This window comes from Peromyscus eremicus, chromosome 7 (assembly GCF_949786415.1).
Source record: "Peromyscus eremicus chromosome 7, PerEre_H2_v1, whole genome shotgun sequence".
Lineage (NCBI taxonomy): Eukaryota > Metazoa > Chordata > Mammalia > Rodentia > Cricetidae > Peromyscus > Peromyscus eremicus.
The window spans coordinates 59,872,189-59,989,615 of record NC_081422.1 but is presented as its reverse complement, the minus strand read 5'-3'; the positions used below and the strand labels follow the sequence as shown (position 1 = coordinate 59,989,615).

The following is a 117,427-nucleotide window of genomic DNA, read 5'->3' as shown; positions in this document are numbered from 1 at the left end:
CTTCCTTCCTTTCTTCCTTTCCTTCCTGAGACAGGGTCTCTTGGTGAACCTGGAGCTCACTGAACTAGACAGGCTGTTCAGTGAGTCACTGGGGTCCACCTGTCTCTGCTGCCCTCGTAGTGAGGTTACAGAAGCGTGCCACCATGTCCAGCTTTTATATGGGAGCAGGGGATCCAAACTCAAGCTCTTACGCCTTTGCAGCAGGCACTGTACCCCCAAGCTATCACCCCAGCCCAACCTTTAGTATTTAACTGACTGGATAAGGCTCACTCACATTAGAAAGGCAGTCTGCTTTACTCAGTTTACCACTAAAATGTTAAACTCACCCAGAGACACCTTCAGACATACCCAGAGTGTCTGACCAAGATAAGGGCACTCTGTGGTCTTGTCAACTTGAGAGGTGACAGCAAAAGGTACCAATTATTAAAAATCCAGTGTGTGCCAGGTGCTTCCCTGAGCATTTCCTGTGTAGTACCATTCTGCAAGGCAGGCATTTATTACCCATGATATTAAACTGAGAAATCAGGGCTTTAAAGATTTAGGTAACTTGTCCCTAGTCACTCAACTAGAAACTAGCAATAGAGTTCTTTTCCATTTGCTTTTGTTTTTAGACAAGTTCTCATATATCTCAAGAGGCCTCAAATGTGCTCTGTAGTTATGGCTTTGAATTTCTGATCCTCCTGCCTCCGTCTTCTAAGTACTGGGATTATGGACGCGCACCACCATGCCCCATTTGTGTGATGCTGGAGATGGAGCCAGCACTGTGTACACGAAGGAAGAATTCTACCAACTGAGCTACATCCCAAGCCTGAGTTCAGTTTGAAGTCTGAGGTAAAGCAAACTTTTTTTCCAGCAATGATAAAAATCCAAAGAGGAATATATCTTTCGGAACTTGCTATATAGCCGAGGATGACTTTGAACTTCTGATCCCCCTGCTTCCACTTCTGAGTGCTGGGACTACAGGTATGCACCACGAAGTGGTTTCAGTGGTGCTGGGGATCAAACCGAGAACTTCACACAGGCTAAGCAGGCACTTTACTTAGCTTCCTCCAGGCTTAGACATAGCATTTGTTAGTTTTGTTTTGAGTTTAGGATTTCTCTGTGTAACTAAGGCTGTTCTGGAACTCTCTCTGTAGACCAGGCTGGCCTCAAACTCACAGAGATCCACCTGCCTCTGCCTTCTGAGTGCTGGGATTGAAGGCGTGTGCCACCACTGCTGGCTACATGCACCATTTTTGAAACAACCTTTTAGAATATATACATACCATTTAGTGCCTTGCTCTTCAAAAGACACAATCTCCTTTAAACTGAACATTATAAATACAAAATTTTATTAAACTTCTTTTGTTATTCATAAAGGCTGCTTGTAACTGTTACACACAGCAAATGGAGAGCTCAAGACTTCCACCATCTTGACAACCAATTTCCTTCCCTCTAACGGTGTCCACCGTCTTGACAACCATTTTCCTTCCCTCCAAGGGTGTCCACCGTCTTGACAACCATTTTCCTTCCCTCCAACGGTGTCCACCATCTTGACAAACATTTTCTCTTTCTCCAACAGTGTTAACTTTCAAAGTCAGTTGCTTGTAAATAAAGCTTTTAATAAATTACAAGTGTGTAATAGGTCCTTGTCTGTCTTCTTCCTAGCTACTTAATGCACTGTTGCATAGCAACAACTTGGTTTTCTGATGCATCTTTGTTGGAAGTCTGAGAGTCTGAAATCTGCACTGGCTTGGGTGAGTGTGGGGATTCTTCTGGTACCAGGCATGCAAATATCCATTGTAGAAATCAGTAGCTGTCAGTGTTTTCTTAAGCATTACTGATCGAACACCAATCCAGCCATCCTAAAGGACAAAGGACAGACAGTGACTAGACAATGAAATAAACTGTACTTTACAAAATGTGCCAGGCATGGTGCCATAGCCTTTAATCCCAGCACTAGGGAGACAGGCAGGCCAGGAGATCTCTGAGTTCAAGGCCAGCCAGGGCTACATAGTGAGACCTCATCTTAAAACAAAACAACACCCCAGGAGATCTCTGAGTTCAAGGCCAGCCAGGGCTACATAGTGAGACCTCATCTTAAAACAAAACAACACCCCACCCCCACCCCCACCCCCGCCAAATGTAATGCTTTCACTAAACGCACAGAACTTTGTGCTAAATGACACGTAATGCCTTGTCTCTAAAGTTCTTCACAAAGGAAGAATAACAACCGCCCTGACCTATTTCAACATAGGGGATAGAATAACAAGTTCTATTTGCAAAGTGCTTTAGTTTTCTGAGTAGGTCCACATATCTTACTGTGAATAGTTATCAAATCATAGCAAATCAAACCTGAGAGTTGGCTCAACCGTTAAGAGTGTGCACTGCTCTTCCAGAGGACCAAGTCTGACTCTCGGCACCCATTATCAGGTAGCTCACTGCCTGTAACTGCCTGTAACTCCAGCTCTGGGGGCGGGGGGGGGGGGGGGGGGGGGCGTGATTGTGGGGGGCGCGAAATTCAACACCTCTGGCCTCTGTGGGCACCTGCACTCACAAGCACTCACAAGCATGTGCACGCGCACGCGCACGCACACACACACACACACACACTAATTTTTCAATCTAAAAACAGTCTAAAAAGTAGGCATCAGATGTTAGCACTAGCTGTCCAATGTCAGCACTAGATTAGAAAACTGATGCCTGGGCTGGGAAGGCTCTTCCAGAGGACCCAGGGTTCAATTCCCAGCATCCACATGGCAGCTCATAACTGTCTGTAACATCAGTTTCAGGTGATACGATACCTTCACACAGACATACATGCAGGCAAAACACCAATGCACATAAAATAAATCTTATAAAGAAAACTAATGCCTGCAGCTGGTGGGTGATTTTCCAAGGTAACACAATGGTAACAGCCAAATTTACATGTTCCCCAGTCACAGCTGCTCCTGTGAGAGGCAAGTCTAGTACACAGAAGCTGCATATACACAGAATCAGAGCAAGGGAGGTCACGTGACGTGCTTCAGAATCAATCGAGAGCTGAGCAGTGGCCGAGGGGCTCTGCACCTATCATCTGTGTTGGTAGATCAGTCTATCACACACTTTAAAACATGCTTTGTGAGTATGCAGAATCTAACATAACTACCGCAAGAGAGAAAATACTCAGGAAACGGAAGAGATGTGGAACACCTCTCAGAAACATGCCACAGCTTTGTCAAACAATGGTCCCAGTCATTAGAGAAATCCACTAGAGCAGCCAGGTATGACAGTGCACGCCTTTAGTCCCAGCACTGGAGGCAGGGGCAGGCGGATCTCTGAGGTTGGGGCCAGCCTGGTCTATAGAGCGAGTTCCAGGACAGCCAGAGCTACACAGAGAAACCCTGTCCTGAAAAACCAAACAAAACAATCAAATAAAAACCCACTATGTAGCCCAGGATGACCTGGAACTCACTATGTTTCTCAGGTAATCCTCCTGCCTCAGCTTCCAGAGTGCTAGCTACACCATGTTCTCAGTCACTTTAAACTTTTGAAAGAAGTATTATTATTACTGGGTATGAGTGCACGATGGGGGGGAACACATGCAGAGGTCAGAGGTCAACTCTGTGGCGCTGGCTCTCTCCCTCTGTGAGACATATGAGGATTGAACTTAGGCCATCAGGCTCATGTGTCAAGAGCCTTTACCTGCTCAGCCATCTTGACAGGCCTCTCCAGCCACTTTAGATCATTCAAAACCTCAGGCGAAGGAGAAGGCTCGATGGATAAAGCATCTGCCATGCAAACATGAGGACCGAAGTTTCGGTCCCCAGAACATACATAACAGCTGCGGCGGCGGAGGGAGGGACGGAGGGAGGGAGGCAGGAGAACGGAAGGAAGTTCAGAGGCCAGCTACCCTGGCATCTGCAGTGGAGAACAGAGTGGCATCTGCAGTGAAGAACAGAGACTGTCTCAGGTAAGGTGGACAGCAAAAACGGACACCCACGGGTTTCCTGACTTTCATGTGTGCTGGGGCATGCAAGCATTGCACTCATACCCTACACACATACACTTTTTTTTCCCACTGAGACAGGGTTTCTCTGTATAACAGCTCTGGCTGTCCTGGAACTCACTCTGTAGACCAGGCTGACCTCAAACTCAAAGAGATCTACTTGCCTCTGCCTCCCAAGTGCTGGGATTAAAGGTGTGCCACCACCTCCTAGCTTACACAAATATTTTTAAAAATTATTTAAAAAATTCCCTCTGGACATATGAACAGATCAGTGAATAGAGGTGTTGGCTGCCAAGGCAGTTCATTTCTGGGATGCACACAGTGCAAAGAGAGAACCAATACCTAAAAGCTGTCCTCTAAGCACATCTGTGGGCTATTTTCTTGATTGTTAACTGACGTTGGAGGGATCACCCACTGTGGGCAGTACATCCCCAACCAAGCAGGCTTTGGTTGTCTAAGAGGCTGGAGAGATCTGATAGGAGATTGGGTTCAGTTCCCAGCACCCACATGGCGGTTCACTACCATCTGTAACTCTAGTTGCAGGGGACCCAAAACCTTCTTCTGACCTGAGTGAGCATCAGGCATGCCCATGCAGGCGAAAGACTCATACATGTAAAATAGGAAGAAGGAAGGGAGGGAGGGAGAAGAAAGGGAGGGAGGGAGGGAGGGGGAAGGAAGGGAGGGAGGGAGGGGGAAGGAAGGGAGGGAGGGAGGGGGAAGGAAGGAAGGAAGGAAGGAGGCAGGCAGCCGAGCACGAGAGAGAACAAGTCAGTAAGTAAGCAGCACTCCTCCATGGTCTCTGCCTCAGTTCCTGCCTCCAGCATCCTGCCTGGAGTGCCTGCTCCTATTTCCCTCAGTGACAGACTGCGATCTGGAAATGCAAGATGAAACACAGCCTTTCCTCCACAGCTGCTTTTTGGTTATGGTGCTTCCTCACGGCAACAGTACATGACGAGGACCATGTGTAGCTAGAGTTTTCCTGCCTGGCCCACAGTCAGGACAAATTTCTCTGACCTGCCAGTCCCACAGCCTCAGACCCGACCAAGTAAACACAGAGACTTACGTTGCTTTCAAACTGTATGGCCATGGCAGGCTTCTTGCTAACTGTTCTTATAGCTTAAATTAATCCATTTCCATTAATCTATACCTTGCCACATGGCTCGTGGCTTACCGGCATCTTCACATGCTGTTTGTCATCGTGGTGGCTGGCAGTGTCTCTCTGACTCAGCCTTCCACTTCCCAGCTTTATTCTCCTCCTTGTCCCACCTATACTTCCTGCCTGGCCACTGGCCAATCAGTGATTTATTTATTGACCAATCAGCAACACACTTGACATACAGACCATCCCACATCAACCATGCCCTTGCTAACTCTGTCGAGGTTAAAGTGGGACTCATGCCGTGCAGTCATTCAAGCAGATGCTCTGATGACTGATATCAGATATCAGAGCTTATTAATCGAGTTAATTACTAAAAATCACTCTTTCAGAAATCTACCATTATGGGTAGCAATGATAAAATGTCATCACTTTCAAAAATTATGCTGGAGATTCCACTTTTCTTAAGAAAATTGTCTATTAGCTTAATCTGAGAAGCCATTAAGTAAAATCTTAATGAAAATGGTGTCCTTTTTTACAGCATGTCTGAAGGCCAGAAGAGGGCGCCAGATCTCATTACAGATGGTTGTGAGTCACCATGTGGGTACTGGGAATTGAACTCAGGACCCCTGGAAGAGCTGTCAGTCCTTTTAACCGCTCAGCCATCTCTCCAGCCCCAAAATGGTGTTTTAGTGTGCTATTGCTGTGAGGAGACACTATGACCAATGCAACTCTTAAAGCATTTAATTTAATGCTTGGTGCTGGAGAAGTAGCTGATTCGCAACCAGAGAGAGACTCTGGGCCTGACACAGGCTTTTGAACCCTCAAAGCCCATCCCCATGACATACTTCCTCCAACAGGGCCACCCTCCTAATCCTATAGAAGAGTTCCAAGCATTCAAAAAATGAGCTCATGAGGGCCATTCTCATTCCAACCACCACAAATGGTAAATGGAAAGCCTGGTATTTCCAATTGTACAGACCTGCAATTCCAACACTCAGGAGGCTGAGGCAGGAGAGTCAGTTTTAGACCAACCTGGGCTATACAGTGAGTTCAAGGCTGGCCTAGGCTACTTAGCGAGACCTCATCTCAAAGGAAAAGGAAAAAGAAATACAAACTGCAGATTCAGTAAAACACCGACAGTATCCTGAGGCTGAAGTCACATACCTTGCAGTGAACCAGCAGCATCTGTGACTGTCTGTGATACACCACCGACCCTGGAGCCACAGCTTGTCCTGTTAATTTGGGATCTAACGGGGAGGGGAGGAGGGAGAGGGGGGGAGCAAGAGAAAGAGAAATAAATCATGGCACTTCTTAAAAATCAAAAACATCTTGGCGGTGGGATATAACAGGTATGGCACTTGCAAGACCCTGGGCTCCATCTCCAGCACTGATAAAATTTAAAAAATGAACAAAAAAGAATCTTCAGAGGCAGAACTAATGATGGGAGGGACACACTTACTGAGGCCCCAACTTTGCAAAGCAAAACCTCCTGGAGCCAGTATGGATCCAAAGCTACAGTATGGACCCAAAGGAAGTGTTCCACACAGGAGAGGCTCCAGTCCTCTGCTCCATCTCCCAGGGATCCCCTTCAGTGCTCAATCTGTCAGTTTAGTACTGTCATTTTGAGATTAAGTGCCCAGCAGCGGAGCAACTCACAAGATGTTTCAGACTTACTCTGGTCCTTCCATTCCCCACAAATGATTCCTGGTGACCTCCCACTGCCGCTGGACTAGAATACGCCCCCTGCAGCCAAATTCCAGCTCATCACATCCAGAAGATCCTGAGGGACCTCAGAAGGAACTGTAGGGTGAAATGCTGTGCTCTTTGCACTGTCCATACATTTTCATTACAATATTCACCAGTGGAGCTGGAGAGATGACTCAGAGGTAAAGAGCACTGGCTGTTCTTCCAGAGGTCCTGAGTTCAATTCCCAGCAACCACATGGTGGCTCACAACAATTTGTAATGAGATCTGGTGCCCTCTTCTGGCTTGCAGGCATATATGCAAGCAGAATAACGTATGCATAATAAATAAATAAATAAATCTTTACAATATTCACCAGCATGAAATCAACTGAGTCAGTCCACAGCCCTCCAACTCTAATACAAGAAGACATAGAGCTAAAAGTAGGAGAGCAATGCTGCCTGCCAACTTCCCGGCTTCATATGATGATTGCATGAGAAAACACACAGGAATGGACGCTACAAAGGCATGGACCTGACACATTTTTAAATGGACTGTAGTGAAAACAACTTGTCAGCTATTCAAGTTAGTACCTGCAAGGATGGAGCTGTTAACTTCTACTAGATCCAGAAGTTTAATGGTATTCTCCAACCAGAGTGTCTGCAATGGAACCTGCAATTGGAATGGAAGGATTCATGAAGGAATGCATTCAACTCCCAAGGCTTTTTTGACACTGCTGCATATTAGTCTGCTCTGACTTTTCTTCCACGTTCAGAGGAACTGGACACTCAATCACTAAATCTGCTGAAACAGAGCCTGAATATGACCCTCTGTATCATCTCTGTAGTATATATAAGATCTTAAGTCTTATGCAAGTAGCCTTAATCTTTCCAATTAAACATTTATGCTCAGTATGAAAGCAAGAAGTAAAGTATTTGTTAAAGTTTTAGAAAGGGATAGTATTTTATATTTTCACCACAAGAGGAAGCCAACATTAACAGTTTGATATGTATATCCCTATACTATTCTCATTGCACCAAATGTTATTATTTAAAAACCTAGAGCATAGCTGTCGGTATGTGTGTCTCCTTCACAAACAAATACTAGGCTGGAGATGACTTAGTGGCTAAGAGCAAGTACTGCTCGTGCAGGACTCAGGCAACAGCAGGATATCCGAGAGGAGATCTGGTGAGGGTCCAGTAGGGATGATGTAGTGGAAGCCTGGGGCCTTGAACCAGACCTACAGCTCACTGCAATGAACATTTGCAAGTAAAGCTGCTTGGGCAAAAGAGTGACTGTGTGATACACCGCAGCTCCCAAGGCCTCTGTGACAAATGAATATGTGATGGAGAGCGGAGCAAGATGGAGGAGTGAAGAGTTGTGTTTTGTTTAATTATTTTTATTGTTTTTATTTTTCGTTCTCTTTTGTAGGGGAGGCTACAGGGTGGAAGGCAGACATGAAAGGACTAGGAAATGAGTGGGATTGGGGGGCATGATGTGAAATTCCCAAAGAATCAATAAAAAAATTACGTTAAAAAAAAAAGAGCAAGTGCTGTTCTTGCAGAAGATCCAAATTCAGTTCCCAGCACCCACAGTGGATGGCTCACTGTAACTCCATGTAAATCATCTGTAACTCCAGCACTAGAGAGATCTGATGCCTTTTTTTGGCTTTCATAGGTATGGCAATCAAACACACACACACACACACACACACACACACACACACACACACACGCACACACGCACACACGCACACACGCACACACACACGCGCGCGCACCCACCCCCACCCCTTACCCTGAACAGACATATACACATAATTAAATCTTTTGGAGCTGGGAATGGTGGCGCTTTAATCCCAGCTCTCAGGAGGCAGAGCCAGGCAGATCTTTGTGAGTTCGAGGCCAGCCTCACCTACAAAGCGAGTTCCAGGACAGCCAGGGCTGTAACACAAAGAAACCCTGTCTTGAAAAAACTAAGACAAAAACAACAACCACCAAAAAAATCTTTTTATAAAACACAGACCAGAAGCAGAAAGATATACTAGATAGAGTCAGAAGACTTAAAGTTCATTGCTTACTGACTAGTCACACGTAAATTATTTATCTTGTTTTTATTCTCCTTGTCTATGACAAGGGATAATCAAACCTGGTTAGGAAATATTGCAGAATGTACATTTGAAAGCACTTTGTGAATTCCAAGGCCTCTATCAAAACTTAAAATTTAAAGTTTAAAAAAATTCCCCAGGTTTAGTTTATAAGACTTACTCCTAAGTAAAAACACCCAGAAAGGAAACAATATCCAACTTTTCAACTCACTATATCCCCAATGGCGAGGTGAAGTCTGAGCACTTGCTCTGAGGTCTGCTCCTCCCACTTGACGCAGTTGGTGCCAGCAGAAACCTTAGGGGCTGAGAGACAAGGGCAAGGATGAACAGGGTTCCGTGTTCATGACTGACAGTGAAGCTGGATTACAAGCAGAAGAGAATGTTCAACTTTGGCATATGTCTACAACTTGCTACAATATGAAGTAAAAGTAGCCGGGCGGTGGTGGCGCACGCCTTTAATCCCAGCACTCGGGAGGCAGAGCCAGGCGGATCTCTGTGAGTTCGAGGCCAGCCTGGGCTACCAAGTGAGTTCCAGGAAAGGCACAAAGCTACACAGAGAAACCTTGTCTCGAAAAACCAAAAAAAAAAAAAAAAAAAAAAAAGTAATTACACCTACTTTATAACCCCAGAGTAGAAAATACCCTTCTTTTTTTTTTTTTTTTTTTTTAAAGATTTATTTATTTATTACGTACACAGAAGAGGGTGCCAGATCTCATTACAGGTGGTTGTGAGCCACCATGTGGTTGCTGGGAATTGAACTCAGGACCTCTGGAAGAGCAGTCGGTGCTCTTAACCTCTGAGCCATCTCTCCAGCCCGAAAATACCCTTCTAACTATGACTCAAACTCCAGAGAGGGCAGGCAATATGGCTTAGCTTGCCTCCAAGTCCGACAACCCGAGTTTAGTCCCTGGAACCTCCACAGCAGGAGAACCAGCTCCTGAAAAGCATTCTCTGGCCACAGAGCCATGGTGCACACATCCGCCTTTGACAGTAAATGAAGGGGACAATCAGCCCAGAGCAATAGGATGGTTACGTTAGACTACATAAAAACAAACATTTTAGCAGACTGTGGTGGCACACACCTTTGATCCCAGTACTCTGGAGGCAGAGGCAGGCCGGTCTGTGAGTTTAAGGCCTGCCTGGTCTACAGAGTGAGTTTCAGGACAGCCAAGGGGTGCATAGTGAGACCCTGTCTCAAAAAATAAAAATGGACAAACAAAATAAAGCAAGCATTTTTAAAAGACAAAAATAAACAACATAAGTTAAAATTAAAACATGTCAAACTGAAAGAACATGCAGTTCATATTACAGAGCTAAACTTCAGTGTTATATAAAATACTCCTAATAAGTGAAAAGGAAAAAATGAAAATCCTGACAGAGAAAACTGGACAACAGTAAGGTTCCTCCCTGGAACAGGGAATAAAAAGCATACAAATTCTCCTTAAACACATAAAATATCATCAAATCACTCACAGGAATAATGGACGTCAAAACCACTCCAACATTTTATTCACTCCTTTTCTGAGAAAGGGTTTTACTATGTAGCCTAGGCTGGCCTTGACCTGGAGATCTGCCTGCCTCTGCTTCCTGGGATTGGAGGGATGCACCACCACACTCGACTCCAGTCTCCTCTGCTGATTAGGAAGCATCATGTGCATGAAGTGACGGAAGGCTGGAAACCCCTAACGGGAATCTGCTGAATAAATTAGGACAGATCCACACAACCAGAACTTCTGCTCATAAAACAAAACAAAAGAGCAGGGCCTGGAGAGACGCTCACTGCTTTAGAGAACTTGCTGCTTTTTCGTTACCCACACGGTGGCTTACAACCCCAGTTCCAGAAAACCCTCTTTTTTTATTTATTTTATTTTTTCCAAGACAGGATTTCTCTGTGTATCTTTGGAGACTGTCCTGGATCTCACTCTGTAGACCAGGCTGGCCTCAAACTCAAGAGATCTGCCTGGCTTTGCCTCCCAAGTGCTGGGATTAAAGGCGTACCGCCGCCCAGCCGGAATACCCTCTTTTGACACTGTCCACGTGTGGTGCCCACACATACACACATGCAGCAAAAAAACCGACTCATACACATAAAATAAAAAAAATAATAAATCTTTTTTTAAAAAAGAGAAAAATCTAAGGAAGTGGTGTCAAAGATGTATTGTTGAGAAAAAAATCAATAAAAAATAAATATATTAATAAATAACATAAAAATAGTAAATTTTTTGTTGTTGCTTTTGTTTCGTTTTGTTTTGTTTTTTGGGACAGGGTTTCTCTGTGTAGTTTTGGAGTCTGTCCTGGAACTCACTCTGTAGACCAGGCTGGCCTCGAACTCAGAGATCCACCTGCTTCTGCCTCCCAAGTGTTGGGATTAAAGGCGTGCACTACCACTGTCAAGCTAGTAATTTTTTTATTAAATAAACAAAACAGGCCAAGTGCAGTGTCACACACCTGTAATTTCAGAACTTGGGGGATAAAGGGAGGGGGATCAGGAGTCTAATGTCATCCTGAACTACACAGCAAGTTTAAAGTCAGACTGGGCTACATAAGACAGTGTCTCAAAAAGCTAAACTTCAAAACAACAAAGCAAAGAGAAAGATAAACAGTAACTGGATCCTAAGGCAATCTTTTCCTAACTCAAAGGCATTTATGTTACGATTTGGTTGAGACTTCAGCACCATGAAACGTTCTACTGGAGCTACACCTCAAGCTCTTTTTATATTAAAAACATTTTTTTTGCAAAAACTACATTTTTAGGTGTGATGGTACATGCCTATAATTCCAGCATTTGGGAGGCTGAGGCAGGAGAATGGATGTGATTTCTAAGCTATCCTGGGCAAGACTCTGTCTCAAAACAAAAACAAAAAGGAAACTCAAAACACACCAAAAACTGTACATGTTTTGGTGACTAATTAGGATTATACTAGCAAAAAACAAAGATTCAAGCAGTCTTGAAAATGTGTTTCTTGGATCCTAGTTTTGTGTGTGTATGTTTTAACAGATAAAGATTTTTGGACATTTAGGAAAACCTGTATGGAGTAGATATTAGACACTACCAGGACATGTTCAATGCCTTTGTTTTTCTGGGTTTTTATTATTATTATTATTTTATTTATTTATTTTTGATTTTTTTGAGACAAGGTTTCTCTGCGTAGCTTTGCGCCTTTCCTGGAACTTACTCTGTAGCCCAGGCTGGCGTCAAACTCACAGAGATCCACCTGGCTCTGCCTCCTGAGTGCTGGGATTAAAGGCGTGTGCCACCACCACCTGGCTTTTTTTTTTTTTTTCCCTAAATTTATTTATCTTTATTTTATGTCCATTGGTGTTGGTTCCTCAGGAACTGGAGTTAAAGATAGTTGTGAGCTGCCATGTGGGTGCTGGGAATTGAACTCAGGACCTCTGGAAGAGCAGCCAGTGTTCTTAACCTCTGAGCCATCTCTCCAGCCCCCGCCCCATTTTTTTTAAAGGATTAAAAAATTTTATTTCCATTTTATACATACAGATGTTTTGCGCGCATGTATGTCTCTTTGTGGATTACATCCATGTAGTGCTCACACAGGCCAGAAAAGGACATCGGATATCCTGGGACTAGAGTTACAGATGGTTGTGAGCTGCCGTATTGGTGCTGGGTGTCTAACCTAAGTCCTCTGCAAGAGCAGCCAGTGCTCTTAACCACTGAGCCATCTCTCCAAGAAGTGCATGCTAATGAAATTGGAGATGAACTTCATCATTTATACTTGCAAATGAGCAATCAGAATTTAAAATATATACACTAAATATCCACACAGAAAGATTTGAGGCAAACAGGTGCTAAATACTGCTCAAAATAAAAAGCTGGGGGAATGTTGAAGACGAAGCTATGGCTAAGGGGGAGAGCTTACCCAGCATTCTATGGGAAAGCACACACAAGACGGTGATGGAGTCGGAGCCTTCAGTCACCATCACGGCAGATGAAACCTTTACAAGAGGCGAGAGCGTCTGTGGCTTTCACTCACCATATGTCACTCCCTCGGCTGGCTGTGGCCTCCCGTTGTTCAGACTTTCAGGCAAACTTTTCAAAACCGAAATGAGCTACAAATACAAAGAGAGAGAGCACAGAATATATTCAACAGAACAAGGCAGAAACATCACAGTTCAGTGCCATGAAGTACCTGTCCCAGCAAAATAGGGGGTAAAACTGACTTCACTTGTAAGGGTGCGTGCAAATGGGTGGCTACACCAAGCTACGCTGAGGAGCACAGGCACCAGACTGCTTCCCAACAGTGTGAGACTGTGCCTGGCTGCACAAGCTCTCGCTATCAGGCAGTCTGTGCAGAGCTGCTTACACTCTCACCCTTCACAAGGCAGCGGGCCTCGGAGGAACACGTTCCAGCCCTATCCCCATAACCTACTGGTGCTCTCATTCTGGAGAAGTTCTCTGACTTGTCCTTACCTCTCAATGTTGTGTCTGTGAAATGAGTGACAGCGACAATTACCTCAGAGGTTTGTTGGGAGGGTGCAAAGGAAAATTCACTGAGTATCTAGAACAGTCTTGATAAATGGTACCCACCATAAAAAGTCACTTCCAAGGGAATGCCCAGAATAGGAAGTACTAAGCATAAGCTGGGAAATGAACAGATTCCTAGGGTGTGGCTGCTAGCTGAGTGAGAGAAGTAGGCAAGGGGTGTGTGTCTAAGAGAGCAGAGAGAGGGCACCTGAGAAGAATAAACCAACTACCTCACTGTGAAATGAAGGGGACCACTGCAGATGGCCTGTTTTATTTGAAAGCTTTTATTAAGCACCCACTCTGCAATCCTCAATGGTCACAAATACTGAGCTAATTTTCAGGAAGCAAGGGACGGGAACCATTTTGCTGGTTGTTAAGAGAGAATCTCATTACCCTGGCTGACCTGGAGCTCATGATTCTCTTGCCTCAGCCTCCTGAGTGTGAGATTACAGGTGAATATAACCACATTTGGTTCCAATCTCAGTCCTGATCTCTCTCTCTCTCTCTCTCATGTTATTTACAGTGTGTGCATGAACCCATGTGAATGTCAGAGGACTTTCAGGAGTTCTCTTCCATCATGTGGGTCCTGGAGACTGAACTCAGGTTATCAGGCTTGGTGGCAAGCGCCTTCCCTGCTGAGCCATCCCACTTCTGTGTCCCCTCCCTGCTACCAATGAAGCTTAAAAATTACAAATCATCAGATCATTTGCCCCTCATATTGCTGAAGAAGCCTTCCAAATGAATGAGAAGCCGGGGTGGGGTGGGGGACTGTACCATGTTGGCACCGAGTTTTGACAACACTGCTTCCAATTCCTTTGATGTGCTCTTGGGAGGCACCGGGATGGTTTCCTGCTTGAGAATTGGGCCTATATCAAACCTAGCAAGGGAAAAAAACAAAAACAGGAGCAGCCAACATTTGTTGAGACCAATATATTTGTCTACATAGCACAAAGACAGCTTATTGCAGGCTCCTAATCTGTTAGTCACTCCGGTTTGAGGTCACCCTGGAATATATAAGACACTTACTCAAAAGTAAGGTCAAGTGAGTGTGGTTGCATATACTTTTAATCCTAGCATTTGGGAAGCAGATACAGATGGGTATCTCTGAGTTTGAGGTCAGCCTAGTCTACATAGTGAATTTTAGGCCAGCTAGGAATACACAAAGACTCTATCTAAAAAATAAAATAAAACAAAATAAAAACCCAACAAAAAATAAACTAACAAGCAAACAAAAAACAAGCTCCAAATCCATTTGTCATTTATATTACTTAATAGAAAATCAGGTGTTTACAGCCAATCAGTGGTGGCGCACGCCTTTAATCCCAGCACTCAAAAGGCAGAAGCAGGTAGATCTCTGTGAGTTTGAGGCCAACCTGGTCTACAAAGTGAGTTCCAGGACAGCCAGGACTGTTACACAGAGAAACTCTGTCTCCAAAAAGCAAAAAAGAAAAAAAAAAATCCAGGTGTTAATAATTGCAATGACCAATTACAAGGACTTTAAAGAGACTATGTGAATCTCAAAGGCACGGTTCTTATGTTAGAAATCAGGAGTACTCAGAGCAACTACAAAAGCAAAGGGTGGCACTGGGAATCACCCAAGTTAACACACTCCAACCATTCCCCCAACCACCAAGGCCAGACAGACTGATGACAAAATTTACATTAATAAGCTTTACCTTTTGGGTCTAACTTGCATAATTGTTACCCCAGTGACTGTGTCTCCATGAAGCACTGTATGGATTATTGGGGCAGGACCACGCCACCTCGGGAGGCAACTGGGATGTACATTCAATATGCCACTGAGTTAGAAAAGGTGGAAATTAGTTATTGCTACCAAACTAATATGCACTTTCATCATTAAACTTGCCAAGAGCCTGGTGTGGTGGTACGTATTAATCCTAACACTTGGAAAGCTGAGGCAGGAGAACTGTCGTGAGTTCCAGGTCAGCCTGTGTGTCACAGATTGAGACCCTGTTTCAAAACAATCATCACCCCCAAAACACCTAACAGCTTGTATCCCCTAAACTATATAACCTATAGGGTTAAAGACACACGACCTTGAGGTTTGTATCCCCTAAAACAAAGCCAGAGGTGAGTTCACTCTCATCATAAGCAACCAATGAAACTTAATCGAAAACAAGCAAAGGCTGAAGAGAGAGGTGAGCGGTTAAGAGCACCTTTTGAGAGGACCAGAGTTCCGGTTCCCAGCACTCCACACAGTGGTTTGAAATCATCCCTAACTCCAGTTTCAGGGAATCTGACACCAGGCACATACATGGTGCACATATATATTAATGCAAGAAAAACACTCATACATATCTATGCAAAAAAATTTAAATTAAGAAACTGCCAGGCAGCGGTGGCGCACACCTTTAATCATAGCACTCGAGAGGCAGAGGCAGGCAGATCTTTGTGAGTTCGAGGTGAGTCTGGTCTACAGTATGAGTTCCAGGACAGCCAGGGGTGTTACACAGAGGAACCCTGTCTGGGGGTGGGTGGGAATGGGGGATGAGGCGACCGACGACGACACACACCAAACCAAACAAACAAACAAAAAAAGGATACATTATAAAATACGTGTCATCAGGAAATATCCCTATTCAAACATTGGTGTAATTTATACAAGTTCAGACAGCTATCACATCACGAGGCCATACCATTTTATGGAGCAGCATCATATACACTATCTACTGTTGGCTGAAATGCCATCAAAAACATGAAGAGCTTTCCAGGTAAAGGGAACAGTACAGAGATTTTATTTAACTTTTTTTCTTCTCAGCTGCTGACTCCTGAGTGCTGAGATTGAAGGAATGCGTACATGTTTGGCATGTATAGAGACCTTGAGGAAAGAAAGTCTGCCTCTGCCCCCAAGAGTGCTGGGATTCAGGGCCAGAGATCTTAAAGGCAGAACACGCTCACCCTGTTCAAGGGATGGCATGGCGAGCTCAGCTGGTGTAGAATGAGTCAGGAGAAGCCACAGCATCCAGAGGATCAACGGAGGTTCTGATGGGCTGACACAGGGCTGATGGGCTCACTTATTCTGAGTGAGACTGCAAGCTACCAGAAGGGCCTCACAGCACCGTGACATGGTCTGACAGATCCTTCACAGGCATAGCTGTGGTTGCTGGGTTGGCAAAACAGTGACAGGGCCAAAGACAAAAGCAGAAACCAGCTAGGAGGTGACTGTAGAACCACGGGCAGGTATGGAAGCTGGGCAGGAGTGGAAGCCGGGCAGGAGTGGAAGCCGGGCAGGTAATGAGGCCCATCAGAATCTTCGGGGTTTTGAAGGCACAGCCGAGGATTTCAGAGTGGACTGGATGTGGGACACAGGGTAACTGGATAATGACTCTGATGGCCGGGGCCCAAACAACCAGCTAAAGATCTGCAGAGGTGTTGAGCCTCTTCAGAGAGACGCCTAGGAGACATCCAAGCAGAGCTGTGGACAAGGTGACCCTGGAGTTCAGTGAGAGTTGGGCGGGGGCTGTTAACACATACATGAAACCTATAGGAGGCCAGATGAAAGCCAAGGAGTAACAAAGAGCTTAACATAGTTGACGTTTTGTGCCAAAAGTAAGATCTTATTTTAAAAGAAGACAGCAGAAAAAAACACAGTTTAACCTGGGCCTGGTGGCGCACACCTTTAATCTCAGCACTTGGGAGGCAGAAGCAGGCTGATCTCTTGAGTTTGAGGCCAGCCTGGTCTACATAGTGAGTTCCAGGACAGCCAGAACTACATAGAGTGAGACCCTGTCTGGAAAAGATAAATAAGAGAAAAAAAGAAAGGTACTAGACCCATTCATAAAGACATGATCTCTACACTGTTTTTCCTTATAAATAAAACTTACTAGGGAAATTTAAGAATAAGAGCCTCACTCAAAAGTCGGCCAAAGGAAGCCACTACTCCAACGTCGTATTCTCCGGATCCCACATCAGGCCACTCGTACACCGGGAGCTGGGACTGTACAGCATATTGCTTCACGGGCAGTCCTTTGGGGGACAGTGAAGGCACTGTGACAACCTCCAGTCTTTCAATTAACTTTTCTTCTTTGTTGTCTCTGAATTAGAAAGAGTAGAGAAAAATGCAACAGTGTTGAGCAGCTCAAAGCTAAACTACCTCATGCACAGCAAAGTTATTTTTATAATTACACTCATGACACATAATTAAATAATCAAAATGTTTAAATTTTAAATAATTAAAATAATTCAAACTAGTGCAACCAACAAATGGGGTTTAACTAAAAAAAAAACAAAAACAACAAAAAAAAAAACTTTATGGGGCTGGAAAGCTGGCTCAGTGGTTAAGAGCACTGACTGCTCTTCCTTTGCCTGTCACTCCAGCTCCAGGGAATCTGGCACCCCCTTCTAGCCTCCATCGGCACCAGCAAGGACATGCTCAGAGACACACACATACAAATAAATTTTAAGAATGAACCTTACTTAAAAAGAGAAATAAGTATTTGTAGGGAGGCAGAGATGAAGGTGACAGAATCGGGGAGGGGAAATGCTAGGAAACGGGAATGATAACCAAACCACCTTAAGCTAGGAGGGACATGGGGCAATGGGCATATCAGACTTCCAGGAAAGGCTGAATTACAAATAACGTTCTCCCTAGTGGACACGGTTTGTTAATCTCATACACACTACACGTATACGGAACTGTTCTTAGAAATGTATTCATTTGAAAACGGTTCGTTTGGAGGCTGTTCAGCCCTGTGAAACACGGGCGTGCAGAAGGGTAAGGAACTGGGGCGCAGCACCACCGGGAAGGGACGAACTTTGGAGTCACAGCCCATTTTGGCTAACCAGCCCTGCTCACGGCCTTAGGCTCTGGTGGGGCCTCTCCAAGCCCGGGTTCCCAGGCGCAAGTGAAGGGCCTGCTCGCGGGGGCTGCAGGAGCTCCGCGGGCCTGGACCTGACGGCAACGCCTTCCCGGGACCCCGCCACCCTCGCTACCCTGGGGTCGCCGCCGAGGTTCGCCGTGGGGACCCCACCGCCCCGGCCCGGTACCTGGCGGCGTGCAGAGCCCGCAGCGTCTCCGTGGCAAAGTGGTCGGTGCCGAGGAACAGCACCCTCCAGGGCGGCTTCTCACGGACTCGGGAGCCTCGGCTGTCCTTCCCGCCCGAGGATCCGCCAAGCCCGGCCGGTGACTGACACGAGCAGCGAGGCCGCCTTCCCGCCAGCTGCGGGCCCCAGCAGCGCCGAACCAAGAGCATCACCTCCGCCCAGCGGCCCACCACGCGCATGCGTGCCCAGGGGGCGGGGCATATGGCCGCAGCGCCCAGGCTCACGCAGAGGACGGGGCGGGGCCTGCCGCATTGGCTAGTCTCGACGGAGTTAGTGCGGAGGACGAAGTGTGACGCGTATTATTTAGCCAAGTCCCTCAAAGAACACCGCACACACACACAAGCAAGACACTCATACACATAAAAGAAAATAAGCCTTTTAAAACCTTTAAAAGAAACTTTTTTTTAAAAAAAACTTATTTAATATGTATACAGTGTCCTGTCCACACGTATGCCTGCTTGCCAGAAGAGGGCACCAGATCTCTCATTATAGATGGTTGTGTGAGCCACTATGTGGGTGCTGGGAATTGAACTAAGGACCTCTGGAAGAACACCCAGTGCTCAACCTCTGAGCCATCTCTCCAGACCCTAAAAGAAACTTTTAAATCTTTTAAAAACGTTACAATTTTATTTTTAAGTATGTGTGTGCGTGTATCTGTCTGTCCCCTTCCCTCCCCCCCCCCGTGTATATATGTGTGTGTGTGTGTGTGTGTGTGTGTTTATGTGTGTGTGTGTGTGTGTGTGTGTGTGTGTGTGTGTGTGTGTGTGTGTGTTTGTCCCGTGTGCATGCTGGGAGGTGCTTTAAAAAAAAAGTGTGTGAATGTTTTTCCTGCATGCAAGTATGTGCGCCATGCATGTTCTTGTTGGATCAGATGGTTTGAGCCACCATGTGGGATCTGGGACTCGAATCCAGGTCCAGTTAGGAGTAAGTGCTCTTAACCACAGAGATGGTCTCTAGCTCGCAGTAAGTGCTCTTAACCATTGAGCCATCTCTTCAGTCCCCTCCCCTGCCCCTCTGCACCACCGCTATGACCAGAAAACACTCATTTGAGAACAATCACACGTTGTTTAGACGATGAAATAACAAACATACTATCGTTTCCTCAGCCACTGTAACTAATAGTTTTTATGCTACACTTTACATAGTTTATGTCCGTTATTTCAGTGAACTCTGATATGAACCATCCGAGGAGGCTATTATTTCAACCTTTGTAATTGAAGAGACTCTGACACCGGTGGAGTTAAGGACTTGCCTGTAAGGTCCACAGAGCTGGAAGATGGCAGAGCTGGAGTGGGGTGAGGTCTCGTCCCCATAACTCCAAAGCCAAGATCCTAACCATTTGACTTGAACAAAAATCTTACGTATTAAACAACTCAGGATTCTCTCTTACACCCAAGGAAACTGAGGCTTGGCTGCTTGGCCGAAGTCACATCATGAGTCTCAGGTCCCTCAGAAGTCCTCATGCCTTGCACTAGATACCCTCACATACAGTGGGATGCCATAAGGCAGATCCTAGGGAAAATGAGCAGTGGAAGTTGTCTGCAGAAGATCTGAAGACCGTTAGTGTTTAGATATGTGTTCCCAAGACAGGTAACAGTGGGCTCCTTGGCGTGGTTACACACACCCCTGAATCTGGCTCTGGTGACAGGGTGGCACCAGGTTCTGCCTCATCTTATTCCCTGAAAAGCCTTTGATCCTGGACCAGTCCATTTTTTTGAACATCCCTGCTTCTTCTGTGCCTTTGAATATTCCATCCATCTTACATCTCTTCCTCTCTAAACGGCATCTGTTTTTCAGTTCAGACTCTCCCTGAGGTTTTCAACTTTTTTTTTTTTTTTCTTCCCGAGACAAGATTTCTCCATGTAACAGTTAAACAGCCCTGCCTGCCTGTCCTGGATCTCACTCTGTAGACCAGGCTAGCCTGGAACTCACAGAGATCCGCCTGCCTCTGTCTCCCAAGTGCTGGGATTAAAGGCGTGTGCCGCCGCCACCACCTGGCAAGGTGTTGAACTCTTATCTCATAGACTCAATGTTTTCTCCATGTGCCTCCTCAAAACTGTGAGGGACTTGGTTTGGCATAATCGAGGGACGTTGTCCAAGGTGTGCCTAGAGAGTAGCAAACTCACCTTGGGCTAAACAGAGAAGAGCATCAAAGATTATGATCCTGCCAGCTTACTCATCTGATCCTATGAGGAAAATGAGATGCGTTCCCAAGCTCTATATTCCCCTAACCAAGTTAGTTCCAGAATCTTAACTTAGGGAAAGTGGGATAGATTTTCCAGGTCCTGCCTTTTGAACACTAACTGAAGTGTGACCTGCTGAGGCCAGAGAGATGGATCAGTGGTTAAGACGTTTGCTGCTCTTGCGGAGGACCCGAGTTAATCTCCAGCTCTAGGAGATCAACTGCCCTCTTCTGGCCTCTTTGGGCATTACATACACATGCACAAACACAGGTATCACTAAAAAATAAATCCTTCAAGTATGGGACTGGAGAGATGGGTCAGCAGCTAAGAGCACTGGGTGCTCTTACAAAGGACTCTGTTCAATTCTTTGCACCCACATAGCAGCTCACAATCACCTGTAATCCAGGTCCAGGGCATCCTCTTCTGGTCTCTGGGGACATGGTGGGTATGTGGTGCACAGACATAGGTGCGAGCCTGACATTTAAATTTAAGTGTCATTTAAATTTAAATTTACATGTCATTTAAATTTCAGCAGCTCAACTTCTCCCACGTGGCTGTGACTCTAACGTCGTCTCCAGCCACTCACACGCCCTCTGCCCGCCACACACTAGCGGTTTGATGCAAGCGCTAGCACTAATCTTTCCTTCACAGCAGCATCCTGCTACTGACCCCTTCCTATCTCCCATTTGCTTGTTTGAGGCAGGGTCTTGCTATGTCTTCCACGCTGGCCAAGATCTTGTGATCCTCCTGTAATAAACTTCTTAAGAAAAAAAAAAAAAAAGCTGAGCATGGTACGGGTGTAAGGACTGGGAGTTTTCCCTGAGAATAAAAATGAAATTTTGTCTTATTTTGTATTTTTTTTGGGGGGGGGGGGAGTGGATGAGTTAGACAGGGTTTCTCTGTGTAGTCCTGGCTGTCCTGGAACTCACTCTGTAAGACCAGACTGGCCTTGAACTCAGAGTCCACCTGCCTCTGGCTCCTGAGTGCTGGGATTAAAGGCGTGTGCCACCCCTGCCTGGCTCAAAAATGAAAAATTATATGAAATTCTTCATAGTGGGTTAGAAGTGTAGAGGCCTGGCACTTCGAACTGCAGATTAATCCTCCACTGGACCTACCTTAAGCACAGATACGGGTACTCTAGCTGTGAAGGGCAAGGAAGTTTGTGTAAGAAATCGTTGTGATGTGTGTCTTCTGGGCATTGCTGACTGTGAAATCAGAGCAGCTATGATTACCCGCTGGAGACCTTCACAAGAAACATTCCCTTGTGGAGCAAGGGGAACACTCCTCCACTGTGGGTGGCAGTGCAAACTTGTACAGCCACTTTGGAAATCAGTATGGCGATTTCTTAGAAAATTGGGAATCAGTCTACCCTAAGACCCAATAACACCACTCTTGAGCATATACCCAAGGGATGCTCAATCATACCACAAGAACACTTGCTCAACTATGTTCATAGCAGCATTATTGGTAATAGCCAGAACCTGGAAACAACTTAGATACCCAAAACCAAAAAATGGATTTAAAAAATGTGGTACATATACACAATGGAGTAATACTCAGCTGTAAAAAAAAAAAAAAAAAAAAATGACATCATAAAATTTGCAGGCAAAGCCGGGCGGTAGTGGCGCATGCCTTTAATCCCAGAACTCGGGAGGCAGAGGCAGGCAGATCTCTGTGAGTTCGAGGCCAGCCTGGTCTCCAAAGCAAGTTCCAGGAAAGGCACAAAGCTGCACAGAGAAAGCCTGTCTCGGAAAAAAAAAAATTGCAGGCAAATGGATGGAACTAGAAAATATCCTCCAGACTCAGAAAGACAAATATGGTATGTACTCACTCATAAGTGGATACTGGACGTAAAGCAAAGGATAACCAGACTACAACTCACTGAACCAGAGAAGTTAGTTAACAAGGAGGACCCTAAGAGGGACACATGGATCACACTCTGAAAGAGAGATAGATGAGATCTTCTGGGAAAACTGGGGGCAGGGTGGGGCGGTACAGGGGAGGAGATGTGGGATGAGAACATGAGGGAATGGGATGGTCGAGCTGGGGGAGGAACGGAGTGGGAGAGCAATGAAAGCGATACCTTGATAGAGGGAGACATTATGAGTTAAGGGAGAAACCTGGCGCTAGGGAAATTCACAGGACTCCACAAGGATGACCCAAGATTAGACTACTAGCAATAGTGGAGAGGGTGCCTGAACTGGCCTACCCCAGTAATCAGATTGATGACTATCCTGTCATGATACAACCTTCATCCAGTAACTGATGGAAGCAGATGCAGAGATCCACAGTGAAGCATCAAGATCATGATGGGGAAATCTGCAGAGATGACCAAACCAAACTAGTGGATATTCATGAAGTTGGATCAATGGCTATGGAGCCTGCATGGGACTGGGCTAGGCCCTCTGTGGTGTAGCTTGATCTGCTTGGGGGGCCCCCTGGCGGTAGAATCAGAATCCATCCCTGGTGCATGAGCAGGCTATTTGGAGCCCACTACCTCTGATAGGACACCTCATGAAGCCTTGAGACGGGGGAAGGGCTTGGACTTGCCTCTACTGGATGTGACTCCCCATGGGAGGCCTTGCCTTCTTGTGGGAAGGAGTGGGGGTGGGTTGGGAGGGGGATGCTGGGGGAGAACAGGAGGAGGGATGAGAGGGGGATCTATGGTTGGTATGTAAAATGAATTAAAACATTTTTTAAATAAAAAGCTATGAGTTGGATGGTACCCAATGAGGGAAGCTGAAGGACAAGGTGCACTTGAGACTCTGGCCTTCAAAGCCACCACACCCCACTTTCTCCCACCAACGTCATTTCCCAAGTGACATTTAAAAACATCTCTTGTACTAAAGACAGTTAGATATCAGTGGACATTCTCAAGTTATTTCAGTGTGTTTAAGTCAACCTGCAAGCATTATGCAGAAAGTCATGGTTAACAGAAAAAAACACCAATACAAAGCACCAACATAGGCCAGGGTGGGTTAGTGCTGTGCTTATCAACCTTAACTCAGGATTCTAACACATCATCAGCAAGTGTTCTGGGTAAGTCATAATCTCTTTGAGCCCCAGGTTCCCTATTCATAAATGTCCACATCACCTGTCTCATTCTTCCCCCATACAATGCTGATGAAAAAAATCTGTAAATTGTAGTATATACATAAGGAATTATTATGTATTCGGAAAGATAATTATAGTGAGTAAATTGCTATTTTATGGACAATAGAGTGCCTACTTCCCAAGAACTCTTCTTTTTCCTTGGACTGATAGTCCATCTCGGCTTTTGGCCACATGGGCCCCTTTCTCGGATTCAGCCTTCCCTCCTGCCTGTCTTATCACCACAGTCCACATATGAAGGACCGAGCAGAAATCTGTGCACGATAGTGTTTCACAAAAACACCTGGGGCTTAGCCTGCACCCTCAGGCTTGTTTCAGATGTCGTGTGCCAGGCTTGGATCCAAGGATCCAAGTCCAAGACCTAACAGATATGTTTAAGCTATTCCGAAGACAGCAGTCAGTACAAGATGAATATATGTTGGTATTTGATTCACAGTCCTGAACTAAATGGAAAAGAGATTGTGCACATCGTAGTATCAAGGGAATATTCCCAGCTACTTTTCATCCAGCTGAGATTCTGAGATCCCTCACCCTTCTTACCCACAGCAGGTGGGAAACCAATGGGTACTGAAGTTACCTCACTTTCAGGAGTGGAAGAGCTGTGGAAACAGGTGTGCACCGTATTAGTGGTTCCTTCTAGGTCCATTCGTTCAGTTGTCTGACAAATAGTTATGAAGCACCTGCCATGTTAGATACACTAGCTGCTTAGAGTTAATAAATGAACAAAATAGATCTTCTTAAAAAAAAAATCCTGAGGAAAAATGTTTGTTCCTGAGCTGGGAGGAAGCACAAATAATAAACACGAAGTGGGAGCAGAAGGGACATAGTACAACAATGATGGTCAGGGTGTTGTTTCTCTTGTTAATCATCTTCTCTTATTCCTGTGAGCAATTTACAAGCTATCTCCACTACTTCCATTACTATTCACGTCTGGACTTGGTTTCTGCCCATTCTTTCCAAAGTCACTAGGGATTTCCCTTCTGCAAATCCTGCTGGCATTATCACCACAACCTGCAGTAGTTTGAAATTTTGATTTCCCCAAAAGCCCAGGTGTAGCTAGAGTTTTCCTGCTTGGCCCACAGTCAGGACAAATCTCTCTCACCCGCCAGTCCCACAGCCGCTCAGACCTGACCAAGTAAACACAGAGACTTATATTGGTTACAAACTGTATGGCCATGGCAGGCTTCTTGCTAACTGTTCTTACAGCTTAAATTAATCCATTTCTATAAATCTATACCTTGCCACGTGGCTCGGGGCTTACCAGCATCTTCACATGCTGTTTATCATTGTGGCGTCTGGCAGTGTCTCTGACTCAGCCTTCCACTTCCCAGCTTTATTCTCCTCCTTGTCCCGCCTATACTTCCTGCCTGGCCACTGGCCAATCAGTGATTTATTTATTGACCAATCAGCAATACACTTGACATACAGACCATCCCACAGCACCCAGGTATTGAAGGCTTTGGTGCTGTGGTGGTGTTACCAGAGACCAAAACCATGGAACAAGGAGATCCCAACAAACCAGATCAGCAATTCTCTCCCAAACCAAATAGAAATGATGATTAGATCAGTGTTTTATTCACTCATCATCAGAGAGGCTCCCTCCTGCAGCAGATGGGAACAAATACAGAGACCCACAGCCACACCTCATGCAGAGACACAGATCTTGGAACACACAGTTCTAAATATGATGTCTTCATCAAATCATCCCCCCTTAGAGCTCAGGGAACCCCAAGGAAGAGGGGACATGAGTGGGGGAGACAGAGGAAACCAGAGAACAAGGCCATCTAAAACAATTGAGCAAAGCTCATATGAACCCAGAGACTGAAGCAGCAATCCCAGGGCCTTACACCAGTTGGCACCAGGTCCTCTGCATAATGCTATAGCTTTCAGTTTGGTATTTTTACAGGACTTCTGAGAGTGTGAATGAATGGGATTCTGATTCTTGTGCTGTCTCTTGGGTTTTTTTGGTTTTTTTTTTTTTCTGATGCTTTGGATTATCTAACTTTGATAGATGGTTTTTGTTTAGTCTCACTGTATTTTACTCTTATGTTTCTTGTTATCTCTTAGAAGCTTGTTCTTTTCTAATGAGAGACAGAAAGGGAGTGGATCTGGATGGAAGCAGACACAGAGATTCACAGCCAAGCTCCAGGTCAAGCTCCAGGAATCCAGGAGGGTCAAGATCATGATGGGGAGGTCTGCAGAGACAACTGAACCAAGCTCGTGGGAACTCACGAACTCTAGAGAGAGCTGTGGAGCCTGCGTGGGACCTAACTGGGCCTGCTGCATGTGGGAAACAGCTGTGTAGCTGGGTCTGTTTGAGGGGCCCCTGGCAGTGGGATCAGGATCTATCCCTGGTGCATGAGCTGGCTGTCTGGAGCCCACTCACTCCCTTTGCTGGGACGCCTTGCTCAGCCTTGATGAAGGGGGCTTGGTCCTGCCTCAGCAGAATGTACCAGGCTTTGCTGACTCCCCATGGGAGGCCTTACCCTTTTGGAGGAGAGGATGAGGGTGGGTTGGGGTTGGAGAGGTGGCAGGGAGAGCAGGAGTAGTGATGGGAGGGGGAATTGTGGCTGGTGTGTAAAATGAATAAAAAAAATTAAAAAAAAATAACTTGGTGAAATCCAGCAGCTCTCACAATCCAATGTGTCTTAGTAGACATTGCTTCTTTCTCAGCAGTCAAAAAGTTCAAAGACAACACAACATACAGTATCCACACACTCCATGTATTTTTCATCTTTATTCTGTTTTTTAAGGACTTTATTTTAAAACTATATTTTTTTAATCTAAAACGGTAAGTATTTTTCCTCTTCTCATTCCTGAGCACATTTTAGAAAGCGTAGTGTGGCCCTTTTAGAGGCTCTCTCTCTGAATCTGTCCTTATTGTGCATCTGTAACCTTCTTTGTCTGCATGAGCAAAGCCCAGACTGTTGTGGAACTTAGATCAAGGTGTGCTGGTGGCTGGCTGCTCGCCCCCTTGGCTCCCTGAGAACTTGGCCTCACTGCGGAGGTACCTGTGGGAGCTGTGTTTACTGCATCAGCTCTGGGGAGTTTTGGGGTCCACGCTGCCACTGAGCAGTGAGCTGCCCATTGCTCATAAACCCATTTAAGTGGGCGGCAGCAGGGCCTCAGAAGAGCTGCACAGTTTTTGCCGCTAATGCTGAGTCAGGAAGCCGTCTCTTAAAGGAGCTGTGCCTCAGCTCGCTGCTAGAGCCTACCCAAGAAAAAGCAGTTACGAAGAAGCTGAGTTTTACTCCGTTCATGTATGCCTAGAATCCCTTTCCAAGTTGAGGAAATTCAGGCCCCACACTGGGTGCCATTTGTAGGTGGAAAATTCTTTCCCGCCCACCAGTTCCCAAATACTCGACACAGAAACTTTTTTTTTTTTTCTTTCGAGACAGGGTTTCTCTGTGTAGCTTTGTGCCTTTCCTGGAACACAGAAACTTTTTTAAAAATTTATTTTAATTTTTATTTTTATTATTAAGAATTTTTCTATTCATTTTACATACTAACCACAGATCCCTCTCTCCTCCCTCCCCCCAGCCTTCCTCCCCAACCCACTCCCCATTCCCACCTCCTCCAAGGCAAGGTCTCCCATGGGGAGTCAACAGAGCCTGTAGACATTCAGTTGAGGCAGGTCCAAGTCCCTCCCCCTGCACCAAGGCTGAGCAAGGTGTCCCACCACAGGCACTGGGCTCCAAAAAAGCCCAATCATGCACCAAGGATGGATTCTGATCTCACTGCCTGCCTGCGTGTATGTGTGTGTGTGTGTGTGTGTGTGTGTGTGTGTGTGTGTGTGTGTATGTGCATGTGTGCATGTCTTTTCATGGCTCATGCCTCCCATGCAGCCTGTGGAGGTCCAGCAGGGGCTGCTTCTAGGTCAACTAGACCTGGAAACAGAATGAGTTTAGTCAGGAGACATGGATGAGGTTTTGACAAAGTTTTTGTTTTGTTTTGTTTTGTTTAACAACATTTGATATTCCCCAGACGGATCCAGGTGACCACCCTAGGTCCTGTCCCTGCTACCTCGTGTTCGGGGAAAGTTTCTTCTGGTTTTATTCTTTTTCTGTGTCTTGTCTCAGTCTGTGAACATCCCTTCCTAGGGCACTGAGCTCTTCCCTCTTGGGGCAGTTCTCCTGCTTGAACAGCTGGTCCCCAGCAACCTTCACATCTGCTCCCCAGTAAAAGGACCAAATCAGATGATATATTAAACCAAGTCTCACATGACTGTCTTTCTAAGAATGTTCCTAAGAAGTGTAGCAGAGTATGCTGAGAAATGAATCCATCATACATGGCTATGATGACTTCTGATTTTTGTTCATTTACAAAATTGACTTTGGAAATTAGGTTGAGTAATTGGGTTAGTTTATGGGAGAAAATACATAAGACATTTCTTAAACTCAAGTCTCAAGGCAACTAAGGTAAATGAAGGAACTTCATACATATGGCCATGGTGTGTCTCTTGGGATATCAGTAGTTGTTTTAACCTAAATTCACAATCTCATTGCCAGACGGTAGATTTGAAACAGTGGGGAACTAGACAAGGACAATCAGTCAGTATGTACGGAGTTCTAATCTACAGTGTGTCCTTAGAAAGTCGTTCCAGAATGCATACGGCATCTGCACTTCCTTGACTGGACCTGCACTATGGAGAAAACACTCTTTGGCCCAGATCACACTGACTTATGTTTGCCCAGGTCTTTTGTTTTTCCTGTGACTTAGGACAGTTGTAAACAGGACTGGGAAGAACAGCCAATTGAAGATTCTATATTAGTCTGTTATGTGATTCTCTTGCAAAACACCCGAGGCTGGGTCCTGTGTGAAAAAAAAAAAGCATATTTTACACCTTTGCCTGTTTAGTCTACATCAGGCAAACTCACCCTTTGTTCTCTACTGAGGGCTTCCTCAAAGCTTCTTTGAAATGTGGCAGAGAAACATTATGAGAATCTGGTATTGTGAGATGACTCCCTTTTAAGGGGATGGCAGTGTGGTCTAGAGAAAAAGACCCAGCACATCTTTGAGCCCACTGAATGCCTCACCCTGTGTCTTACAATGCATTCCTTCAGTAACTGATCACCTGCTGTGTAGATAGAGCATGGACAAGGCCCAGGGCACAAACTCCAGGGAGACAACAGACAACAAAGAGTAAGCACAGCCATGATGAGCTGAGTGCAGTCTCCAGAATCCACATGGTGGGAGGAGAGAACCACCACCTCCTAGAAGTTGCCCTCTGACTCCACAAGCATTGTGTGTCACCTCTGCCCCCACACTCACAAATATCACACTAATTGCAAACACACCTAAGAATGAAAACCAACTAAGAAGATGGGCTGGTGAGATGGTTCAGGGGTAAAGGTGCTTGCTGCCAAGAATGACAGTCTGAGTTCGATCTCTAAGACCTACACAGTGGGAGGTGAGAACCAACTCCTTTCCTACAAGCTGCCCTCTCACCAATAAACGAGTGCTATGACATGCATGTACACACACACACACACACACACACACACACACACACACACACACACTAAATATAGAGATTAAAATAATAAATAAGAATAAAGAGATAGGGTGTGGGGAGCCATTCTTTAGGACAAACATTCTGCTCCTCGTTTTTTTTTCTGATCGTCCCTTGATTTCCTTTCTCCAGTTATGAGGATAGTCCTGCAAAAGTTTGGGGCCAGTGAGATGGTTCAGAAGGTAAAGGTGCTTCTCACCAAGGCTGAGGGCCTGAGTCCAGACTCCCGAACCCACAACATGGAGAACTGACTCCCACAGGTTGGCCTCTGGCTTCTCACATGTGTGCGGTGACATGGGCATGCCCATACATAAATAAATAAGTGGAATTTTAAAAAGAAAAGCCTTCTGACTTAGAAGTGGTAACAGATAAACTGTAAAGGAAAGCACTTGGCCACTCTGGCAGATGTTTTCCAAACAAGCTGAACTGTTTCACTCTCCCATTGGCAGTGCCCTAGGAATCTGAACTGTCAATACTTCAAGGAAAGCAAACACCTCAGGCGTGGAACTGACATCATACATGGCCACCTGGCAGACTGTACCTGAGCACTTTGGTCTCAGGATCCCCTGAGTTCTTATCTAGTGGCAGATAATTCCAGAAATGTGAACTGCAGGCTGAAGCATCGTCTGCAGAGAACCTCAGGGCTTCACAGGATGCATAGGTGAAGATTGGCATCTGGAGAGAGGTGGGTCTGTCTGCCCATTACAGAAGTCACTGTGTGCTTCCGAGTTAAACAGAGGATCATTTACAACTCAGACTCACAAACAGCCTGAAAGAGTTACCCCCAGGCCCAGGCATCTTATTTCTATTAGGAAACTCTTCCTAAACCGAAAGCTGAGCTAAAGGAATAACATCAGTGTGGGTACCAGGGCTCCTGCAGGTGTGTGTTCGTCCACCTCTGGCTTCCTTTTTTCTTTTATATGTAAAAAGTGATCAACTAGGTAACAGACCTAATGAATATAAAGAGGCATATTTTTTTTTTTGAACCAAGACAGATCTTTGCTACGTTGTGTGAAGGCCAGAGGTCATGGTTGCATGGGTTCACCTTGTTTTCTGAGATGGCCTGTAGTTCAGCAAACATCTGCCTGTCTTCACATCCCCAGCCCTGGTAATAAAGGCATGTGCCACCACGCCTGGCTTTTTCCAGACCTGGTATTTTTACACAGGTTCTGGGGAACCACGCTTGTGGGACAAGTACTTTACCAGCTGAGCAATCTCGGCAAACTACAAGACAGATTCAATCTAGGACAGAACTTTATTGCTAGTTTATGTATAACTTAGTTGACAACTTCCTTCTGGAAAGAAATTATAATGCCTGATAAAAATGCTTACACATTTTCCTGATAACCTCTGAGGGGCTTAAACTCCGGCTCCTCCTGACTCATCTCCCGAATGCTTGGATTATGGGCACACACCACTGTGCCTGGCATCACATGTTACTGAATGCTGCAGCCAGCTGCACTCTACACAGGGCCCTTTGAAGAATGCGCCCACCCGACTTAACTCACAGTGCATATCTGACAGATATTTGGTGTTCAAGTATGGCATTGTGCACTTAGTCTTAAAACTAAACTAGTTAAAGTGTGCTGTATCTAGCAATGATTAAACTCCCAGGACAGCGTAGAGCTGCGCATAAGGCTATTAGACTTTGAGTTTATTTTACTCTTGGACTCTGATTCACCCAGGGGCTGAAGAGGATATTTGGTTATACTATAACCAATGTCAAGGAGCCACAGTAATAGAAAGCAATGAGGATGATAAATTGAGGTCAACGACATAGAAAGTCCCCAGCACTTTAGATAAAATCAACAAGAAGAGCAGAAGGTCTTTTGTTAGAGAAAGTATCTACTTTGCTGCATTATTTCACATCACTTACACCCCAAACTTCTCACACTGAAGACAGTCTGAAATGTCCCCAGTAAAATATGCATCTCCTAGAAAAGCACCCATTCACCGAGATCATTTTACTTCTGCACGAAGATGGCTCACCTTGGGACACTGCCAGCCCTACACTACCCTTCATGTGTGGAGATCAAGTCAGGGCCTCCAGCCAATGACTATAGACTCAGTTACCCTCCTCCTCCTTCCCAAAATCTCACAAATTCCAGTGTTTCCTTTTCCTCACTCTGGCTTTACCACGAGAATTAGTCCCTCAAAGAAGTATGGCAGGGTGTACATTTTTGGTTTTTGTTTGTTTGTTTGTTTTTTGTTTGTTTGTTTTAAGACAGGGTCTCCCTGTGCATACCTGGCTGTCTGGGAACTGGCTATGGAGATCAGGTTGGACTCGAACTCACAGAGATCCTCCTGTGTCTACCTCCCAAGTGTTGGGACTAAAGGCATGTGCCACCATGCCCTGTCTGTTGTTACTGTTTAGACAAGGTCTCACTAGGTAGTCCTGGCTGTCCTGGAATTTTTTATATAAGCCAGGCTGACCTAAAATTTGTGATGACCCTCTTGTCTTATGCCTCTCAAGTACTGGGCTTACAAGTGCATGCTGCCACAGCAGCAGAGTTTGTGGATTTTTACCCAGTGCTAGAGACTGAACCAGGATCTCGACACACTAGGTAAGTGCTCTACCACTGAGCTATCCCCCAGCCCTTGCCCTTTTTAACATCTTCCTATGTTGGTCCTGACTGGCTGTTTAGCCCAGGCTGGCCTTGAGCTCATAGCAATTCTCCTGTCTTAGCCTCCAGAGTACTGGGATTACAACAGCTTCAGGGAATAACCTTGTGCTTGCACATCTCTGCTTCTGTATGTGGTCATCCTGAATTATCTCTTTCATATTTCACTTTAGTTTTCTCTGCTGAGAAGATAACAAGCTACTTGGAAAAAAACATTGTTTGAAAGGTAGCGCTAAATTGGTTTCTAGGGGCTGAAAGGTAGCTCCGTGATAAAAGATACTTACCACCAAGACTGATGACCTGTAGAGTTCAATTCCAGGAACCCATATGCCTAACCTCTCCTGCCTCAGCTGGAACAACTTGTCCAAAACACGTAGAATTCACAGACCTAGGAATGTTCACACCAACTAAGCAATCAGACACGTCTCCTATAGGCTGGCCTGGCTTGCTGGTGACGGCCAACCTGAGGTACAGAGCCAGTCTAGAGAGAGGCAGAGAAGGAAACAGCTAAGGATCTTTGAGCCTTGCTTCAGCCATCCCTGGGGCCAGCTCCACCCTGCCTTTCCTAGTAATATGAGCCAATAAATTCCTTGTTCGGTGTTGAGTTCCTCTTCCTCAGAACTCTAATCAGAGACTGTCCTTTCTGAAACATGCCCTGAATCTCCTCTACTTCTCACAGCTCCGCTGCCACCAGCGGTGCCCTGACCCTCCTCTGCTTCGTGTAACCCTCTGTCCACTCAGCAAGACACTCGTCTTAGACAAATGCCAACGGAATCACTCCTCTGCCTGAAACGTCCTATATAGTCGTCTGACCTGACTTCTCGCCATTTCTCCTAATCCCGGGGCTCCCTCCCCTCTGCAGTTTGCTTCTCAAACTCCTTATGCTCCTGGTTTCCTCACTGTCCTTGAATCCACTTTCTCAGGGACTGGCATGGTTAGCATATCCTTCATTCTTTAATATGGCGGTATAACTGTGGCTCCCCACATCCTATCTCTTTATTCTTATTTATTATTTTAATCTCTACATTTATTTATTTATTTAGTTAGTTAGTTAGTTAGTGTGTGTGTGTGTGTGTGTGTGTGTGTGTACATGCATGTCATAGCACTCGTTTATTGGTGAGAGGGCAGCTTGTAGGAAAGGAGTTGGTTCTCACCTCCCACTGTGCAGATCTTAGAGATGGAACTCAGACTGTCTGTCATTCTTGGCAGCAAGCACCTTTACCCCTGAGCCATCTCACCAGCCCATCTTCTTAGTTGGTTTTCATTCTTAGGTGTGTTTGCAATTAGTGTGATATTTGTGAGTGTGGGGGCAGAGGTGACACACAATGCTTGTGGAGTCAGAGGGTAACTTCTAGGAGGAGGTGGTTCTCTCCTCCCACCGTGTGGATTCTGGAGACTGCACTCAGCTCTTCATGGCTGTGCTTACTCTTTGTTGTCTGTTGTCTCCCTGGAGTTTGTGCCCTGGGCCTTGTCCATGCTCTATCCACACAGCAGGTGATCAGTTACCGAAGGAATGCTTTGTAAGACACAGGGTGAAGCATTCAGTGGGCTCAAAGATGGACTGGGTCTCTTCCTCTAGACCACACTGCCATCCCACTTCCTTTCACTACTTAACTCAGAGAGGATCCACAGGTGTACACTGGCAACTGTCGGAATTGATTAGGTCTGGCCTGATAGAGGACAGCACCTCACTCCTGGGCCTGCTTCCTCCTCTGTGGATCCCTGATCACACCCTCTCCCAACCCCCGACTTCCAAGGCTGACTTTATGGTTCCTTTCAGTTCCTATGATGACCTTCACTATGAGAAAGTACCGGCTATAAAAGGAAGGAGCCTTGACTCCTTCTGTGGTTAACGATTGATAATAATTAAGAGTCAGAGGACTGGAATGGGCACCCTGTAATGACAGGTCATGCTGAGTCAAGTGGAGTCAGTTTGTCACTGGAGGTCATGCATTCAAGAGGTCACTCACCCTGGAGTGGCAGCAGAGGCACCAAGCCTGGGCGTGTGCTAAGGGCAGAGCTACCAAATGGGCCCCCGCTGCCGTGAGCTCTGTACGTGGATTTCCTACCACAACTGGGCATTCCTGGGGAGAGTTCCCATGCAAGGACTGCCCCAGGTTCCCGAGAGGAGGAAGAGGAAAACACAGAAACCAGGGCTGCACTACCCAGCCTAAGGTCCCAGGAATCCCAGATCCAAGGTGAGTGCTCTCAGCCTGCTGTGGGGATGGGTGGCCCCAGGTCTGTGGCAGGAATCACAGCAATGGTTAAGTTCTGTTTAAAATGAAGGGATCTGATAGAAGGGACAGAGGGACCATGGCACCTCACTGCAGTGTGATGTCCTGGACAGGATCATGAACAGGACAAGGACATTGGGAAAACGAGGTGACATCCAAAGGAAGCATGGAGTTTAATTTAATAATGATATTAAAAATAATAGTATGTGCCAGGTACCAGAATAATAACTAAACTTTACTGTTTCTGGGAATATGAGTTTTACTTTAAAAAAATTACTTTATGTGTATGAGTGTTTTGTCTACACGTATGTCTGTGCGGCATGCATGTACAGTGTCCTCAGAAGCCAGAAGTCAGTATTGAATCTCCTGGAACTGGAGTTACAAATGGTTGTGAACTGCCATGTAGGTACTGGAAATGCAACCCAGATCCTCTGCAAGAGCAGCAAGTGCTCTTAACTACTGAGCCAGCTCTCCAGCTCTCGATTTTTACTTTAAAAAAAAAAAAAAAAAGGAATGTCCTGGATAGCTCTACAATTTTGCTCAGATGGCTGCAGAACCTGGAAAAGCTGTTGCTGCTGCTAATACATAACATGTCATTATTACTGCTCTCTCTCTCTCTCTCTCTCTCCCTCCCTCCACTCATCCACCCACCCACAAATACACAACTTTCCGTTTTTGAAACTTTGTACTGTCAACTACAGAGGAAAAGGACCTTGGTTTACAATGCTGAGTTGACAGTGTACAGAGAGTGACAGCCACAATGGTCTACACACGTCAAACTTAGTCTACCCGGCACCTGGACAGGAGTAACACACTGTATTAAATACACACAGCCTTCATGCATGGGTTTGATTACAGAAGTCAATAGATACACCTTTTTAATGGGGGTCAGGGTGTGACAGAGAGTCCCTTGCTGCTGTGGTGTCTCAGAGCGGGAGGGCTTGGGCTCACCACTCCCCATCTCCAGTCCCCTCTCCCTCTTCCTCCATCTCTGTCCCTATCCCAGTGACCCCTGAGAATTTGGCCCAGGAACTCATGTACACTAGGCCAGCGCTCAACCACTGAGCTACAGCCCAAGCATGCACGCATCTCCATTCACTTAGTTCCATGAATTAAATATCTCAAATTAGAATTGCTCTTTCAAAAAGGTATATGACATATATCACACTGAAGCATGCATATACATGTACAGAATATACACCCATAAAAATATAGGGGTTGAGATGGACAGATGATGGTTCAGTGGTTAAGAACACTGGCTGCCCTTCCAGAGGAATGGGGTTTGTTTCCCAGCCCCACAGGGTGGCTTGCAACTGCCTGTAACTCCAGTTCCAGGGGATCCAACACTCTTCTGGCCTCTGTGGGTACCAGGCGTGAAAATGGTGTTCAAACAAACACACATGCAGGCATAACACCCAAATATATAAAATCAATAAAACTGAAAAAAAAATGTAGGTGTTGTAAGTCAGTGGTAGAGTTCTTACTTACCTAGCATGTGTAAGGCCCTTGGCTTAATCTCCAGCAACACACACACACACACACACACACACACACACACACACACACACACACACACACACAGGAATTACACACATTGCTTTTATGAACAAGTGGCACACTCAAAAGAAATCTAATATGCACACAAGTTTTCATAGTCAATGTCACATGCAGGTGTCTAGACTCTGTCTGTCTCCAGAAGGAGACAGTATTTGCTACCTAGACTTCCCTGTTCTTCTCTACGGGTGTGGGGAGCAGGGTTCATCTGACATGATTAACCCAGGCACCGCAACTGGCCAGCCCGCCTCATTCTTCTCAGTGTGGCATGCGGGAGTTAGAACACAGATCGCATTGATTAACCATCTTCGTGACTTTTCTGTCCCGTCCGTAGTCAAGGAAGGTGGAAGTAGGCATCTGAGTCCTCAAGCGCCTTAGATCTTTTTTCTTAAAGATTTGTTTTATTTTTAATTGTGTGGTGGGGGCATGTGTGTGCAAGTATTTGTAGAGGCCAGGAGAAGGTGTTGGATCCTCTGGAACTATAGTACCAGGTGATTGTGCGTCACCCTGATATAGGTGTGGGAATTGAACTCAGTCCCTTTTCAACAGTGGTTCTGATGCTGCGACCCTTTAATACAGTTCTTCATGTTGTGGTGACCCCCCACCCCCAGCCATAAGATTATTTTGTTGCTACTTCATAACTGTAATTTTGCTTCTGCTATGAACGGTAATGTAAATATCTGATATGGGACCCCCAAAGGGGTCAAGACCCACATGTTGAGAACCAATGTTTTGCAAGACCCCTTGCTTTTAACCCTTGAGTCATCTGTCCAGTCCCCAAAGGGTCTTCCTTTCTCCCCACAATTCATACCTACTTAGACACATGAGGGAGTATTCATATCTGAAAAGCTTAACTCTTAGATTCATATCAAATACTTTCTTCCAGTCTACCAGTGTTTTATTGAGGACTTAGTGCCAGAGAAAACTCTGGTGTCAGTCGGGTCCTTTGGTTTCCTTTTGGCTGTCTGCCATTCAGTTGTTTGAGAAAGTTCCAGGCTGCACACACACACACAGGCTGTCTCCAGCAGAGCTGTAGAACCCCTGCCCTTGAGACCATGTGGTCCCGTTGCCTTTGGTGGCTCTCATGAGTGCCCACCTATTCCACACCCTTCACTTGCCATCTTATGTCTTCAGTTATTTCTTTTTAATTTTCTTTGGATTCTGTGACCCCTCTCTTCCTTTCCTGGAGGCAACTATTCTAATGTGTTTAACATGTACCTTAAAAGTTGTTCTAGGAGCCGGGCGGTGGTGGTGCACGCCTTTAATCCCAGCACTCGAGAGGCAGAGCCAGGTGGATCTCTGTGAGTTCGAGGCCAGCCTGGTCTGCAGATCGAGATCCAGGACAGGCACCAAAGCTACACGGAGAAACCCTGTCTCAATAAAACCAAAAACCAACAACAACGAAAGTTGTTCTAGGAAAATACGTGCTGATTTGTGTGTCTGTTTTCAGTTTCGATGAGAGGTATGGTGTGGCCCCCTTGAGGGCAATTCTTATTACATTTTTTTGGGATGGGGGGTGCACCCACGCCATGGCACACATGTAGAGGTCAAAGGACAACTTACGAGAATTGGCGCTCCTCTTCCACCGCGCAGGGCCTGGGAATCGAACTCAGCTTGGCTGTCAGGGTTCGTGGCAAACACCTTTACCAGCTGAGTCAGTCTACTCACCCACAGTTAGAAGTGTTTTGTATTCTCGGCTAGGTTAATCTGCCAGGAGTGTTCCGCTTACAGCCCACAACCCACAGGAGCTGAGAACAGCTGTGAACAGGGTCTCACACGAAACTGTAAACTTACTTAAAACATGAGGTTTGTAGACTTTTGATTCCTGAGTCTTTGTGGATGATAAGAACTTGCAGAGCGGTCAGGAGGACCAGCTGCTGGTCAGGGCCAGAACTGCTCAGTATAACTAGCCACCAGCCACACGTCACCGAGCACTCAAAATGTGGCAAGTGGGCGTCAAGATAAGCATGCTGCAATCATAAAGTTTACACCCAAGTTCAAAGACCTGGTATTAAAAAACGTAAAACGCCGGAACGGTTTTTACATCAATCACATTGAAATAATACTATTAAGTGTACTGTCTTCGCTGAAATATGCTGTCAAAATTAACTTCACTGTTTCTTTAAGTAGAAAATCTTGGGTGGAGTAGTAATAAGGCAGTGTTTGCATGCGAACTTGCTTTATTTCCCAGGGACAGAAACAGGCTCAAACTAAGGGGACTGCCTGAGGGAGCGTGGTTCGTGCTCTTCTCTTGCCAACAACAGAAGTCAATTTTGGTCACTATCCGCACCCCACCCCCATGCCTCTTACCCGCCAAAAGAAAAAGAAGAAACAGTTCTCTGAGTAGCGACTCAGGGGGTAGCATTTACCAACCCAGCCTCATGCTCCCCAGCACCTCTCCACGGCAGCACCCCGCAGCTGGCTTTCTGGGGCTCTTCTGGCTTCTTGCCCGGCATTCGGCAGCAGGTCTGTCCATCCCCAGAGGGAGACTAAGATAAACCAGGCTTCCTCAGCTGGAGAGACATCGGCCTGTGATTGGCTACCGAGGGAGGCACGAGGTGGAATGGGTGGAATAATTAGGTTAGAAATGGGCCAGAGTTGCAGAGCTGGCGGAAGGGGTGTCCCCTGAAAGTCCCCCCCCTCCCCGCAGCCTGTCAGTGGCACAGCCTCACACTGGCCTATGCATCTCTGCCCCTTCCCTTGCATTTTAGAGAAGATTTGAGTCCCTCCTCCTCTGTGGTTCCTGATTTCAGGTCCCACCTGCTCCTGGGATCACATTGTTATTTTATCCATGTGTCTATCTACCATCTAGCTATCATGGAAAAAAATCCACAAATGTCACCTCAAAGAGGATAAGAAATGGTTTATCCTGGAGCCAAATATAAGTGACCAGGGCCCAGGAACACAGATCCCAGTTACCCTAAATTCCATGTTCTGAGTGGTACCAGTTTCACGATGGGTTGTTGTTTTGAGATGGGTGGGCAGGGGAGGGGAGTGTCTCAGTCTGGAGCCCTGGCTGGCCAGGACCTTGTTGTGGAGACCAACCTGGCCTTGAACTCACAGAGATCCTCCAGCCTCTGCCTCCCAAGGGCCTCATGAAGTTTTTTAGTAATAGAACAATGAAAGTCACAAGTCAAGACATTTTACAAATGCATCTCTGTAAACATTGGGTAGGCAGGTTACAGAAAATCAAGGAAGTCTCTGTTGTAAACCTAGATGCTCTTGAAGCACATTCTTAGCCTTCTGGGTGGTGGAAGCTAGGAGTCTGTTTGCACATTCCAAAGGATTTACCTGATAGTCACAAAGACGCTAGGTCATACCTGGAGACAGGTAATAAATGGCTTTTGAGGGGGCTAAGGATGGTCCAAGATAATTTGGCTCTGGACTTGTAACATTCCAACCTTTGCACACAGAGGTTCAAGTTGGTGGTCAGCTTTGTAAGACATGCTTCTTCCCAGGAACTTGCCTGTCCATCATTTATTGTGACAGGATGTCCTTACATAGCTCATGCTGATCTGGAACCCTCCATGTTACCCAGGCCTTGACTAGCCTACCAATCCTCCTGACTCAGTCTCCTGAAATTGTTATTGCGTTCACTGCCACAGTCAGCTTCAGTTCAGGCTCTTGCTGTCCTAACACTGGGCTGGAGCACTGATGATTTGGACAAGGCGGAAAGGCAAACAAGGGCCAGGATGTGCTGTCTGCTGTTGCCGGAGTTGTCTGCTCAGAGGCCAGAACCTGAGAGCCCAGGAGGACCGCTGGGGTCTCAAGACTTGTTTGTTCACAGGCCAGAAACATCTCAACCAAGAGCAGAGACATGGACAACAGTGTGGAGGGAGCTGCAGCCAGCCCTGAGGTGCCCCAGGAACTTCTGGAAGAAATGATTTGGTTTTTTCGTGCAGAAGATGGTAAGTGATGGGGGGTAGGGGGTGGAGCAGTTTGGCACTGTCTCTTGTACCCCACCAAGTGGCACATTTTCTTCAAAAGGGAGTGAGGCTAGACATCTCATCAAGAGGGGCCAGCTGAGTCCACTCACTCGCCTTTTCTCAGGGTGTGGGCCACTTAGCTATCAACCACCTCTACTATTTATTGAACTGTGCTGTGTGCTAGGCACAGTCCTTAGCACTGGGGTTACGGCGGTGACAAACAAAACACAAGTCTCTACCCACACCAAGTGTCCATTCTAGTAGAGGACATAGAAAAGAAACCAACAACTAAAAGTGTATGTTCCCAGTGCACAGTGAAAAAGAAGCCAGCTGGCCCGGTAGGTAGCCCAGCTCTGCAATCCTAGCTACACAAGAGGCTCGGCCATGATGATCACAAGTTCGAGGCCTGCATGAGCCACACAGAGTTGAAGTCCAGCCTGGGCAACTTAGTGAAACCCTGTCTCAGAATTTAAAAAGAGTTTGGCACTCAGTGGTGAAGTAGTTGGCTAGCATTCAAGGAATCCCTAAATTCAACCCTCAATACAGTGTGTGTGTGTGTGGCGGGGGTGGGGGGGATGCTGGGGGGGATTATGCATCGAGGTGGATAATGAGATCAGGGAATGGCTCACGCTGATGAAGGCTTGCTGTGGGGAAAACCCTCGGAAGAAGGGAAGGAATTCACTGTCAGATCATTTGGTGGAGGACCTTTCCTGCCAGGAGGAGTAAAAGCTGTGCACCTGGAGCCTGCCTCACTTGGAGACGGTTTGACATGTCCTGAGCACTCACAGCCCAACCCGCCACCTTACCTGGTGCCCGTGGCAGACAGTCACCGTATCCAGTTAGCTGTCATACTCTCCCTCTCCCCCTCTCCTCTTTCTTCCTTCTTTTAAAGGCAGTAAAATTGAAGACTGAAGTTCAAGGTGACCCACCTCCTCCTCCTTGCCGCTCACACCCCCTTTTTACCCAGCTAGTATCCAAACACAGTGCTGTCTCCCCCATAGGACCAGGGCTGGTCCAGAGCAGAGAGCCTGTCTCCACCCCATCCATCCACCCAATGGTCAGTCGGGGAGTTCCCTCAGAGCAAGGGGTCTTGATGGGGCTCTCCGTAGCAGGGGACAAATGAATGATCCGAGATGGGCCTGAGCCCAAGCTGCAGTTGTGAGTGGGTCTGAGTGGCACCTGGCCTGAGGATTTGTCTGTCTGTGTGTCCCTCCTCAGCGGCTCCTTGGAATTATTCCATCCTGGTTCTGGCAGCCCTGGTGGTGGTGATAAGCATGGTCCTCCTGAGAAGGAGCATCCTAGCAAACAGGTGAGGAGTTGGTCTAGAGTGGGTCTCCAGAGGTAGGGGTGGGGATTCCTTCCTAGACGGCAATCTAAGAGTCACGTAGGGGAACTGGCTCTTCATCTTTTGGTGGCAGCTGTCAGGAAGCAAAGCTATTAAACAACCCAGCAGCTGCCCCCAGTTATGACCCCCTAGCCCTGGCTAGCAAGTTGGAATGACGCAGAAGATGTCACCCTTTAAGTGGTCCCGGCCCCTCTTGCCCTGTCAGGAAGCGTCCCTCTTAGCAAACTCAGTTGATAGACAAGGTGGCTGTCCACAGGAGCAGCAGATATAGGCCTGCTCCCCTGTGAGCCACGCAGATTCTCTGGTGCTCAGACCCTTCCACCATGGCCTGCAGGAAGCCCACGAGTTCCTTGAGTAAATCAGCTTGGAGAAAGGAGAGATTTTCGAGAATTAGTGAAAAGACCGTCAGGTTGAGGAAGTAGCCAGTGGGAGCCATGTGTAGGGCTGTGTCTTACATACATGACTGAAGGTGTGGGGAAACCTGTTTGGAGAAATAAGCAGAGTGACAGATAGAAGGTTAGTTAGGGATTTCTGGCAGCATCTCAGGGATTGAGCATGGCGGGTGAGAACCTGTCCTAAGATGACAACCTTGGGGCCAGGATAGTGTGGTTTGGAGAAAAGTCACAGGGCTCAGAATGGGCAGACCTGGATGTACAATACGGTGCTTCTTTGCCTTCATATGCTTCCTTGTCTCTAAGGGGAAGGGCTGTCAATCAAAGCTTAGCTCCTGGGTAGCCTGGCAGAGAGATGGTAGATATGAAAGCGGGAACCACTCAGCCACCGCCACTTCTGCACAGAGGATCTTCCCTCAAGCTCTCTAACCCAACCTCTCAATATCCCCGATCAACACCATTTCCTCTCCTCCCAGAAATCGAAAGAAGCAGCCACAAGACAAAGAAACACCACAAGTCCTGAACCTAGATGATTCCAAGATGAAAGAAGACAGCAGCCTGAGCAACCTCAGAGAGACACTGATCTCAGAGAAGCCCTACGTGCCCCCAGAGGAAACTGAGTTGAATGAGAAAGCTGCCCCACAGGTCTTTCTACCAGAGCCACAGGAAACCGAGAGCTAGTGAGAGTTGAGAAAACACACTACCCCAGCCAGACACATGACTGTGATCTGAGCTCAGCTCTGTGGCCTCAAACCCCTCAGGTTAGACACTACCCTCCAAGCAGCCTAACTTATTTTTAGCAGACACAATAAACAAACTACGCCCAGATGAAAATTCATTATTTAAAAAAAGTCTTTTATTAAAATGCTTCTCCAGGTGGGCAGTTGGAAGTGTATGGTTGGTTCAAACGATGGTAGTCTCTGAAGCGCACACAAGTGTTGGTGTTTGTTTTGATCTTTCTGGGGGCCCGCCACCCAGTTCCCAAATAAATCACACACAGAGGCTTATTCTTAATTATAAATGCCCAGCCTTAGCTTGGCTTGTTTCTAGCCAGCTTTTCTTAAATTATTCCCATCTACCTTTTGCCTCTGGGATTTTCCTGTTTTCTTACTTCTGTAAATCTTACTCTTATTCCATGGCTTGCTGGGTAGCTGGTCCCTGGAGTCCACCTCCTTCTCTGGCTACTTCTCTCTCTCTCTTTCCCCCAGTTTTCTCCTATTTATCCTCTCTGCCTGCCAGCCCCACCCATCCTTTCTCCTTCCTCCCTATTGGTTGTTCAGTTCTTTATTAGACCATCAGGTGTTTTAGACAGGCACAGTAACACAGCTTCACAGAGTTAAACAAATGCAACATAAACCAATAGCTTAAAATAATATTCCCCAGCACACAAGTGGCTTGGATCAAATGTACAAAGTCGTGTGTGTGGTGGAAGCCTTAATTCTAGCACTTGGAAGGCTGAGGCAGGTGGATCTCTGTGAGTTCAACTCAAGCCTGGGCGAGTTCCAGGACAGCCAAAGCTACATAATAAAGAGACTCTGTCTCAAAGAAATAAACAGTACAAAGTTCAGATCTGGCCTGTTGGTCAGGATCAGTGCCAGGGCTTGTGGTACATGCTCTTGAGTAGTTCACAGCCTCCTCCTGACCTCAGCATCTCCAGATACAGAATAGAGCTGAAGACTGGGTTAGAGATCTTTTCAGTCCAAGCTCCTTCGTCTGTTGGCTGGGTGTGGAAGGAGCAGACTTCCTAGGTTAGGATGCCTGGCTCAGCCCATCTAATGCCCCTCCTGAACCAGCTCATCTAGAGTTTGTGGTAAACAGTAAGAAACAGCTGTAGCTGGACAGCCTTCTCACATCCGAGACCTGGTAAAACACCAAATGGTTGATGCCAAAGTCCACCTTATTAATCCCAAACACATTGGGATCTATCTTCCCAAAGTGAGCTTTGAAAACTCAGATCCATTGCTGAGGGTTCTAGGTCCAACCAAACCAGACTACACCTACCTGTGTAGAATGACTTTCTGCAGCCTTCGTCATTAAGGTCAAGAAGGGTGATCCGAGGGGGCGGGGGCGGGTCTACTAATAAAGTGGTCACAAAAGTCCCCAAAGGCTAGTGAAAAAAAATGCTGGAGGCTCCCCACTAGCCTGGACAATCCACAGCCCCTCTCTGCACCCTTCACTGAGAGGCAAGTGCTGAAATGCTCCCATCCAGATTTCATTGCCGTATCCAGGCTTTCCCATAGGATTATTTTAGCCGGATTTTTCTTGGATAAACTGTAAGGTTTGTAGCCTGGGGTTTTAAGACATCAGAAGACACGGGAGGCACCAGCTTTGGGCCTCCGGACAACTGCCCTACCTCTTTCTACCACCAGGTGGCAGTAGGGCCCCAGGGCCAGCCATCCTGTAGCCTGCTACAAGCCTTCACATAGATAAAGCTGCTTTGAACCGGGGCTGCAGCGGGCCTAGCAGTGGCTGGAGCAGGCAAGAGTCATGGCACAGGATATGCACCGCAGTTCCTTTCTGCTCGCTCTTGGTTCCAGGTCTCTGGTTGGTAACAGGGGCAGCTTCTCTCCAGGGTGGTGGATGCAGAGGTTACCATGAAGCCCAAGGCCTGGAGGGACTCAGAGCAGCATACCTGCGTGTCCTCTGGCTCACACAGTGAGCGTGTGGGGACTGCTTGGTGCTGGAGGTGGAGTCTGCTATGGACCCGAGCATAAGGGCCTCTGGTACATCGGAAGGCAAGGCAGCCCCTGCCCTGCAGCCCCAAGCCTCAGCCGAGCCTGAGGTTCCTATAGAAGGGTCCTCAAAAGATCTTGAAGCCCTTCAGTAGGGTCAAGGTGGGTGCCTTGCGCTTGCTCTGGGCCCGGGATGACTTCACAGTGACCAGCTTGGCCTGGGCCACAGTGGGCATCTCCTTCAGGCTGATCGTGGACAGAGTGTTGAAAGTGCAGCTGGCCAGCCCATGTCGGGCTGTGAGCGGGGTCTGGTGAGACAGGGCTTTCTCCTCAGAGATGAAGAGGGGCCGGGCCGCGGGGCTCTTCTCCAGTTCCCGCCGCACCTCCCGCACCGCCTCATGGAAGACATGCTGCACATGCTCGAAGTCCAGGCAGGCAGAGACCTCAAAAAACAGGCACCCGAACCTGCCTGCCAAGGCCGCACCCTCAGCCTTGGTGACCTGCCTGGCGAGGAAGCAGGGTGAGGCAGTCAGGAGAATGGCATTCCAAGTCGGGCAGGGAGGGTCCCACACCCATCTCCCCACCCGGTGGTCTGGGCCCATCTTCACCCTCTGAATCTGTTTTCTCGTCAGTACGGCAGGATAATGGCACCCACCTCTGCAGGCTGTTAGGGCTAAGGAAGACAATTTGCATGGCGTGCTTAGCATAATTACCCGTCACAGACTCAGCACTGGATAAATGGTAGCTGGTGTTGCCAAAGCTGGAATTTAGGAATGCATATGAAGAAAAGAGAAAAGATGAGCCAAGTTCTCCCATGCTAGACTCTGCCTATGGCCAAAGGAAGAAAGCCATTGCCTGTCTCCTCAGGAAATGGCCACCCTTAGCCCTGGCTTGAGGAACCAGTATTAGAAAACGCCTTTAATCCCAGCACTCAGGAGGCAGAGGCAGGCGGATCTTTGTGAGTTCGAGGCCAGCCTGGTCTACAGAGCGAGATCCAGGAAAGGCACAAAGCTACACAGGGAAACCCTGTCTTGAAAAACCAAAAAAAAAAAAAAAAAAAAAAAAAAAAAAAAAAAAAAAAAAGAAAGAAAGAAAGAAAGAAAGAAAAAAAAGAGAGAAAAGAGCAGCTGTTTGCACTGAGGGGGCCACACTCCTCAGATTACTCAGGAAGCCTGTTACTGGCAGACTCATGAGTGTTTTGTCTGCTTGTCCAGTTGAGGGCCAGCAGACAGCAGCAATGTTAGGAGAACAGAGGGACAGGGCAGGGCTGTATGCACTCCTGTTTGCTTGTATCCGCCTCCTGTGATGAGAGGATAGATGTTTGCAAGTGGAAGGTCTCTAGGAACGTCTGACTGGAACCCATGAGAATAGAGGTGGAGAAAAAAAATGAAGATTGGCTCTTGAAAAGCTCCTATGTTCAGATGGGGACTCCTCGGGTCTTGAGGCCAAGGCTGCACCAGCTGATCCTGCTCACCACCACCCACTGATGAGCTGCCCCAACCACCATCCCTGAGGACCATGGCACAGCCAAGATGGGAGGGGATGGATACCAGGATAAGAAGTAGTGGGGAAAAGTTTCTGGGCCAAGGCTGATTCGGCAGGTGCAGGGGGACAGGAAACCTAGTGTGCCACTGAGCCCTGCCCTGTTAGTGTTACACCTATTAGTGTTCAGCTGAAAAGTGGGGTAAACCGTCACATCTTGTACCCAGGGAACCGGGGCTGTTTCATTCAAACCCTGGATTCCGGGTCACTTGCTTGCAAACCATTTTCAACAATTTCTTTTTTTTTTTTTTTTTTTTTTTTTGGTTTTTTGAGACAGGGTTTCTCTGTGTAGCTTTGCGCCTTTCCTGGAACTCACTTGGTAGCCCAAGCTGGCCTCGAACTCACAGAGATCCGCCTGGCTCTGCCTCCCAAGTGCTGGGATTAAAGGTGTGCGCCACCACCGCCCGGCTCATTTTCAACAATTTCTTTGGAAAACACTGGGGTTAAAATAATATTCTATAGTCACCCCCACAACCCCGTGTCATATGGAACACTCTCCTTTCTATTCACAGTCCAGTCTTCCGATCTCTCTTCCAGGTTCCAAGAGAGTTCAAGGACCACCTTCAGTGATTTACCCACTGTAGGACTTCCCTTATTCTCCAAGATGTAGGTAAAGGGATTGTGCTGGACGAGTGCACTGGGAGTTTGTCTTCTAGGCAGCCAGTGACGGAAGGAAAGGACACCTGGGCCACTTTGGACATGGGCTGGATCCCCAAAGGCAAGAGAGAAGTCACTCCTTCCTTTCAGGAGTCTCGGTGGTCTCTTACATCATTTTTTCTTGGGCTGCAGGTTGGACCACCCGTGAAGAAGGCCCCACACTGTCAGAGTTACCTTTCAGAAAACCACAACTCCCTTCTCCCTCTGCCTGTGTGACCTAATCTGAACAAATCCCAACACCAGTCACTGGGCCTCTGGGGTCTGGGAGAGCAAGAACAAGTTAAGAGTAGAAAGGGAGAAGTAGGAAGCTGATGGAAGGTGAGTGCCACACCCAGCAGGTGGACTGGCCACATGGAACGGTGTCCACTTTGGAGAGTTTTAGTTGGATTGCTCAAGTGTAGGGCCTTGGGTGTCAAGGGCCTTAAGGCTGGCTAGGCGGGTGACTTGGATGTGTGGGGAGGGTGGAGGTAGAAACCACAGGGAGTGGCGAGGCCTGTGGTCAGCTGAAGGAAGCAGGCCCCACCTCAAAGCATTCCAGTTCCAAGTCATTTAAAACATTGTGCCAGCCAAGCAAAATATGGCTGCAGCATTCTGTGGTGATCTGCCCTCTGGCCCAGTCTGTGACCTCTGGTTCAAGTCCAAGCCTTTCTAAGAGAGGCCTGCCCTCAGCAGCTTACTGTGGCAACAAGCCTGGGGTGTTGTGCCTGGCCAGGGCAAGGGCTGGTTGGACTACAGCAGTCACCTGATCCAAGGAGCAAATTTTTAGACCTCCTCCTTGGGACTGGAGTTGGGCACCAAATGACTACTCAGCTGCTGGGAGAGGGACGGAATGTCACATGGTCTCGGGCAAGGCTGATGTAAGAGACCACCGAGACTCCTGAAAGGAAGGAGTGCCTTCTCTCTTGCCTTTGGGGATCCAGCCCATGTCTAAAGTGGCCCAGGTGTCCTTCCCTTCCGTCACTGGCTGCCTAGAAGACAAACTCCCAGGGCACTCGTCCAGCACGATCCCTTTACCTGAAGTTGAGGGCAGCGCCGGTCTTGGGCAGCAGTGGTCCCTAAGTATGTCATTCTGCATCCATGTGGAAGCAAGCTTCAGAGGAGAGGGCTAAGACGTCTGCACTCACCTGTACTGGGCCATGTCCAGTTTGTTGCCCAGCAGCAGGGCAGGGTAGCCGCGCTGCGTCTCCTTGGCATGCAAGGCCAGCAACTCCAGGTAGCTGCTGCTGCTCTCAAAACTCTGGCGACTGTCGACACTGTATACCACCAGGAAGGCATGGGCCCAGTTTAGATAGCGCTCACAGTTCCTGGGGGTGTCCTGGAGTGAAGGAGAGGAATCTACCTCAGAGGCAGAAGAACTTGGGGGGTGGGGGAAGGCCTTCACCTGGGCTGCCCTTTCCAACTCCTGAATCTTTGTACATTGTTCCGAGCAGATCTCTCTGCACAGGGGCACTTCAGTGTTGATTTGGCTTGGTGTGAAAAGAGACATTGTCTCATGAACCTCCCTCCCACCACCCAGCCAGGGACTTGGAGACCTTGGCCCCTTGGGCACTGAGTCAAAGATTCTGGCATGGTCTTCCAAGGCCCCACTGTCCCTGGGTACTGCTGCTTTTGGGTCAGGTCCATACTGCCCCTTTGGTCTCTGGGAACAGACTCAGCCAGGGCAGGGAGTGGGGAGGACGTGGAGAGATATGTTGGGGAGACGGGCTGACAGGCTGTGTAGGAGTGTTTGTGTAAATAAGTTTGCACATGTGTATGCTTAGCCTCAGAGCACAGGCTATCTGGGCTGATGTCAGCAATCGCTCTTCTCATATGGCAAATGAAAGATTCAGGCCCAGAAAAGTCAGAGCCCCATTCAGGGCCACACAGCAAACTGGAGCCTAGAGGGATCCGATTCCCTCGTGAGGTCAGAACTCGGTAGGCTGCATTGGCTCACTGCCCTCTCTGGGGGATTGCGGGGAATGGGGGTAAGGTTACCAGATCTGCAGTGTCCATGACCCTCAGGTGGACAGGTTGGTGGTCCACAGTCTCCTCAGAGCTGTAGGTGTCCTCTGCAACACAGATGGTCAGCCAGGTCAGAGGCATGGCACTCAAACAGAGAAGGTCGATGTCCCAGCTACCTCCTGTGCTAGACTCCAGTGTAGCCTTGACTGGCCCTTGGGAGCTGCTACCAGGCCACTGTCTCTCTTCACTTTTCAGGCTTGAAGCATCAGAGGCCACTGTATACCATGCCCTGGGGGACAGGGTATTTCTGAATCCATGCACAAAGCCCGTGGTGTGGAGTGTGTGGCCCATAGGCTCAGCCGCAGAGGCTTGGCGCTTCCTCCAAGAACCCCAATTTTCTCCACTGTCTGTCCCTTTCACCATAGTACCTGGCCCACAGGGAGTCCCCAAAGAGGACTTCTTCCCTCAGTAGTAGAGGAGAGAAGGGGAAAGAGAAGCTTATGACATGTCAGACCTCACACACAAGTTCCAAGGTTTTATAAGTCATCATTATCAAATAGACAAGGTGATGTAGGATCCAAGCCAACCTAAGGGAAACGGGGGAGGGGGTGGGGAAGCTCAGTGGGGAGAAGTGATTGGTATACAAGCACGAAGACCTGAGTTCAAGTCCCCAGCACCCACGTAAAAAGTCAATCATAGATGTGTGCATGCCTATAACCCCTGCACTGTGAGGCTGAGACAGGAGGATCGTGGGGGATTGCTGACTGTCAGCTTATCCCTGTGCTCATGGAGACCCTGTCTCCAAGGAATAAAGTGGAAAGTGACAGCAAGATGCTTGATGCCCTCTTCTGGCCTCTGTGTGCATACAGATCTGCAAACTTGCACACACTCCTGCACGTACACAGAACACACATACACCGCACCCTTCCCCCCAAGCCAGTCTCAGCTACATTTCAACGCCTGATTTAGACTTCTGCTCTCAAGGAGTACATCCTCCTTTTATTTATTTATTTTTATTTATTTATTTTTGAGCTGAGGATTGAACCCAGGGCCTTGTGCTTGCTAGGCAAGCGCTCTAACCACTGAGCTAAATCCCCAACCCCTGCATCCTCCTTTTAAATAAGAACACTATGACAGCATGAGCTAACAGTTTTCTCCCCCGCCCTTCCTTTTTTTTTTTTTCTTTCCTTCTTCTTCTTCTTCTTCTTCTTCTTCTTCTTCTTCTTCTTCTTCTTCTTCTTCTTCTTCTTCTTCTTTCTTTCCCAAGACAGGGTTTCTCTGTGTAGCCCTGGCTGTCCTGGAACTCACTCTGTAGACCAGGCTGGTTTCTGCCTTCCAAGCGCTGGGATTAAAGGTGTGCACCACTACTGCCTGGCCAGAGCTAACAGTTTTCAAGCCTTAACTCTGCTGCTTGGCTTGTCCCTGAGCTAGTACATTTAACAGCCCTATCTCCCAGGACTGTGGGAGGACTGCTTAGTCCTCCAGGCTTGGGGCCTGGCCCATAATAAGTATCTAAAAATGGCAGTGAGGAATGTGGAGGTCTCCAAGGTTAACAGGACAGGTCACATTCCCAGGTATTTTTTTTCTCCTTTTATTTATTTGGGCAAGTATGTGGTGTATGTATATATGTGTACATGTTCGTGTGTGCATGTATGTGTGGAGGTCAGAGTTTGACACCTGAGGTCTTCTTCAGCTTCTTTTCATTTAATTATTTTATTTATTTATAACTGAAAGTTTTTCCGTGCCCACCTAGCTCCTGAATCCTTGTGGTCCCGCAGCTGCTCAGACCCAAATGAACACACAGAGGCTTATATTAATTACAAACTGTATGGCCTATGGCTCAGGCTTCTCACTAGCTAGATCTTACATCTTAAATTAACCCATAATTCTGATTTATGTTTAGCCACGTGGCTTGGTACCTTTTCTCAGTTCTGCCTTCACATCTTGCTTCCTCTGTGTCTGGCTGGTGACTCCTGACTCAGCCTTCCTGTTCCCAGAATTCTCTTCTCTGAATATCCTGCCTATACTATACTTCCTGCCTGACTACTGGCCAATCAGCACTTTATTTATCAACCAAATCAGAGCAACACTCATTCACAGCATACAGAACGACATTCCCATCATTTATTTATTTTTATTTTATGTGCACTAGTGTTTTGCCATGGGTGTTGGGTCCTCTGGAAGTGTAGTCAGTGCTCGTAACCACGGAGCCATCTCTCCAGCCCCACTCCTCCACCTTACTCTTTGAGCCACGGCCTTTCACTGAACTTGAAGTGACCGGATGGATGGCCATTCCATTCTAGGGATCCATCCACCTGTCTCTGCTTTCCCCAGTGCTGGGATTACAGAGACCTGCCACCACACCTAGCTTTTCACATGGGTGCTGGAGCTCCAAACTCAGGCTCTCACACTAATATGGCAGGCACTCTACGAACTGAGTTACAGCCGTAGCCCTCATACCCACTTATTTTGTAAAGAAACAATTTTAAGCTCATAGAAGTTACAAACTAACGGATTCCTATGTATTCTTCACTCTGTTTCCCTTAGTGTTATACCTTATATAACCACAGCACAATTGCCAGACCAGGAAATTGATGTTGGTTCTGTACTATGAATTAAATTACTGACCTTATTTGGGTTTCACCAGTTTGTTTTTTCTTTCTTTCTTTTTTTTCTTTTCTTTTTTTAGTTCTTATGACTTTAAACCCAAGAAGTCAGAATGTGGTCAGACATACAGAAATGTCACTGGCACGCTGACTGTTTCTCCTCCTCCCAGCCATCCCTGGCACACGTACGTGAGCACACTCGGTCCCCACCTTTCCCTGGGTGACCCATCTAGGCAGATCCGAGGTGTTCTCTGCCTTCCTAGCAGTGGTACTGTGAGAACAGCACCCCTTGCCTGGCTGAATGTAGTCACACACTTCTCCCCGAGGGCCGCTGGCAGCCCAGCAGGCCTGGACACAGGCCAGGTCCGCTAACATCCAACATGAGTCACAGACAGCTCTTCGTCCCCAGCCTGCTTTGGGGACTTGGATAAATAGCTGCTCTTATCCAAAGAGAAAAAAAAAAAAACTAATGGAAAATATGCCCCAAATGTTTAACTATATTTGGCCCAAGAAGAGCTGTTGCTGGATGCCTACATTGTGTTCATACTTTTTAATGTTTGGCCAAAGTTGCCTTTTAGGCACTCCCTCCAAACAGGCAAAGTCCTGCCTCGCCTGAGGACAAGGGTTCCTCTAACCTTAGTCTACCTGGTAGCCTCCCCGATCTTCTGTTGGCTCCACTGTAGAAAGATGGCAAGATTGTTTTGGGAGGCTGAGGCAGGAGGATTGCAAGGTCAGTCCTTGCCTGGGCTACAGAATGAGTTCAAGGCAAGCTTGTGCAATGTAGTGAGACCCTGTCTTAAAACTGGGAGAAAAGAGTGTGTGTGTGGAGCGGGGGCTAGTATACAATTCAGTGGTAGAGTTCTGCCTAGCATGCATGAATCACAGTGTTTGTTTAATCTCCAGTAATTGGGGGGGGGTGGATTTGAACTTGGGCCTTCTGGGCTGCCTCCCCAACCCCTTGCTCCCTGGCTAAGATGTGTCTGCTGGTCCTTCAGCTATGTCTGACCGAAGCAGACTATTCTGTAGGAATCCCAGCACAGATACACAAGTTGGGTGAAGCCTCAGGTCATCAGGCGACTGGGCCTCAGGAGCTAGAATGGCAACTTCTCACCCAGGCACAGTGGTGTAGAGCCTACCTTGACTCTGGGAACTTTTGATATCCTTAAAATAGTCATTTTAGAAAAGGCACCAAAGAAGTTCTGTCAGATTGTTTGTTCATCAGGTGGCACCTCAGACACGATGAGCATCCATGTCCTTATGGGAACAGGACGGAGGCAAAAGCAGTAAGAAGCTGACGTTGTTCCCTGGAGGAGCCAGGCAAGAACATTCCCCGGAGCCCCTTGCCCACCTAGGGCAGAGAACATGTAGAGCCCTTCTATGGCATCTCTAGCTCCCAGCAGCTCCAGTCACAGCCCACAACAAGACACAGCTCCAACACAGACAATCTTGTCCCACACTCCATAAGGAGATTCACAGGAAGTGGGTGGACCTTATCTTTCCTTTGAACCTGAGGGGGTTCTGTAATGTTAGGCAAGTCACTGAGTCCCCTCTGACTCAGTTTCTTTCTTATAAAGAACTGTTTTAGCCACATGTCCGTGTGTCCCCCACCCCGCCCCGGAGCTGAGGACCGAACCCAGGGCCTTGCATTTGCTAGGCAAACGCTCTACCACTGAGCTAAATCCTCAACTCCTGTTTTAGCCACATGTGCCTGAGACATACCCTCCCCTTTTGGTCCCACCAACACTTTACTTGATTTTTATAAATGGGGAAACAACTCAACATTGATTTCAAACAGCTAAGCTCATTCAGACACCTCGTTGTTCTCAATGGACAGTTTATAAATAAAAATATTATAAACAAGAGCTAGAAGTGACTTTGGTGCTAATCAGATTCTAATTGTGTTTATCTTGGGGATTAGGGTCGCATGTGAGAGTTTATTTTAGGGGATGATCCTTCTGTTAAAAATAAGTTCCACAACATAGATCTCATGAATGTGGTGGACTCTGAGCAGCATGCATGGGAAGCCATCTAAGGAGGAAGAAAAAAGTCTCTTGGGGTCAAACACTAGCCTGATGTATGTTCTTCCTCACAGCAGCTCTGATATATCCATGCCTGTGCTCCGCTGGCAGATGAGGAAACGGTAACTCAGAGAGACTAAGTGGCTGTCTCCCAGTTACCCAGCCAATAAACATCAGAGCCAGCACTCAAAGTCAGCGTGTTACACAACGAATCTGGGGCTGGGGGTGGAGGATAGAAAAATGGCTCCGTGGGTGAGAACACTTGTTACTGGGACCAGATTCCATCCCCAGCCCCCACACGGTGGTTCACAACCATCTGTCACTTCAGTTCCAGGGCATCCAATGCCCCCTCCATGGGCATCAGGCACACACATGGAGCATAGATACACACGCAGGCAAAATACTCATATACATAAAGTAAAATAAATTAAAAAATCTAAAACAAAACAAACGTTCCCTGGTTCGAGGAATGTCCGGCACCTGGTTCACAGAATCCCTTAAATATCTGGTCTGACTGCCCTTGGGAGAACACTGAGAGATCATTCTGAAGAACTGTGACTATTTGGATGTGGACATTCTGCTATTTAAGAAAAAACATTCTTTTAAGGTCTGTTGCATTGCATATTTGAGGGCAAACAGTCTCAGGCCCTTGACCTGGACCAGCCCCCGCCCCCCCCAGTTGTCTGGTGTACACTGAATCATCCCCGTGATTCTTCCCTTCTCCCCTAAGATGCACAGTGCTGGCCAGGGCCCACCCACGGGGAGGCCCCAGGGGAACATCCAGGTGGGGCCCAGGCAGCAGGAGGCCCAGAGAGGAGGGCTTCTTACCCAAATTGGGGTCATATTCGCTGATAAACCTCTTGGTGAGAAACTTCACAGTCAGGGCTGAAAACAGAAGAAAGAGGTGAGCCAGACCTCATCGGGTCTGCGGCCAGCCCCCAGGCCACTGTCCCTCGCACTTTAAGGAGGCCTAACTGACCTCTGTGGTCTCTGGCTGACACCAAGCTTGGCTCTCCTAGGGCTTCATGCTGCAGAGCAGAGGAATTGGCTCAGAAGGTGTAGAAATGGGGTGCCAAGTCCCACTAATTGCGTGCACCCTGGGATTATTTTTCTAAAAATTATTATGAGCAAGAAAGGCAGCGAGAGGCATGTCTAAGGGGTGTCTGTGAACAACCAAATCCAGAGTCAAGACCCTACATCTAGTTATCCTGAGGTCTGGAGGACCACCACCACCACCCCTCCAGCTGAAAGGACATGTCTCCCACTGTGGACAGGTCACATTGATTCTGTAGCACGGGGCACTTACTCCCAGTTTTGGCAACGGACCAAAGACTGTAAGCAAAGAATTGACTGTCTATTGCTAGGAAGGTCTGAACCCCTGAGGGCATGAGTTCCCCAGGCAAGGTCCAGGGCAGATTGTGTCTCATGTAAACACGGTCTAGTCTGAGTCCTCTACACCTTGGCCTTTTGTTACCACTCTGGGGTAGCTCTTGAGAATGTAAGCCTTGAAAAAGTAGTTCTTTCTCCCTTGTAGAGGGCACTAACAGGAGTGCTCCTGTTCAGAGCTTGCCACATAAAGGCAAGAGTCAACCAGATATATTATGCTGGACTCTTGATAAGATTAAAAATGAAATTCTTTTGAAGGATTCCTAACACTGCCAATTTGCAAAACTAATAGCCAAGGAATACATATTTTAAACTTTCTGGTTTTGTAGCCTAGTTGGTAGAGTGCATGAAGCCTTGGAGTACATCCCCAGCATTACATAAACCAGGAATAGTGATGCACTTGGGAGGTAGAGGCAGGAGACTCAGGAATACAAGGTCATTCATTCTTGGCTGCATAGCAAGTTCCAGGCCAGCCTGGGCTATATGAGACTCTGCATCAAAAATAAAAAATAATTTCTTCATCCATTTAGTCACTGGCTGACGTAAGGTATTGACTGAGTCACTGGGGACAGGCTAATTTTCAAAGTGTTCTGGGTCCCCCTCTCTGAGCCAGGGGTGCTGGATTCAAACTCAGAACACTTTCTCCAGGGATCTCAAAGAGAAGGAAAGCCACAGCTGATGGGTCCCTGCCGGCTGTAACTGGACAGTCAGAGGAGCCCCTTCTGCCCACCCATCTTCAGCTGTCTGGGTCTTTAAGGTCAGGCGGCAGGTCAGACACTCCTTTTGGAGGTCTCTGGGATGGCTCTTAGAAGGGATGAAGATTCAGGTTTGACAGCAGTTACCTCAACAGGTAGTAGCCCAGGACCCAGGATCCTCAAGGACAAGTCCCTGGCACCTGGGACCATAGTCTCCCGTTTCCAGAAAGTCAAGAGGGGGTCTGGCTTGAAACAAACACATTTGATAAGAAAATAGTCTGTTTCAGAATCCCAAGGTTGGCAATGGAGGAGTGGCCCAGGCCTGAGGATTCTAATCTCTACCGACTTCTATCAAGTCTCTTGGAAGAAGTGGTGAGGGGAGAGGGTAGACAGGCCAGATCAAGGAGTAGCAAGGGTGACACTAAGTTCAAAGGGGAACCAGGGCTGGAGACCAGTGCAAACAGGTCTTTTTAGTGTCAGTTGACAAGACTTGGCTGCTGGTCCCAGGGAAGGAGATGAGTGGAAGACCTAAGAGAAACACAAAGAGAGACAGTATTGTTGGGGACAGCGGGAGTCACAGGTACCGAGTACCGAGGCAGAGGAAGAGCCTGTAGCTGAAGGCAGATACCAAGTAGCAAGAGGAGAGTGGGAGCCAGCATCAGAGAAACTGAGGCAAAAAGCAAAGTCGTAGAAACTCACCCAACCACCCGGAGAAGCAAGTCTCTGGGAGCCCGTGGATGAAGCTGCCCCCATCCTCCGCGCTCCGCGCCACTCACCAGACTTGCCCGCCCCGCGGCGCCCCAGGATGGCCAGGTTGACCTCGAGGGGCACGCTGTGCAGCCCGCTGCCCGCTCGGGGCTTGCCGAACACCGACGACATGGCGACGCTGCAGATGGCCACGGTCTCGGGGGCCGATGGGCTGCAAGCTGCGCGCCCTCAGTCACCCTCGGCCCGCCCGTCGGTGTCCGCCTGCAGGAGGAGGGGCGTGGACGGGGCGTGGCCTTCGCGCTCCAAACACCTTTTAACAGCGGCTGAGCACCCTGCAACTGGGATTGTGCTCCCTGCCTCCCAGCTGCTGCCATTTTTGCTCTAGACCACAGCCAGCTCAGCCTCAGCACTCTACTTCTGTATTTTGCACTGGGACTCAAGAAGCATCACAATGTCGAACCCAGGCTCCTGGGACAAAGGGCTTGTGCCTCTGTCTAAGACCTCATGGCAGAGCATTTGGGAAGCTAGGGAAGGGTTGTGGTGAATTGGAGGCCAGCCTGAGCTACGAGAGTGAATTCCACGATCGCTTGAGTTACATGTGAGACCATCTCAAAAACAAACATAAAACGCTTCATCCTTGCTCCTCTATCTAAGTAATCCTAATTGAACTCATTGGGTCACCAAAAATTAATCAAAAAGGCATGAAAATAGAAAGGAGGCTAATTGGGAAGAGGAAGGGGATAAGTGAGTGGTAGGGGCATGAGAGGGGACATGGGGAGTGAATATGATCAAAATGCATTATATGCATGTGTGAAAACGTCACAACAAAACCCATTATTGTGCATGACTGATAAATGCCACTAAAACTTAAAACAAGAAAAAGCAAGGTTAGTGCATTTAGAGGTATTCCCAGAGCTACGGACTTTGATGGATTAGGTCTTTGTTTTTGTTTTGGCAGGTGGTGTTATGTGGTGAGATTTAGAGTCTGAATGGCACTTCCATCAGTTGTGCTAAGATCTGGGGCCTCCTAAGGTCTGTGGTCCTGCTACACCCACCAGAAAAAAAAGAAAAACATGGAAGCCTGGCCAGCAGGCAGAGGGCATTCCTCCTAGCCAAGAAAAAAAAAAAAAAAAAAAAAAAAAACTTCTTCTTTTTTTTTTTCCTGGACAGGATGTGAGTTCTGACTTGGTCTAGCTGTTGAGGGGAAGCACAGTAACCCGGCTGTTATAAAGATTACAAGGTACCACAGGGATTTGTTTAGATTATACCCTCAGACCAGACTTGCTTGAACAGCTAATGGATAAAGTTTTCCTGAGTTGTGGGAGTTGAAAAAGTGGGAGCCTAGTTCCAGCCACCTCCCCGGGCCGGTTACAGTCCTATGCAGACATTCCAGATGGCGTCCACGGGGGAAAAATCTTGTCTCACTGCAGGAATGCTGGAGAAGGCAAGGTGGAGCCTGCCCAGGCCCTACAGATGAGAGCTTTGCCGTTGCCCTTTTGGTGGGAGGTGGGAGGGCTGCTTAAAGTCTTTCTTGGGCTAGGGCTCAGTTCACACAGAGCCCTGGGTTCAGTCCCCAGCACCAAATAAACTCTAGTGACGGACGGTACATGCCTGTAATCCCAGCTGTTCAGGGTTGGAGGCAAGAGGCTCAGAAGTACGAGATCGTTTTCCACTACAAGCTCCGGAGAACAAGAGAGCACAGGCCGCACCAGACTCTGTCTCAAAAAGGAAAGGGAAGAATGAAAGAAAGTAGGGCCAGCCAGATGGCTCAGTGGGTAGAGGCACTTGATGATCTGACTTCAATTCCTGGGACCCATGTATCTGTGGTAAAAGGAGATGCCTGACTTCTGCAAGCTGTTCTCTGACCTACACACACACACACACACACACACACACACACACACACACCCCAAATGAACAAATACAACCGGGCATCAGTTTTTTCACCTTTTAAAAATTATCTTTTTACATTTATTTGTTTGTTTGTTTGTTTGTTTGTTGAGTACATGTGTGGAGGTCAGAAGAAGGAGTCAGTTCTCTCCTTCCATCGTGTGGGTTCTGGGAATCAAACTCAGGTCATCAGACCTGGCAGCAAGTATCTTTACTCACCGAGCCATCTTGTCAGCCCAGGTTCCTCGTCTTTAAAACTGGGACTACCCAAGAGGCCCTGTCTAAAGTTGGAAGTCCGAGGCTTAGGAAGGAGATGGCCTCTTTTAACCAGCTCTTTTGCCTGGCCTCTGCCCCCTTCCTCTGCCAGCTGCTTGTCTAGTATTCTGACACGCTGGCCTGGCCTGGGAAGGCCTGGGGAGTACGCCACGTGCCGCCAGACCCTTTTTAATCTTCCTGATCTCAGTTCCTCATCTTTAAAATTGAGATAATATTAAAGGTTAGATGACATAACACGAAAGTATTCCACCCAAAACTTGGCCCACGGCCCATAAAAGTATCGATAATTCCCTCCACAGCACATACCTCTTGACCACCTACCAAGAGGTCAAGGAGCAGACATCTGGACACGTCACTCAAGAGAGAGGTATTCTGGAGCTCATGGACTCTGGCTTGCCAGCTGGGGAACGTGCATGGGACCTAACGAGGCCCTCTGATTGTGGGTGACAGTTATGTGGCTAGATCTGTTTTGGGAGCCCCTGGCAGTGGGAACAGGACTTACTCTGGTGCATGAAATGGCTTTTTGGAACACATTTCCCAGGATGGATACCTTGCTCAGCCTTGACACAGTGGGGAGGGGCTTGGTCCTGCCCAACTTAGTGTGCCAGACTTTGTTGACTCCCCAAGGGAGGCCTCACCCTCTCTGAGGAGTAGATGGGGGGTGGGATGGGGGAAGGTGAAGAGGATGGGAGAAGGGGAGGGAGGGGGACTGGGATTTGTAGCTGGAAGATTTCCTGTGTCCCACCTGGTACACAGCCACTCAGGCCCAAGTAAACACACAGAGGCTTATATTAATTAAAACTGCTCAGCCATTAGCTCAGGCTTCCTACTGACTAGCTCTTGCACTTATGTCCATTTCTGTTCATCTATACGTTGCCACATTTTCCGTGGCTTTACCTGTGTGCTATTACATGCTGCTCCCTGGACAGTGGGCTGGCATCTCCTTACTCAGCCTTCCTCTTCCCAGAATTCTCCTTGTCTGCTTATCCTGCCTGTACTTCCTGCCTGGCTACTGGCCAATCAGCGTTTTATTAAACCAGTGTACAAAAGCATTATCTCACAGCAGGGATTGGTATGTAAAATGGGAAAAAAAAAACTTTTTAAAAAATAAATTTAAGGCCGGGCGGTGGTGGCGCACGCCTTTAATCCCAGCACTCGGGAGGCAGAGCCAGGCGGATCTCTGTGAGTTCGAGGCCAGCCTGGACTACCAAGTGAGTTCCAGGAAAGGCGCAAAGCTACACAGAGAAACCCTGTCTCGAAAAACCAAAAAAAAAAAAAAGGAAAAAAAATAAATTTAAAAAGAAAGCAAGAGAGAGAAGTATTCTGTTCAGTCAAGTAGCTCATCTGTCATTGTTTGCTCCCCTCAATCAAAGCTGTTATAGAGGACTTCAGACACCTAAAATGTGGAGGTTGCGTTGCTGGGCCCAGCAATGGGCATACACTCAGTGCTCAATAGATGTTCAAAGCAGGTAGGGGATGAACAGGCAAGAAATGTAGGACTTGTCTTTTCTGATGCCAAGATACCCGTGGGCAACCGCACAGAGAGCTAAGCTTTTGGGAACTCTGTGATGTCACTGCATCTCCAGGGTTACAACACGACATGATTTCTACGGTTGTCCCGTGATGTGTGCTGCAAACCCCGCTTCACAGATGTGGAATTGAGGCCTGGAGAGGCTCAGTAGCTTTGGCAGATTGATGGTCACACAGCACCAAATCCCAGGCGAGAAGCCTGACTCCTAGTCAAGTGCTCATCCTTCTCCCAATTCCACGAGCTGCGCGGTACCCCCTGCCCTATGAACTGTCTTCCCCATGACTGAAAAGAGGCTCCACCACCAAATCAGGGGGTGGAGAGGGGGTGTTTTCTCCAGGGACAAAGGTTATGTCTCTTCCATCAGACAAAGCTCTTCTGGGACAGAAACTGGATTTCCCTCAGCTGACTGGGAATTCCAGAAGGTTGGGGCTCAGGATTCCACTGAATAGGCCCTGCTGGAGAGATGGCTCATCAATTAAGAACACCCATTGTTCTTGCAGAGGCCAGTGTCGGTTCCCAACACCCACCTGGTGGCTTACAACCATTCCTAACACCATCTTCTGACCTCTGCAGGCACCAGGCACTCATGTGGTCCGGCACTCACCTGGTGAATGCACATATGTGCATGCAGGCAAGACACTCATATATAAAAATTAAATAAATAAATCTTTTAAAAGTTGTTTTTAATTAAATAAAAAGAGAGCGAGCCTACTGGGTGTTAGCTGTGTAGCTGCAGATATGAATAAGGATTGGGTCTGTGCTCCTCCAAGGCTCAGAGCCTGGTGCCTGCCTTTCCTCCCCACCCCCAATCTCCCTCAGTGTGGGGAGTGCAAAGTGGAGAGGGGGTTTGTTAGAGGTCGGGCAGGGGTCAGGCAGGGCCTGGGAACTCTGTGGGCTGCCCACAGCCAAGACAGTTCCTTGTCCTCTCCATCTCCCAGAGGGCCACTCAGGATCTGGGAGGAGGAAACTCCCAGCTGCACACAACACCAGCTGGGCCCTGAGGGTGGGACCAAAGGGCAGAGTCTCCGCCCAGATTCAGAAGCATGATCTCCACCTTAGGTGGACCCCTCTCCACCATCAGGCCGTGGAAGGTGGAAACAGGGTGTGTGTATGAGCCCCCACCCACTCAAGAAGTCTTGACTTGCGGTAAAAATGGACGGAGGCTAAACTTCATTCAGTCTGGATGAGTTGTGTGATTTTTACCTCCTGCTCTTAGGCGAGGCCTGTGATGGCTCTGTTTGGCTGTCTGGCTTCTACCAGGTGTCTGGAATGGGCTAGCTGAGGGTAACTCTACAGCAGCCCTGGGCTCTTGGCAGCCTGCTTTCGCTAGTCCCACTCTTGCTGAGGCAAGGACTATGCAGGTGGAGAGACAGAGCCAGGCTAGGTGGGGAGCAGGCTGTAGGGCCAGTAGACAGTGTTCTGTCAAGTTCCACACTGTCATTCATAGCTGAGGAAAAGCCCCCCTCATCTGGAAGCCTCCCGGACCAGACACTCTCTTCCCGTCACCAAGGCCTCCCAAGAATACGGGCAAAGATCTGACACTACAGTGTTCACTTGTCTCCAAGAAGGGGTTTTCATGCCTACTGCTGGAAACAGTCTAGGCCCTTCCAGCCAACATCTGGTCTCAGGGAAGGAGAGATACTGGCAGAGGGCCTGAGATAGTACTCATGGGACTTCTGCCCACCCCACCCCCATCTCCTTCCCCTCTTCCTGCCTAGTCCCTGGGGCAAAGCATCTGAGATATTTCTGGCAGCATCTTTGAGGCCTCTGGCTTCCCGGGCTCACACAAGTGGTCCCCACACCCCAGGCCTGTTATGATGGGGTGAACTAGGAAGCGCCTTAAGGGAGGCACATTTTCTTTGGTCTGCAGATTCATCTACACGTTCTATGTCTGTGTCTTAAAGGGGAGGGGAGGTCTCCTACCCTTCTCCTACTTTCCTTTTGGTAGGGGATAGCTGTTCTAGCCTCCCAAAGGAGGACCAAAGCTGAACATCTCCCAAAGGGCATATGCCATCCTATGGAAGTCTGGGCCTCAGTTTCCTGGCCTGCATTGGAGTGGTAGGAGAAGGCAATCACCAGACTCCTTTCCATCTGACATTTGGGGGTCTCGTGTTAGATGGTCAACTAGGAAAGCCGTGCACACTTGGGAACGAGCCACAGATTGGGCTGCAGGAGGCCTGGGGCTGTCTGTCCCGAGCTGCAAGACCCTGGGCAGGATCAGAAATTCAGGGTCATCCTCATGGCACAGCAAGTCTGAAGCCGGCCTAAGATGCATCAGACCCTGTCTAGCAAAGAAATCCAGCTCATAGTGCTGCTGTAAAAAGTAAGTGGATATTTTGTGTTCAACAGGGGCATTAGGGATGTGGCCATAGTAACTATTCCTGGGTGTTGCAAGGATTAGGAATCAAAGTGCTTATCACAATGCAATTTAAGTGTAGCTTAAATTTAAGTTGTTGTATGAGGAAGACTTCCTCATCCACAGGTATGCCATCCTCCCACACCTGTCCTTTTCTTCACCCAAGGTGACAGCAGCCACAGAGGGGTCAGGCAAGTGAAGACCGAACACCAGCTTCCCACTGGGGTGCCTTCTGCTTATAAGGGGTTCACTGGATGCTCCCTTACATGAAAGGAAATGGGCTTTTAAAGAGACTCAGAAAGGGCCCCAGAGACTGCTCAGCATTAAGAGCAAGCATTTGCTCCTCTTCCAGAGGACCTGGCTTGATCTCCAGCATGTATACTCATGTTCACATGGTGACTCTCAACTGTCTGCAATCCCAGTTCCCAGTTCCAAGGGATCTGAGGTCCTCTTCTGGCATCCAATGGCAATGCATTTGTGGGATGCACTTACATATGTGCGGGCAAAACACGAGTCGGGGGCATTGATTGGGCTTAGCCACAAGCTTGGACAGAGGCACACTTGAGGATCCTGGCCTGATGCTCCACTTTGTTCTCTCTCTTCAACCTGCCCGCCCCGCCCTTTTGAGCTGATGAACTCTTGTCCCCAGCTGAATAACCTTGGACAAGTCACATGAAGTTACCAGACCTCATTCAGAACACCTTATGGAATTTGTCCCAATACTGTTAATAGGTGTTTCTATTGACCTCATTTTTAAAAGCTTATTTATTTTATATGCATTGGCATCTCGCCTGCATGTATGTCTGTGTGAGGGTGTTGATCCCCTAGATCTGAAGTTACAGACAGTTGTGAGCTGCCATGTGGATGCTGGAAATTGAACCCAGGTCCTCTGGAAGAGCAGTCAGTGCTCTTAACCCATTTTAAAGATGAGGAAACAGAGCCGAGGTACATGCTTTATATGTGGGAACAACTTGGTATGGTGCCAGTTAAATGGGATGTCTTTACAAGCAGGTCTGGCAAAGCCCAGCATGCAGTGGGAATTCAGTTATATGGTCAGTATTGTCACTGTTTCTTTAAAAAAAAAAAAAAAAAGTAACTGGGTCTCTGTGGAAATGGGATGCACGCCACAGTGTGAATACAGAGGTCAAAGGACAACTTTGTGGAGAGGGTTTTCTCCTTCCAGCTTTATGTAGGTTCCAGGTTGAACCTAGGCCAATCAGGTTTGTAGGAAAGAACTTTTACCTGCTGGACCATCGCTGGCCCTTGTCATTAGTCTCTTAATAGAAGTGAATGACCACACAGGTGTCCAGATGTCCTCTGGGCCAGGCGGCCATCCAAGCCTGCGGGCCATATCACATGAGCCATCCTATCTTTAGCCAGGAAGGTATTTATATCCCCTAGGGAAGTTTTTTTTTCCTCCCCGCCCCGGGGTAGCCCCAGAGTCAGTGGCCCCAGGCAAATCTAGGCCCCCCAGCGGCGGCAGCAGCCTCCGCCCCTCTGGCTCAGCATGCCACCAGGTCCCGAGATCCCGGTGCAGGTGTGGGTGGACGGCCAACTCTTCCAGGCCGAGCAGTCGCTGCTGGTGGAGCACTGCGGCTTCTTCCGTGGGCTTTTCCGCTCCGGCATGCGGGAGGCGCGCGCGGCCGAGGTGCGTCTGGGTGCGCTGAGCGCCGCGGGCTTCGGCACGGCGCTGCGGGTGCTGCGCGGAGAGCGGCCGGCGCTGGCCGCAGACGACGAGCTGCTGCAGGCGGTGGAGTGCGCCGCGTTCCTGCAGGCGCCCGCGCTCGCGCGTTTCCTGGAGCACAGCGTCACGTCGGACAACTGCTCGCTGCTGTGCGACGCGGCCGCCGCCTTCGGCCTGCGCGACGTGCTCCACAGCGCTGCGCTCTTCATCCGTGACGGTGCGCACGAGCTGGTGGCGGAATTGGAGCTGCCCGAGGCCCGTGCCTACGTGGCAGCGCTGCGACCTAGCACCTACGTGGCCGTGAGCACGCACACGCCCGCGCCCGGCTTCCTGGAGGATGCATCGCGCACCATGTGCTACCTGGACGAGGAGGAGGACGCGTGGCGCACGCTGGCCGCACTGCCCTTGGAGGCCAGCACGCTGCTGGCAGGCGTGGCCACTCTAGGCAACAAGCTGTACATTGTGGGTGGTGTGTGCGGAGCCAGCAAGGAGGTAGTGGAGCTGAGCTTCTGTTACGACCCGGAAGGTGGCACCTGGTGTGAATTCCCCAGCCCACACCAGCCGCGCTATGATTTGGCGCTGGCCGGCTTTGAAGGCCGCCTCTATGCCATTGGTGGTGAATTCCAGAAGACGCCCATGAGCTCCGTGGAGTGCTACGATCCCGCCACAGACTGCTGGAGCTTCGTGGCGGACTTGCCGCAGCCAGCTACAGGGGTTCCCTGTGCCCACGCGCGTGGCCGCCTCTTCGTGTGCCTGTGGAGGCCGGCAGATATCACTGCCGTTGTTGAGTACGTGGTGCAGATGGACAAGTGGCTGCCGGTGGCTGAACTGTGTCGTTCGCAGAGCTACGGCCACTTTATGGTGGCCCATCGCGACAGTCTCTATGTGGTGCGTAATGGACCTTCTGATGATTTCCTGCACTGTGCCATCGATTGCCTCAACCTGGTCACGGGCCAGTGGACATCGCTACCTGGCCAGTTTGTCAACAGCAAGGGAGCACTCTTCACATCCGTGGTGCGTGGGGACACCGTCTACACTGTCAACCGTGTATCCACGTTGGTCTATGCCATTGAAGATGGCACCTGGCGGCTGCTCAGAGAGAAGGCTGGATTTCCTCGTCCTGGCTCCTTACAGACCTTTCTCCTGCGGCTGCCCCCTGGCACTACTGGGCCTGTGGCCACCGCGTTGCCAGAGCTGTGAGCTCGGAATGACTTCAGATTCGTGAACCTGGATTGAGGAGCTCTTGGAAACTCCTTTTTCCCTGTTGGGACACTCAGGTCTCTGCTTTCTGGTGGTGTGGATATCCAAGAAGCCCTGAGCACCTCAGATGGCTGGGTCCTCAAATCGCTTGGGCTCTGCTGAGAGCTGGTGGGTCTCAGCCTCAGGGAAAGGGGTGGGGTTACTATTCCGACTATCTAGGCTTGTAGGTGAATAGTCAGCACTTGAGCTGTGGCGAGAAGTGGATGAAGTGCTATTAACCAAACTGCTAATTAGCAGATACAAAGTGTCAACACAATGCTGGGCCTAGCTGTCAGTCTGGGTGCAGAAAACTTGGAGACTAGCCTAGGAAACTTGGTCTTAATAGAAGTCTCAGGATGACAAAAAAAAGGTTTACACATAATTTGCCTCCATCCTCAAACTAAAAGCAACATGTTAATTTAAAAAAGTTAAAAAGCAAACCCACACTGCAATAAAAAGAATACTAAAGCAGTCAGCACAGAGAAGGGGAGATAAAATCTAGGAAATAGGCCCATATATAAATAGCATAGAGGAGAGAGGATACAGTTTGGAGAAGCAGAGTCGGACCAGAGAGTCTGGGCCCTCCAAGAGGAAACAGGGGCAAGACTGGACCAGACAGTGTCTCTGTGAGCTCCAGACTTTACAGGAGATCAGCTGAAGCCGGGGCATTTAGGCTGTGAGTGAGCCTGGACTGACTTGTAGCAGACAAAACTCTATTGAGCCTGGAGCAAGCCCGTGGGAGGAAGCAAGGATTCCCTACAGTAGCTCTGGGGACTGGAATGGAAAGGAAGCACCCAGGTGTAATTCCTTTACCTATCTTTTTTGTGATCACTATGAGACAGTAGATTGTCAACCTCCTGACCGGGTTACTTACAATGTAAGGAGCCTAGTCCTGCCGATCTGGGCGCATTCCTTCCTGGATAAGCCAGAGGCTCCATCTCTCTCCTAATCTCTGCTGTGGCCACTCCCTGGGCCTGTAATGCCTTTCCTCTTCCTCCTTCTTAGCTCTGTTCCCACCTCCTTTCAGCAGGATTGGCTGATCTAGCTCCTGTTTTCCGTCCTATCTGCCTGCATCCCTCATTGATCTCTGTGACATTCTGTGTTGTATGCGCAGCCCCACCTGAATGCAGATGATAAAAGCAGAAGTCCCATGCTGTTAACTGAGCTGGGCACTTCCTTGCCTGCAGAATAAAATGATGTCTTACAAGAATCACTAGTTAGAGGTCTGCCACTGTTAAACAACTCCAGTCTTAAAAGCAATACCCAGAGCTGGGTGGTGGTGATGCCGGCCTTTAATCTCAGCACTCCAGAGGCAGAGGCTGGAGGGTCTCTGAATTCTAGGCTAGTCTGGTCTACAGAGTGTGTTCCAGGACAGCAAGAAAAGGGTTTTCTGAGAAACTCTGTCTCGAAACAACAATAACAACAAAAAGCGATACCCAGACCCAGCTTCTGTTACAGATGCCTGCTTCAGCCCTCCAGCCTGGCCATGTGCCCGGCAGACTTCCTTCAGTGGTCCTGTATCATACGTCTCCACCCTCCAGGACCCAAGCCATACAAAACCCCGGCTTCAGAAGTAGAGAACACAGCGTTAGTGTGGTACTTCCTGGGCATGGAGCCTGGTGTGCGGCTGTCACTTGCTACCTCTACTCCTGACCTGTGTCCTAACCCTGAAATAAGCTGCCTTCAGGAGTGTGAAATCTTCTAGCCTTTGTGATAGTCTAGTCTATGACTCACAAGAACAAACCCTGACATTTGTATCCTGTGAATTCTAGGCAAACTCTTTTTACATTCATTTCTTCCACAGTCCCTCACTTGTGGTTGTCTAACAGTGAATAGACACACACACACACACACACACACACACACACACACACACTTTTATCATCAGTCAATGACTTACTCAGCTCACTAATGGGGGAACTAGAAGAATGTGAAGCTGGTTGGAAAGATCATCTGAGAGACAGAGATTTGTATATTGAATTGGCAAAGATGTGCAGAAGTAAGTTTGCTAGGTCAGAGATGATGCTGGTTCATGTCTTGGGGGCAATAAAACCATCATTTTAATAATTGTGTCCTGGAAAAGATTCTTTTCATCTTCGCATGTGCGCATGCACAGACTTGTGCACACCCACAGGTTAGCACAGGACTTAATAATGTCTGGGGCCATGCAATGATAAGTCATTGAAATAAAAATACATAGCCCTTCATAATTACGTCAGTCCAATGTTCAGCCCTGTTCCAGAGTGATGCTGTAAGGACCCATGGTCCTCCATTGCCTCTAATTCCAGGTGATGAACATTTTCTCTAGCATCCAGAGCACTGACTCTTGTTACATTAAGGTCTGTCAGCTCATGGGCTCTTCTTCAATGAGCTCGAGGTTTGGCTCTGACAGGCCTGCTGTCCTGGGTCTTTGCACTTTGTCTTTTCTCACCCAGAGTGGCACCTTCTTGTAGAGATGTCTTCTGTGTATAGTAATGAGCATACAGCATTCACACAGTTTTCCCAAAGTTGACTTATTTAAGCATTTGAGAATTTTAAGCAGTAGCCAGGCCTGGTGGCACACGCCTTTGATCCCAGCACTAGGGAGGCAGAGGCAGGTGGATCTCTGATTTGGAGGCCAAACTGGCTTACGTAGCAAGTTCCCAGACAGCCAGAACAACATAGAGAGACACTGTCTATAAATAAATAAATAAATAAATAAATAAATAAATAAATAAATAAACAAACAAACACAAAAGGAAAAAAAGAATTTTAAGCAAAACTAAGGAGCTAGCCTAGTTGGTAACATGCTTGCTTTGCCAGTGGGAGGACATGAATTTAATCTCAAGAGCCTATGTTTAAAAATAAAAAATAATAAATAAATAAAAAATAAAACTCCAAGTCGGGCAGTGGTGGCGCACACCTTTAATCCCATCACTTGGGAGGCAGAGGCAGGCAGATCTCTGTGAGTTCGAGGCCAGCCTGGGCTACAGAGTGAGTTCCAAGAAAGGCACAAAGCTACACAGAGAAACCCTGTCTTGAAAAAAAAATTAAAACTCCAGCCAGCAACAAAGAAAGGTAATGAAGGGATTACAGAGACAGTTCAGCTGGTAAAATGTTGCTTTGGAAGCACAAAGACTTGAGTTTGACTCCAGCATCCACCTTAAAAGGCTGGGTGTGGAGGCATAGGCTGGCAATCCAGCACTGGTGAGGCAGAGATGTTGAAGTCCCTGGAGCTCCCTGGCCAATGAGGGACCCTTTCTCAGGAAGGAAAAGGAAGATGGACGGCATCTGAGGAATAACAACTGTCGTCTGGCTTATAGGCATATGCATGTGCATGAACACATTGCAGGCAAGCACACACAAGCAAACACTCACACAGACATACTTATGCACACATACATACACACATGTGCACACAGACACACTGTGGTGGTTTGAATAAGAATGGCTCCCATAGGCTCATGTATTTGAATGTTTAGTCATCAGGGAGTGGCACTGCTTGAGAAGGATTAGGAGGTGTGGCCTTGTTGGAGTGGGTGTGGCCTTATTGGAGGGAATGTGTTCCTTGGGGTTAGCTTTGAGGTTTCAAACGCCTAAGCTAGGCCCATTGGCTCTTTCTCTCTCTCTTCCTGCTGCCTGTGGATCCAGATGTAGAACTTTCAGCTACTTCTCCAGCATGTCTGCCTATATGCCACCATGCTCCTGCCATGACAATAGTGGATTAAACCTCTGAAACTGTAAGCAAGCTCCAATGAAGTGCCTTCTTTTATAAGGGTTGCCATGGTCATGTGTCTACTCACAGCAATAGAACACTGACTAAGACACACACACAGACACACACACACACACACACCCCAAAATGTCCTCTCCAAGAGGACCTCTCCACTGTTGAACTCTCTCTCCAGCCCTCTGTTTTCCTCTGCAGCATTTAGCACCATCCTCTCCGCTATGGTTTCACCTGTTTCTTATCTTTTCCTCTCCTGCTAAAATTCGAAATTCAAGAGAGCAGCGATCTCCCCACTCATGGTGCTAGGGACTGAGCCCAGGGCTTCCAACATGCTAGGCAAGCACCTTACCAGTGGGCTGTGCTCCCAGCCCAAGGGCAGAGACTTTTGTTTGTGTTGTTCACTGACGTATCACTAGTACCAAGAGCAGTGTCTACAACACAGCAAGGATGCGTGCCATCTGTTAGATGAATGAGTAGTGTTTAATGGATGTCTGCTGACAGAAAGAACAAAAGGGTGAGTCAATAGAGCAACTGGGAGAAAAACCCCTGGGGGGTACCTAGCAAGCCTCGGACTTCAGAGTGGTGGGGAAAGTTTCTGTCCAGGCAGTGAGGGCTGGGGGTTAGGGGGCAGAGCAGACTTCATGAGGAAAGGGTGACCTGTACATCCTGGGCAGAGTGGGATCCGGGAATAGCAGCCACCCTGTCTTCCTTCCAGGGATGGAGGAGGCTGTGGTTGGAAAAGCTAATCACCCAGTGAAGGATTGCTCCTCTTGGCCATGGAGTACACACAGGACCGGTCTGTTTATTTTCCTCTGGCCCCAAGCAGCTGGGCCTCTTTTTCATCCTAATTGCTTTGTTCAAGCTGCTGTCACTCCTCAGGAGCAGCAGCAAATGAACTGTGCTGGTGTGAGACCCAGCTGTCAGGAGACAAGCTCCCTCTGGGTGTGGGGATCGTGACACAGGACCGTAGTGGAGAGGTCTCATGGCAGCACTGTCCTCTGCAGCCTCGGCTGTCAGGAAGTGTGGAGCCTTCCCTCTGGCATCTCAGCAGCTAAGAAAGGGAACGGAGGAGCTGGGGAGAGTTCAGTCGGTAGTGTTTGCCCGGTAAGCACAAGGACCTGAGTTCACTTCCTGATAACTACATTAAAAAGTTGCTGAGCCTCCCTGTAATCCCAGCGCTTGGAAGGCCGAAGCAGGAGGATCAGGACGTCAAAACCAGCCTCAGCTACATAGTGAGTCTGAGGCATTCTGGGCTACCAAAAAAACAAACAACAAAAGCTGAGCTTGTAATCCAAGTGCTGAGGAGGGAGAGGCGGTCTCTGGGGCTACCTGGTCTGCAGGCTTCATTTGACTGACAAGCCCCAGGTCCCTGTGACAAAGTAGACAGTTCAAGAGAAGTTATACCCGTGGTTGACCTCTGGCGTGTGCACACACACACACACACACACACACACACACACACACAGAGGTAAATGGCTTTTGGTAGGATTGCAGAATCAAGGCACTGTGAGAGGGGGTTTCACAGGGCTCACTCTGCAGAGGGACAGCCTTGCTTGCCTGCCACCGGCTGCTTTTAGTGTCAAATGTTGACTCCAACTGTTTTTTGTTTTTGTTTGTTTGTTTGTTTGGTTGGTTGGTTTTTCCAAACACGGTTTCTCTTTGTAGCCCTGGCTGCTCTGGAACTCACTTTGTAGACCAGGTTGGCCTCGAACTCACAGAGATCTGCCTGCCTCTGCCTCCCAAGTGCTGGGATTAAAGGTGTGTACCACCACCGCCTGGCCTGTTATATTGTTTGTTTGTTTGTTTGTTTGTTTGTTTGTTTGTTTTTAAGACTCAGTCTCACTGTGTAGTCCTAACTGGCCTAGACCTCACAATATGGACCAGTCTGGCCTTGAACTCCATTATATCTACATGCATCTGCCTCCAGAGTACTGGGATGAAAGCTGTGCATGCTGCCATGCATGACTATTTTTTTTAGCATTTTAATTCATTTTTATTTGGGTAATTGTTTTGTTGCTTGTATGTTTGTGCATCACGTGTGTGCCTGGTGCCCACAGAAGAGAGCATCAGATCCCCTGGAACTGGAGCTGTGACCCGCCATGTGGGTGCTGGGAACTGAACCCAGTTTCCTGAAGAGCACAGTGCATCTCTCCAGCCCTAGCTTGATTTTTTTTTAAAGATTTATTTTTATTTATGAGAGAGAGGTATGCCTCTGGGGGTTTTTGTTGTTGTTGTTGTTTTTGTTGTTGTTGTTTTGAAAAAGGGTCTCATGTAGCCCAGGCTGGCCTTGGACTTGCTAAGTAGCCAAGGTTGATCTTAGACTTGCTAAGTAGCCAAGGCTGACCTTGGACTTGCTAAGTAGCCAGGGCTGACCTTGAATTTCTGAATTTCTCGTCCTCCACTTCAACCAGTATTGAGATTGCAGGTGTGTGTCCCCCAACTCATCTTATTGAGATGAGATCCTATGTTGTCCAGGCTGGCTGGCCTTGGATTTCCAGACTCAGGGGATCCTCCAGCCTCAGCCTCCCAAGCACTAAGACTACAGGCATGTACCCACACCCCAGTTCTAAACCTGGTTTCTGTATAAGAGCAGGATGGAGATGTGGATGACAGGAAGGCTTATGCAGTCATCCTGCAGGCTCCACAGAGCACCTGGGCTGTGAGGTAGAGATGAGGGCGGAGCCTGCGCATGCAGGCTGGAGAACATGGCTTCTATTTTGCAGGAAATGGGAGCTGCAGCTTGTTTTTAAGGCAGTGAAAGTGACAAGCAGAGATGTATGACAACCCTTGAGGCCTCTGTTTGGGTCACATCACTGGGCTCCTGAGACTTGGGAGGCTTGGATCTTTCAGCAGAGGGAGCCAGAAAGCGTGGGTGAGTCAAGGCCTTGGCCCCCAGCTCCCTCCTCCAGCAGCTTTGTACCGACTTTTCCCCCCGCTGCTCTGAATGTCAGCTCCTGTCAGGTGGCTATTTCCAAGCAGTCCTTTCAGGCCTCTGGTTGGGGTGCCCACCTGCACCTACAGGTGTAGGGGTGGAGAGAGAGCCCTGTCACTGCCTCACTCTGCCCCTGGAGTGACCCTTCCCCCTTTGTCGACAGCCTTTGTCCTCAGGTTTCCTCTAATGACCCAGTTTGAGTGTGCCATCTTTCCTGGCGAGAGCCTGCTGGCTGTGTGCCTGTATCCTCTGGGCCTCAGCGACCCGGGCACCAGTCACCCAGCAGTTAAGCACAGTAAAGCATATTGGCAAGTGTCCATCTCAAAGCTTGGACTGATCACACAGTGGATGGGAATCAGAGACATGCCTTCCGGGTAGGGGTGGTGTCTCCATGACCAGAAGCTGGACTATTGCCTCCCCAAACCACTTTGAGGAGGAAAAAAACTGACCTTTCAAACCCCTCTTAGGCGAGGAACAAGCAGATGTGAGAGCTCCTGGCCACGCCCTCTAGGGAAGGGATCCAGCAGCCCATAGCTCCAGATTCTAGGTTAGGCTGGCTCTCTCCTCCTGGTGAGTCTGAAGGTAGCTAAGTTTAACTAAGGACTTCTTCAGGTCCCAGAGGGAGAGCTCTGGAGGCCCTTGTTGTGGGCTAGGAAGTGCCACCCATGCTAGCCATTTTGTGTGTATATTTGCGGTGGGGTCAGGGAGGGGGCTGAGTGTAGGCTCACAGGGGAGAGAGCATGCAGATAGGAATGCTCCAGCTGCTAGCTCAGACTTTTCGGATTCAAATCCATTTCTAGGGCCTTCTGATTGGGTGCTCTTGGACAGCTGTTCAGCTTCTGAACATCAGGTGGGCATCTGGTAGTGGGCACAATAGCAATGCCTAAACTCAAAGGGCTGGAAGGAACGCAGAACTTCAAACAGTGGCTGGCTCCTGTCAATGAACCAGAAGGCTCTCTACCTCAAGGAAGGGCTGTGCATTGTCTCTGGCAGTCTTTGACAGTGGCAAAGTGGGAGCCATGAAGAGGGGCTCTTGGCCTGGGAAGCATCTGTCATGATTCCTCCTGCCAGGGCATCGGCTGCAGAACACAAACCCAGATCCCTCTCCATTATAGGGACCTGGGACAATGCTCCTCCAGACAGGAGTCCTCTCGGCTGGGTTGTGCAGACGGCTTTCCCTGCTTCAGGTCTCACTGAAAATCCAGATACCAAGAGCATACTGTGCCTGTGACCTGTCCCTGAGGGCCCTGTATCCCTGAGGAGCTCAAAGTATTTCCTTCAGCATCAGCCTCTTACCCAGAAACCACTTCCCCACCTCCCCACCCCTACTCAAAAACAACTCGTGTGTGTGTGTGTGTGTGTGTGTGTGTGTGTGTGTGTGTATGTGTGTGTGTAAAAACAACTCTGAACTGTCCCCAGGCTGTCTCCTCAGTCACTTGCCCCTGCACAGTAGGAATTAGGGTCACACAGCAAAGGGACAAAGGTGGACGCTTCCTGGACCAGCAGCATGCATCTCTCTCCACAGAGCTTAGCCTACTGTATCACAGAGCTGTGTGGTGTGCTTCTGACCGCTCAGGGAAGACCAAGGCTCCTCTCTGCTTAACCCTGCTGCCACCGAGAAGCTTCCAAAAGGAGTGTGGCACTGGGGCTGTCAGTGAGCTCTGGTCTCAAGGCCTTCTGAAGATGAATGCTGGGACCCTCCCAGAATCCAGGATCTCTTCTTTACCCCGGTCCTCCAGTCTCTGAGGGATGGCCACCAAGGACTAAGCGTGGCTGCCTGGTTCCCTAATGTGCCTAACTGAGAGTAGCATCCTAAATCCCCAGCGCTTTCCTTGTTTTTAAGGGAAGCCGGTTCCCTTTAGTATGGGCCACTTCTGCAGGGGCGGCTTTCATGAGTTTGTCCTTCCCCTCCCTCCCTCCCTCCCTCCCTCCCTCCCTCCCTCCCTCCCTCCCTCTCTCTCTCCTTCCCTTCTCCCTCCCTCCCTTCTTGCCTTATTCTTCTCCACCCAGAAAATCCTTTAGTGCCCCCTCTAACCATGAACTGTGCCAGGGTGAAGGATGGAGACAGCCAGGTTTGGCTTCTGCCCTGAGGCCTTGCAGTGGGATGAAGGAAGCAGCTACTTAGTGGTCACAGGACCTTGAGGGTCAGTTCCCTGGTAATGACAGTGCCTCAGCTGGGACCCAGTCAAGCCTGTCTCTGGGTCTCTGGCAGGCAGGATCTACTCAGCCTCTATGTGTGTCTTCCCACCACATCCAGCAGGGAGCATGGCTGTGTGCAGCAGAAGGACCCTCGGCTAGTTAAGGCGCGCAGGATCAGACTGGAAGGCCTTGGCTTCCCCAGAGCTCCCTGGGACGGGGAAGGGCGGGCACTCAGTGGCACAGGCTCTGTAACAGGAACAGATCTCCAAGGCCAGGACCAGAAGGAAGGCTCTCAAGGATCCAATGGCACATGTCAGAGTGAGCTGGCCCTGAGCAGTGACATGTGTCCATTCCTGGTCAAGGGAAGACAGGGCACCTTGACAATGCACTAAGATGGCTTGCAGGGGAGGGGGGCTGCTCCCCCAAACACTTGGGAGTTACCTAAGCACAGAGCTTAAGTTCTTGGAACTGCCTGGCTACTGAGGGAATGTGGAAACTGGCTAAGCCATCCCCTGGGGCCTGTCCTGGGCCTCAGCTCCCCAGCACCCTAGCACCCTGGCTTCTAATTTTGTACCCTCATCTGGAACCCAGTTAATGTCTCTGTTCAACCTGGAAACATTTTCTTAACGACAAAATAAATCAAATCATAGGTTAAAAATCTCTTGAGCAAAGCAGCAGCAGATGACGTTGTGTGGGCACTTGCCCAGAGGACACAGAACTTGCATCTCCTGTGTGGGTGGCCTTATAAGGGCAGGTTCAGGAGGAGAGTGGGCAGGAGGGAGGGCCACCAGCAGTGGCAGGAGCCTTGGAGGCTGGGGTGGGTGCCCCAACTGGGCAGGGTATGGAACCAGCAGGCATTCTTGGCCAGGACCCAGTTCTGTGGGGGGAGCTGGCCCAGTGAAGCCCCAGCAATCCCTGCTGGGCCCCTTCATTGCTGCCATTATCAGCCCGGGCTATGACCCATGTCATGCCTGCCCCCACAAGCCAGCCCAACTCTGGCAGCTCACTGAAGGACAGAGACTATTTCCTGTTTTTTCATCTGCTTTCTCCCTGACCTGTGCCCAGCTGGTATGCTAGGCAATAAAGATATGTATGGTGGAAGAATTGGTGAATGTATTAAAAAAATAAAAGCAAGCAAGTAAACAAACAAACAAACCCAGGGTCTCATATAGCCTAGGCTGGCCTCAAACTCTAGATGTAACTGAGAATGAATGACCTTGAACTTCTGATTCTCTTGCCTTTACCTCCTAAGTGCTGGCATTGCCAGTATAAAACCCCACTCCTGGTTTATGTGGTGCTGGAGTTTGGATCCAAGGTCTTGCGCATGCTAGGCGAGCATTCAACCAACCGAGCCACACTCTAGCCATATCCCCAGAACCAAACTGGTTGTTCTTTGGTGGCAGTTTTGACTCATGACCTGTGCAGCAGCTCCTGGAACACAAGTCGGAGCCCCCCCCCCCCCCCAGGCACCAATGCAGAGCTGAGGAGAAGCAACATGGGGTGCCTGGAGTGGGGCCACCGGTGAGAAGAGCTGAGGCGGCCGTTTTTTGCCTTGCACAGGCCACCCTTGTCCCCAGAGTGAAAGCACATGTACCCCAAACTTCCTTCAGGCAGTGCCTCTAGCAGGATTTCATTTCCTGAGGTGAGAGGGAGGAAGATGTAGAGGGAGAGAGGAGGAGGAAAGAGGAAGAGGGGGTGGGACACACACACACACACACACACACTGGGTGTCGGGGGAGAGACCGAGAGACTATGCAGAGAGATTCCTGGGTGCCCATGCTCCTGTGACATCCGCACACATAAGAGCAAAGGTCTGCCCCTGGGGTCTGAAGGAGAGGTGAGTGCGCCAGAGGTACCTGCACTGAGGGTGAAGCTCTGGGATCCTCCCTAGCCTTCATGAGGAAAGACTTCCCTGAGACCCCTGAAGATCTTCCTTACGGTAGGTCTCAAGGTCAAGGGTGAAGAGCTGGGATATGCCTTTCCTTTGGCCAGCTTCCACTGTGCCTAAGACCCCACCATAGCCTAAGATAATAAAGAGTCATATACCCTCTGTGGAGCCCGGCAAAGACTTCTCTGACATCAGGTAGACAGGATGACAGGGGCCGCGGGACAGACTTGGGCCTAGGGAGTGTGGAAGGAAAGGGCTGATAGAGGGGGAGAGTTCTGGAAGAGATCTGGGACTCCTGAGTTCTCTTCTCCAACCAACTAAGATCTAGGGTGTGTCTCCCTCCACTGTCCCCTGCTTGGAAAGGTCAAGGCTGAGAGGAGGCTATGGCAGCACCTTGGCCAGCACTCCTCCGTGACAGCTGCAGGAGGCGGGCTCACACTGAAGCCAGAGCAGCAAGGCTCCTCCAGATGGAGCTGTGCCAGCAAGGTCCGGCCTTAGGAGGGCCTGGCCTACCTGCACATCAGCCAGTGGAACTCGGAACTCAGGCCACACAGACATCTGCCTTGCTATCATTCCGTTCTGAAACAGGAATGTCCCAGGTATAATATAAGCACAGATTGTTACCATTAATCACATATTACTGCCCCCATGAGGCGGCTGGATAATGATCCTCCAAAGAGGTTCTATCCTAACTCCTAGAACCTGTGAACTGCATCCCCATGCAAAAAGGGCTTTGCAGATGGATTAGGCTGGGTGCTGTGTCTCAGGCGGATCATCCTGGATTAGTCCGGTGGGCCCAGAGTAATCACCAGGGTGCTTCAGAGGAAGTGGCCAAGGGTGAGCTAAACAGAAGACATTCTGCACAGTTCCCTGGGGACACAATGAGCTTGAAAGCTCAGCCTGAAGTGGCTTCTAAGACAACTGTCCCGTCAGACCAGGGGTCTTCCTTCTTCACTCCACTGGCATGTGTCTCTGGGGACTTGGTGGGGACCAGAAGAGAGGACAGCACCTGAGAGGACAGGATGGCAAGAAGCAAGGCTGGACTTGGGGGCCAGGCTTGGCTTTGCCTGGGGCTTGGACTCCCCATCCTCTCGGCCTCCCCTGTAGGGGTCATCTTATCCAGAGCCCCACTTCAGGTGGCCTGTGTCTGTCATCTGCTGATATCTCAGGAGCCACCTGACCCCTCCTATTAGTTGTGGAGGCGCCATTTTCCCAGGTGGCCCTTCCGTCATCCTTCTTTCTGCCTACTTTCTCCAACTCTGCGGATCAGCAAGGTTGGGTCCCTGGGGGACTGCAGTGATATTTTATTTGTGCTCTAATAAATAAAGCTTATTTGGAGATCAGAGGAAAAAGCCAGCCGCTATATTAAACATAGAAGTCAGGCAGTGGTAGCACACGCCTTTAATTCTAGCATTCGGGAGGCAGAGATTCATCAGATTCATCTGGATCTCTGTGAGTTCAAGGCCACACTGGGAACAGAGCCAGGCATGGTGACACATGCCTTTAATCCTAGCACTATCCATGGAGGTCTGGAGGTTTGTACAGACAGTCAGGAAGTGATAGAGCTGGGCAGAAAGAGGAAGTGAGATGGCAGGGCACAGAAAGGATATAGGTGTGAGTCTAAAGGAAGTAGCTCTCTTTGCTGAGGATTTCTAGTGGTAAGAACGTGGTGGCTTCTTTCTGCTTCCCTGATCTCTCAGTTTTTACCCCAATATATGGCTCCAGGTTTTTTTTTTATTAATAAAACCGTTTAGCAATTTGTCTTACAGGGGACAGATTTGCTTAGGTATTGAGTTTGGTTACAGAATTCAGCTGTGTTAGTTTTCTGTAGCTGGGAAAATGAGTGAGAAAACCAAGGACATTTCTGACTCACAGTTTCAGAGGTTCCAGATGATGGTCGCTCTGTTCTGTTGTTTGGGGCCTGTGGTGAGGCAGAGCTTCATGGTGGGAGTCCACGATAGAGCAAAGCTGCCCCCATAACAGTGGCCGAGAAGCGGAGAAGAGAGAAGGGGCCAGGGTCTCGGCAAGCACATGGTGTGACTTCCTTCTACCATTCCCCACCAGCACCATCAGCTGGGAACTAAGTCTGAAACTTTTGGGAACATGTAAGCAAATCATAACAGCTGGTGTTCGTTAAGTGACAGAGAGACGAGCAGAGAAGGGAAAGGGAGGAAATATGTGAATGGGCTGGTACATAGTGCCACAAGCATCCTATGCACTATCCCACTCAATCAGCATCATTGAAAAGTTTCAGTCTGTATTTTATGAATGAGAAACTGAGGCACAGGGAAGACGAACAACTTTCAAAAGTTCACACAGCTAGTTATCAATAAGGCTGAACTTGTAGCCCTATCTGATTTCAGAGTCTATGTCTCAAACTCTATTTTTCCACCTCCTAAAACAATCTTTAAGGGGGTGTGGTTTGTGAGGCACCACCCCTCCCTGAGGAGATAAACCATAGATCCTATAGGCAGTTAACAGCTGTGAGGGAAGGAAAGACATTTTTCTTCTGTAGTGTGGCTACTGGCAAATTTGCCCATGCTCCTGTAAACAACCCTAATTAAACTTACAAAGCCATATACATGAATGAAATTTTAAAAAACAACTAAACAATATTTATTGCAAACTACCAAAGTTTCTGTTGTTTCATTCGTAATCAATAGTTTCCCAGGGACGGAAATGGAAGGGTTGCTCGCACTAGGAAAGAATAGGAGCGGTGAGTGACTTGTGGGTCTGCCAGCTGGTCACTTCTAGTTCAACGGACTTAATAAAAGGGGCCTTCTGAGACAGATTAGCTTAAGTGGAACAAGCCTCAGGTCCCTCACAGCCTGTCAGCATTCAGACTTAATTTTACTCTTTTCCAAGTCAGTTTAATTTTCAACAACAGACTCATGACCAACTTCATGCTCTCTGGCCCATTTTCCCAAATACTCCTCTGTGCACTGCCTTCAGCCTACTCAAAGCAAGTTAGAAGGCCAAGGAGTGTTTTCAACGTGACTTCAAGCTGGCTGGCACTGAGATTAGTGGAAAGCACAAGGGAGCTGATGGGCCTCCGGAGAGCTGGGTAACAGTCCCGAGCGTGTGGTTTCAGCTGCAGAAGTCCCCAATACACAGCTGAGCAGGGAGTGAGCGCTCTGGGCACTGTCCCTGGGCTTTCCACAGGCTCCAGTTCCATCTCCGTTTATAGAGCAAAGAGAATTAAAGGTCCGAATCCTGGTACTGTTAGTTAGAGGACTTCAGGTGGGCTGCTGTCAGAGGCAAGGGCACCAGCGCTTTGGCCTTTGACCTCTTGCCTGAGTCACAGGCCACTCCAGCAACTGGCCCTCTCAATCCCTGGAGGCCTCTTAAATATAGGCTTGGGGTGGCTAGAGACAACTGTCGTCCCAATCCCGCCCCCCAAAGACAACAGGCTGGTATAGGACCCAGATTATCAGAGCAGAAAGGGGCACAGATTGGTGGTCTAGGGGGTCATGCACGGGGGTCATGGGCCTGCTGCATTGCAAAGGCTTCCAGAGAGCCTCAGATATAAAACAAGGTTGGACAACTACCTGGGAGACTGAGGTCACAGGAGGATCACTTGAGCTCACAAGTTCAAGACCAACCAGGTAACATAGATACCTCACGCAAAAACAAAACAATGTAATTCTAACCAATCAACAACAAAACCCCAAATTCCTGGAGGCCTGGCCATCTGTGCTTTCTGAATCAGAATATAAGGTGCAGGACCCAGGGATTCCCTAAGAACTCTCATGGAAGAGGAGCTAGGTCTGGAAAATGTAGACCTAGTCAGATTCCTTTGTTTTATTATGTTTGAGATAGGGTCTTGCTATGTAGCTCAGGCTGTCCTGGAACTTGCTATGTAGCCCAGGCTGGCCTCAAACTCACAGAGATCTGCCTGCCTCTGCCTCCTGAGGGCTGGGATTAAAGGCATGCATCACCATAGGAACTCGGGTCAGTTTTATATTTTTCCTTAGGAAATCGAAGCTGGGAGAGTTCCTGAGTCGGACATGGACAGTAAGAACTCGGGGTGTGTCCGGAGAAGTGTCTCAGCAGTCAGGAGCTTTAGAGCACGTGCTGCTCCTGTAGAGGACTGGAGTTCGGTCCCCAGCACCTCTGTCAGGTGACTTACAACCACCTATAACTCCAGCCCCAGGGGATCTGATGCCCTCTTCTAGCTTCTGTGGGTACCTGCATATATGTGCATGCATGCATGTGTGTGCACACACATACACACACACACACACACATAAAATAAATACATTAAAAAGAACTCAGGGTGTCTGATATATATTAAGGGTTTCCCACACCAAGGTCCCAAACATTCAGGATTCAAGATAATTCCTGTCATTTACTTAACTGTCTCAAAATCAATGCACATAGTTTAAAGAGTTAAATCCAAGAAAAGGGCTGTTCAAATGTTCCTAGAGCCTAAGTGGGGTGCAGGACAAGCTCTGAACAAGTAAGTCAACCCCACCACAGCCACCCGACCCACCATCCTCCTCAGAGGAGCATCCAAATGTAAAAGGAGCCTTTCCAAGGCTTGCCCGAGAAACAATTCCTCTCTACCTGCTGCTTCTAGCAATGGCTGTTCGGTAACGACTCCTACCCATGACATTCTCTGTGCTTCACGGTAAGCATGCCCTGCTTTGTAAGGTATTTTTTATTTTTAATTTAATTTCATAATTGTTTTTCTAGATGAGGTTTCTCTGTGTAGTCCTGGCTATCCTGGAACTCTGTAGACCAGGCTGGCCTCAAGTTCAAGAATCCATCTTCTCTGCATCCTGAGTGCTGGGATTAAAGGCTTGAGACACCACACCCAGCTTTAGTCTTATTGGTTTGGTTTGGTTTTGGATTGATTTTGGACCCTCCCCCCAAACAGGGTTTCAATGTGTGTGGTGGCTTGAATGTAATTGGCCCTCATAAGCTCATAGGGAGTGGCACTATTAGGAGGTGTGGCTTTGTTGAAGTAGATGTGGCTTTGTTGAGGAAGTGTGTCACTGTGGGGTTGGGATTTGAGGTCTCATATGTGCTCAAGCCATACTCAGTGTCTGAGACCACTTCCTGTGGCCTGTGTATTAAGATGTAGCTCCTCTCCAGCACCAAGTCTGCCTGTATGCTGCCATGTCTCACAGTGATGATAATGGACTAAACCTCTGAAACCGTAAGCCACCCAATTAAATGTTTTCCTTTGTAAGAGTTGTTGTGGTCATGGTGTCTCTTCACAGCAATAGAAACCCTAAGACAGTATCTAACAGCCTTGGCTGTCCTGGAACTCACTCTGTAGACCAGGCTGGCCTTGAACTCAGAGATCCACCTGCCTCTGCCTCCCAAGGGCTGGGATTAAAGGTGTGTGCACCACCACCACCACCACCACCACCACCACCACCACCACCACCACCAGGCTTGTCTTATTAGGTTTTAATAATGCAGTTAGGATGGGCGGTGGGTCTGGTACTTCACTGGTCAGCCACGTGTCACAGAGTATCCTGGCCTGTCACTGGGCACAGGTGACCAGCTCCTCCAGGGCTTGTTCCCGCCGATTGCCGTGGACCAGCAGCACCTCCTTGATCCGGTCTGGCTGGAAGCCCATGTCACTGAACTGCTGCCAGAGGCGCAGGAACTCCCCCGCCTGGAGAGGAGGGAGACAGGGAACTCCATCACTGCAAGGTTGCCTCAGTCCTGGGTATCCCCCTCACTGGTGCCCGCTGCACCTCAAACCATCCCAGAAAGCTGTGGTCCCTTCACCAGGGAGGCCTGACCCTGGGCTGTGCCTGTCATTTTTATCTCCCTCTGGGGACGCGAGCTCCATGCTTTCTTCCTCTACCAAGGAAAGAAGGTCTTGCTGAGGCCTTCATCTGGCTCACTCTGATTCCCTGTGATTGGTATTAGGTCAGGTTGAGGGGCTGCACAGTGGGTCCAGGGGGACACAGAGGCCCAGCCAGGGGTGCTGCCGGTGTGCTGGTACTGCTGGGTTTTGTGCTGCTCAGCCTCTGCTGAAGACCCCACCCCACCCCAGTCCTTCCTGAAACTCTTAGCCTTGTGAATGGCTGCCCCGTTACTGGGGCAGGAGCTATCATGGGCACTTGTTTCTTTCTGCAGGGCCTGCAGCTCCCTGCATGCTGGGAGGGCACAAATTCCCTGAGTTCGAGTCTTCAGTCTGCTCCTGTACGGGAGTCTCAAAAACACCAGGAATCCAATAATATGCGGTGTGCTGGTTCGGTTACCTACAGAAAAGGCCCCGCTACACCAGCCTCCTGCCCTCTCCATTCCGTCATTCTCTGTTTCCCACCTGGGCTGTACTGCACCCTCTGGTGAGTACTTTCTCCCAGTGTGAACAGGCCACTTCTCTCCTGCAGCTCCACAGCCTGCTCTGGGGCCAGCGCACCCCTGCACCCCATGCTTCCACTTCCTGGGGCCCAAGCAGGAGACCCAGCTGACCTGGTGCTCGGAGAACTGGAACATCTCCATGGCCTCATCCACCAGGGCCTCGTCATAACCCTGCCGCAGCAGCCTCTCACAGGCACTGAGGTAGCCGAGGAACTGGGCCAAAGAGGGCGGAGGGGAAAGGTAGTAAGAGGAGTGGGCGGGCATGCACGCTGGGGAGTCACCCCAGGCTTTCCCCAAGGCCATGCAGACTGGACAACCTATCACAGTAACAGCCAACGGAAGAGGGACAGGCTTCCTTTGAGAACCCACAGAGGGACAACAGGTCCTCAGTGTCCCAGGTGGGGGGCTAGAATCCAAGAAAAGGGCTGTTCAAATGTTCCTAGAGCCTAAGTGGGGTGCAGGACAAGCTCTGAACAAGTAAGTCAACCCCACCACAGCCACCCGACCCACCATCCTCCTCAGAGGAGCACCCAAATGTAAAAGGAGCCTCCTCACCCTCCCATCTCTCTGCACCCCTCCCCACCCCCAGACACACCTGTCACCTAGGATGAATAGAATTCCCACCTGGCAACAGTCTGCACCAGAGCTGGGGGAGGGGACATGGCAGAGGAAGTTCTCCAGCCCCCCTGCCCCCCCCCCCCCCCCCCCCCCCCCGCCCCATTAAGTCATCAGAGGCTTGTTTTGACTTCAGGGTAAACAGCTGCACCAGAGGATCCTTAGGCTACATAGCTTGAGGCTAGCCGGGAACATAGAAAGACCTGTCATCTCAAAAAAACAACAAAAGCCAATGTAAGTGTCGCCTTAAGGTAGCTAAGCTGGTAGCGTGCTTGCCTCTCATAGAAGAGGCTCCATCCCCAGCACCAGATAACTGGGCACTGGGCGCAATGGTGTACTGGGGAGGTGCAAGCAGGAGGATCAGAAGTTCAAGATCAAGGCTGATGGCCCCATGGGTAAGAATGCTTGCTTCCTAAATGTGAGGAGCTGAGTTCAAGTGCCCAGCACCCACACAAAACCCTGGACATCGCCACATGCCAGCCTGTAACCTCAGCACTATGGGAGGCAGAAGCGAAATTCCGGTGCCAGTTGCCTGCCAGCCTAGCTGTGGGTTCAACGAGAGGTCTTGTCTCAAGGGAATAAAGCAGAAAAGGACAGACCAGGCTATTTTCTCTGGTCTCTCATGCGCTCGTGAGTGTCTGCACCTGCACACACATGTGCACAAACACTACACCACGTGCACCCATGCACGCATGTGCACACACACACCACACACACTAATAATATAAGTTAAAGATCATCCTCAGCTACACAGTGAGTTCGAGGCCAGCCTAGCTACATAACACCCTGTCTCCAAAACAAACGTGCTGCCTCTTCACCGTTCTCCATCCTGTTCCCAGACTCAGCTTCCTCCTTTTCTCCAGGCCTCTGTCCGGCTCCCTATCCAAGACCAGCCTCCTCCCACGAGGCCTCTCTGCAGACTCTATCTTCACTGGGCCATCCTCGGGGCGCTGAGTCCCCACCCACCCAGTGCAGTGCACACCGCTTCACTTTACATGTGTGTCCACTCACTAGTCCATCACCACTGCATCCCCACAGCAGCGGAGGCAAAGTAGCCCAATAAACACAAGCCACGTTCATAAAACCAATTAAGAACTACCTTCAAGGAACTCGCAGCTTAGCAGAGGAGATAAACCAGACATGGGGGACTATGCCAGTGCTGGGCAAATCGAAGCAGGATTTATAGGGGACAGGTGCCAGATGAAAGCTCTAGGCCGTGAGAACCACCACGTGTGTCGCTGGGAAGGGTTAGGGTCAAGTTTCTGCTGACCTTCAGAGCTGGCTGGAGCACAGATCGTCCAGCTCTGTGGTTTTCAAACTCTCGGAGCTCTTGGTCTGTTTGTCCCAGCACAGGGAGCTTCAACAGGCAGCAGCAGAGAGCAGGCTGCCTGCAGCTGGAGGTCTATGGATGCAGCAGCACGGAGTCCAGTGCTCCCGGGGGAGGAGCTACCACGGGACACATAGCCTGGCTCTGAGCACATTTCAGAAGTCATTCATCCCACCCGCTTCCACCGCTGAGGAAACGGAGGTCCCCTGGCAGCAGAGCTGATGGTTTCCCAGAATGAGGCTCCATATCACCTGACCTCTCAGGGTCTCTTGATCACTCTGATCAGCTGAAGTGGGCTGCAGGAATGGCAGGAGGGGCTCTGAGCTGACGTGACAGTGGACAGGCACATTGGGAGGGGGTGTGGGCGAAGGCAGTGGCATTCAGTACCACCTCCCATCCCTGCTCACAGTCCTTCCATACTTCCTAGTTGTCTATTGGGTCATTTACCAACGTTTTTGATCTAGGCATCAAAGTACCCTTAACTGGCCCCCAGTTTCCTTTCTTAAGTCCCAGGAGCCTGTCTCTCAGACCTCCCACAGCTAGACTGGTTAGGTAGCATCCCAAAGATATTGTCCCTGTCATGGCAGCTCTTCTTATCTCAGAGTCAGAGCTCTTCTAGCCTGGAAGTCCACCTCAGTGTGTGGAACTCCCACGAAACCTCTCCTGAGCACCCGAACCTCGTTGTGGTAGGTTGACAGTGGATAGGATTTCTCTGTAGTCCCTCCAGTCAAGAGGTAGAGTCTATTTCTCCACCCTTCAGATCTGGACTGGTCTTGGACACACTTTGACCAACAGAAGAGGTGGAAGGGACCACACACAACCTGAAGGCTAGGCTCGGGTGACCTGGAAGCATTTGCTCTTATACTCTCGGAACCAACTGGAACCAAGTGAGCTAGTTTTCTGAAGAAATGTGGCCTAGTTGGCAAGTATCACCAATCCCTGGACTGAGGCAGCCACCCTAGCTGAAGCAGCAAATATCACTTAGAAGTAAGAGACTGTCTAAAAAGATGTGATAGTATTTGAGGAAGACACCTGAGGCTCACCTATGGCCTTCACACATATTTGCACACACACACACACACACACACACACTCCTGCACACACATGAGCAAATACACTCATACAGTAGATATGTCCTATTGGACAGTTCTAGAGAGGTTCTTGGTTGTCTAAAGCTCCAGCCTCCTGTATTTGGGGCATAGACTATGATAGGGTTTGAATACGGAGATCCCCCAAATGGCCATGGGGATTCCTGCTGAAGTCCTGTGGAGGGGAGGCAGTAAGGCCTAGAAATTGGATCACAAACTTGGTAATTTGTGCCAAGTTGAGGTTCTGCCTCTAAAGAGTTGGAAGCAAGGGCTGGAGCTCCAGACCAATGATAGAGAGATTGCCTACTACGTACAAGGCCCGTGGATCCCCAGCACTGCAAGAGAGGAGACGGGAGAGGGAGAGAGAGGGAGCAAACCCTTTTTCAAGTTAAAGGTCAAAAGCCGTTTGACCTTACCAGGCTCCAGCATGGCAGCCCCTCGGGCCTGGGCCCACTCACCTGGCTCAGGCTCTGCCTTCCTGTCTTCTGCAGAGCCACAATGGCCCTTCCCAGGGGATAGCCCAAAGCAACCACTGGCCCGATGAGGTCTTGCTCTTCTTTGGTCAGAGCAGACAGCAGGTCAGTTGCTGAATCAGAGTGCAATCTATAGGAGCCGAGGGGCTGGGGTGTCCCACTAAGAGGTGGCAAGCAGGTGTATGGGCTGAGGGACTGAAACACAGACAAGGTAACACGTCAGTAACCAAAGGAGGTCACAGTCAGCTGGGCTGGACATCTTAGGGGCTGACTTCGTGTCCCAATTTATGCACATTGTGGAGAGCTGTAGGTCCTGCAGGCCCAAACTCATTTTCTATTCACTTTGCCAAGATGTCAACAGAGGCCATCTTGGAACTACCTCATCAGGCTGTTAGGAGATATAAATCAGAGCCTGAGCAAAGTGATTAATTAGCAAAGGGCCTGGCATGCAGAAGCTGTCAGCAAAGGCTAATGTTTCACTTAGCGCTTACAACACTGCAAATGAAATATGATAGGTAGCCTAGGTGTGGTGGTATATGCCTGTAATCATAGCTGCTTGGGAGCTGAGGCAGGAGGATTGCTTGATTGCCCAGGAATTCAAGGTGAGCCTGGGCATCATAGTACAAGGTCAGGTCAGGGAGAGATAACAAGAGACAGACAGACAAGGTATATAGCTCAGTTAGTAGTATGTTTGTCTGGAACGCACAAGGTCCTGGGTTCAGTCCTTAGCATCTCATACACAGAGCATGGTGGTGTACGCCTGTAATGTCAGATGCAGGAAGATAAAAAGTTCAAGGTTGTCCTCAGCTACCATTACATAGCAAGTTCGAGGTCAACCTGGGCTACATGAGATTCTGTTTGAGAGAGAGAGAGAGAGAGAGAGAGAGAGAGAGAGAGAGAGAGAGACAGACAGAGAGAATCATGCAGGTTCAGAGAAGTCAGTGACCCAATGCACAGTACACATTTGAGATATGAACCCTACCTTGAGGTTGCTGTACCCCACAACTCAGTGAGAGGGAACATCTTCCCAGCCATACTCTCCTGGAGTTTGGCTGAGCCAGGCCCAGTAGGATGGTACTCAGGCATATTGACTCAGGTGAATGCTGCACTACAGAAGACATTCGCCGGAGGACATGGCTGTGTTTGGCTGGCATCATGAGGAAGGACTTCCCAGCTAGGAATCAAACTATCAAGGCATTGGTGGCACACTATCGGACTTCTCCCCTCCCCTGAGGGAAAACCAGGCGCTGCCTTGCTTCTGGGGCCTTGGTTAATACATGGGACACATGAATTCCCCACCTGTCACCACTTTTTCAGGATTCTCTGCTATGACTCCTCATTTTACCCTAAGTTGAGGAACATCCAGATTCGAGCAGTGGTATTATCTTTGAAACAGACTCTAAGTAAATAAATAAATAGATAAATAAATAAATAAAGAGACTCTTAGCTACCGTCTGCCTCAGTTTCCTTATGCCTCTTCCTCCTGCCCCAGCTGCCCCCAACTAGGGTAGTTGCTGAAGTTGAATTTTTAGACAACAGCTTGTTTAATAACTATGTAGCACAGAGTAGCCTTAAAGTAGCTATGTAACCAAAATTGGTCTCTCACTGGCAATCCTCCTGCTTCAGTCTCCTGAGTTGCTGAGACTACAAGTGTGTACCACCATGCTCTGCTAATGACAGCCAAGAGCTTTTCTGGCATCAACATCTGGAAGCTGCCCAGCTCCCCAAGCCCCTCCTGTCACGCTGATCCGCTTTATAAGTAGAGAGGGTAGCACAGAGTGGCCCAGCAACCCTGCCAGACTTCTGGACTCTGTCTTTTGGATTCGATTTCTCCTTGGCCTTATTCTGTGGCACCTCGGTGTCTGACTGGGACAGAACGCTGTACCCAAGCACCATATTCTGCTACCAGTCCGGATCTACCGCAGTCTTCCCTGGGTCTAGGACTTGTGGACTCTGAAATCTACTCATTTCTTAATATAGAAAGATAAAAATACAAAATTTGTCACAGCTGAGCTGCCCAGATGGTAAGTTTCTCTGGACTCTAGGCTCACTTCTGCACACAGAACTTTCTGCGACTCCCTCTGCCCTGGTCTTGCCGGCTGCACCAGCCTTGTCTGTCAAAAGCTGATCCCACAACTGAGTCTGGGCCTCTCCCCACATCCTGTTGACCAGCTCTCTTTGTCCTGTGGTATCTGGTGGGAAGCAACTGTTCCGTGAATATTTCTTTACTGAGCCCCGGTCTCTCCAGCCTGCTCAGTGTGAAGCCCCAGATTTGAGTCTGCGGAAGGCAGGCACTGAGCTCCCCCTGTTGGTAGGGTCTACTGTGCCCAGGAAACAAATGAATATTGTCCCATCTCACCCCTAGAAGATTTCATATTCCACTGCAAGAGAAAGATGGGACTAGAAACTATGATTGCTAATCATTGTGACATACACCCATGTGGGAAATCAAGAGCCTCCAAGTAGACTACACCGGGCTGCAGGAGGGACAGGACCACAGGGCCAGGTGGGAGCAGATGAGTAGACAGCAGTGCGAGGAGGAAGGAACCCGGGCTGGGGGCCCTCAGCTTGAAAGCCTTGGCTTAGGGCCTGTGGCCTTGGAGGAGAACACAAAGTTCTTACAGCGACAGTGGGCTTGTGGCTCCGCAGCGGAGGCATGGCGTCGGCGGTGGAGGGTCGTGGGGGCAGCTCGGGGATGCTGGGGGGCTGCGGCGCTAGGCCAGGGGCTGGCGCCAGGCTGGCACTCGGGCTCAGAGTGCGGTGGCCTCGGAAGCGGTGCAGAAGGGCTCGAGGACACGTGGCTAGTCTGCTCTCCGAGAGCCGGCGCCCGGCACCAGCCAGCCCAGACCTCATGTTTCGCAGCACATCCAGGGAGTAGCGGCGATGGCCTGTCGGGGAGACGGGCTGAGGGCTGCTGGAGTCCATCTCCTCCTCGCTGGCAGAGGAGGCATCTTCCTCATCCCTCTTCTCCCCTATTTCCTCTTCTTCCTCCTCTTCTTCCTCCTCCGGAGGTTCTTGTGGTCCAGCCTCTGGGCCTCTGACTTCAGCAGGTGCAGGCACCAGACTGTCATTTGGACTGACCAGTAAGAACCAGGCTGGAGGGGCTGATGCAATCCCCGGGTCGTTACATTGTTGGGGACCAGGTCCTCGGCTGGCTGCTTCCACCCAGAAGAGAGCCTTCCTTTCCAGGCTGAAATCATACTGCAGAGAGATGTGGGTGGTGTGAGACTCAGCCCTGGCAAGCCAGGGCCAGGAGACACAGCCCTCAGTGGGGCCCTGGGGACCCTGTTCAGTCAAATTTGCCAGACGGGGAAAGCTCCTGGCTCTAAGCTCTGGGTATCCTCACAGCCCACTCCCATCCTCCCTCACAGGTGTTTCTGGGGCTGACAGACTTCATAACAGTTCAATGGCAAGCCCTGACATGAAGGGCAAATGGAGTAATGAGTTAATAGTATTAACCATGGTAGAACTCCAATATTTAAAACCTGTCACCATTCAGTACGTCATTGAGCAACAGCTACCTCAAGACGCTCCAGTAGAAACCACTTTTGTGGTCTGGGGGCTTAGGTCAGTAGGCAGAGGCCTTGTCTAGCACACACAAATCTCTGGGTTCCAGCCCCGGTGCCACATAAACTGGACATGGTCATGCACACCTGTGAGCTAAGAACTTGAGAGGTAGAAGCAGGAAAAGAGGAAGTTCAAGGTCCTTCTGGGCTACATGGCGAATTTAAGACCGTCCTGGACTACATAAAACCTTGTTTCAAAAGCAATGTGTTCTTGGCAAAGGAGCTTTCACCTGGGCCCGGATCACTGGCCACCGAGCTGTCAGCCTGAGAAGTAGGTCCAGCAGACAGACTTCTTCAGACAGTGGTAATACCTGTCCTCACTCCCTTTCCTGATACCCAAGATTATTTCGGGGCCCAGAAAACGTAACAATCTAATCTTCATTGAACTCTACTTGGTGGGTTCAGGTGTCCTCCCTGTTTTCCAGACTAGAAAATGAGGCTCAGATGATGCTATTTGTTGAGGACGGGTAGGTGGTGAGTGGCTGAGCTGTGTTTCTGTCTGACTACAGAGCTTCCTCCACTGCATGTCAGGTTACTTAAAAGCAGAATGGAGCTGGGCAGTGGTGACACACACCTTTAGTCCCAGCACTGGGAGGCAGAAGCAGGCGAATCTCTGTGAGTTCAAGGCCAGCCTGGTCTACAGAACAAGTTCCAGGACAGCCAAGGCTACACAGAGAAACCCTGTCTCGACAAACCTACTGAAAAAAAAAGAGGAGAACAGAGCCAGGTGTGATGATCCCAGCAATGGGGGCAGAGGCAGGCAGGTCTCCACGAGTTCCAGGCCAGCCAAGATTTCATCATAGGGAAATGTTCACTATGGAAAGACAAAAAAGAGAAAGCAAGCATACTAGAGCCCACATAAATAATCTAACCCAGGAGTTGACAAATGAGGCAAAAACCAGAGTTTCCCACCACTTATCTTTAAAGTTAAGAACAAAAAATAGACAATTCTGCTAAAAATATCAATATTTTAGCTCAGTGGTCAAACACTTGCACGGAGTGCACAAGGCTCTGGGCTCCATCCCCAACACAGCACAAAGAAACAGATCTAGGAGGCAGTTTCAGAGTTCTCCCATGGCTAACGGAGGAAAGCATCTGGGGAAAGGAGTGTTTGGTGGTGGGAAGCAGGGAGAAGAGGTGGGTGGGAGGAAGGACACACAAACTCTAGACTCACAGTGTGGACACTCTCCCCTCTGCTGACAGAACTCTACTTTGGGGACAGGAACATAACCCAGCTGATCCGGCGTGAGTGCCTGTCCAGAGCTAGAGACCACACTTTGTTCCTCTCCAGCTTCGGGGCCCAGGCCTGCCCAGGCACACAGCAGGCACATGTGAATATGCAGAATAAATGACTAGAGAGATTGGAGCAAGAGCAGGCATGGCAGGAAAGACAGCAGAGAAGAAAAGACAGCTTCACACCAGACACAGTGGAAGAGGAGACTGAAAGACAGACAGAGTCCGTGCGACTCAGAGCGGTGAAAACACACAATCCAATAAAACACCAACACTTTTTATTTCAAAACTACACAAGATGGATCTAACTTCTTATAAAAAGACAAACAAAGAAGAACAGTCAGGTAAACTCTGGGGAGAAAAATACAATCAAGGACGCCTGGTTTTTCCAGGTCTTAAAAACTAAACTGCAATTCTTTGCCAAGCAGATTAAAGGTACATGATAGAAAGTCCCAAAATAGACCTTAAGTAGTAAAGAGACTCTACAAATAGTACTTTATAAGCAATAAAGAGACATCTCGGGCTGGAGAGATGGCTCAGAGGTTAAGAGTACTGACTGGTCTTCCAGAGGTCCTGAGTTCAATTCCCAGCAACCACATGGTGGCTCACAACCATCTGTAATGAGATCTGGTGCCCTCTTCTGGCCTGCAGGCATACATGCAGGCAGAACACTGTATACAAAATAAATAAATAAAATCTTGAAAAAAAAAAAGAAAAAAGAAAAAAAAAAAAAAGAGAGACATCTCAAGCAATAGGGAAAGGAGTGACCAATTGTGTCAGCGAAGGGGAAAGAGTCCACCACACACTAAATGCAACAAAGGCATCATCCATGGTTCAAGTGTCTGATAAGGAAGAACTGGGAGAAAACAGGAGCAAGCCTTTCTAGTCTCATTTAGAGATGCTCCTTCTGAATCAAAGTCCAGAAGGCACCACCATACACACACGCACACACCCACACCTGCACGTGCGCACACATACACACACACACACACACACACACACACACACACACACACGCTGTGTGCACAGAGAAAACAATCAACAGTCCAACAGAAAGGAGTGAGCAGTTCTAAGGAGAGCCCACAGAAAGAACAAATAACTCTTAAGTGATGAGAAGCTGCTGAACTCCATTTGTCAACTGAGAAAAGCAAAGGAAGACTGCCCGGAGATGCCATTTGCTTGTCCCTTGTCCAGTCAGGTTTGACGACCTCTTTTGAAGCTGAGAGAAAAAAGTCACTCTTATAATGAAGACCAGGGGATAAATCAGTATGAATCAGTGGAGGGCAATTTATGCAAATCCTGAAGGATCTTTGCATATAGGCAAGTAGTTTCTGGAACAACCTACCTATCCAGCAAGAGTGGACTAGTTCAACAAGTTTCCTATGATAATAATACAAAATACAATGAAAAACAAAACTAAAACTCTCTATAGACTGATAAAAATCTTATAAGCCAAGTGGTGGTGGTGGTGGTGGTGGTGCATGCCTTTAATCCCAGCACTCAGGAGGCAGAAGCAGGCCCATCTCTGAGTTCAAGGCCAGGCTACCGAGTGAGTTCCAGGACAGCCAGAGTTATATAGTGAAATCTTATCTTGAAAAACAACAAAAACTTAATAATACATTGAAATGAAAACAAAAAGAAATACCCATGAGCAAAAAAGGAAAAAGAAGGGGCTGGAGAGATGGCTCGGTGGTTAAGGGTGCTGGCCGCTCTTCCAGAGGTCCTGAGTTCAATTCCCAGCACCCACATGGCAGCTCACAGCTGTCTGTAACTCCAAGATCTGACACCCTCACACAGACATACATGCAGGCAAAATACCAATGCACATAAAATAAAAATAAATTTTTTTAAAGAAAAAGTGGGTGGTTATTTTTGCACACGCACACATAAGGACTTCTGGTTAGTGCCTTCTATGCAAGACTGGCAACCAAGTTCCTTTCCTCGGTGGCACAGGCCTATGTCAGAGAAAGAGAGGCCATAGTGCAGGCTGCAGGGAGACTCAGAGCTGTGTACAAAGAGCAGGACCTGGGCCCCCTGTTGTGTGCTCTGGAGGCCACTGGAGCCTCTCCACTCCACCCGCCCAGGTCTCTCCATCCTAGACCGTGCTCTGTGCTCTCTGCTCTGAATTCCCAGGACCACTCCCCCTCTCCCTCCTGTGGTTTTTTTTTTTTTTTAATTACTTTTCCCTACAAACCTCACCTGTTTTGTTTTTGTTTTTGTTTTGTTTTTTTTACATTATCTCTTATATGTTAGGTCCTACTTTTAGCTAAGGCAAAAGAATCTGGAGACTGAGACTAAAAGTCAGTCTTGCCTCAGGCAATGGCAATTACTGAATAAATCATATTTGTTCTCTGCACCTCAGGTTTCTCACAAGCCAAGTGAGTAGGAGCTGACTCAGATCCTTTTTGTTGTTTGGTTTTTGACGTCTCACTATGTAGACTAGGCTGTCTTGGAACGCAGGATCTTCCTGCCTCAGCCTCTCAAGTGCTTGGATTATATAGCATGCGCTACCACACATGCGAGCCCCAGATCAACTTGAAAGCTCTTGGCGACTTTACTTTTTAAGTTATGTGGATCTGTGTCTACCTTAGGATACATCTGTGCTATGATATAGGCAACTCCTCTACCCAAGTTACAGCCCCGTGGTTTAGCATAAATGTAAATGCAATGTATCTCCCCTAAATCTTTAAGTAAACTTGATTCTGTAGAAAGTTAATTCATTTTTATCCTGGGGTTATGTGGAGCACCACCGCAGGGCGGGGGGGGGAGGGGGGGGGGTGTTGAGGTCCTTTCAGGCCCTAGCCAGTGTGCTGGGCTCTGTACTACTATTCCCCCTAATGAGCCTACACAGAGTGCTTCTTTCTTTCTTATTTTGAGACAGGGTTTATCTGTGTAGCCCTGGCTGTCCTGGAATTAGCTCTGTAGACCAGACTGGTCTTGAACTGACAGAGATCTGCCTGCCTCTGCCTCTGCCTCCCAAGTGCTGGGATTAAAGGCGTGCGCCACCACCGCCCGGCTAGCTGCTTGTACTTTTTTTTTTTTTTTTTTTTAACAGAGATTCTGGAAATGGAGTCTTATCACCAAGAGTGATTTCTAACGGCTGATGGGGAGGAGGGGATGAAGTGCAGCACACCGGCAGTGACAAGCAATTCACACGGGCCGCTCACACAAGCCGCTCACACAGGCAGGCTCTCAGCTGATCTAGGAAACAACTCCATCACCCAGACCCCAGCCTTCTCCATGGAACCTATTAGCTTACTTTCAGACTCCCTAGACTGTTGGAAAGCAAACCAAGCTTCCCTTTACAATCACGAGACAGGCCCGGGGCGTCTCGGATGTCAGATCCAGGGACGGAGCTAGATAGTCAGAGACTCACTTACCATGGAGCCCAGCAGAAGCTCTCTACAGTCGGGGACACTGAGCTCTGGAGCAGGGTGGGGCTCTGTGTCCATCGCAAAGCCCTTGGGCACCTTGAAGGGGACACCATCAAGGGCGTTCATCCTGCCAGAGAATGGTGGCGCTGTCTCAGAAGACGATGGCAGGGAGAGGGCGTAGAGTCCTCAGAACGAGCCTCAGGCCACACTCTCCTGTGTGGAGGCCCCCCCAGCTGGAAGGAAAAGAAGAAGTGGCCAGTGCTGTACAGGGAAGAAATGAGTAGAACCCAGAGCATCCATATTGACTGTTTCATGTCGAAGTCATGCGTTACCAGGCATGTCCCAGCTGTGCCCACAGGCTGCATGCACCCCAAAGATAGCCATGAATAAAGCCCAATACAAAACTATAAACCTACTTAAAACATTGTAAGATATTTTTTCAATTATTTTCCTGTGCCATTCTCCTGCAAGTTACCCTCTGACCTACACACACACACAGACACAGACACACACACACACACACACACACACACACACATACACACACACACACACAATAAATGCAGTATTTTTTTAAAGAACAAAATAAAGCAGAGAAATTATATAACTGCACAGCTCCGTAGACTCAGGGTGCCCTGGAGCTGGAGTTACAAGTGGTTTGACCATAAGCTGCCTGACATGGGTTCTAGGAACAGAACTCTGGTCCTCTTAAAGTAGGAAGTGTTCTTACCACACAGCAGTCTGGCTGAGCTGCATTATTCTTTTTTCTAGAGTGCAGGGAGGTCCAAACCCAGAGCTTTGCTTTCCTAAGCAAGCAACCCTCTCTCTGTTAATTTTAAGAAACATGGGGCCAGGCGGTGGTGGCGCACGCCTTTAATCCCAGCACTCAGGAGGCAGAGCCAGGCGGATCTCTGTGAGTTCGAGGCCAGCCTGGTCTCCAAAGCGAGTTCCAGGAAAGGCACAAAGCTACACAAGAAACCCTGTCTCGAAAAACAAAAAAACAAAAAAACAAAAAAAAGAAACATGGGGCTAGGATACTAACCAATGGGACAGTGTTTGCCTGATCTTCATGAGGCTTTGGGCTTGATACCCAGAGCAACAAAAACAAACCCCCAAACAAAAACAAAACCCACAAAAAGAAGCCTTAAGTCATAGCAGTTTAGGACTAAAAGGCAACTTCCTCAACCTAGTGAAGAATATCCCCAACCATCTACAGGAAACACCCGTTCAAAGCGAAATACTGAGCGATGTCCTCAAGGCTGCGGTGAAACAGGGTGTAATACACTTTCTCTTCTGTCCCATGTGGCACCAGATAGTAGCTTATGCAAGAAGGGAAGAAAGCTAATACACATACAGATTGGAAAGGAAGGAAACAACCATTTTGGTAGATCACAGTTACAGGAGAAAACTCCAGAAGAATCTATGAACAAACTCTTCTAATTCGTAACACAGTTTAGAAAGGATGTTGGCTACAGTCACCATACAAAGTAAATTGCATCCTTATATGTGAACAATAAACCATGTAAAAGAATTTTTTAATTTAAGATTGAATTTTTAAAAATAGACCATTGGTGTTTATTGCTATTATATATACCACAAAGGACTTAATCTAACACAGTATGTGTAAGACCTCTATATAGAAAACCAAAAGCTATTAGATTAAATGGAGGAACATACCCTGCTGGAAGATGGTAAACTTCAGTATGTCATTCTCTACAAACTGATTTATAGATCCAAAAGATCATAATTCTATCACATTTTTTGGTGTAAATTGGCATGCTAATTCTAAAATTAAATGGGTTACAAAGAACCAAGAAAATCCAGGGCAATTGTTTTTTAATGTGTATGTGCATCTACATGAATGTAAGTGATATGTGCACAGGTTCCCACAGAGGTAAGAGTGTTATGAGCTGCTCAACATGGGGATTGGAGTCTAACATTGGGCCTCTGTAAGCATAGGAAGTGTTCTTAGCCACTGAGCCATCTCCCTTGTCCCAGTGAAATCTTAAAAAATAAAACAAACAACAACAACAAAAACAAAAACCAAATGAGAAAGGAGAAAGAGGGGAGACAGGCAGAGAGAGACAGACTACCAGAAATTGCCTTTAATCTAGCACTTGGAGGCAGAAGGAGAATCTGTGTGTCTAAAGTCAGCCTGGTCCACTTATCGAGGTCCAAGCCAGTCAGGACCACATAGTGAGACCCTTTCCCCCAAACTAAAGAAAACAAACAATAAAACCCCCCAAACAACAAGCCAACAAACAGAAAGAAATGTGTGGTGGTGAGACAGGGGCCTTCAAAAGGACCAGAATGTCCAGAGACAGCCACACAATACAGGCCCTTGGTTAATGACAGTTTGCTCTGCAGAACAGTAGAAAAGACTGCCCAGTAAATGTTCTGGATCAACCTGATATCTATCTGGAGGGAAGAATGAAGCAATCTTGGGTCTGAAGGAATAACACAGTGGGAGCGCACTTGCTTAGCTTAAATGAACCTTAGAACTGGAAAATCTTAACCTCTACTTCACATCATACCTAAATTCATTCCTACAATTCTAGTGTAAATGGCAAAGATAAAACAACAAAGCTTTAGCACACACTTTTAATCCCAGAACTAGAGGCAGGCAGAGGGAGGCAAATCTCTGAGTTCGAGGCCAGCCTGGTCTACAGAGTTCCAGGCTAGCCAGGGCTATACAGAGGAACAGTCTCTAAAATCCAAAACAAACAACAGTAAAAAAAAACCCCACAAAACAAAAAACCCAAACAAACAACTCAAAAACCAATATATGTGTGTGCGTGTATATACATGCATGTATATATATATAATCTAAAGATGAGTATGCAATCATATTTTTTTAATTTTATGAGTGTTTTACCTGCCTGTGTGTTGTGCATATGTTTGTGCCTAGTGCTTTTCAACAGCAGAAGAGGGCATCAGATGCCCTGGAACTGGAGTTACTATTATAAACCACCATGTGGGTGCTGAGAACTAAACCCAGGTTCTTTGAAAGAGCAGCAAGTGTTCATAACAGGTGAGTCATCTCTCTAGCCCCAAACAAACACTTCTACTTGTTTGTAAGGTGTTCATTTTTATGAAACTGGCCTCAAGTCAGTGTGTAGGGGAGCCTTTGGATACTTCAACATCTCCACCCATTCCCAGGAAGACCAAAGCCTTCATAATGTCAAGTTGGGGGAACAAAAAAGGGGGGCACAATGACTATTATAAAAACAAAAATAAAGTGCAGGTGACTGTCTCCAGAGTCCATCATATTGCTGATGGTACCACCAGGGTTGTACAAGGACTGCATTTCCCGAATGGCCATGCAATGGCTTAGGTGTCAAAGGTTTTGAACATGATCTGGGTCATCTTTTCATGGTTGATCTTAGAGTTTAGGGGAGCCTCAGAGAGCAGCGTGGGGTACTCCTCGGGGGCCACGCACACCTCACTGTAGAAGGTACGGTGCTAGATCATCTCCATGCGGCCCCATTTAGCAGCAATGCCTTGCTCCATGGGATACTTCAGGGTCAGGATGCTTCTCTTGCTCTGGCTTTTAACACCCACATACGAGTCCTTTTGGCTCAAGTCCACCATCACACCCTGGCAGCTCAAGATGGAGACATAGACTTCTGGGGAGCATGGTTGCTGGTGAAGCTGATTTTACAAGTGTAGCCATGACATCACCCATGGAGAACTGGGTGACTGGTGTGGACTGGCAGTGGAGGACTCTGAGGTCTGTGCTCTCAGGGCAGACATGGACTCCCAAGATGAAGGTGTGTTAGAGAAGTCTACAAAAGACTCATGTTGCAGAGCCGGTCTTGGTGGCACAGGTCTCTAATCCCAGCTACTTAGAACACTGAGGTAGAGGATCACAAGCTCAATGCCTACCTGGGCTACAGAATGAGTTTAAGTCTAGCCTGGGCAATTTAGTGAGACTCTGTTTTAACATAAAAGAAAAGAGGGTGGGGCTATAGAGATCAGTGGTAGAGTGCTTATGTAGTGGGCAGGAAGCCCTCAGTTAATCCCCAGTATCACATGTATATAGATACACATAAAGAAAAAAAGGCTAACCATAAAGAAAATACTGATAAATGGGATTAAAGTTAGAAGTCTTAGTCATCAGAGTTTAATGACAACCACAGAATGGGAGATAATATTTGCAAAATATCTCCTAACAAAGGACTCATATTCAGCCTATACAATGAACTTCTACAAACAATAGGAAGTTTTAAAATGTCGTTAGGAGGGTATCCAAATGGCCAATTGATAAAGGATGTAATATTTAACCTCTTTAGTCATTGGGTATAGAAAGTCAAACAGTGACCCACACAACAGTCATGAATAGCTCAAATTAAAGCCTGGACATGACATGCTGTTGAAGATGTGAACGTCTGTAACTCTCATGCACTGTTGGGAAGGATGTCAATCAGGACTGGCCCGGTATCTACCAAGGCTGAAATTCTACAATTAAAAATGCATCTTCATATCACTTGTCTTTTACACAGGGTTTAATAATGAGTTTACTGTCTTGAAAAAAAAACTTTCACATGGAATTCAAGCTCACAACTACCTATAATGTAAACTAAATTCCTGATCACAGCCCGGCAGGAGTAACAGTCAGGAGCCAGGACCAGGGTATGCTTCTGGCCCCAAACAATCGGTCGGCCCTGGCAGGGTGACACAAAGCCCTGCTTCTTGGGGTCACTGTGTGGTCATCCTGTTCCCAACAGGACAGCCTCACGTGGAGACGTTAGGTGGGTAATCTGGGAGCAGACAGGTCAAGTGAGGGCAGGTGGCCAAAGCCCTTAACTCCCTCATCTCCTCCCCAATCTATTTCTTCTCATCACGGTGTCTCCCAGCCTTTTGGACTCGTCTCTTCTTGCCTGAATCCATGTCTCTGCATGTCAGTGAGTGGTACTTATGCCCCTCTATAGGCAAGATCAGACAAGTCTTGGGGTAAAATCCGCCTTGTCGGCTCATTTTTACTGGGTACCTGTGAGGCCTAAGGATGTTACAGGAGGCTCAGGGAAGCTAAGCAGGTTTTAACATCCTCAGATTTATCTTTCAGTCTCAGCTACCCTTGAATTTGGAATTATAGAGAAGGAAAAGCCCAGATTCTACTGAAGCTCCAGAGTAAATTCTTGTCCACTTGAGATACAGACATAACAATCCCTCTTCCCATTTTCCACTTGACATCTGCATCCTTAATAATTGTTTTCTGCACAGCCCTGAATTGGCTTCTAGTTTGGAGAGTCTGAAGGTCTCTTTCTGAAGAACAGCAAAGGCCACAGTGGATCGGAGCTAGTTATAACACCCTAAAATGCATCAGAGAGTGCCTCCAGAAGAGGCAGCCTAGTCCTCATGGGGCTTGGGAAAGCTTTAGGAAATATATGGGGTTTAACTTGGGTATCAAAGGGTAGAAGGATGGATTGTGAGCAGAAAAAGGATCAAAGAGCAGGCATCCAGAGAAGAAACAGCAGCAGACAGACAGCAGATACAGGAATCTGCAGGGTGGGGTGAGAGGGTCACAAGTGAGTGAACAGTATGTGCACTCTGAAGCAAGATTCAGGGTAGATTAGGGTCCTGCTTGGGAGGACTTTGAATATTTTTTATTTGTTTGTTTGTTTATTTATTTATTTTAGTGTGTGTGTGTGTGTTTCCTGAGGTCAGAGGAAGGTATTGGATGAATCTCCTGGAAGTGGAGCTACAGACTTGTGAGCTGCCATATAGGTGCTGGGGATTGAACCTGAGTTCTCTGGAAGAGCAGTGAGTTCTCTTAACCACGGAGCCATCTCTCCATTCCCGAGGGCTTTAAGTTTTGAGCTGAGTTCTGACTCCAATCAGTAAGTGGCAGAGAAAGCCCTGAGGTGCTGGGATGGGGTGGGGTATACAAGGAAAGCAAGGATGTGCTTCAACAAACTATATAATCCAGACTTCTCAATTCCCAGCTAACGTGCCCATTGGGCAAATCTAAGTATGGGCTAGAGACTGGAGAAAGCTGTAGTGACTGACCTAGGTGTGGGCCTAGCAAGGAATGACTTCTCACTGTACTCTACATGACTTCATCCTTGCTTAGAGCTTCAATTACCTGCCAACAATTCCCACCTTCTCCCTGTCTCTTAGGAGATCAAACTCATAAACACCTGCCTGCAAGGTACCTACTAAGAAGCTTAGAGTGCCTCTAATTTAACACACACAAAGTGAATTTCACCTTTTATCCCCCAAATTTCCTCCCCAGAGGTCTTTGTCTCAAGGTATGATGAGCTGTTGTAGGGTGCTAACACTCACTCGACACTTTCCTTTACCACCTCCCATCTCAAATCCTCTGCCAAGTTTAAGAGTCTGTCTGTGGCACCTCCATGGCTAACACGGGAATCCAAGCTGGTGTTACCCCACTGAGCAGCTCACCTCCATTTAACTTCTCTTGTGCTTCAATTGCATTTCTGTTCTACACACAGAAGTGTGATCATTTCAAACCACAAAATTAAGCCACCATTCTTCCCTTTTCCATAGTTCTCAGGTGCTTTCCAAATAAAAATTAAAATTCTGAAGGCTTGCAATAGCTAGACTGATTGTGTGTGTGTGTGTTGTCTTTTTGAGACAGGGTTTCTCTGTGTAGCCCTGGCTGCCCTGGAACTTGCTCTGTAGATCAGGCTGGCCTTGAACTTACAGAAATCTGCCTGCCTTTTCCTCTGAAGTGCTGGGATTAAAGGAATACACCACCACACCCAGCACTAGGCTGATTCTTACCCACGTAACTCCAGCCAGAGTAGCCTTCACCTGCCATGGTCCCTTGCCCCCCACGGCACCTCTGCACAGCTACTCCTGATTCTGCCTATGTTTTTCTCTCTTCTCAACAATTAACAACTTCTTCCCCCAGAGCTGAAACGTCACCTGCTCAAGGCAGCTTTCTCCAAGGGCAGCTTTCAGTGATCTTTCCTAATCATTTTTTGAGACAGTTTTGAGTCCTCCAGACTGTCCTTGAATTTCTAAACAGCCGAGGATGGCCTTCAACTTCTGATCTTCTTGCCTTCACCTCCTAAGTGTGGGATCTGGTTTTACAGGGTGCTGGGGACTGAAGCCAGGGTTTCATGCATGCTAGGTAAGCATGTGCCAATTGAACTACATTCCCAGCTCCCCACCCTCCCTCCTTTTACTCTGACCCTTAGTGTACTCTGTGAACCAGGACACACATGTAGATGGAACAGTGACTTACTCTTACTACATGACACTGTTTATATAACCTCACTTAAATGTGCTGTCTGAAGTCAGTTCCTACTTTGTGATCTCACAGAGCCCTCTAAATACTCAAAACAGTTTTGGATTGTTGTATTAAGGGCCCTCTTCCTTTTAACCTGTGTTCTCTGTGGGGTTATAGGATATTTCTTAGCATCCATAAGCACTTTGTATGAAACATCTGGACAATGAAAATACAGATGTGTTAGTAGCACCATCACAGTGACAACGAAGAACTCTACCAATGCAGCTACGGTATCAATGAAAACTAGTCTAGATGGAGAAAGATGGAGAAAGCTTTCACAAAGTTTTTACTTCCCTCAACACCAGGAAAGCAGGAATTCTGTTCACTCCTTTTTATGCTCTTAGCATCTAAGTTACGATACCTGGAAAATGGAAAACCAAAAGCCATCTCCCAAAGGATAGAGCTCCAATCCTGGCTTCCTCATCCTCACATGAATCAATAAAGCTGAAACTACCTACTGATGTGCGGTTATACAAGTCAAACACCACCTGCCTCAAACGCCTCCATTTTTGCTTCAGAGATTATGAGAAAACAAGTTTATTCCAAAGCCAAATGGAATTTGCTTTGGAAACAAAATCTTCAGCAGCAGCCAGGTGTGGCAATCAGGAACTTCTGTGTAGATATATACAAAAGTACACAGTTCATTCAAGTTAACTCACAAGGTAAAGCAGAAACATGTATCAGCTGAAAGAAGCATTTTAAAACATATTGTTAAAAAAAGCTAACTGGAAACAAGACACAGTTTGTCCTTACCTTCTAATTTCCAGGAGAGCTTCTCTGTGGACAGACTATGAAGACATGAACAGTACAACAGATGGTGTAATCCCAGCTAAGCTTTTTAAAAAGTCACATGGACATGGAAACATAAAGAGTTTTAGAGAGATTAAGCTGGTTGGCTTGTTGCAGCAAATTCTCAGACAGCACAGACTCCACCAAATACTTAGTATTTAACATACAATGACTCTTTCCTGTGTTTACCTAATTCCTTAAAAATTTGTGTTAGTCTCTTACAAGTCCTGGTTTGGGGATGTGTGTATTTTTTTTTTCATATAGAATGTAATTAATCTGGAGCAGAGGCTCGGTGGTTAGAAGTACTGGCTGCTCTTCCAGAGGACCTGGGTTTGATCCTCAGCATCCATATGGTGGCTCAAAGCCATCTGTAACTCCAGTCCCAGGGGACTGGACTCTCTTCTGGCCTGTGGGCACCAGGCACGCATGTAGTGCAAACACATACATGCAGACATAGCACCCACAAACACAAAATAGTAAAATATTTGTAAGGAAGAGTATGATAAATCAACAATTAGTTAACTTCCTGATTTATCTTTGAATTTTATTTCTTCATTTTATTAAACATTGATGTTTAATATATGGAGAATTTAGGTAAAAGTGAAAAATCCAAAAAAATGAATTGGTAAATAGCTGAAGGTAAACCAAATTATAGATCTAAATTCTGCTGATTGAGAAGACTAAGATGACAGGTGGTGGTGGCGCACGCCTTCAATCCCAGCACTTGAGAGGCAGAAGCAGGCGGATCTCTGTGAGTTCGAGGCCAGCCTGGTCTACATAATAAGTTCCAGGACAGGTTCCCAAGCTACACAGAGAAACCCTGTTTTGAAAAACTAAAAAAAGAAAGAAAGAAAGAAAAAAACAACCTAAGAAATGACCAAGGGTTACCCGCATCTCTCCAAGCCTGGAAAGGAACAATGGCGGCGGCTGCTACAGCTCACAGGCAGGCAATATACCAGGAAACTTAGAAAACGAAAAATGGGCAAAAAATGCTCTCTTTATAAGAGCCTTGCCGACACCAAATATAGATCAGGAATAGCTTTTCTCCACTCAGAGTTCAACGCCTCCTTTTCTGGGTCAGTTGCTGAATCTCCCTAGTCCCTGCCCATCGATGCTGGTATCCACGGTGACAGGGCCATACTGTCACAACTCATACAATCCATTGCTGCTCTTCCTGCAGCTCATCTCAGAGCAGGAAGTGCAGAGTTCAAAGGAAAAGGTACACAGGCCTGTCGGTCAGGGGAAGCTAACTGTATCAGACCTTAAAACTCATGAGCTCAGACACACTGGGAAAAAACAGCCCGCTCCCTAGCTGTCTGGTATAAAGCAGTTCTGTTCCCTAGGCGTACAGTAGAATGCACAACTGAGCAATATATATTAAACTACAAAAAGGGACAAGCGTGTTAGTATGTCACACCTAAGGGCTCCCAATTCCACATCGTTTCCAAAGTTGATGGTGATCTTTCTTGCTATCCAGAGTCAGATTTTACAGCCAAAGTTCTGCGTTTACAATCATTTTTTCTGCAGCAAACACCTGTTTATTAGATTTGGAGTGAAATGCTTTAGCAATGTGAAGATGAAATGTGTTAAATGATTCGAGAGAGGATAAATCAGGGGCAAAGGCTCAAACGAAAAGTGAAAATGGTATTTATTTAGCTTTTAGGAAATTAAATAACAAAACCCAGAATAAAGCAAAACAAAAACCATAACATGTCATATGACTGATCATGTCCAAGCACAATAGCTCTTATTAATGAATATAAAAAATAAAATTTACCGTTCATATTTGCTCCTTTCCCAACTTTTACTATATGGATATTTTTGGAAGCTTGAGCTAAGGGGGGAAAAAAATCCCAGAGCTACCCCAGTCCCTACCACGTGACTGAGATTACAGTCCCATAGGGAAACACGTTTCTATTCCTGGAGACCCCACAGCTAGATCCCTCGGAACTCTATAGACTGGCGCGTTCATGAGGAACACAGGCACTGTCAGAGCACGAGCCGACCTGGTCTGGCCCTTGGGTTTTCTAAGCTCCCCACAGGACAGACAACAGTTCTAAGCCGTCAGCATTCCTGGCAGCCCAGTCTACAGCCACTGCCGTGGTCCTCAGGAGCAGCCTCCCAACTGCACCAGAACTGGGGTTAACAGAACTGTAGGTCAAACTCTGACCTGCACCCCGGGAGCTGGAGGGCAGTTGGTATGGGAAGATCAGGAGTAGTGGCTGCTAACTCTCCTCAGTGAACCTTCAAGCAGTAACCAAGTGCTGACTGTACTTACCCACCAAAGTACAACAAACTACAGCAAATGAGCAGGCCACACCAGACCAAGCCCCTCAAAACAGAGGCAGATTTAGTGAATGAAGGCCACTGCCGTGCTAATAACCTCAGTTCATCTAGACCCTTTCCTGCTGAACCTTATTATCTCCTGCTGCAAGAGGCACACTGGCCAGGGCAGAGATCAGAAGGAAGCAGGACTTCCAGCCAGGACAATGCCGCATGGAGTTGAAGTTGTGCAGAAGACCACAGCAGAGATGACAGCATCACTAGTATCTAGAGCTGCAGTGCTCGCCTGTGGGACCACGCTCCTGGCGCCTCTTAATGCATCTTAACAGCCGTTGCCCAGATGTCGTTGCTGGGGATCGGGGGAAGGACCCATCCTTGGGGAACGGAGTTGCCTTTAGGATGATCAGACGGCACCAGGTACTGATCCCAATCATGCCTTAATAAGAACATTACAGAACAATGTTTATTTCTGGTTTTCCCCAAGCAAGATATTCAGAAACTATATTTCATATCTAGGATATTATTTTCAAATATGTACCAACCTGCTACAAAACTGGGTTTCTAGGAAGTATGCCTAGGGTCACATTAATGTACACATTTAAGGAAAAACTTAAGTTTTTAAACTCTGTAAACAGCCAAACAGTGAATGTACAGTTGACACTTATCGTTTGTAGAATCTGTATTTCTAATTTCCCTCTCTCTCTCTCTCTCTCTCTCTCTCTCTGAGACAGGGCTGGGCTGAGGCTGACCTTGAACTCCTTATCCACCTGTCTCCACCTCCTAAGTGTTAGGGCTACAGGCATGAGCCACCACACTTGGGTACATTAACAAATTTAAATCACCCCATATGGCATTTTCATGGACAACCACAAATGCAGAGAAAGAAAAAAAAAATCTGTGACATTCTGCTTTCGTCTCTTCCGGCTTTATGGTACAAATCAGCGTCCTTTTCGTGGCCTGCTCTGTGCCACGTGGTCAGTTTTGTGCTTCTAGATCATCGACAGCCCTGATGCGATGCTTATAATCAACAGCATACATTAAATTATTGTCTTCAAACAGACATATGAAACAAGGTGGTGATCAGCTAATAAAAAAGTAAGACAGAGGCTGGAGAGATAGTTCAGCCGTTAGGAACACTGGCTACTCTTCCAGAGGATCCAGGTTTGACCTCCAACATCCACATGGGAGCTCGTGACTGTCTGTAACTCCAGTTCCATAGAATCTGATGCCTTCCTCTGGCCTCCACAGACAGCAGGCACACATATTGCACAGACTTACATTCAGGCAAAATACCCAATCACATAAAATTTAAAAAAAAAAAAAAGTCAAGACAGGAGGCTCAGCTGTCTCCTTTAGGAGCAATGTCCAGTATTCTGTGACTCAATATTCACAGTAACTTGAGTACACACCCGTCATCAATAATAGGTTTAAAGGCTAAAACTGTGTATCAGACAAAGTTAAAACTCTTCCTGAAAAATAAATTTGATATGCCAGAAAATTCCTTCCCAAGACTGAGAAATTACTGGAGTGTTGGAAGGAACTTCAGTTACTTTCAAGCCGTTCTTTGAGACCCCGAGGTCCTAAGATGTTTTAGCCTAGAGACAACAAAATGCTTCTAGGTAACAAGTTTATACTGCCTGGGACATCTAATCATTTACTTCATTTTACCCACTGACTACTCAAACGACTGCATGTGGACAAGAGGCTTTTCTCAAAAGAGAATGAAGAGAACAAGGCCAGCTATGGTGATGCAGGCCTTTAATCCAGCACTGAGGAGGTGGCAGCAAGTGGATCTCTGAGTTCAAGGACAGCCTGGTCTACAGAGCAGTCACAGCCAAGTTTCTTAACCTGTTCAAATGGAGATACTGACTTCCAAGAATTAATGAGGACTTTTAAGATACAAGTGGCACCCTTGAAATTTGGCAACACTACACACTCAAAAAGGACCTTTTTAAAAAAAGATGCAGCAACAGACCTCAACAGTGGAAGCATTTCATCAAGAGCTTGCTGCTACCCAAGACAAAGGGACACAAGAGGCTGCCCTTCTGACCTTATCTGAATGAGCGCAGGCAGGGAGTGCTCGGCCTGGAGGTAATACTGGCGGAACGGCTGTAAGAGGTGAGCAAGTGGGAAGTCATCTGAAAGAGAAAGGCACACATGTCACCTTGCTTGCTGTTCAGAGTGCACGATTATGAGAGCAGGGCTAAGCTCACCTCCTCGGGAACCCTGACCTCCACCATGTAGTTGGGAATCTCAACCTGTAGTCAGGACTACCTTTCAGCTCAAGTTGGGTTTCTCATAATAAAAGAACCGTCAACGTAGATCTTTCCTCCATCTCCACTGGCAAGGGTAAACTTACCGGGATCTCCAAATAACTTGGACTCAATTTCACGCTTCTGAAGTAAAAGTCTCTCTCTCTCTTTTCTCTGTTTCTTTTCTAATTCTCTTTTCCTCTCTTCCTCCTGTTCTCCTTCCAGCATAACTCGGAGGGCTCTCTCTTCAGCTTCATACAGTTCAGAGCGCTTTTTAATGAGTTTTCTCAGCCGCTGAAGATGGTTCTCAAAAGTCTCATCCGCTGAGGCAGGAGGACAGACCCCTGTGCAAAAAGAAGTAAATGGAGGTTCCTTTACCTGTCCATTCCTAGGCAGTAAAGAAGAGTAACAGGAGCACCTATGCAGCACCTGCCTTGTGTTTACACACACTCCCTAAGACAGCAGGGCACTGACTGAGAAAACTGATGACCGCCTGCCACTTTCCAGGAGAGGCAGGTCTGCACCTTCTCCGTCCATCTCTCCGACCTACTTAGTTTCTTTACTGATCCTTGCTTTGACATCCTCTGGAAGTTTGTCTTTTGGCCCTCATACCATTCTATAATCTCAAGGTCAGAACAACTCATGCTACTTGCTGATGCACACACACACCCCAGAGGAGGACATTAGCTGTCTTGTTCTATCACTCTTTGCCTTGTTCCCCTGAAACAGGGTCTCTCACTGAACCTGGAGCTAGGTTGGCACCTAGCAGCCCCTGCCATCCTCCTGAGTACAACCCTGCACTGGGACAAAGGCATGCGTAACTACATCTGTGTAGACCACAAGTTCCTGAAACTTGACCAGTCAACTCAAGACTGTTCTCCCTGTTTCTGTCTCAGTAGGAGTGGCATCATCATTTGTGCAGCAGACCAGGTTAGAACCTTGAAATCACCATAAAACAAAGACAAGGGAGAGGTGTTTGGTTTTTCGTAAGAGAGCTTCAAACAGCAACTACTAATCTTCCCTCTTACATACAACTGCCCTGAAAGAACCAGTGAGAGCATAGGATTCTGAATACACTGGAGGCTCACTTGTGGAAAGCAATCCGTTAGTGAATGAGTCTGGCTCAATGCACAACAGTTACACCCCAATAAAACCTTATTAAGGATCTAAAAGTTCTGTTTTCATAGTATTTTTTTCTTTATCTAATTTTTTGGGTTTTTTTGTTTTGTTTTGTTTATTTGTTTTTTTGAGACAAGGTTTTTCTGTGCAGTCTTGGCTGTCCTGGAACTCACTCTGTAGACAGGCTGGCCTCGAACTCATAGAGCTCCACCTGCCTCTGCCTCCCAAGTGCTGGGATTAAAGGTGTGCACCACCACCGCCTGGCATCTAAACTTTTTTATTTTATGAGTAAGTACAGGCACATTCATGTCATGGCATGCATGTAAAGGTCACAGAATAACTTTCAAGAGTTGGTTCCCCATTTCTATAGTGGGGCCCAAGGTTCAAATTCAGGGCTTCTGGCTTGCCCAGCAAATGCTTCTATCTCCTGAGTCATCTTGCTGGCCCTGGTGTCCTTTTAAACCACACAGGGGAAACTATTAGTCAGACTGGCATTTGGTAACTTGTACATGTTGTGATGCAATTTCCTACAGGAGTAAAACATGCCACTTGTAACTCTAATTCCAGGGTATGACATCCTCTTCTGACCTCCACAGGTATTTACATACACATCATGCATACAGACAGTCACACAAACACAATATTAAAAATAGATTTAAAGAAAAAAAAAACAACAAATTTCTGAGCTACTGCTGTCAAGACCAGTTACTCTAAAGAGTACAAATAATTAAGTTCCAAATGTTCTTCCTCCAAAAATATTTGCAAGCCAAGCATAGAGGCCCAGGCCACCTCTGTTGTGACCTCTACCACAGAGAAGCTGAGGCAGGACAACTGTCACAAGTTCAAAGCCAGCATGAGCTGCAGAGCTGAGATTCTATCTACAAGGAACAAAAGACAAGGAAAGGTAAGAAAAGGGAAACACTCCCACCATGTTATGTTATCTGGATGGGGAGGAACTAAGATGGAGGAGGAGGAAGAGGGGGAAGGAGGAGAAATGCAGACTGTCCTTACCTTTCCTTGCTGCAGCTTCTTTCCTCAGTTTCCTCAGTTTCTCTAAAGCACGCAGAATGTCCACCATTCTTTTAGTGTCCGATTGTTTTTTCCTTACTTCAGACAAGACACCATCAGCAGCCGCTTTGAGTTCCTGCTCCTGAAGGGAAACAGGGCCACAAGAACTTGTATTAGGAACCTCCTCACAGCAGATGAGCCCTCCCTGGAGGCAAGCTTCCAGAGAATCAGGCTGTCCACAACAGACCGCTGAGTCTGTTTCTATTTCCCAGGCCTGGCATGCTACACTGGTTCAGTCCGGGCTTCTTTTCCTGGTTAACTAGACAACCATGTTGCCGCTCTGTTTGCCGAGACTGTCGTCCGTCCGTCCGTCCGTCCGTCCGTCCGTCATCTCCCCCATGGGACCCAGGCTGGCTCTGACTGAACTCCCTGTCTTCTTACCTCAGCCTCCCACTGACGTGATCCACCTCTCCCAGATGATCACACAGCCTTCTCCCCTTTTTGGTTTTGTTTTATTTCTAAGAGATGGTCTTACTCTGTCGCCAGACTGGCTTCAAACTACAGCATCCACCTGCCTCAGCCTCCAGGTGCTGAGATCACAGATGTGAGCCACCACGTCCAGCTCCATAGAACCTTCTTAGAGGGGACCCTCTCCTCTCAGCAGCTTCAATACCTGCACTGAGTTCTTGTCTCAGTGTTTCCAGGTGTGATCCAGGAGTGCCTGCATCCAATTAACCTTGTCAAGCTAAAGATCTATTAAAAATGCAGATTAACAGACCTGATTAATCGGCTCCCAAGGAGGACAAGAAATGGATCTGGAAAAGCCTAGGACTCTACAATGTCTCAGAGTAACACTAAGTTTGTCCTCCTCTGCTCCCAAAGATCCCAGAGATCGCTTCTACAATCATCTCTCACACACTGGAGCTAGGCTTCCTGGGATCTGTCTTCATATCCTCATCTGCTTGCCTACTTCTCTCCCATCTGTCTGCAGTGAGTGTCTGCAGTCCCACTATCACAGCCAGTGACGACGCCTCTCCACTCTCCTGCTTGGAAAACCGTGACTACCTGTAGCTGGTGCTTCCCTTTAGCACTGCTCGAAGGCTCAGAGCTCAGAGTCATTCTGTTATCTAGGGCCTTCCTCCAATGAACTAGATATTCCCCCTGGGCTCCTTCTACTAGCTGTACTGACATGATCCCCTCAAGGCTCTAAGCAATCAAAGAAAAGCTATATTTTATTCCTCTCTAGCCCTGCTATCAGACACTAGGCCCAATACCTAATGGGCCCTTACTAAATGTTTGCTGAAGTGACTCTAATTTCATCAGGTTAAAGTATTGCCTCCCTAGTGCTGACATTCCTGAGGGTACAATGCTAAAGTTTGCTATCAATATACTTCCCAGCAATGCTATACTGGTCTCTAGGACAGTGGTAGACACAGGGAAAAGGGAGATTTACTGGATAATTTCATGTCAACTTAAAACGAGCTAGCTAGAGTCCTTTGGGAAGAGGGACACTCAACTGAGTGTCCAATTGTGGGTGGTGCTACTGCTGTGGAATAATCCTTCTGTACACTGTGAATATGTATTACTCTCATTGGTTAATAAAAAGCTAACAGGCTGGTAGCTGGGCAGGAAGTTAGGTGGGAAAGCCAAACTGAGAATGATGGGAAGGAGGTGGAGTCAGGAGAGACGGCAGCCAGTTGCTGAGCCAGCAGGACATATAAAAATGCGGTAACAAGCCATGAGCCATGTGGCAAAGCATAAACAGAAACACGGGTTAATTTAAGTGTAAGAGTTAGCTAGTAACAAGCCTGAGCTAACGACTGAGTATAATTCATATTCATCCTCTGAGTCGGTTATTTGGGACTGGGCTGTCGGTACAGGAAATTTCTGCCTATATGCTACCCATGGGCAAGTAGTCCTGGTATATATAAAAAAGCAGGCTGATCAAGCCCTGGAGAGTAAGCCAGCAAGCAACACTTCTCCACGGTTTCTGCATTAGCTCTTGCCTCCAGGTTCCAGCCCTGTTTGAGTTCCTGTTCTGACTGCCTTTAATGATGGACTAAGATGTATAAGTGTAAGTGAAATAAACACTTTCCTCCCCAAGTAGCTTTTGGTAATGCATTTCATCACAGCAATAGAAATTCTAACTAAGACAAAAGTGTTAGCTGACTGTGGAGAGTAGAGAGGCAAAAGAACCCTTAGCACTGTCCCAACAAGACCCAAACAATGACACCAACAGACACGTTAGCATGGAAGGGGGAAAGCTCCAAAAGCCTCAACCCTAGACAACTACAGGCAACTGGGGAATGCTCAGAGCAAGAGAAATGGTCTTCCCCAAGGACTAACAGCTCAATTCACTACCAATACCACGTGGTCATCCCTGAAATCATATACACACAAGTAACATTAAATGTACTGGTCAGGTTGTATTTATGTATATATGTAACAATAAGTAAAGAAAGAGGCCATGAATTTGAAAGAGAACAAGGGAGATGCATGGGAGAGGTTGGAGGGAATAAATGGAAAAAGGGAAATGATGTAATTATATTTTCAAAAATAAAAACGTATATATTCTAAAAAAGCAGCAGTGGGGCTGAAGAGATAGCTCAGCAGTTAAGAGCACTTGCTACTCTTACAGAGGACCAAGGCTCAATTCTCAGCACCCATATAGTGGTTCACAATCTTCTGTAACTCCAGTTCCAGGGGATCCGTAACTCCAGTTCCAGGGGATCCAATGTCCTCGTCTGACCGACATGACCACTAGGCACACATGCAGTGCACATACAAACATGCAGACAAAACACTCATATAAAAATGAATAAATCTAAATAATAACAATAACAACAGCATTCAAAGGTAATGAGGATGCCTTCAGCCAACACTTGGCAAATTTTTCTCCCTGGCTCTACTGACGAACATGAGATAGATAAGCTCTGAAATCAGACAACCTAGACTTACGTCTGATGTAATACTGGTACAAACTTGTGTGACTGTTGTCAAGTTAACTGTTTTAAGTCTCAATCTATAAAATTAGGTAACGAATTTCTCAGGGTTGTATGTAGGACATTAGTGTAGTGTCCACTATAGATGTGAGTGCTGAACTGAGGAAGGCAACCTAGAAAACAGGGTAGCAACCAGGGACACCAGTGTATTTGGATTATGCACACTCTCCTCTTACAATAATGCCCCTGGCAGCCAAGCTCCTTTGCCTCTCCAAACAATGCACCTAGCAAACTCAGACCTCCATCTTTACATATACTCCTCCTCACTAAACAATGGAATAGGTTTCTTCTCCCCTAATGACCATTGAACTTGGACAGTTTCTATTCAAACATATTCCCAACACATCTTACTAGGAGGGCCCATACAGCTGGAACTGGTTTTTGGTGCATGCACAGTAAGGAAAAAGTTAAATCTGTGTCCAAGTAAACTTTTAGAGTAACCTACTTACCATCTTATGCCTATACACATGCGAAGTGCTTATGATTAAAATCAAATGCATCACAGGGAGGCACAAATAGTAGAAAAGATCACAGGGCCTAATCTCTCAATCAAAATAGAGAACCATCTTCATTAGACACATTAGTAACCAAGTTCTTCCTCTATAACCCTACAAAAGAAAGTGGCGGAGACTTTTGAGTATCTTCTCTCGTGTGGACCCTGGGGCTGCCAATCTTGACAGTGTATTCCTTCTAATCTGTACTTATTGCTTTGTTTTTTTTTCCTTTGAATAAAGTTTTCTTGCTATTTTTGCAATTCTGTGTGAGTCCTTATTTCAATCATTTGAATAAGAGGTCAAGTATCTGAAGACACCTGGACAAGACAGACTCATACCACCCAACACACAGGGATTCACAGTTTCAAACTAATAAACACATGAATCCTAGGGGAAACTATTATTAATCTCACCAGCTAATTAGGCTATAAAGGTCTCGAGGTGTGGCCCAAGTCCTCTAAATTTGCATGCTTAGGGTACTATAAAACATAATACGGAGGCCAGTTAGTACTGAACGTCAGTAATTGGATCCAACTTTGAAGCAGGGGACAGGAGGTGTGCCCTCCCAGAAATGTACCAGCGTGAACTTGTCGTGTGTTTACGGAACTTCATAGTGTACATTCTTGTGTACCATACATCATCAAAACAGAATACAGAACAAAGAGGTGGTAAAGGCTAGCTTTCACGGATAAGCATCCAAGTTAACCAGCACGCAGATTCAGGTTCCAGTCACCACCGCTCCAACTGCATAGTAGTTCTCACCCGCTTCTTTTCCTCCACTTCCTGCACGCATTTCACCCTCCAGCGGTCAATCTCCTGCTCCCGTTCCGCGGCCTGCGCGGCCTCCGCCTCCCGCTCAGCCTCGCGTTCCCGGGCCCTCTCACGGAGCCGCAACCGGCGGCGCCGGACCCTCTCCAGCCTCCGTCGCGCCTCGCCCACATAGGCGGCCTGGGCCAGCGGCTGCAGCCGCTCGGCTAGCTCCGCTCGCAATGGCACGGCCTGAGCGTGCAGCGAGGCCCAGGCCGCTCCGTCAGCCTCGGCCTCGCGCAGGGACTGCCCCAGGCTGCGTAGCCGCCGCACTAGGCGCCAAGCGGCGCGCAATCGCGCGCGCACCTCGCCCAGGCTAGGCCCGACGGGTGTGCTCCGGGGCCCGGGGCCGCCCGGCCGCCGGTGGTTCCCGAACACCGCCTCCAGCCACTGCCGGTCGCGCAGGCGCTGCAGGGCCGCGTCCCCGAGCACGTCAGGCGGCGGCGGCGCCTCAGCCCAGCGCGGGCTCCAGGGCGGCCCAGGGCCTGGAGGCGGTGGCCGCGGACGCTCGCCGGCGTCGGGCCCCGGGAAGGGCCGGCACTGCGGCGGCGGAGGCGGCAGCGGCGGGGGCGGCACCGGATAGAAGGAGCCGCCACTGCCGCCGCCGCCGCCGCCGCCGCGGGAGGCCTCGGCCGGGGCGCGGGGCTGCAGCGCCAGCGGAGGCTGGAGGAAGGGGGCGGATGCCCCCGGGAAAGGGCCGGGCCGCTGGGGAAGAGGCGGCGGGAAAGCCGGGGAGGGCAGCGGCGGGGGCGGACAGCCGAACGGAGCGGAAGGCGGTGGCTGCGGGGGCGGCGGCCCCTGGCGGCCCTGGGCGAAGAAGGGTGGCAGGGCCATGTCGGTAGTGCAGCGGCCGCGAGCGGTGACAGGAATTCTGTGTACTTCTTTAGGCGAGTTCCGGGAGGAAGTGACGTTTTACAACGCGCGACTCCCTGCTTCACTCGCCTCCCGGAAGTGCGTCGTACTGCGGTGCAATGGTCCAGTCTTGAATTCTCAAGTCCTGACTTTTTTGAAAGTTCTGGGTGAGGGACTACAGAGACTCAGCCTGAGGCTTCGGCAAAGATCCGAAAGACAAGAAGGAATTAATTATAAGAGAGGAACACAGTCTGGATGGAAACAGCATGTGCTAGTACTTTGTAGAATGTCTGTTGGGGGTCTGAAAGAATGCCAGCGTGTGGAACACAGAAACACCAGGGAAACTTGGTGATCTTTGGGAGATGGACAGAAGTTTAGTGTCCACAGCGTCATATCGGGTTTTGTTGGTTGTTTGGGTTGTGGTTTGTTTTTGTTTTTTTTTTTTTTTTTGGTTTTTCGAGACAGGGTTTCTCTGTATAGCTTTGCGCCTTTCCTGGGACTCACTTGGTAGTCCAGGCTGACCTCGAACTCACAGAGATCCGCCTGGCTCTGCCTCCCGAGTGCTGGGATTAAAGGCGTGCGCCACCACCGCCCGGCGGGTTGTGGTTTTTTGGTTTGGTTTGGGTTGTTGCTTTTTGTTTTTTCAAGACACGGTTTCTCCGTGACTGTCCTAGAACTCACTTTGTAGACCAGGCTGGCCTCGAACTCGGAAATCTGCATGCCTTTGCCCCCCTAGTGCTGGGATTAAAGACGTGAACCACCAACGCTCGGTTCCAGGTTGCCAACTCTTTTTTTGTTTGTTTGTTTTTTGTTTTGTTTTGTTTGTTTTTCGAGACAGAGTTTCTCTGTATAGCTTTGCGCCTTTCCTGGAACTCACTTGGTAGCCCAGGCTGGCCTGGAACTCACAGAGATCCGCCTCGCTCTGCCTCCCGAGTGCTGGGATTAAAGGCGTGTGCCACCACCGCCCGGCTTGGTTGCCAACTCTTAATGTTATGAATTTGCACGGGTCAGGGATCCCCAGCTGACTGGGCCAGGATATCCCATTAGAGCAGAGAGCCATGCTGGCATGTTGGGCAGATGCAGCCGTGGGCTGGCGGGCGACCCTCGCCATGTGGCATGCGCAGGGCGGCGGCTGCAGGCGACCGGACAGTCTTTCAGGACCCAGACGCTGCATCCGTGGGGAAATAGTTTATTATAATAGAGAGACAAAGAGAAAGATAGGAAAGAGGGAGAGAAGAAAGAGAAAAAAGGGTACAGAAAGAGAGGGGGATGGAGGGTGCACACCTCGTGGGAGGAAAAGTGAGAGAGAAGGGGAGGGTTTTTTCCTTAAAATGGGGCTTTTATGTCAGGACTCAGGGAGGCGCCAAGGGGCAGATTAGAATACTAACACTTAAGAACAATGAAAAACCAGTGGTTATAAGCCAGAGTTGTGAAGGGAAGTCCTTCCATTTTATTAGTTAAAAAATTAAACTTTTTTGAAATAACTTATGATTCATATTCAGCTGTAAGAAACAATACAAAGTGCTTCTTTCTGCGTGTCCTTTATCCCAGTTTCCCCACCAGCAACGTCTTATAAAGCTGCAATGCGGGCTGGAGAGATGGCTCAGAGGTTAAGAGCACTGACTGCTCTTCCAGAGGTCCTGAGTTCAATCCCCAGCAACCACATGATGCCTCACAACCATCTGTAATGAGATCTGGCGCCCTCTTCTGGCCTGCAAGCATACATGTAGACAGAACACTGCATACATAAACAAACAAACAAACAAATAAAGCCACAAGGTGGTGGCACACGCCTTTAATCCTAGCACTTGGGAGGCAGAGTCAGGCGGATCTCTGTGAGTTCGAGGCCAGCCTGGTCTACAGAGCGAGATCCAGGACAGGCACCAAAACTTACAGTGGGGTGCATGCCGCATGCCATGATGTGGAAGGAGGACAACTTGAGGGAGTAAGTTCTCTCCTTCCACCAAGGGGGTCCCCAGAAACAAACTTGGGTTATCAGACTTGGTATCAAGGACTTCTACCCTCTGAGCCATCCAAATTGTTTTTTAGAGTAGCCATACCTTTTTTTCACCAGCAATATGAGCAAACTTGATTTCTCTGCATGCTCATATCCTTTCCTTTGAAGTATCTTTTCATATCTTTTGTATTTTCTAATGGAATCTTCTGTTTATGTGTATGTGAATTTGGGCCAGCACATGCCATGGCACATGTTGGAGGTCAGAGGTCAACCTTCAGGAGTCTGTTCTCTCTTTCCACTATGGGTTCCAGGGATTGAGCTCAGGTTGTAGTGTTTACAATGGCAGGTATTTTTACCTAATAATCCTTGCTGGCCCTTACTGTTTCTCTTTAAATGTATGTCTGAGTGTATGTGCATGTGGATAGGCCAGAAGAGGGCATCTTTCTCCACTCTCTGTTCTATATTGGGTGTGGGTTCACAAGGATCTGTGGAATCAAGACACAGAGGCACCTCAAGGATGAAATTAGCCTTTCCACTGCAGGGGGATCAGCCTCTCTGGACTGACTCCTCCTAGCTTAGCAAAGGGCTTTTTTATTGTTCTCCAATTTACACTTTTTAGCAAGTTAATTTCTGTAGCCCAAAACCTCTTATCTAAGCTCCCCAAAGGGACAATGACCAATGCAAATTCTCAGTTAAGGAATACCACAGTTTTCTGGGTTGTCCTCAACCAAGTTTGCGTAGGCTTTGCACCTTTAGAAAATTCCCAGACAAGATTCACATAGAAGGTGCCAGGAGACAGAAGAGGCAGATTAAAGCTGGGTGCCAGCTGCAGCTCTGCAGGGATTCTCCCAGCACCTCTCCATCTGTTATCTGCTAAGCCATCTCACTGGCCCTCCTGAGGTAGCTTCTGTCATGTTTGTAACTTTAATTGGATCAAGGTATTTCTTTCTTTGCACCAAGGAATGTCCATTTGTTGCAGCATCATTTTAATTTCTTACAGTCTGGGCAGGCCTCAAATATGCTAGCCAAGAACTCCACTACTTAGCAATACCCCTAAGCCCTACTTTCACCTTTTATGGTGCTTCTACAGTCTGAGCAACTTAACTACATGATAGATGTGGAGGTCTGAATGAAAATGGCCTCCATGGGTTCATATATTTGCATGCTTAGTCCTGAGTTGAAATGTTTGGAAATGATTAGGAGGTGTGGCCTTGTTGGAGGAAGTGTGTGTTACTGGGCTTTAAGGTTTCAAAAGCTCATGCCAGGTCCAGTCTCTCTCTCTCTCTCTCTCTCTCTCTCTCTCTCTCTCTCTCTCTCTCTCTCTCTCTCTCTCTCTCTCTCTCTCTCTCCTCTGCCTGCTACCTATGGATCAGGATGTAAAGCTCTCAGCTACTGCTCCAGTGCCCTGCCTGTCTGCTTCCTGCCATAATAATAATGGACTAACCACCTGAAACTGTGACCAAGCCGAAGTTAAATGCTTTCTTTTATAAGAGTTGCTTTGGTCTTGGTGTTTCTTCACAGCAATGGAACAGACTAAGACAACAGATATGCCCCATTTCATATTTTCATCAATACTATTAATCACCTTCTATGCCAAGAGCTGAGGCCTAGAAGGTGAGGTAGAAGGGTTTCTTTGAAGACAGAACCTCTGGTGTCTGAGAAGAATTCATCTGGCCCCACTTCCCAGGGTACCTCTCAAACTTCTCAGAAGCTTAACTTTTTAAGTGTATGGGTGTTCTGCTAACATGTATAGCTGTGTACCGTGTACATGCAGGACCTGTAAATGCCAGAGGAGGGTGTTAGTTTCCCCTGGAAATGAACCACCATATGGCTGCTGTAGTAAATCAAACCTTGGTCCTCTGGAAGAGCAGCCACTAAGCCATCTCTCTAGCCCTAAACTTTCCAGAAACTCTGTGAAACTGTACCATTCAAAACCTTCAGCTATCTTTAAATTATGTAAGGTGTAATTTTGTATTTTCCAAATGGCTGCTCAGTTGTCATTACCAATCATTGAATAGTATTCCTTTTCCTCATAAATTTTAAACATCTTTTTACACTTAAATTCTCATTTCTGATTTCTAGACTTCATTCTTTTCCATTATCTAGTTGCTCATTCATGCATTGGTACCTTCTAAAAGGTATCTATTTATAATTATGTTTAGATTTATTTATTTTGATACTGTGTATTAGTGTTATTTATAATTATGTTTAGATTTATTTGATACTGTGTATTAGTGTTTTGCCTGCTTGTATATATATATGCACCATGTGTGTGCAGTGCCCATGGAGGCCAGAGGAGAGAGTACCAGATCTCCTTATTATAGAATTACACATAATTGTTAGCTATCATGTGGATACTGGGAAAGCAATAGCATGCCTTTAATCCCAGCATTTCAGAGGCAGAGAAGCAGATGGATCTCTGTGAGTTCAAGGCCAGCCTGGTCCACAGAGTG

The 117,427-nt window shown here is 47.9% G+C and overlaps 6 protein-coding genes across 7 annotated transcripts; 2 read left to right on the top strand and 4 right to left on the bottom strand.

The window, feature by feature from the left end:
• Positions 1–1,314: 1,314 nt before the first annotated feature.
• Mtfmt (mitochondrial methionyl-tRNA formyltransferase) lies at positions 1,315–18,563 on the bottom strand. Its single transcript, XM_059268124.1, is given in 10 exon segments — positions 1,315–1,680; positions 1,683–1,844; positions 6,231–6,313; positions 7,343–7,421; positions 9,068–9,159; positions 12,849–12,924; positions 14,114–14,216; positions 15,016–15,138; positions 17,185–17,394; positions 18,347–18,563. Coding segments are annotated over 10 exon segments (1,167 nt in total). The 5' UTR covers positions 18,553–18,563; the 3' UTR covers positions 1,315–1,647.
• Positions 18,564–39,435: 20,872 nt separating this feature from the next.
• Positions 39,436–41,962, top strand: Slc51b (solute carrier family 51 subunit beta). The gene is made up of 3 exons (XM_059268123.1): positions 39,436–39,526; positions 40,763–40,853; positions 41,758–41,962. Exons 1-3 carry the CDS (start codon positions 39,436–39,438, stop codon positions 41,960–41,962), a joined length of 387 nt encoding a protein of 128 aa, XP_059124106.1.
• Positions 41,963–42,115: 153 nt separating this feature from the next.
• On the bottom strand, positions 42,116–55,753 carry Rasl12 (RAS like family 12). 2 transcript variants are annotated; one of them, XM_059268121.1, is made up of 6 exons: positions 54,946–55,359; positions 53,697–53,745; positions 53,546–53,602; positions 48,127–48,200; positions 47,277–47,467; positions 42,116–44,457 (listed from the first exon to the last, which is right to left on the bottom strand). In XM_059268121.1, exons 1-6 carry the CDS (start codon positions 55,006–55,008, stop codon positions 44,082–44,084), a joined length of 810 nt encoding a protein of 269 aa, XP_059124104.1. In that variant the 5' UTR covers positions 55,009–55,359; the 3' UTR covers positions 42,116–44,081. The 2 variants fall into 2 exon arrangements, with proteins under 2 accessions (XP_059124104.1, XP_059124105.1); XM_059268122.1 differs by lacking the exons at positions 53,697–53,745; positions 54,946–55,359 and adding an exon at positions 55,575–55,753.
• A 7,313-nt stretch (positions 55,754–63,066) lies between these two features.
• On the top strand, positions 63,067–64,443 carry Kbtbd13 (kelch repeat and BTB domain containing 13). The gene has a single exon (XM_059267204.1). The coding sequence runs from the start codon at positions 63,067–63,069 to the stop codon at positions 64,441–64,443; it is 1,377 nt and encodes a 458-aa protein (XP_059123187.1).
• Positions 64,444–80,553: 16,110 nt separating this feature from the next.
• Ubap1l (ubiquitin associated protein 1 like) lies at positions 80,554–93,279 on the bottom strand. Its single transcript, XM_059269048.1, has 5 exons — positions 93,160–93,279; positions 87,603–88,181; positions 84,966–85,175; positions 81,589–81,690; positions 80,554–80,779 (listed from the first exon to the last, which is right to left on the bottom strand). Exons 1-5 carry the CDS (start codon positions 93,277–93,279, stop codon positions 80,645–80,647), a joined length of 1,146 nt encoding a protein of 381 aa, XP_059125031.1. The 3' UTR covers positions 80,554–80,644.
• Positions 93,280–102,831: 9,552 nt separating this feature from the next.
• Positions 102,832–113,056, bottom strand: Pdcd7 (programmed cell death 7). Its single transcript, XM_059268120.1, has 5 exons — positions 112,121–113,056; positions 107,866–108,004; positions 105,843–106,079; positions 105,534–105,621; positions 102,832–103,919 (listed from the first exon to the last, which is right to left on the bottom strand). The coding sequence occupies exons 1-5, from the start codon at positions 112,997–112,999 to the stop codon at positions 103,796–103,798; spliced, it is 1,467 nt and encodes a 488-aa protein (XP_059124103.1). The 5' UTR covers positions 113,000–113,056; the 3' UTR covers positions 102,832–103,795.
• Positions 113,057–117,427: the final 4,371 nt, after the last annotated feature.

Bases quoted from the DNA above. Each gene is read 5' to 3' on its own strand.
- Slc51b (XM_059268123.1), top strand. From the start codon at position 39,436: ATGGACAACAGTGTGGAGGGAGCTGCAGCCAGCCCTGAGGTGCCCCAG. The intron at 39,527-40,762 runs GTAAGTGATGGG...GTCCCTCCTCAG, and splicing joins GTTTTTTCGTGCAGAAGATG to CGGCTCCTTGGAATTATTCC. The intron at 40,854-41,757 runs GTGAGGAGTTGG...CTCTCCTCCCAG, and splicing joins AGGAGCATCCTAGCAAACAG to AAATCGAAAGAAGCAGCCAC.
- Kbtbd13 (XM_059267204.1), top strand. From the start codon at position 63,067: ATGCCACCAGGTCCCGAGATCCCGGTGCAGGTGTGGGTGGACGGCCAA.
- Rasl12 (XM_059268121.1), bottom strand. From the start codon at position 55,008: ATGGTCCCAGGTGCCAGGGACTTGTCCTTGAGGATCCTGGGTCCTGGG. The intron at 53,603-53,696 runs GTCAGTTAGGCC...TTCTGTTTTCAG, and splicing joins GTCAGCCAGAGACCACAGAG to CCCTGACTGTGAAGTTTCTC. The intron at 47,468-48,126 runs GTAACCTTACCC...CCTTCACTCCAG, and splicing joins TCATGGACACTGCAGATCTG to GACACCCCCAGGAACTGTGA.
- Pdcd7 (XM_059268120.1), bottom strand. From the start codon at position 112,999: ATGGCCCTGCCACCCTTCTTCGCCCAGGGCCGCCAGGGGCCGCCGCCC. The intron at 108,005-112,120 runs GTGAGAACTACT...GTTTCCCTTCAG, and splicing joins AAGTGGAGGAAAAGAAGCGG to GAGCAGGAACTCAAAGCGGC. The intron at 105,622-105,842 runs GTAAGTTTACCC...TTTCTCTTTCAG, and splicing joins CAAGTTATTTGGAGATCCCG to ATGACTTCCCACTTGCTCAC.
- Ubap1l (XM_059269048.1), bottom strand. From the start codon at position 93,279: ATGAACGCCCTTGATGGTGTCCCCTTCAAGGTGCCCAAGGGCTTTGCG. The intron at 85,176-87,602 runs GTAAGAACTTTG...TCTGTGTTTCAG, and splicing joins GCCACAAGCCCACTGTCGCT to TCCCTCAGCCCATACACCTG. The intron at 80,780-81,588 runs GTCAGCTGGGTC...CCTCCTCTCCAG, and splicing joins TCCAGTTCTCCGAGCACCAG to GCGGGGGAGTTCCTGCGCCT.